This window comes from Stegostoma tigrinum, chromosome 21, assembly GCF_030684315.1.
Source record: "Stegostoma tigrinum isolate sSteTig4 chromosome 21, sSteTig4.hap1, whole genome shotgun sequence".
Taxonomy (NCBI): Eukaryota; Metazoa; Chordata; class Chondrichthyes; order Orectolobiformes; family Stegostomatidae; genus Stegostoma; species Stegostoma tigrinum.
The window spans coordinates 16,834,498-16,948,087 of NC_081374.1; the positions used below are offsets into that span (position 1 = coordinate 16,834,498).

The 113,590-nt window shown below is 41.3% G+C and overlaps 2 protein-coding genes across 6 annotated transcripts; one reads left to right on the plus strand and one right to left on the minus strand.

Annotated features, from left to right (window-relative positions):
- Positions 1-5,944: 5,944 nt before the first annotated feature.
- Positions 5,945-48,380, plus strand: LOC125462718 (acidic mammalian chitinase-like). Of its 2 annotated transcripts, XM_048552988.1 has the most exons (12): positions 5,945-6,088; positions 6,298-6,330; positions 9,045-9,252; positions 13,013-13,069; positions 14,340-14,505; positions 17,501-17,625; positions 20,005-20,128; positions 20,232-20,414; positions 23,696-23,812; positions 26,415-26,574; positions 28,364-28,462; positions 48,282-48,380. In XM_048552988.1, exons 1-12 carry the CDS (start codon positions 5,971-5,973, stop codon positions 48,284-48,286), a joined length of 1,395 nt encoding a protein of 464 aa, XP_048408945.1. In that variant the 5' UTR covers positions 5,945-5,970; the 3' UTR covers positions 48,287-48,380. The 2 variants fall into 2 exon arrangements, with proteins under 2 accessions (XP_048408945.1, XP_048408946.1); XM_048552989.1 differs by lacking the exon at positions 28,364-28,462 and having other exon boundaries at positions 48,282-48,379.
- On the minus strand, positions 39,000-77,094 carry LOC125462717 (cleavage and polyadenylation specificity factor subunit 6-like). Of its 4 annotated transcripts, XM_059653368.1 has the most exons (10): positions 73,243-73,255; positions 71,147-71,250; positions 68,163-68,348; positions 67,467-67,552; positions 62,425-62,570; positions 58,376-58,477; positions 56,055-56,619; positions 50,246-50,343; positions 48,976-49,114; positions 39,000-48,694 (listed from the first exon to the last, which is right to left on the minus strand). In XM_059653368.1, the coding sequence occupies exons 4-10, from the start codon at positions 67,496-67,498 to the stop codon at positions 48,202-48,204; spliced, it is 1,575 nt and encodes a 524-aa protein (XP_059509351.1). In that variant the 5' UTR covers positions 67,499-67,552; positions 68,163-68,348; positions 71,147-71,250; positions 73,243-73,255; the 3' UTR covers positions 39,000-48,201. The 4 variants fall into 4 exon arrangements, with proteins under 4 accessions (XP_059509351.1, XP_048408943.1, XP_048408942.1 ...); XM_048552986.2 differs by lacking the exons at positions 67,467-67,552; positions 68,163-68,348 and adding an exon at positions 76,774-77,094 and having other exon boundaries at positions 73,243-73,467; XM_048552985.2 differs by lacking the exons at positions 67,467-67,552; positions 68,163-68,348 and adding an exon at positions 76,774-77,093 and having other exon boundaries at positions 73,243-73,470.
- Between the last annotated feature and the right edge of the window lie 36,496 nt (positions 77,095-113,590).

Genomic DNA, 113,590 nt, shown 5'->3' on the forward strand with positions numbered 1-113,590 from the left:
AAAGCAGGAAGCTGTATCTTTCAGGTTTCCGTGTCAGGTTTTCTCAACACTTAACTTGTTCAGTGTGTTTGGTAAGAGAGAAAACTGAATATAAGCAAGGGAGGTTGGGCCACCAACAAGCAATAATCCCCCATAATTAGCAACTCACCACTGCCTAGCGAGACTCTCACCATGCTCCAGCTGTTGAGATGTGTCTCATAAAACTTCTTTTCCAATTCTGTCACATAGCACACTATTGCCTTCACAATGTGCTACATATAAGGTTCCATTATGAGTTTTTGCTTTCAGTTATTTGCAAGGTTTTCTCTTTTAAATGGTTTTGATAAAATGTTTTGATCAGTTTTTAAGGTTTTGGAGTAGATTTGTAGCTCAGGTTGTGGGTGTTGAGTTTGGTCAGCTAACCGAGCTGGTTTGTTATTCCGCAGATGATTCATTACCATGCTGGGTACCATCATCAGTGCAGCCTCCGATGAAGTGTCAGTGTGTTTTCCCGCCTTGTATTTAAACTCTGGAGTCCATTGAACTGGATTGCCTTACTTCTGATTTTCTTTCAAAGTGGAATGTACATGGGGTTGAGTTCTATGTGTTTATTAATGGCTTTCTTTGTGGAGTGCCAAGCTTCTAGGAATTCCCGTGCCTGTCTCTGCTTAGCTTGTCCCAGAATTGTGGTGTTGTCTCAGTTGAATTGGTGGTTCTCCTTATCCACGTGGATTGAAGTGAGTGAGTATTGGTCATGTCTTTTTGCAGCCAGTTGGTGTTTGCATCCCCTTGTTGTTAGTTTCCTTCCTGTTTGTCGGATGAAGTGTTTCTCACAGTCTCTGCAGGGGAGTTTATCGATGACATTGGTCCTGTCTGTGGCAGGGAGTGGGTCTTTAGTTTGAGTGGGCAGTTGCCTTAAGGTTGATGTGGACTTGTGTGCCACTCTGATGCCCATCCGTCATAGAAGCCTTGTGGTTAGTTTCGATATGCTCCTCATGTAAGGTAGTGTGGTGAGTGAGTCGGGGCGTGTAGTATCTTCCTGATGTTGATCCGTTTTTGTTTTAAAATGAAGAAGGCATACATCAAGTTTGATTTGGGAATAAAATAATGTAATTTATGTAGTAAAAGCCATCTAATTTTACCACATAGTTTAAAGTCTGTCAAAAGACACAGCTCTAAACCTAAGTGAAAGTAAAGCATTATTTGAAAATCAGGAAGTGACAAAGTCAGTCCATACTGAAAATTGAAACCGTGCATATTAAATTCCTGCAGACTTAGGAACTGAATTGTCAAAAAGAACATCATAATGCTAACCCAATCAGTGAATATTTTATGAAGCACCATCTTAGAATTTTTAACAATATTAGTACATAAATGCTGAATAGAACTGTATGCTAATATTGTACTTGTTTTAATAGATGCATCTCCATAGAGGATAGCATGAGAACTTTTATTTTGGACACAGATTTGTATTTCTAAATTCACCAGAAATTTCTACTAATTAAATGGATGAAACTTTCTGTGCTGTTGGAGACACAGGAACAAAATCATTCTGTAACAAGATTCTATGTGCTGTAATTTAACAAGGCAAATTAACTTTGACCTGGCATAAACCTTAACGCTTGTTCGTAACATAAATAAGAAACTGAGGATATTATTAGCTGTAGGAGCAGGAACTTCAAATATCGCAGGCATGGTTTGAAATATTTAGCGCATCACTTCTTGTCGAGTATGTAACTACACTTTGTAGCCCCAGCATAAGCAATTAAAAATCTTAATTTGGATATTATAATTCACCATGATTCCAAATTATAGGAGATCTGACACAACAGTACCCACAAAGTAATGTTTTTAGCTCATGTTTATAAAAAGTCACATCATTTGTCTGATTTATAGCCTTCAGGTCAGTGCACAGAAGACAATACCTATGCTATTTTGAATAGTAAAATATGTTAAGAACAAGCTAAACAATAAATATTTTGGTTTTTCAGTCATTCAACAGCTTTAAATTGCACTGTAACTGCGCTGAAAGAGAATAGGTGTAATTTTGTTTTTTTTTTGATAATGTGTATGTTGGCTGCATGCTTGTTAAAATGTCAGACTGTCCCTGCCTTCATAGTATTTACACCAAGGCGCAAAGTCTATTGGTTCATGGTTAAATATCTCAAATGAGGATATCATGGGATGTTAATGTGCTGACACTGAGGAAATAAAAATGATCAATGTTCATGGCAAAGTGACCTTGTTTGTTGTAGTGCAGAGTCTGTCTGAAATCAGTTTATTTATTTTTGTCCACACAGCCAAAGGAACTAAAACTTACTGACTGAATGTGTGTAGCAAGTTTAATAATCATCAAGATTGACTAACAATCACTTTACAATTTCCAGCAATAAAAGGACAAGTTAAAAATTCAATACAGAAAAATATGCTTGCCACAACTATATTCTTGCATTTCCCTGGGGATAAGGGCAATTCAAACAGATAATTATATAGGAAGGAGCTTCATACCCATGTAAGTAATATTGTGATGGAGGTACCACTGAAGAGTTTTCACAAAGGTTAACACTACACAATTATACTTAAGCAGATCATCAGAAAATATTGGTTTGCATCTGTCATTCACACCATGAGGATGTCACTGACTAGGCCAGTATTTATTATTCATCCCTAATTGCCCAGAGGGCACTTAAGATTCAACCACATTTCTGTGGATCTGGAGTGACATGCAGGCCAGACCAGGTAAGGATGGCACTCTCCTTCCCTAAAGGACATTAGTGAACCAGATGGGTGTTTTATCGACAATTGGCAATGGTGCATGGTCATCATTAGACTTTTAATTCCAGACATTTATTGAATTCAAATTCCACCATTGGCGGTGGTGGGATTCAAACCTGAGGCCCCAGAATATTACTTGGGTCTCTGGATTAATAGTCCAGCTATAATGCCATTAAGCCATTTTGTGTGGAATGATTGTTTTAAATGCAAACATTGTGGTACGATTCCCATTCAGTGAGTCAAGTTAAAATTCTCTCTGTGTCAGTGATAGAGATCTGTGAGCTTCTTGCAATTGTTGGAAAGAATTGAAAAGAATAGTTTAAGGAGTGGTTTATTCACAGCCTTAGATCATCTCCACCATAAATGTCATCTAATGTCATCTCAGCAGTATTACTTGCTTCCATCCTTGTCTCAGCCCATCCACTGCTGCAACCTTCATCTTGTTTTCTATTCATTTGTGGGATGTGGGTGTTGCTGGCTGGTCAGCATTTCTTGCCCATTCCTAATTGCCCTTAAGAAAGTGGTGGTGAGCTGCAGTCCTCCTGCTGTGGGTTGATCCACAATGCTGTTAGGGAGGGAATTCCAGGATTTTGAGCTAGCAACAGTGAAGGAACAGTGGTATATTTCCAAGTCAGGAAGTTGATTGACTTGGAAGGGAACTTGGAGGTGGTAGTGTTCCCATATGTCTGATGCCTTGCCCTTCTAGATGTAAGTGGTCATGGTCTATATATTTATAAACCCAAACTCACTCTCCATAACCAATCTTCCACTCTCCATGAACACAAGCGCATCCAAAAGTTTTTGCCACTATCTTAATTCACCTAAGCTGAGGGAAGATTTAATTGATAGCTACAAAGTTAAGAGTGGCCTAGATAATGTGGAATGAGAGACCTATTTCTATTGGCAAAAAATGTCAACAACCAGGAAACACTAATTATTAAAAGGATTAGTAGGACGATCGGGAGTAATTTCTTTTCGCCAGGAGTATGTTGGGAGTCTGGAACTTACTGCTCAAAAGAGACGATAGAGATAAAACCTTCACTACATTATAAAAAATACATTTGGATAGGCACCTAAGAAAACATAATCTATGAGGACAAAGTCAGGAGTTGGCCAGTGAGATTAAGCTGGATAATTATTTCTCAGCCAGCGCAAGTACAATGATTCACACACAGAAGGTGGCCAATCTTTCAGTTTTTCCACAGTTCCATGAGGATTCACCTGTCACTCCATCAAGTTCCTGGCAGGAAGTAAGGAAATTCAGGGCTGTGGCAAGGTTAATAGCTACTGTCAAAATGTGGCTACCTGCTTTGTTTGGGAAGGGGTCTAGCTCCAAAAGGTTGCTGCCCCCTGACAAGACCTACTGCAAAGACATGAACCTTCCAAGAAGCCAACACTCTGTCGTGTATGGGAGGATCATCTGTAGCCTGCATACTCTATGTGAGAGGATTATCTCCTTCAAGCCAGAGCTCGCTGGCCTGTTCAGCATGACATGGCTGCAGAGAAGGAAACTCTTGGTGGTGGAGAGGTTGGGATTTCCACTGTTCCTTTTCTGAGGGCCAGGTTAACACAATGCTGCACGGCAGAAATCCATGAAGGCTGACAGCAAGGAAGTTGAGATGCAATTGAGCATGCGGCAACCTATTTGTAACTTTAGAAAGTTGCAATTAATTGTTAAACTAGTAATCTCACTCTGATTGAAATAATCCTGAAAGTAGATGCCTAACACTGATTATGACCAATTGCTGATTGTTGAGGACTGTCTTCTACTTCACTAATGCCCCTTAGGGAAGGAAATTCACTGCCCTTTCCTGCTCTGGATTAAAGTGACATCAGGTCCCTAACTGTTCACTCAACATTGACATGGTTTAGTGTCTCAACTCCAGCATCAACCAAGGGTAGAAATAAATTGAGGCTCCTCCTGCAATACCCAAATCCCATGAAAGAATAAAAGAAAAGACATTATGGGGCAGCACAGTGGCTCAGTGGTTAGCACTGCTACCTCAAAGCTCCACGGACCTGGGTTCGATTCCACCTTCAGGTGACTCTCTGTGAGGAGTTTTCACATTCTCCCCATATCTGGGTGGGTTTCCTCCAGGTGCTCCAGCTTCCCCCCACAGCCCAAAGGTGTGCACATTAGATGGTTTGGCTGTGCTAGATTGCCCATAGTGTGCAGGGATGTGTAAGTTAGGTGGGTTAGCCATAGGAAATGTAGGGTTACATGGAAAGGATAGGGGGTTGGGTCTGTTTGGGATGCTCTGGTTGGGCTGAATGGCCTATTTCCACACTGAAGGAATCCAAGATTATACAAAGTAGCCTGAGGAGTTCCCCAGAGCAAATACCAGAGGAAAGGAGAGTGAAGTGTCGCGACTGGGTCAAAAGAGTGCGGGGATATACAGTAAGCAAGTAACTACAATGGTCTGAAAGAGTAAAAGCAAAATTGTAGTAATGGGTTCAGTTCTGAATGGGCTGCCAAAGTACACAGATGTGAAGAATTGGGATTATATAGGGAAGGGTATTAACTGCTGATCCAGCCGCTGATACCCATATCTAATAAATGGTAAATAACAAAAACACATGACAATGAATAAACTATTTATTCCATGACTGAAAACAAAGGACAAAGGATTATGATACACACACTTTACAGCTGAAGTAAGAAGCCATGTAGTGAAAGGAAGACGATTTGTAAACTGTGTGAAGTCAGCATTTAGCATCCATAAAACAATGTTCAGGTTTGGGCTCACATGTGGAAAGGCAGCAAAAACAAAGATTTATCAAGGGATAAAGTACAAGGAATGGCAGAGGCAGAGAATGCCCAGTGATCTCAGAGAGTGGGCGAGGGTCAGAGTTAATCAGAAGCCAGATATTGTTTCTGTTACCCAGGAGGTGTGCAGTGGTCTCAGATGCTAGAAATGTGCATTCCAAATCCAGTGACCTGCAGCGTTCTGAGCTGTGAAAATTAGTCAAGGCAAGGTAAATTTGAAATAAGGGTATGCCATTGAGAGAGCTGGCCTTGTGGTAGAAACTTGCTCTCTTATTGACTAAGTTCGATATGTTATCCTGTACCTTTGAACCATAAATACTTTCTACATTTCCTCTCATATTTGCTTTGCTGACAATCATTATTTGGTCGATACTTTATTGAAATTTCTGCTGCAATGCTTCCTTCCTTCAGATAAAATGTTGATAAGATGTTGATGTTTTCAGTGCTGTATGATATGTGCATACTGTTTCTACGTTGATCCGTTAGAGCAGAACACCTGTATAAAAACTTCTCAACTGCATTGTTCTGTGAACAAGATCAAGATGGCCAAAATTCTTCTGTGGGCTGGTAAGGGCAAGGCTTATCTACTATGCCAAACTATTCGTCAACTGTAATTTATAAATAGAACTATATTTCACGACAAAATAAATTAATATTAAATTATGACTTTTACACAATTTAATAATCAAAGGCAAACTAAAGTGTTTAAATTTATTCAGAATTTATATACTTCAATAAATGCTGCAACGAGAATTTTGTTTTCCTTTTTATTTTAGTGGGATTTGTGCTGCTGTTAGAAGTGTACAGCGGTAAGCAGCAACAGATTTGTTGCCATTAATTATTAAACTGACTGCTGTATTTTCTGTTCCCACAGTTAGCTTAATTTTTAAAAATCATAATCTGTAAATTTATGAGCATTGTCATTAACACGTTTTCAAGCTTAAATTCAAAGATCATGAACAGTGCAGGCAATTCGTTTTCCCTTACTATGTTTTTCTGCTCAGAAACTGTTAGCTCTGTTATCTCTGGGAAGTTTCTGCATGAAGGACCACTCAATTTCTAAATGTAATTACACTTGCTATATACTGACATTTGTAGTGATATTTGTGTCACAAAAGATCATTTAAAAAGTAACTTTAATACACTCTGACAAAGTTCAATCATTGAGGCTGTAAATTCTTTCAAAATTTTTCTTGAGTTTTGAAGAAACTCTATATGTATGGGAAGGCAAGTTTATCAACACACATTACAATGCTGGAAATAAATCTATCATAACATAGCCTCACTAACATCATGAAAAATACATAGCTTAAGTATTATTTCATTTTTCAAGTTTGGAAAAGAATGCAACAATAATACAAAATTTCAGATCATGGACTACGTGTACTTGCGTTCTCATAAATGGTTCTTACTATACAAGCATATAAGTTATGCTATTTCTAAGATCACAGCTGTTTTGCTTATGTCACTATTCCAACTATCCCATAGCGATTTGAAGATTACTGATATCATCAGTAGATAATACACTAAAATGTATCATCTAACACTAATTGTTTGTCATGGTATTTTCTGTTTAAAATCAGAGACTCCCAAAGATGAATGTTCAGGTCAAACAGAAACTCCTTATCTGTACAGTTTTAAAACAGGGCTGTTAATTGCATGCCACTGTGTAGTATTTCCCCCCACCACTGAAGCCAACATGGAATCTAAATTGTTGGTTGTGGCTCAGCTGGTAGTGCTCAAGTCCTCAAGGTTAAGGGTTCAAGTATCACTCCACACTGATACCACCATGTAGTGCCAAGGGAGTGCTAAATTATCAGTGGTGACAATTTTTGGATGAGATATTCTGAGGTCCACTCTTCCCTTTCAGTGGATGTTATTGGTTTGATGATCCTGGAGCAACGTTGCAATCATGTCAACAGAGATTCACCTCATTGGGTATAAAGAGCACAATGTGGATGGAATCATGTAACAAGATAGAAACTGATGCAGAGAACCATGTGGAGTGATCAATTAGCATTAGGCAACTGGAGCTAATGGGACTGTATTTCAACAGTAAGATTAGAGCTTGGCACATCTCTGATTACTGTTTATTGTAGATTTTAGTCTTAATGTACAATAAACAGTGCTATAAAAATGCCCAAAGCTAAAGCTGATTCTTGACCTTGCCATCTCTTCAGTAGGTCTGTCCTGAACCCAACCCATGTGGGAATAAAACCACACCAGATTAGAGACATAAAAGATCCTATGGTACTAGTTTGAAGCAGTCCAAGAGGATATTCACAGTCTCCAGGCCAATACTTATCCTTTACTTGCTATCACAAAAAAACGGATCATTGCACTTTCTGCCATGTCTTTACCCCAACGTATCTCATGAGCTGCCACTACAAACAATATTTTCAGCCACTAATGGTCCCCATTAGCAGCTATTGATTCTCTAAAGGCTGACCGTTATCCATTCCTTTGCCTGCCCAACTATTTTATTCTCTCTCTGGGCTCCATTTCGAACTATCACTTACTCCTCATCCCTCATCACTCCCACCCCATTTTCAGCAAAACATACCAACATTTCCTCACTAAAATCAGTTCTGAAGAAAGATCATTGGACCTTTCGTGTCCGCAGATGCTACAAGACCTGTTGATGTTTTCCAGAAATTTCTATTTTTGTTTCTGATCATCTTATATTGTGTTTGGCTATGAAAATTAATGCCAGGTTTCTGACATTACAACAGCGACTACACTTTAAAAGTACTTCATTGGCTGCAAGGTGCTTTGGAATGTTTTGTGCTCACTAAAGGTGCTATATAAATTCAAGTCATTCTATACAGTTACTCTGAGAACTTAGAGAATTCTGTGAGAGCCAGTGATTTTCTCTTTAGAGCTGATGGTTGTTAAGTCTATCAGATGGCAGTTGCTCTCACATTGCTTTTTAAATGCCCTCTTATTTTATACCCTTGATGACATATCAATTTCTTACAGTAAGATTGGTCCTATGTTGTCAAAACTATTAGATTTAATGTGCACCTGTAACCCACAAGCTGCCCACAGACATTTTTTAAATCTCTAAGCACAGAAAAAAAATGCCATCTTTCAAAGGGGACACACACTGCATTCTCACCTATCTTTTACAAACATCAAAATCTAACAAAAACCAAAAGAACTGTGTATCCTGTAAATCAAGAACAAAAACAAAGTTTCTGGAAAAGCTCAACAAGGCTGGTAGTATCTGTGAAGGAGAAAACAGAGTTAATGTTTTGGGTTCGGTGACGCTTCCTCATTTCTGACCTGCTTCCTGACCTGCTGAGCTTTTCTAGCAACTTTGTTTTCGATCAAATTCTAGCATCCTGCGTTCCAATCCACAAATACACCACCCAACTTTGCAACAATATAAACATGACATTAAGCTATTTTTTGATCTTTAAATGTATCATTTTCACTTCAAGTATTTGTACTTCCAAGTCATCTTTTCGAAATATAAATTCTGATTATAGAAATAAGTAACTAATAACATTTTCTACCACAGTTCTAGGCCAGGATTACAAGTTGGTTTGTTACTACACAAACTGGGCCCATAAAAGAGGAGACTGTAAGTTCTTACCAGAAGACATTAACCCCAGGTTATGTACGCATCTCATTTTTGCTTTTGCTGTTATTGGCAATAACCATCAAATCGTTGCCCAGGAAAAGGAAGATGAAGATCTTTACATCTCATTTAACAGCCTTAAAAAGCGGTGAGTTTACTTTGGTTCAAATATCTCTGAAGTGCTTTTTCAAACATAATTTTGCAGTCCATCATAAAGGTTCTTCACAAAATATTATCAGAGCAACGAAATTGTACTCTTCAAAATGGGAAGTCAGTTTTGGAAAATCATACATGTGAATATCACCAGTTTAAAATTAAATTTGCTTAAGATTTACTGCATGATACAGAAATGAATCTAAAATAACTAGAAGAAATTAGTCCACAGAAATCTTTTTATTGTATCCATCATGATAATCCAGCTATGCAGATTTCAACTCTCACAGAAATAAATTACAATGATGAGAAATACAATATATTTCCACAATTCGAACACTACTCAATTAAACCATGGTCTTTGTACAGGCTAAATTATACATTTTAATTTTAATCTCTCAGTTTTACTGTATTGGTTTGCTGCTAATTTAGGAATATATTGCACTTGTTGCTGACAATCAGATCTTTCTTTGAGCCTGATATTTTTTTGTTTGAATAAATTCAACATAAAATTCTAGATACACCCTGCAGATCTGGCAGCATTTGGGGACAGAGAAACAGAGGGCAGAATACTCACTTAGCATTTTGTCAAGTGAGATCCACAGTGTCTGATTCAGCATGGCTCATAGTCACATCTCTCACATAATCTTCCTGCTTCCCCTCATTATGTAGTCAACAGGGCTTTTGGCAATCACATGGTGGGAGATGCAGAAGAGTGCTTCACTGCAGGAATCTTCTTGCATTCTTGCCACCAGAACCACATTTAAAGCCCAGCCAAACCACTTCAGATGCTGCAGGCAAGGAATAATCCCTCACAGTCTGTTCTGCCATTCAAATGGGATTGTGGTTGATCTGATGAACACTTTCAAGCGACATTGCAGGAGTAACATTCTGCCAGTAAGCTCAAAATACAGCCCCCACCTCCCTATTCCCTCAAAGAGAAGGTTACATTCTGCGTAATTGCATCCTTACAGTTCCGAGTACAAATATGACAGTTGTGATTCCAGAACTGATTATGAAGTTTTTGTTTTTAAATTTTGTTCATGGGATGTGGGCAAAACTGACTCCGTCAACATTTATTGCCCAAATGGCAGTCAACCAAATTGCTGTGGTTCTGGAGCCAGACCGGTTAAAGTTGGCAGAGCTGGTAGGCTTTTATGACATTTGAAGCAAATACAAGTTGCTCTTAGACCATCTCTTTATTCCAGTTGTTTATTGAAGTCAAATTTCACCACCTGCCATGGTGGGATTCAAATCCATATCCCCAGAACATGAGCCTTGAGTTCAGACTGGCAACTTCAAAATCTACCATTGAGCATATACTTCCATGCATTTGAATCTTATTAAAGCACCAACTCTCTTCATTTATGCATCATTTCTGATTCTCTCCCCTTTCATGAATAAACTAGGTGCCACAAATTACAGACAACTAAATTAGAGCTAAAATTAAATTAAAATAAAATACCCAGCAGCTGCAGGTCTCTGGACAGTTGTCCGAGCCACAACAACATCCATGCTTCATAACTCCTTGACACTTCACATCCATAAGTCAGCAGCAGCAAACCACCAGCTTCATATCATCACACCTGCTCCTGGACCAACCCAGACACCACTTCAGCACTTTACTTCAAAGTAAACATGACTTTCTGACAAGTTACTTGGCTCACTGGGGCTCGTGCTTCTTTTGTATCGACAAAGGATGTTTCATACTTTTCTCAACTCTCACTGATCTTGCACTTACTTGGAGATTGCCAGCCTCTGCATTGTACACATTGCTTTCTTAGCATGCAGGCTCAGTTACAATGTGCCAGTCTCTGTGGTTGATGTTGCTTTGTTGTGTGGGGGGAGACAGCTTGTCATGATGAGGTACACTGAACAGTCAGGAGACAGGACATATCACAGTACAGCACCATGCCACATCAATGTTACAACTGCAGCATTTGTCAAACACACTTCATGCATCTTGGGCAGAGTCGGACATCAGCCAATAGGAAAAGACTGTGATCTCTGGATTTGGATGGCAGGGGAGGGGGCATGTATGTTATGGTTATTCAAGCCTCTATATGATAAGACCAATAACAGCATTTGAATTCCCAATCTCATGAGCCCTGAGGGTAAAGTGAGCAAAATAAATAGCCATATGAAGGCAAGCAGGGATGGTGGGTGTGAGCTGGAGCGTCTTGGCAAGTAATTCATTTTCCAAAAATTCTCATTAAAAAGGACCTCCTGTAGTGATCACCACTATATTGTGCACACTCATGGCCTCCAGGTCATATTCCCTTTATTTTTTCTTATTTAACGGGATGAGGACTTCACTGGCTAGGCAGCATTTATTGTCCATCCCTAATTGCCCAGAGGGCAGTTCAGACACAACCACATTGCTGTGGGTCTGGAGTCACATGTAGGCCAGACCAGGTAAGGATGGCAGTTTCCTTCCAAAAAGAACGTCAGTGAACCAGATGAGTTTTTCCCAATAATCGGCAATGATGGTCATCATTAGACTCTTAATTCCAGATAGTTATTGAATTCAAATTCCATCCTCTGCTCTGGCGGGATTTGAACCCAGGTCCCCAGAATGTATATCTGGGTCTCTGGATTAATAGGCCAGCGATAATATCACTAGGCCATTGTCTTACTGGTGAATCAAATACAATTGGAACAGGACACTTAAAAACATGGTGTGGTGGTGACAAAGTGGTGATGCCACTGGACAGGTAATCCAGAGGCTACTGTCCTGAAGATGTGTGTTCAAATCTCACCATTGTAGCCGGGTGAAATTTAAATTCAATTAACAGTAAACCTGGAATAATCTCAGTAATGGTGACCATTACAGCAATTAAGAATGGGAAATATATGATACTTTATTGACATGGTGTTTCCAACATGCTTTATTGTTTCAGACATCAAGCATTCAGTGAATTTTACTTTTATAAATTTAACAAGGTTATTTTTAATTTTTCTTTAATGGAATGTTTGTGCCAGTGGACACAAGTTTTGTGGATAATTGAGAATCAAACACATTACTGTGGGACACTGGAGTCACATATAGGCCAGACCAGGAAAGCATGGCTGATTTTCTTTCCTAAAGACTTTTGTGAAACTGATGGGTTTTTAACAATGATGATAGTTTAATAGCCATCATTATTGGAAGAACCTTTTAATTTCAGGTTTTGCTGAGTTAATTGAACTTAAATTCTACCATTTGCCACAGTGGTATTTGATCACAAGAATCTCAGTCCTCAGTGTATGAGTATTCAAGAGATTCAGACCAGTATAGCGACAATACCATTACACCACAATTGCATTCCATTTTTTCAATTAAAATAATCAATCAAACATGGCAGTCAAACACTTAGAATGAAATTAAATAAAATAAGGTAATGGCAAACTGAGAGTAGCATGGATATAGCAGCTGGACCGAGATTCCAGTTTATTTCTAGATTTACTTCCAAATTTCTTACCGTTATCGCATTTCAGTCGATAAGATTTTTATTTTGATTCATTTTTAGTTATTTTATACTAAAAATTGTCATTTAGATAAGTACATGAGTGAGAAATGTTTGGAGGGATATGGGCCAAGTGCAGGCAGGTGGGACAAGTTTAGTTTGGGATTATAGTCAGCACGGACCAAAGGGTTTGTTTCCTTGCTATATGACTCTATGACTTTATTGCTCTATTTTTGGAAAGAATTTGAAATTACTTAATGGGCTTTGTATTCTTTTATAAATAATTATCATCATTTCTGATTTTCACAGGAACCCAAACTTGAAAACACTCTTATCTATCGGTGGCTGGAATTTTGGAACTGAAAAGTAATGTTCTTTTCATTAGTGATTTTCTACCACTGTACAAACTCTGTTATTTTTAGAGTGTTAATGAAACACAAAATACAGAAATATATGAAACTTCATACCAGAAGAACTGGTTAAGAGTCTATCTCTACAATTGATTTCCAAAATACTTCAGTGCTTTTCTTTGATCTGTTGACTGCATTGCTGCCAATTTGCTGAAGAAAGAAATCATTCTCAAGCCAATGAATCAGAATGTTTTACCAATACAGTTCACAAGTGTTTATCTTAATACAATACTTAAGCGTTCTCTGGAGTTTAGAAGAATGAGAGACGATTGTTTTGAAGAGCATAAAACTTTTAAGAAAGCCTGACAAGTTGGATACTGAGAGGATATTTCCCATGGCTTTGGAGTCTAAGACACTGGTGAAGCCACAACTGGCGTATCATGTGTAGTCCTGGTCACCATATTGCAGGAAGGAGGTAATTGCTCTGGAGAGAGAGCAGAGAATATTTACTAGAACATTGTCAGGACTGGAGAATTGTGGCTACGAAGAGAGATTGAAGAGGTTGGAGTTATATTCCTTCAAACAGAGAAGGCCAAGGGACGACATGATTGAGGTATACAAAATTGTGAGGGGTAGAGGTAGAATGGACGGGGGAACCTGTTTCTTTTGGTAGAGAGTTCAAAATTCAGAGGTCACGGATTCAAGCAAAGTGGCAGAAGGATTAGAGGAGATTTGAGGAAAATCTTTTACACAGAGGGTAGTGGGTTTCTGGATTTCACTACCAGAGTTGGTGGTGGAGGCAGAGACTCCAAACTCGTTTACAAAGGATCTGAATCTGCACCTTATGTGCTGTAAGCTGTAGGGCTATGGTTCATGCACAGAAAGATGAGAGTAGAAATACCATCTGGGTATCTTTGGGTTGGCATGGACAAGATGGACTGAATGGCCCCTTTCTGCGCTGGATCATTTCAATAGTTCTAACCTAAGCCCATCATCTCAGAATAAAGAGCCAACTATTTAGAAAAAGAGATGAAGAGAAATTTCTTCACTGCATTTTGTGGATCTTTTGAATTGTCTACTCCAGAGAGCTGTGGACATTCCAATGAGTATGCTCACAAGTGAGATTGATCGGACTTTTGTTACAAAGGGAATTAAGGGATATTGACTGATACGGCAGGCAAATAAATAGATGGAGAGGTTCAGCATGATCTTATTAAAGTGCAATGCAGGCCCATTGGAATGTGGCCTACCCTTAATTTTATTTCTTATGCCCTTATATCTTTCAGGTTCACTGCTATGGCTTCCAGCAAAGAAACCCGTCTAATATTCATTAAATCCGTTATAGATTTCCTACGGCAAAAAGATTTTGATGGTTTAGATCTACATTGGGAGTATCCAGCATTTAACAGAAGCCCATACCAGGACAAACAGCGCTTCACTTTGTTGGTTCAGGTGAGTGACGTTATACCTTAAATCCACAGGTTACCAGGGACTCAATCTCCACAATGATGTTTTAAAAATTAAATACATATCATAAATCCAATTGTGTAACAAAAAGATCTGTCAACTTCTCAATGAGAAAAATTACCATTAAGAAGTGTCCACATTTCACAGTTACATTTGAATTGAACTTAATGATTTATTGTTGCCTGTATCTAACAAATAGTGAAAAGTCTAATATGTAACCAGGTTCTGGGACCATTGAGTTACAGAAGGTATAACTAGAATATAACTAGAAACAGAGCTCTTTCTCCCTCTGGTGCTCTACCCGATATGGGGCTTCTCCAAAATGGGTTCAGGGTCCCTCTTGCATCACAGTCCATTCCACGACTACCATCGCCATGGTGCATTTCAGGAGCACCACACCAGGTCCACAACCACTCCCATCAATCCGCCAGAAGTACTGATTTGGGCGTTCCGTATCTCTGCACTGGAAGCCCAATATCCCGATTCTGACATCTACCACTAACGCCACCTACACCATCAACCACAGAGGCTACTCTGCTGTCGCGGCCATCTTGAAAAGTGGCATCACCGCCTCAAGGCCTGCACTAGTAGGCCCACAAATGTTGAAGTCACCACACTCTGGCAGCTTCTCCCATCACTGGGCCTATACTGGCTCCCATCGTGAGCAACATAAGGGATCTCCCCGAGGAGACGACTCTTGCTGCCATTGCTGCACATGATCAGGAGACTGGGCCCGGCCTCGCTCTGTCAAAGGCTTTTAAAGAGGGAAAAGGAAGGAGAAAAGAAAGAGATCAAAGATAAAAAGATGAAAGTAATAAAGAAAGCAGACGGAAGCAGATGAGCTCCAGACTAGGTGCTCAAACACAACGTTGCTATTCAGCCTCCATCTTTATTTGGCAACAATAAGTCAAATTATTTCTCACAACAATGGTTGTTTTACAGCCACATCAGGAGGTAAGATGAAGGAATTCTATCAAGGCAATTGAAGCACCTCATGTCTGCTTTTATTAGAAATGATACGAGGATACCGCTTTGCTATTTAAATGGCTAGTTGCCTTTATTTCAATAGCTTTTTTTTCTAAGTAACTGAGTCTCGTAGACCATGGGGAATTCAGCAGCTTTAATAAAGCAAAAGGTGCAGAATGAACAAGATATGTTTCATAATATTATCTGCTTGGAGGCGGAAGAGGGAATCTTTCTCCAGACATGTCATTCTACTCAATTTAACAGCCACTGCCCAGGATTTCTGCTGCCAGAGGAAGTGATGGAGGTGAGTACAATTACAACATTTAAAGGGCATCTGGATGGGTACATGAATGGAAGGGTTTCCCACTGCTGGCATGCAGGTTGAGGACAAGTGCTGGCAAATGGGACCAGATCACTTTCGGACATTTGGTCAGCATGGACAATTGAACAGTAGGGTCTATTTCCATGCAGTATAACTCTAAGACTCTATGATAGGTAAGGGTGATGTAATTTTATTTAAAAATAGCATTATCCTGCCTATTGTGTTGACAGAAAACAAACTCTTTAAAGCGTATTATCCAAAATTTGTAAATGAGTTTTATGTTAAGGCATACTTTCATTTCAGATATTGTGCTAGCATCCAACTTCATTTGACACCTGGACATTCTGTTTCTACCCTAAACTATGCCATAGAATCACAGAATCCTTACAGTGTGGAAACAGGCCACTGCACCTAGCAAGTCCACACTGACCCTCCAAAAATCATCCCACCCAGACCCATCTCCTTACCCTTTCTCAGCAACCCTACATCTCCCATGGCTAATCCATCTAACTTACACACCCCTGGACATATGGGCAACTTAGCATGGCCAATCCACCTAACCCAAACTTCTTTGGACTGTGGGAGGAAACCAGCGCACACCTGGCACGATCCCACACAGACACAGGGAGAACATGTAAACTCCACACAGACAGTCATCCAAAGCTGGAATCAAACCGGTACCTGGTGCTGTGAGGCAGCTAACCGTTGAGCCGAGGTTTGATTTTCTATAAAAGCCCACATTGATTCAACAATTGCATATTATCCTGCAATTGCATTCCATATCTGTGTTCTCCCCAGTGATCTTATAGTGACTGGGAATTTTAAATCGTCGTTAATTCTCTGGCTTCCATTTAAATAGTTTAACCTACCTTCTCCTGCACAGCAATTGTCAGAACTTTCCCAATACCCAACCATGAAACAGCATGATTGCCAGTTCAGCTATGCCCCTCCCCCTCATAAAGGGATCCTTGGAACCCAACCCATCCATTTCAAACTCACACACTCCCTTCCTCCAGGACTTCTTCACTCCGTCCCTCGACCCATTGCCTTCTATATGTTTACCCTTCCCTCTCTTTCCTGCCCCCTTACCTCATTTCATCTTGGTCCACTTATTCTCTTGCCCTCTTGGCTTCCACTGTGTTATTTCACCAAAAGCCAGTGGGCAAGTGGGAACAAAATCAAAAAGCCTAATGAAATGTCAATGTTTATATCACGGGTTTCAAATACAAGTGATACTCCCCTGATACAATCTCTCGGTCACATAGATGGTTGGAACACAATGTAACTTGACCAGAATCATACCAGAACATAACAGATTAGATTATAAAATCAGATAACAGAAACTTTTCTTGTGTTCCCTGGAGCCGAGACGGTTGGAGGATGGTGTAATTTCAAGCCTCAGTCTTGAAAATACCAAAGAATGCTCTCCTGAGACGAGGCACTTCTCCTCATCAAGGGATCAACATTCAAAACACTTGTCCTCATCCTGCATCCAAGAATAAACATTCATTTGAAAGTTGCCTGCAAGATCAGCTGCCCTGTCTTCTCCTACCCCAGGATGCTGTATTCCAGTAAAAAAAGGAAAAACAAAATTCCAAAAACTGTTGAAAATGTAATACATTTGCAAAATGTAAAATCCAATGTTCCATTGTTATAATCTTCTTGTTGAATTTATTGTATGTTAACATACAGGAAACTGTCGAAGAGTTCAAGAAGGAATCCAGTGAAAGTAACAAACCAAGATTGCTGCTTTCAGCGGCAGTGGCATCCGGCATAAGAAACATTCAAGCAGGCTATGAAATAGAAAAGATTTCAGAGTATGTACAAGCTACTTATGTGATGTACATTTTGTAACTGATGCAGTTTACATTTCACTGTACGCTAAATATAGTAACTATATTCCTGACAATAACAACGCAGACATTGAATAAGTGCAATATTTCTGCTGTACCAAATGTAATCTTTCAAAAGCCAGGTACATGACAAAGCTTCTGAACCAAAGAGCTAGATGTTGCAGATTAAATAACCTGGCAGCAGAATAAATCATTTGAAGGAACAACTGGATTCAGTTTTAACGAAACACAACATTGAAATAAATAACCAGAAAGCAGGAGAAAGATTTGATTTCGAACAAACAGTTAAACTTGATAAGTATACTGTAACATAAACATATGGTGGAATCCCACAGGAAGCTGACGCTGTGGGCTGTAGAAAGCCACGTGGCAGAATCAGGCAAGTGTGTCAAGGGACCATTTTCTAGTTTGGAGCAATGCACATCATCTTCCATGCTTTTCACAAGCAGTGTTGAGAGATCCTTGCCAGGCAGTGGCAATTTGCCAACAGACAGCTTGTTTAACACCTTGTTAACAGCCTAGCTTGCCTCATTAATATGCAACCTCCCATCTTATCAAACAAGCCTGACATTCGGAAAACTCAACAGGAAACCATAGTGAGTACCTGGCAGATTCTGTTCTCTGCTTGCTCCAAGGGACCTTCAAGTCGGACCTTGGGCACCAACATGTCAGGGGATGCACCAACGGCACTGGCCAAATTTACCCCATATCCACAGACATTAGCATCCAACATGTGCCAGGCTTGAGGCACCCTCTTGGCACGTCCATGATCCACTTACAAGACACTTCTACACTTCAAAGCTGCACTGGCAACTATGTGATGCTGCAGCAAGGATATTGTGCACTCAGGGACACACACCCAGCTCATGGATTGGATCAGATTGGATCTTTGGACCCTTTGCTTGCTCAAATGGGCTCACTTACTCTACCTCTACTGGATACTCACAGCCAGAGATACCAGGCTCATATTACTGTCACCTGTTTGGTGCAGGTACAAATCCAGTAAATTGGCCTTATTTTGTCAGCAGGCCTCATTCAGGCCAGAGGGGATAGCCCTCACTCAGCAAAGCCTGGCACTGTAAGTCAAGATCACCCTCTGATACCAGTTCAAGGCTTTCTTGACATTCAGAGTCAGTATCCTCTTCTTACAACAAATGAGGAGATGAATGTCAGGCAGCCCACCACCTTGTCTTCACTCTTTCTGTTCCGCTTTGGGTTGTATTCCTCCTGGCGAGAGAGAGAGAGAGAGAGAGAGAGGTATTACAGAATATGAAGGTGGGCAGCATTGGTGCAGGTGGGGAAGCATCCTAAGTGAGTGAGCAGGAAGTGTAGAGGATATGTAGGGTTTGTGGTTTTGGGGTTTGGGGGAGATGACAGTGGGTAAGAGAGGATGTTGCAGGCAATACTGAGCGTGATACAGCACGAGCCTTAGTGGAAGGTCAGTTCAATATCAGAGATGGAGTGAGTTTGAGGTATCTGTGAGAAAATGGTGGCACTTATCTCGGCCTATTGGAGAAGGATATTGACCTCCTCCCTACATTTCTGCGCATTTCTTCAAGCAGCTGATATTGCACTGACCCAGGTGCCGACCTAGGACTGTGCTGGCATGGTCTCTGTTGTGGCATCGACTGCTGATCTTGAGGGTGGAGAACAAGGAAGACCTGCATTGATACCACCCCAACCAATGGAACCTCCAAGACCCTACCTACAAAGCGGGTCATTGATTTCCCTGTCAGCCATGTCTGGGAAAGATATTAGGGGTTGTGCAAAGCAGCTCAGACTGAAAATGCTTGTCTATGTGCACCATGCGCCCAGGCCCAAGTTTCCTGATCTTTTGGTGGATTTTGGCTACGCAGCAAGTTCTTACAGCAATGCTGTGTAGAAAGGTGGGCAGATATCATTTGACAGAGACTCCATGGGGCATTCTGGGAAATTAATGACACATTGAAAAGACAAGGCAAGAAAACTCACTAAGCCTCATAGTGACAGGTCTTCCCAAAAACCCAATCTAACCCATACTTAAGTCAAAAAACAAACAGAAGATTCAGCCCATAGTGCTGTGGAAACTCAGAAGGTGTGCCAGCATCCATGGAGAGAAAAACAAAGTTAACACTGAGTCGAATTTGACTCTTCTTCAGAAATTGATGATGGGTTACTGGCCTTTCCCTCTTCCTTAAAATCCTCATTTAATACTATGTCAGCTGTGAAGGGTGATAAATAAATTACAAAGGTTGAGACAGCAGGAAGATAATCAATGCTATTCTTCACCAGTGGTTGAGTCAGTATATGTAGCACATGTGTCCTTGAGTACCAGCCCCAACATCTCATTTTTGTTTTATACAGACCCTTGGATTTTATCGGTGTGATGACTTATGAATTCCACGGACCATGGGATCTTAAAACTGGACCGAATAGCCCCCTGTACAGAAGTTCTACTGATTATAATGACAATAAATACTTTAACATTGTATGCATAAAAATTAAGAAAATCTTTTCTCCAATTTTGTTTTCATGCTGAATTATTAATATAAATTTAAGCAATTAGTTCAAATAATATTTCTTCCTTCTAGGAGTTCGTTACCAACTACTGGAAAGAGAATGGTGCCCCTGCAGAAAAACTGCTGGTTGGTTTTCCAACTTATGGCCGTACTTTTACGCTCTGCTCAGCTGATAGCAAACCTGGTGCTGCAGCATGTGGTCCTGCACCGCCTGGAAATTGTACTAAAGCAGCTGGCATTTGGGCATACTACGAGGTACAGTTTAACATTTGTACAAAACAAATTATGTCAACATCTTGCATTATGATAGTTACAAAAAGAAACTTTTGTGCCCATCAAATTCATCACAAAAATTAAAGTTACTGCAACTTTAATTACAAAGAAGTCCGCTTATACCAAACCATGTGTTACAGTGTCCTGACTTTGCAACAAACTTTGATTTAAAAAAAGTGGCCTCTTTGGTTTCCACAATCATGTCAACTTCTGCAGGGATAACCCAACCATGACCATCACTAATTATTAACATTAATGTAAAAAGAGACATGCTGTTGCTTTGTTTCATTTTGCACTAATCAGGACAGAATTGCAAGAATATCAAACTTCAAAGGGAACAACAATAAATACTAGAATTTAAAAACCGAAAGAACTGTGAATGCTGTAAACCAGGAAGAAAAACATAAGTTGCTGGAAAAGCTTAGCAGCTCTGGCAACATCTGTGAGGAAAACTCAGAGTTAACATTTCAGGTCCAGTGACCCTTCCTCAGAACAGTAGTAGTTCTGAGGGAGGGTGGCCACACTTGAAACGTTAATTCTGATTTCTCTTCACAGACGTGATGAGCTTTTCCAGCAACTCGTGTTTGTGTGCTGGAATTTTAAGCTTCAATTGAAAATCTCTTGCTAGCTCCATACCACAAAACAATTATTTAACTACCAAATAATGAAGCCTTAACAGAACTGTTATTAATTTATCATAATTGCATTCAATATTTTCTTCAATTAGAGTAAGAATATATCCTATATGACAGAAGAGGTACCTGGATTAAAATAGTTAAACAAACTGTAGACAAAATCATATTTCTACCTCATTTTCATATCAATCTATTCACCAGTCGCACAATGATTTTCATTCATATAAGCAAGTTGTTTGAATGAAATCCTTTGTGTACATAGCAAGGGATTTGCCCTTTCATCCTCTTTCTTTTTCCTTCTGTTTGCCCTTTGCATTCTTTGAATTTGCCCATGCCAGAGCAGGAGCACGCATCAGTTTAGCATGCTCTGTTTACTTTCAAATGGAAACAATGGAACATTACCAGAAAATAAGTCTAACGCAAAATCTGCAATAAATGGAAGCATCCTCATGAAACTGCTTCATTGCACTAAATTTGTAATCAGTTACTAAATTTGACTATTTGTATTTTAAATGATAGGATGTGTCTGGTGGTGTTGCACAAGGATCTGTTTTGGGATGTTAGTTATCCATTATATTTATTATTGATTTAGATAAGGGGTTAGAAACCTCTTTTTCAAATTTGCTAATGATGTGAAGAACATACCCAGCAGAGACTGAAGAAAACTTTGACACAGAAAGAAGCAGGACCATAGAAAATGGATTTTGCCATATGCAAACGTGAGCTATGAACCTCAAAATGATAGAAAAGGATGATCTTAAAAGGGTGAAAATTTAGAAACAGTGAAAGACAACGAGATAACAAGGTGTAGAGCTGGGTGAACATAGCAGGCCAAGCTGGAAGCTCAGAGGAGCAGGAAGGCTGACATTTCGGGCCTAGACCCTTCATCAGAAATGGGGGAGGGGTAGGGGGTTCTGAAATAAATAGGGAGAGAGGGGGATGTGGATAGAAGATGGATAGAGGAGAAGATAGGTGGAGAGGAGACAGACCGGTCAAGGAGGTAGGGATGGAGCTAGTAAAGGTGAGTGTAGGTGGGGAGGTAGGGAAGAGATAGGTCAGTCCAGGGAGGAAGGACAGGTCAACGTGGTGGGATGAGGTTTGTAGATAGGAGATGGGGGTGCTGCTTGAGGTGGGAAGAGGGGATAGGTGGTAAGAAGGACAGAGGACGCACAACATTGGCAGTTGTACAGGTGAACATCTGATTGATGTGGAAAGTCTTCTTGGGGCCTGGGATGGGGGTGAGGCGGGGGAAGTAGCACTTCCTGCAGTTGCAGGAAAAAGTGCTGGATGTGGTGGGGCTGGAGGGGAGTGTGGAGCGGACAAGGGAGTCACGGAGAAAGTGGTCCCTCGGAAGGCAGATAAGGGTAGGGTTGGAAAAATGTCTTTGGTGGTGGGGTCAGATTGCAGATAGTGCAAGTGTTGGAGGATGATTCATTGGATTTGGAGGTTGGTGGGGTGGTACGTGAGGACGAGGGGGATTCTGTTTTGGTTTTTATTGCAACGAAGGGGTATGAGGGATGAGTTGCGGGAAACGCGGGAGACACAGTCGAGGCCGTTCTCGACCACTGAGTGGGTGGACATTGTGGTCCTTGATAAATGAGGACATCTGAGATGTATAGGAGTGGAGTGCCTCATCCTAGGAACAGATGCAGCGGAGGTGAAGGATTTGGGAGTTGGGGTGGGAGGAGGTATATTCTAGGTAGCTGTGGGAGTTGGTGGGCTTGAAATGCATATCGGTTTCTACGTGGTTGCTGGAGACAGGACAGGGAGGTCCAGGAATGAGAGAGAGGTATCAGAGATGGTCCAGGTGAGCTTACGGTTGGGGTGGAAGGTGTTGGTGAAGGGGATGAACTGTTCGAGCACCTCGTGGGACAACAAGGCAACTCCGATACAGCCATCAATGTAACGGAGGAAGAGATGGGGTTTAGGGCCAGTGTATGTGCGGAAGAGGGATTATTCCACGTAACCTACAAAGAGACAGGCATAGCTTGGGCCCATGCGGGTACCCATGGCCATCCCCTTTGTCTGTAGGAAGTGGTAGGTATTGAAAGAGAAGTTGTTGACGGTGAGGACAAGTTTGGCTAAGGGGATGAGGGTGTCAGTGAAGGGATATTGGACTGGCCTGCAGGACAAGAAGAATCGGAAGGCCTTTCTGCCATCTGTATGGGGAATGCAGGTATATAGGGACTGGATGTCCATGGTAAAGATGAGGTGTTGGGAACCGGGGAGTGGGAAGTTCTGGAGGAGGTGGAGGGCATGGGTGGTGTCACTGAGTTCCTCGACCAAGGGGGAGAAAATGGAGTCCAGATAGCCAGAGATAAGTTCAGTGGGGAAGGAGCAGGCAGAGACAATGGGTCAATCAAGGCAGTCAGATTTTGGGAAGGAGATAGAAGCAGGCGGTGCAGGGTTGGGGAAGACAAAGAGACTTGGGGATTCAAATCCAGAGATTATCTACTTCAACAAATCTTTGTAATATTTTGAACACTTTGACTAGATCAACTGTCAATTTTCCATTTTCAACAGAATACATGCAATCTGTGTTTTGCAACTTCAGGATAGCACACAAGAGCATTAGCCCCATAAAGTACTTGTGCCTCATTAGTAAACTGTACACATTTTTGTTAACAGATATGTGACTTTTTGAAAGGCGCTAATAAGGAGTGGATGGAGGAGCAGGAGGTTCCATATGCATACAAAGATGATGAGTGGGTTACTTATGATAACTTGAAGAGTTATGAGAAAAAGGTATGCATTTTGTAGTCATTTTCTGCTACATTTATTTGACCAGCTGTACATAAGAAATCCATCAGTGTTCAGTGCACAGTCAGTTTTACTATTTGGTTAGGCAATGTTAGCATCTTTAAAAGTAGACAAATCCAGAGGCTCAGTATCCCTGCCTGTTGAGGGAGTCACCCTGGCCACAGGTGAGGTTTCAGAGAACTGGAGGACTATGAAGATTGTCAATTTGTTTCAGGAAAGGAAAGAATAGATCAGGAAATTACAAGCCAGTGGGCCCAGCCTTGGTAGTGGGAATTTAACAGAATAAATTCTGACATACAGAATATATTTACACTTGGACAGACACGGATTAATCAGGGATAGTCAGCATGGATTGAAGGGACTACGATGTTGATAAAACTTGGAGAAAAACAGGAGTATTGAAGAGGACAATGCATTTTCTGTGATCTACATCGACTTTTGCAAAACTTTTGGTACAGTCCCTCAGGGCAGATTGATGAAGAAAGCAAAACCTCACAAGATCCAAGGCAAAATGGCAAGTTGGATTCAAAATTTGCTGAGAAGCAGGAAGCAGAGAGTAATAACAGAGAGCTGCTTCTGTGACTGCAGATTTGTTTCCAGTGTGGGGGGGGGTGGGTCCACAGGACTCTCCATGCTGGGACCCTTGCTGATTGCAGTGTACATTAATGATTTTGATTTAATCACATGGAGTCTGATCAAGGAATTTGTGAAATACACACAAAAAAAATCAACCAGAGCAATGATAAGTGGAATTCAACCTTGAAAAGTGAGAGGTTAAGCACTTGGGGAGGACTAACAAGGCAAGGAATTACACTATGAATGGTAGAATCCCAGAAAGTACTGAAATTCAGGTGGACTTTTATGTGCACGTCCACAGATCATTGAAGGTAGCAGGACAGGTAATTAAGAAGGAATATGAGACACTCGCCTTTATTAGCCAAAGCAGATAACAGAAGAGTTAGAAGGATATGCTGGGACTGTATAAATGTTGGTTAGGCCATAGCTAGAGTGCTTTGAGCAGTTTAGCGCACATTATTGGGAGGACTAAACAAGGTACAGAGGAGATTTACCACGAGGTGCCTGAGCTATATGGAAAGATTAGAAAGCCTGGGATGGTTTTCCTTGGAACAATGATGATTAAGAAGTGTAGACGATTGTGAACGGCTTAGATCAGATAGGTTGGAAAGCACATTTTTATTGGTAGAGGCATCAGTGACTAGGGGCCATAGATTTAAGGTAAGAGGTAGAAGGCTAATCGGAGAGTTGGCAATTTTTTTACACTTAGAGAATGGTGGAAATCTTGAACTCTCTACCTGAAAGTGTGCTTGAGTCAAAAAGAACTTTGGTAATATTGAAGCAGTTATTAGATGTTCATTTGTGTTGCCATAATCTCCAAGACTATGGACCAAAAGTTGGAAAATGGATTAATATAGTCAGATTTTTGTTGACTGATGTGTGCATGATGGGTTGACTGGCCTCCACTGTGCTGTAAACATCTATGTATCAACAAATCTATAACTCTAACTTCATACTATATTGATTCCAAAGGTATTGATCACTAGATTTCCTTTTTTAATTGTGTTTAATAACTTGCATTTTCTATAATTTTGTTCTGAATGCTTAGTAATATTAGCTAGTAATATAGATATTAGGTAGTATTATGGATAATAAAGATAACAAACAATTTGCTGTTCGTTAGGAAGAACCCAATCCTTCAGCTTAGCATCATTTCCTAAAGGCTTGTTCATAGCATTCAACATTTGAGCAAGTGGTATTTCAGCATGAGTGAGCCTAGACAGCAAGTAATGGCAGGACATTCAATTGTGATAACATCACAACAGAGACTGATATATTTTTATGACAGAATCATGGCATGTAGATAGAGTTAAGATTTAGAACAACCACGATCTAACAATGGCAGAACAGACTGGGATGATTTAATGGCGGACTCCTTTCTTATGCTTCAAACATCCACATACATGTTGATCCTTTCCGCAAAGGAGCTCAGTGGTTAGTACTGCAGCCTCACAGCACCAGGGACCCGGGTTTGATTCCAGCCTTGAGCGACTGTCTGTGCGGAGTTTGCACATTCTCCCCATGTCTGCATGGGTTTGCTCCGGTTTCCTCCCACAGTCCAAAGACGTGCAGGCTAGGTGGATCAGCCATGCTAAATTGCCCATGGTGTTCAGGGGTGTGTGGGTTATAGGGCGGGTAGGCCTGGGTGGGATACTGCAAGGGGTGGTGTGGACTTGTTGGGCCGAAGGGCCTGTTTCCACACTGTAGGGAACCTAATCTAATAAAAAAAACAATAAAAAATTATTTTCCCATTTGCTTGTTTAGTGTTCTCCACTGTGCATAACCTAACCGTTATGTGGTTGAATGCTGGAACCATTCTGGCCAACGAGATCCACAAGAGGTAGTGCACTTAATTGCCGTGATATCATGAAAACATCTAATTTTGACCCCATTGCAGGTGAAATGAAGACTAGCCCTTTAACTGTATACAATGATATCACACAGTAACAGTGGTCCACAAGAAAAGAGTCCATTCTGATTAAATAGAATGCTCTAAATTCTTTTTGTTTAGGTGGAATGGTTAAAAAATAATAGCTTTGGTGGTGCAATGGTTTGGACAATTGACATGGATGATTCCAAAGGTACTTTCTGTAAGCAAGGAAAATCACCCCTCATTAGTAAACTGAAGATTCTGCTTTCTTCAAATTCTAAACCTAAAGAAGATTTGTCAGGTAATTTATTAGTTAATGCTGCTTTTCAGATCCAGATAATATTTATGTTGGAATGCAACTCATTTGAGCCACTTGTTTGTTATTCTATAGTACATTACCATGTTTATTTCCATGATCTCAACTACAGGGACAGACAGAGGCATATTTCTGAAATGCTGCTCGTTCAATAAAATTAAATATTTTCATGGACTAAAATCATGTCATTTAAAATATGGCAAAATAAACCTTAAGTTTCCACATCATGAGAGCTATCATCACTATTATACATTATTAACTGCCTTGTGGAAATCCAAGCACAACCCATCTTCCTCATTTATCCACAATGACACACTACTTACTTAAAAATTTCCGAGGAATTGGTTAAGCATGATTTTCCTTTCACAATGATGACTCTGTTGATTGCCTTAATCTTTTCTAAGTGCCCCACCACATTATCTTTATAACAGCTTCAATGATGTTTCCCATGGCAGATGTTAAGCTAACTGGCCTTTAACTTGAGATAGTAGGATTTAGATAGTAGGATATCATTTTCTGAAGTATCAGCTTTCCTGCTCCTCTGATGCTGCTTGGCCTGCTGTGTTCATCCAGCTCCACACCTTGACCTTTATCTTCCCATTTTGTCTCCCTACCTTTTTGAATAAACATGTTACATTTGCTATTTTCCAATCCAATGGAATGTTCCACAAATCCAGGAAACTTGGAAACATTAAAATTAACACATCAACTCTTTTGCTACCAACTGATTTTCAGACCCTAGGATGAGAGTCATCAGGACTCGCATGTCAGTGCACAGTTCCAACAATCTGTGCAGTACCACTTCTTTCATGATTGTATTTTACTTGAACTCATTCTCCTTGGCTTTCATTTTATATAATAAAGACTGATGCAAACAATCTCTCCAATTCAGTTGCCCTCTCTTTATTTCCATAATTAATTCCCCAGATTTATTTTTTATAGGACCAACACTCACTTTAACTTTGCTTTAATAAAATAGAAACTTCATTATTTTCACACTTCTAGCTAGTTGGGTGACTTCTAGCCTGGGTGAGTGCTGTTCCAGCAACACTTAAGCAGTGTAAAACCACTCAGGACAAAGTAGTCCATCAATGACAACACTCCCATTCACCACCTTAAGCAATAGCTTCCACCAACGATGCAGGGGCAGCAATACGCACCATAAACAAGTTGCAATGCAGCATCTCACCAAGCATCTTCCACAACTTCCAAACACATGACTACACCACAATAAGGATTAGGACAGCAGGCACGAGGGAACGGCCCCCTGCACAAATTCTCTTCTGATATACATCAGATATCAGCAAGAAAATAGAAATCTCAATGGCACCGATACTGACCAAGTGAAAATCTGTCCTGCATGTTCCTTTCAAAGCTCCTGAATTATATAATCATGAGGAACTCTTATCCAGGTTCTAATGTGGGCTCGCAACACAAAATTGCCTTAAATTTGGTGACTCTAGTTACAGGCCATGCTACGAAAATATATAAACGTCACAAAAATGTACTAAAAATGCTCTTCTGGAAGGTTGTGCTGAGACACGCTAGCTTAAGCAAGTGCATGAAAACGTAAGAAAACATAAAATAATTTTGCCACTTCACTACCTTCATTCAGTCATTCTATAAAAGTTAACCCTTTGACCAAGCTTTTAATTGTCAGTCTAATATGTCTTAATATGGCTCAGTACCCCCTGCTCTTGGAATGTATTAAGAAAGCATTATTTATATATTTACCTCCATGTCAACTTCAATATATTGGCTTTCTTTGTTTCAGCCACAACTGCATTACCAACCTCTGCATCAGAAAATTCATCAAATTCTCTACCTTCTACGGTGTGCCCCGATCTGGAATTCTGCAGTGATAAAAATAATGGTAGCTATCCAATTCCATGTGCTTTGGACAGCTTTTATCGATGCACCAACAAAAACACCGACATTGAAAACTGTCCCAGGGGTACTTCCTATAACACGATTAAAGACAAATGTGTTTGGCCAGATAGATTATTTCCAGCAATCAATTTAGCAGCCCACAACTTTTGCAAAGGCAAGCATGATGGTAACTATGCAATTCCAACTACCAAATATTATAAATGCTCTGCTGATGAAACACGAATAAAACAATGTCCCTCTGATCTACTCTATAATGCAATTAGCAGAAACTGTGAAAATATAAATACACTTGCTGACTTTGATGTGACTTTTTGCAGTAACAACCTTGATGGTACCTATCCAATTCCAGGCAGGCCAAACAAATTCTATCACTGTTCCAATAAGGAGACTAACATTGGAAATTGCCCCAAGGGAAGTGTTTATAATAATTTATGTAAATGCTAGACACAGCTATGTGTATAATAAGACCACACTGAATGACAATAAAACTTGTTTAAAGAATTACAATGTTAAACTGATCATACTGAGGGCTTAGTACAAAAATGATTAACTACTTTGTTATTTTGAAATGAATGTTGCCAACAAGATTGCCATCTGTGCATGTAGAGTAGAAGGTGCTGATGTCTCACCTCTGCCAAGTTTCTGCCCGCTTGCCATCCTCTTCAGAAGAATGCATTCTGGATGTGACCCTCTCATCTGTTATAACCCTCCCACATACGCCCACCCCACCACCCACTCCTGGTGGCTGCATCATTCCTCCTCAGCACATGACTTCCCATCTTTCTCAGGGTATGAGGCAACAAATAAGTCAATAGATGACGCATGGAGGGCTGAGTACACCTCTGGGTCAATGGTCAAAGAGTAGTCGGCATCACAGTGTGGTAAGTTTAATAAAGCCACAAGGTGAAAATTCAGTTCTGTCATACTGTAACATCTGTTGCATTCACTGAGCTAGCCCCAGAGGTTTGATCAGAGTAGTTCTTTTTCATGTGTGTGACTGCAATTGGCAATAGACAATAGACACTACCTTTTTATTTGTGCTCCAGAATCATATGGTTTAAGAATTTAGAATGTCAGATGTCACCCGTTTCCATTTTAACCTGCAATATGGCTCATTATGATGCCCCTGGTGACCACAATTGGTCCCAACTAAATTTAACAATCCCATATCTTAAACAACTCATTCACATTTTCTCTCCATCCTCACTATGGTCTGCTTGAGTTAAAACATAGAACAGTACAGCACAGAACAGGCCCTTCAGCCCACGATGTTGTGCCGACCATTGATCCTCATGTATGCACCCTCAAATTTCTGTGACCAGATGCATGTCCAGCAGTCTCTTAAATGTCCCCAGTGACCTTGCTTCCACAACTGCTGCTGGCAACGCATTCCATGCTCTCACAACTCTCTGTGTAAAGGACCCGCCTCTGACATCCCCTCTATACTTTCCTCCAACCAGCTTAAAACTATGACCCCTCGTGTTAGCCATTTCTGCCCTGGGAAATAGTCTCTGGCTATCAACTCTATCTATGCCTCTCATTATCTTGTATACCTCAATTAGGTCCCCTCTCCTCCTCCTTTTCTCCAATGAAAAAAGTCAGAGCTCAGTCAACCTCTCTTCATAAGATAAGCCCTCCAGTCCAGGCAGCATCCTGGTAAACCTCCCCTGAACCCTCTCCAAAGCATCCACATCTTTCCTATAATAGGGCAACCAGAAGTGGACACAGTATTCCAAGTGCGGTCTAACCAAAGTTTTATAGAGCTGCAACAAGATCTCACGACTCTTAAACTCAATCCCCCTGTTAATGAAAGCCAAAACACCATCTGCTTTCTTAACAACCCTGTCCACTTGGGTGGCCATTTTAAGGGATCTATGTATCTGCACACCAAGATCCCTCTGTTCCTCCACACTGCCAAGAATCCTATCATTAATGATGCTCTACTCAGCTTTCAAATTCGACCTTCCAGAATGCATCACCTCGCATTTATCCAGGTTGAACTCCACCTGCCACCTCTCAGCCCATCTCTGCATCCTGTCAATGTCCCGCTGCAGCCTACAACAGCCCTCTATACTGTCAACGACACCTCCAACCTTCGTGTTGTCTGCAAACTTGCTGACCCATCCTTCAATCCCCTCATCCAAGTCATTAATAAAAATTACAAACAGTAGAGGCCCAAGGACAGAGCCCTGTGGAACACCACTCACCACTGACTTCCAGGCAGAATATTTTCCTTCTACTACCACTCGTTGTCTTCTGTTGGCCAGCCAATTCTGTATCCAGACAGCTAAGTCCCCTGTATCCCATTCCTCCTGACCTTCTGAATGAGCCTACCATGGGGAACCTTATCGAATGCCTTGCTGAAGTCCATATACACCACATCCACAGCTCGACCCTCATCAACTTTTCTAGTCACATCCTCAAAGAACTCGATAAGGTTTGTGAGGCATGACCTGCCCCTCACAAAGCCGTGTTGACTGCATTTAATCAAGCCATGCTCTTCCAGATGGTCATAAATCCTATCCCTCAGAATGCTTTCTAACACCTTGCAGACGACAGACGTGAGACTTACTGGTCTGTAATTGCCGGGGATTTCCCTATTTCCTTTCTTGAAGAGAGGCATTACATTTGCCTCTCTCCAGTCCTCAGGTACGACTCCAGTGGAGAGCGAGGATGCAAAGATCTTCGCAAGTGGCGAAGCAATTGCATTTCTCGTTTCCCAAAGCAGCCGGGGACAAATCTGGTCTGGGCCTGGCGACTTGTCAATCTTAATGTTTGACAACATTTTCAGAACATCAGCTTCCTCTATCTCTATCCATTCCAGCATGCACACCTGCTTTTCAAAGGTTTCATTCACTACAAAGTTTGTTTCTTTCATAAAAACAGAAGCAAAAAACTCATTTAGGGCTTCCCCTACCTCCTCAGACTCCACACACAAGTTCCTTATGCTATCCCTGATCGGCCCTACTCTTTCTTTGACCATTCTCTTATTCCGCACTTAAGTGTAAAATGCCTTTGTTCTCCCTAATCCGTTCTGCCAAGCCTTTCTCGTGCCCCCTCCTGGCTCTCCTCAGACCATTTTTGAGCTCCTTCCTCGCCTGCCTGTAATTCTCTAGAGCTGAGCTTGACGCTAGCTTCCTCCACCTTATGTAAGCTACCTTCTTCCTTTTGATGAGAAGCTCCACCGCTCTCGTCATCCAAGGTTCCTTTATCTTACCCCTTCTTGCCTGTCTCAGAGGGACATATTTATTCATCACTCGCAACAACTGTTCCTTAAACAGTCTCCACATGTCTATAGTGCCTTTGCCATGGAACAATTGCTCCCAGTCCATGCTTCCTAACTCATGTCTAATCGCTTCATAGTTTCCTCTTCCCCAATTAAATATCCTCCCATTTTGCCTAATCCTCTCCTTCTCCATAGCTATGTAGAATGTGAGGCAGTTATGGTCACTATCACCAAAATGCTCTCCCACCACAAGATCTGATACCTCCCTCGTTTCCGAGCACCATGTCTAGAATGGCCTCTCCCCTCGTCGGCCTGTCAATGTACTGAGTTAGGAAACCCTCCTGAACACACCTTACAAAAACAGCTCCATTCAAATCTTCTGCTCGAAGGAGGTTCCAATCAATATTGGGAAAGTTAAAGTCACCCATTACAACAACCCTACTACGTCCACACTTTTCCAAAATCTGCCGACCTATGCTTTCTTCAATCTCCCTGCTGCTATTGGGGGGCCTGTAGTAAATGCCTAACGAGGTGACTACTCCCTTGCTGTTCCTAATTTCCACCCATACTGACTCGGTAGGCAGATCTTCCTCGACAATGGAAGCTTCTGTAGCTGTGATACACTCTCTGATTAGTAGTGCTACACACCCTCCTCTTTTTCCCCCCTCCCTATTCTTTTTAAATGCTCTAAACCCTGGAACATCCAGCAACCATTCCTGCCCCTGAGAAACCCATGTCTCTGTTATGGCCACAACATCATAGCACCAGGTACTGATCCATGCTCTAAGTTCATCACTTTTATTCCTGATACTCCTTGCATTAAAGCAAACACACTTTAACCGATCCCTTGGTTCCTTCCCAGGAAAATCCTTCCTAGTAGCTGGTCTACCTCTTGCTACTGCCTCACCTGCATCAACTCTCACCTCCAGTATACAGCTCAGGTTCCCACCCCCCTGCCATACTAGTTTAAACCCTCTCGAACTACTCGAGCAAACCTTCCACCCAGGACATTGGTCCCCTTCCAGTTCAGATGCAACCCGTCCTTCTTGTACAGGTCCCACCTTCCCCAGAAGGCATCCCAATTATCTACAAATCTGAAGCCCTCCCTCCTACACCAGCTGCGCAGCCACGTGTTAAGCTGCGCCCGCTCCCTGTTCCTCACGTCGCTATCTCGTGGCACCGGTAGTAAACTAGAGAACACTGCTCTGTTCGTCCTGCTTTGCAGCTTCCATCCTAACTCCCTTAAATCACTTTTTATATCCTCAATCCTTTTTCTGGCTATATCATTAGTGCCAATATGTAACACGATTTCTGGCTGTTCGCCTTCCCCTTTTAGAACCTTATACACCCGATCGGAGACGTCCAAGACCCTGGCACCTGGGAGGCAACATACCTTCCGGGAATCCCGATGCTGGCCACAAAATCTCCTGTCGATTCCCCTAACTATCGAGTCCCCTACCATGAGTACTTTTCTATTCTGCTCCCTCCCCTTCTTTGCCACAGTGTCAGGCTCAGTGCCAGAGAACTGACTACTGTGGCTTTCCTCTGGTAGGTCATCCCCCCCAGCAGTATCCAAAATGGTATACTTATTGCTGAGGGGAATGCCCACAGGGGATCTCTGCACTGTCTGTCCGTCCCCCTTCCTCCCAATAACTGTAACCCATCTATCCTTGTCCTGAGCCTTAGGAGTGACCAACTCCCGGTAACTCCTCTCAATTACCCCCTCTGCCTCCCGAATGATCCGTAGTTCATCCAGCTCCAGCTCCATTTCCCTAACACGGTTCTGCCAGGATCACTTGGTTCCTGACCTCTGACAGGTTTACTTCAAAATGGATCAGAGCTGAACATGGCCGTTGCTATCAAGACAACATCCGATGACTTTGGCTTTAAAAGAGTCCTGACAAAATTGGAGCAGTTGAGAATCAGATGGCAAAACTCCTCCTACCAAGCACAAAAAGGAAGAATGATTGTGGTTGTTTACAGCCAATCATCTCAGCCATAGAGCAGCATGGCAGGAATCTTCAGGATCATAAAACCATCTTCGCTGATTTGTCATTTATCTTCCATCCATCATAAGCTCAGAGTGTGGATGTTCACTGATGATTGTGAAAAGTTCAGCACCATTTATGACACCACAAATACTGAAGCAGTCCATATCACGTGTGTATTAATTATAAGTCAAGCAAACTATTCTGTTTTCCAAAACTGTTCCACTGTTTAATAAGATCATGGTCAAATCGGACTACTCCACGTTGCCGACTATTGGGGATAACTTTTCATCCTCTTACTTATTGAGAATCTATTATTGATTTCGTTGCATCATTAGCAAAAAGACCTACACAACATTCAGGCTTGGGCTGATAAATGGTAAATAGCATTCAAACCAGGCAAGTGCGGTCTAATAAAAATCCCTAACAATAGAAAATGTAAGGATCTCCCCCTTGATATTCAGTGCCATTACCATCACATTATCACGCACCATCAACAATTTAGAGATTGCTGTGAACCCATAAAATTAACTATGTTAGCTATATAAATGTTATGGTTACAGGAGTAGATCAGAAACTGAGAATTTGGGTGTGACACACGACTTGACTGCCAAAGGCTGGCATCAATTACAAGACATTACATTCAGGCATGCAATGGAATGGTCTTCACCATAAGATTATAAGCTATAGGAGCATAATTATACCATTCTGCCTAACTGCTCCGCCATTTGATTGTGGCTGCTATGTTCTCAACCCCATTTTCTGCTTACTCCCTCTCACGCTTCATTGCCTTGCTAATCAAGAACCTATCTGTCCTTGTCTTAATGACTTGGCCTCCACAACCCTCTGCAGCAATTCACCATCCTCTGGCTGAAGTAACTCCTCCTCAGTTCAGTTCTAAACAGAAGTCCCTTCACTCTGAGGCTGTGCCCTCAGTTCCCAGTCTCTCCTATCAACAGCAACATTTTCCTGACTTCCACTCTATCCAAGCTTCTCAGTTATCTATAACTTTCAATGAGATTCCCCCCTCATCCTTCTAAACTCCATCAAGCACAGACCAAGAATGATCAACCGTTCTTCTTATGATAAACTCTTCATCCCTGAGATTATTTTTGTGAACCTCCTCTGAAACCCCTTCAATGTCAACACATCTGTCCTGACTTACAGGGTCCAGAACCGCTCATAATTTTCCAAAAACAGTCTAATCAGAGCCGAATACAGCCTCATTGATGCATCTCTGCTCTTGTATTTAAGCCTTCTTGAAATGAATGCTAAGATTGCATTTGCCTTCCTAACAGTCAAATGAACCTGCATGTTAATCTTAACAAAATCATGAACTAGGACTCCTAAGTCCTTTGGTTCATCAGATTCCCAAAGCCTTCTCCATTTAGAAAATATACCTCTATTCTTCTTACCAAAGTGCCTCTCACTTTCCCATATCGCATTCCATCTGCCACTGATTTGTCCACTCTCCTAGCCAGCTCAAGTCCTTCTGCAGCTTCCCCACTTCCTTAACACTACCTGTCCTTCCACCTTTGTGCCATCTGCAAACTTAGCAACATTGTCCTCACTTCTTTTGTTCAAATCATTAACGTAAAAGATGAATAGTTGTGGTCCCAGCACAGACCTCTGCAGAACTCCACAAGTCACAACTGCCATCTGGAAAGACCCTTATATCCATTCTCTCTACAGTCTGCCCATCAGCAAATCCTCTATCCATGCCAGCACCTTGACCCGCTTTATCTGATTTAGCAGTCTCCTGTGACATCTTGTCAAAGTCTTTTTGAAAATCCAAATAGCTCATGCCCACTGCCTCTCATTTGTCTAACTTGCTCGTTAGCTCCGCAAAGAAACAGGGCCCTTCAGCCCAACTCGTTCGCACCGACATTCAGAGCATCCCACCAGACCCATCACCCTAATCTACACATCCCTAAATACTACGGGCAATTTAGCATGGCCAATCCACCTAGCCTGCACATCTTTAGACTGTCGGAGAAAATCCACACAGGCACGGGAGAACATGCAAACTGCACACGGACAGTTGCACGAGGGTCGAATCAGACCCGGGTCCCTGGCACTGTGAGTCTACAGTGGTAATCACGGAGCCACTGTGCCGCCCAAAATCCTAACAGATTTGTCAACCATGGCCTCCCCTTGATAAAACCATTCTCAGTGCTTTTTTATGCTTTTCCAAGCATTCTGCAATCTAATCCTTAACAACAAATTCTAAAATCTTATCAATGACCAACATCAGGCTAACCGTCTACGGTTTCCAATCTTTTGTTTCCTCCCTTCTTAAACAAGGGTGTTACATTAGCCATTTTCCAGACCTCTGGGACCCTTCCTGACTCCAGTGATTCCTCTACAATCACTTCAGCTTTCTCCTTCAGAAGTCTAGCATGAAGTTTATCTCATTCAGGTGATTTATCCAACTTCAGACATCACAACTGCCCCAGCACCTTCTCCTGAGTGATTGCTACTATACTCATCTCTGTCTCCTGACTATCTTGAAGTTCTGGTAAGCTGCTGCAGGTATCTTCAACTGAAGACTGGTGCAATGTACCTATTCAATTCCTCCATCATTTCTTTTTACCCTGTTGCTAATTCTCTAGCCCCATTTTCCAGTGGCCCAAAGTCCACTTTTGCCTCTTTCTGTTTAGATATTTAAAAAACTTTCGCCATCTTTTATATTATCACATTTCATCTTCTCTCTGCTATTAATTTTTTTTTAAAGTTATCCTCTGCTGGTTTTTACCACATAGTATAAAAGCAAAAGAAAATCATAAGAGGATCTCCCTGGTCCTCACATACCACCCCACCAACCTCTGGATACAACACATCATCCTCCAACACTTCTGCCATCTACAATCCGACCCCACCACTAAAGACATTTTTCCAAGCCCACCCTTGTCTGCCTTCCAGAGAGGCCACTCTCTCCGCGACTCCTTTGGCGCTCCACACTCCCCTCCAACCCCACAACATCCGGCACTTTCCCCTGCAACCGCAGGAAGTGCTACACTTGCCCCCACACCTCCTCCCTCACCTCCATACCAGGCCCCAGATGACCTTCCACATCAAGCAAATGTTCACCTGCACATCCGCCAATGTGGTATACTGCATCCGCTGAAACCAGTGAGGCTTCCTCTACATTTGGGAAACTAAGCGGAGATTTGGGGACCGCTTTGCAGAACTCCTACGCTCGGTTCGCAATAAATAACTCCCCCTCCCATTCCTTAGACAACATGTCCATCCTGGGCCTCCTGCAGTGCCATAATGATGCCACCTGTAGGTTGCAGGAACAGCAACTCATATTCCGCTTGGGAACCCTGCAGCCAAATGGTATCAATGTGGATTTCACCAGCTTCAAAATCTCCCTCTCCCCGCACCCGCCCCCCCCCACTGCATCCCAAAATCAGCCTAGCTTGTCCCTGCCTGCCTAACCTGTTCTTCCTCTCACCTATCCCCTCCTCCATTTTCTACCTACTAACCTCATCCCACCCCCTTGACCTGTCTGTCCTCCCCAGGCTGAACTATCCCCTCCCTACCTCCCAACCCATACTCTCCTCTCCACCTATCTTCTCCTCTATCCATCTTCAGTCCGCCTCCCACTCTCTCCCTATTTATTTCAGAATCATCTCCCCATCCCCCTTTTCTGATGAAGGGTCTAGGCTCAAAACGCCACCTTTTATGGTCCTAAGATGCTGCTTGGCCTGCTGTGTTCATCCAGCCCCACACTTTGTTATCCAGAAAATCATACAATTTCTGGTTTCCTTTGTCAGCTATTGTTGCCTCGTCTTCACCCCAGTTCTTCCTTCTTGGGATGAATCGCTGCTGTTCCTCCCAAATTACTCCCAGAAGCTCCTGCCAGTGTTGCTCCAGTGTTCCTTGCTTAGCTCCCCTTTCAAATCAACCTTGGTCAGCTCCTCTCTCCAGTCTTTATAGTTACTCTTAATCAATTATAATACTATTACATCTGATTCCAGCTTCTCCCTCGCAAATAACAATGGGTACCACCAGCTTCCATATCATGCAGTTACATCACCTGGCTCAATATTTCTATTTCAATTACTTAGTACTTAATTTGGTTTTTAATAATTCCACACTTGTCTTTTAGTTTGTAACCTGTAAATATTTCCCCTATTAATCTTCAATCTTAAAGTAACCTATAGCAGTAAAATAGTCCAAAAATGTGCAGGTTATGTGGATTGGCTACGCTAAATTGCCCAGAGTCCAGGGATAGACAGACTGGTTGGAATAGCCATGATAAATGCAGGGATTACAGAGATTGGATGAATCTTGGTGGGATGCTCTTCGGAGGGCTATGCAGACTTGATGGGCCGCATGGCCTTTTTCTGCACTGAAGGGATTCTATGAAATTAGTAGATATTGCCAACCGATGAATTTACAGTTTTCCTGTGACATGACTTTTTTCCTGGGCCCCCAATTTATCCCAGGCTGTGTCTCACTTTGGATGTGATCTCTACTTCCTGACAATACAAAGATTATCAAATGTACGCTTTCAACAGACCTTCTCTATTGTCTGGATGACCTTCATCTTCTCTCTGCTTATTGATTTTGCTTTAGTTATCATCTGCTGGTTTTTAAACACTTTTGACCCCATTGCTGAAATCCAGCAGCTTGCTTCTCAACAACACAGCTTGCGTTCCAGACCTTGTCTACAACAGTTCAAAAAAGCGGCTCACCATCAGGACATACAAATAAGCAATAAATAGTTGCCTTGCCAACAACACCATATCGCAGTGAAAAGTACCACCTCCGGAACTCTGTAAAATAATTCCACTCTCAAATGCTTTCTCTTGTCTAAAACTTAACATTTTCAAAACTTTGGTTTCTCTTAATCTATCTTTTATTCCTCATGTCAATACTGTCCCCATCTATTTCCAACTCAACTACAAAAGTAGTGTGTAAATTACTTTAAATTTTTAAAAATCGGGTTAAATGTCAATGCCCTTCTCTTCTACCTCATTAAATACTTAAGTTTTACAAAGCAATGGTCATTATTTAAGGATATAATGTATACATTATACATTACTACATACATAGAAGTTTGATTTCAAATAACTGACATAACACACAGCAAGCAGCCAAGTTTAATTAAACATTAGAAACTGGTTTGAAATTCAAGCTAAATTTTACATTGAGTGTTTAACTTACATCAAGAAGTATGTTTACCACTCTTCATAAGTGAAACCATGAAACTAAATAACTTACTCAGAGAAGATGCAGAAGTAACAAATCAGTTCACAAATTCAATTCGGAAATGCTGAGATTGCAAGGCTTTATTAGATCAGTCTATTATGAAAACCTTATTCACTGCAAACATAAGCAACAGATTTTTTAAAAGTATTTGCATATAACAAAATTCAATGTAGATCAATACACAATACACCATTTCTAAAAGTGGACCTGACTGTATAATAAACTTGACATCTTCAGTGCTTCTGTATAAGTTGCATGTTTTGCAATGACATCTTTTACTGCTTTTGTAAACACATAAATAGACAGAGTTTAGTGCCACAAGAGAAAAACATATTTAGATGAAACTTTTCACATTCTTGGGATATTCAAAACCAATGAATGACTTTTGAATTACAATCACAGCTGTTTTGCATCATACCATATTTGAACACAGTAGTGTTTGCCACACATGAAATCAATGAATGACCCACTTCTTCTTAGAACAGCACATAGGAGCTTTTATATTACCTCAAGAGGTAGACAGGGTTTCTAACCCAAAAGACAATATTTATCAAAAGCATCAGCCTTATTGATTTATTCGGACCCTGGTACAAGACTTAAAAATGACGTTTTGATTCAGGAGTCACAGTACCAGAAATTCAATACTAAATTTGCATTTTCTAAATTGAAAGATGAGATTTTGTTTACCAACATCTTTTTAGGAGAAGCATTCATTTCCATGGAGGCAAGATATCAAATAAGACCTATTAATAAGGTTTGAACAGTGTTGTTGAAAGTAATTACATTCTTGTGATAATATCAAGGCTAAACAGTAATTTTGTTCTACAAATGATTTTCAGACTTAACAACTGACTTTGTTCAAATTCAGAAAACAACTTGAGCAAAGCCTAATCAATTTAAAATTTTTAATCTCAAATTGTAAAAGGTGAAAAGCAGAAATCAAGTATTTTGCTTTCTCATCTGAATAAATTAACTGATATTACAAGAGATGATGGATATTGTTTCATTAAAATTTATAAAAATTTCCTAAATAAATTTCTATATAGAGATTAAAAGCATCATGATTTACTTGATCACCATGCAAAGATCAAACCTAAATCACCTTCACTATATAGATTCTCGGTAGCCAAGCATTTTAATGTCACTGCAATGATGTACATGATTTAGGGATTTTCCTGGTACACTGCATTAAATGTTACAAAATATTCTAAAAGTATCAAAATGTAGTATAATGTTGTAAAAAAAACTGGTCAGAGTTGCGACAGTGAAGTTATCATCTACTTCTACTTCATAGATGCAGTATAGAAAAGTGTCCTTGGTCATTCCCAGTTACTCCTTAAAGCACGGGATATAAAACAAAGTGAAGAGCAACTAGCATAACATGGTACACATTGGAAGGGCATAAGGTTGTAGCAAGTTTTATTTGAATTCTAGACAATATATCTGTACATTAATTTTGTTGTTTGCTTCTGATAAAAATTTTAAAATATGAAACTAAGTTTCTTTTCGTGGAAAAGAGGAAAATAAATCAAGAGAGCCATCACAAGTCTCACTAATACCCATCTTGCTAGTATTGAAAAACACTTGGAGCTATTTCCAGTGATCAGAATTCAAATACTTTAAGTCTTCTGCACAGCAAATGAAAATAGCTTTTAATACTGTAACATATGCACATAAAATATGCATAAATTACTGCCAATACTTTCAAAAAGTATGTGACAATGGAATCATTATTATCCATAAAGAAAGTCACCCCCAATATGTAAGAGAAATTACCTACTGAAATAATGAAAAGTCCCCATCTTTTACACAATGAAATGCTAAATAAAATTAGAGACAATATAAATACATGCAGGAAAAATATAGGCAAGGCTAAGAGTATTCGAGGTCCCATTGTATATAAGCCGATGTAACTGCAACAAAGATGTTATTAAAAAATAGGCTTGGAAAACTGGCATGATTAATCAACATTTCCAATATTTCAAAAAGGGTATATCCATCAAGCAATGGATTATAGTATCTAAGTTTTATTGACTTGAGGAATCAATTCATGTTCAAGGGCTTAGTGCAGTTCAGACTGATCTATTCCAAAGTTTCATCATTTACAAAATTGTATGGATATGACTAGATTGGTAGCCCTCTACATGATCATTCTTAAAGCAACAAGAATGCTGGAGCTTTTAATAACCCTCCACATCTACCCTAAAAATACAAGACTCAATGTAGGCAAACCACAATAACAGCATCAGAGATTTACACATTGCTCCTTCTATGTACATACTTCCTATTGCCAACATGAAAAGAATAAATGAACAAAGTTCCATGGTATAAGCCAAAGGGAGGATAGCTGTTGTCTGAACACAAGGTTGTGGTCAATGATTTTATGTCATAAGCTATACCTCCACCCTCCCTATTTTGTGTTTATTTTTTTCTCACATTTTTCTCCTATTCCCTTTACAGACTTGAAAGCTATCCTGGCCATTCACACCCTTTTTTTTCTTGTTGACCTTTTCCTTTGTCTTTGTACTATGAAACCCTCTTTTCAGTTAATTTCTCCTTCCCTCCATCCTGCCACAGACCTTTCTTTTTGTTCTTCATCACCTTTCACCTGCCCAAATTCTCTATCTTGAACTTCTCCCAATTGTGATGCAAAGTCACAAACTAAAATGTTAATTCCTATTATTGCCACAGACTTTCTGATGTCCTCTAAGCATTTACGACCTTTCTCATAATTTCAGCTCTCCAGCACCTGTAGTGTTTAGCACTGTGTGCCATGCTATTTATAATAGATCAAAAATCAATATAGCCATTGAAAATATATGAATAGAACTCTAAACATCATGTGGCTGTGAAAGGTTAAATTGGCTTTTATTTGACACCTGAGAAGTTTCATAATTTTTGAATTATAAACACTTCTCTAAACTTTGGATACACATAACTGGTGTGGGACAAATACATTATATGCAACATGCTATAACTTAATATCAACCTCTTGATACTGATCCTGGTATTGAAACCAAAGTATTTCATCCATTTCTGAAGAAACTTTTAGCAGTAGTTTATTTTATTGAACCGATAACAATCTTAAGTTAATCTACAAGCAAAGGCATTGGAATACAAGATCCTGAAGTTGCATCTACTTCCAAGCAATTGTGTTCTGTGCAAAACGTGACAAAATTACATTAACTGTCTTAACATTACCAGTTTTCTTAATTAAATAAATGCATGGCAACAGTTAATAAGCAACAGGACAATAAGGTAGAAAACAAAAAAGGTCTAGGTGCACATACTGACCAATGACTTTTGTTCGTCTATGGGAAGATGATAAACTTACTTATTCAGATCACTTGTGAGAACCCATTAGGAAGAATGCAGTTTTAGTCACAATATTTTCAAAAGAATATTCAAGCAATGGAATATTCAAAGAATGGTTCAGGTGAAATAGCCTATCAGACCCAAAATTGAATCAAGAACTAAAGAAGATAGATTTGAAAATGACAAAGCATTAAAATGAAGCAACAGAAAATAATTCATCCTTTCCCTGGCGAGATTCTCACCAGAATCTGCTCCATTTCAGTCAAATGTCTGATTGAAAACAATGTTGGAGTAATGAGGATAACTGTAAGGCTTTGTACAGATCCACAGGAGACAATCAGTTACAGCACAAGGTACAACAGCTCCTGTCTGATTACTGTGGGAAGGAATATCATGCGTAAACCACAGCTAATCAGAGGAGAGTGGCGTGGAGTTTTGATTTTCTAAAATCCTCCTTGACGACATTTGAGGATCAGTTAATATTTATGCAGAATTTGCCATGGAAGTTTAATTTAGGAGGCTAAAATGCATTGTATGTCAACGGTGCCCAAGGTTGGTCTGCAAAGCAAATCAACTTGCTGGAACAAATTAACTTGTTTATTCTTCAGCGTAAATTGTAAGATGTTACAAAACAACAGCTCAATCTGATACGGCATTGCAACTAAAAACATCAAACCATACATGTGGGAGATTTTCAATCATGTCAAAGACCAGCTAACACACAAGGCTGCATTTATTATGCTAACTCTGGTTTCGAAACATTGACAGGTTTAATAAGCACTACTGGAGAAACATGCAGAGGCATTATGTTTTAAATAACATTGTATAGAGCTCTTGCATCAGGGTTTATATGTCGGTGACTCAGAGCGCACCTATAACAGATGAGGTGTTACAATCTAGATCTTAGGTCTTAAGACATACTGAATTTCCTCAGCAACATTTAGCAGTATCAGCAGAAAATGCAGACGACTCTTTAGAAGAAACATTCATCTGCAGTCATCAGTTGATAGAAATTTTCCTAAAATTGATTAATCCTGAGAAACTCAAGTAAATAAGGCTATATTGCAACATTTATCAAGATTTCCTTCATCAGTTAGACCAGGGAGGATTGTAACAATTTGACCACCAGAAACACACCAGACATTTGCCATTTACTTGTGTATGGAGGAACAGCAGTACCAGAGAAACCAACAAGGAGACCAATGCTCACAAGTACCCTTACGATACATAAAAGGCATACAGATGCCGAGTTTACGATTACTTTCAAAGTACAGAATTTAAAGGCAGGCCCATGTAGCCTACTACAACTAATCTGTACCTCGGTGACAATGGTAACGGTAATAAAGACCCACATTTCATTCTTAGCTGTTGTGAACTCTGTTAAGGCTTCAACTCGTGATACATCTCACGTTGGTTCATCAATCCATAACCCATTCATGCAACTAGTAATGGTCACATATTCCCACAACCCCAACCTCCAAGCAAATGATTGCATCAGGTTCTATATGGACTCCTCTGCTCAACTGGAAAAATCTCTGGTATCTACAGCCATTGCAGTGTTCCAAGTACAGGCTGTCACTGATTGGGCACCAGCACATGGCTTGTGTTGACTACAGAATTATGCGCAGCTATCTCCAGTTCCCTGGGGCAGCTGCTATGATGTATATGCATAGCAGCTCTCAATGTTTGACAAACAGGAGATTATAGTCTAATGACTAGAGATTACAACATTATATCTAAACAAATGACTAAGTGCAATTCAGTGAAGCCCTAGCTCCCTGAATGCACAGAAATAATGTAAGTTCTAGTGGCAAAGATACCACAACAGACCAATTAGTGCCCCGAAGCAATAACTTTACTGCCTTTTATTCAAGGCAATGTCACAAGACAAACTGCCACACAAACTGTTTACTAATGCTTTCACATTCTCAGATATGCTTTTTCAACTGAGGCAGACCACCCAATACCATCATAATTACTGATATGCAAGCAAGCAGTTTTCTTTCATCTTGCAGAAAAGATATACATCTTATTGTCTGTTTTGTCTTGCACAGATTAAGCCAAATGTGATATCACATGAGAACTGCTGTGGTCATTTGAAATTTGGTATTCTTGCTTTTGTCCTGATGAATGCAAGACAAAACAGACATGCCTTCTTTCAGCAATATTTATGAGCTGGAACATGTTTGTTATAGCTTCCGATATTTGTTTCATAAGCAGAACAGTGATGCAGGTTGTTGTTTGTGCCCATGTGTGATCGCAATGAGAAGAAATAGTGCAACGGCTAGTTGTGACTGGGTGAGAAACACGTGGAGAAAGAGAATAACCTGAAGTATGGTAGGAATGCAAGCACTGATGTGGTAATACCTAATACAGAATGGTCAAAGTCGGAAGGTCAGCATCACTCATCCTGTCCTGGACTAGTCATTTTGCACCTCCTCCAAGTCCTTGAAATGACAGTTCAGGGACTTATTACTCCAGACTTGATGCTTGCATTTAGAAACACTGGTTGTCCAAGAGAAGGAGGACCTGTCTGCTCCATCACCTCTGTGCAGCTGAACCTAGAGGCTCACACCGTTGAAATCTTATGAATTAATCTCTTTACAGACACAGCTGGCTCAGTGAAACTGCACCTCTCTAACAGATGCAGTCACCATTGTATCGTTCCCAGAATTAGTAGAAACCCTGCTCCTCGAAGAACTGGGCTAGTTGCCAGTTACGACTGCTAATTCTGTACATGGAAATCAAGCCACAGCTTCAAAGTTGGTTGGCTCTTCCACTCTCAATCAGACAACCTCATCACCTCACATATAAGTCAGCCACAATCAAAACTATCCAATTTACTTTAGCAGTGCTCCGATATGCTTTATTTACAAATCCATACGACAGTATGAAAAGTATCGATGTAAGATTTAAAAAGACAGGGGAGTGGGATTTAATAGCAATGTATTTGGCAATTATGCAATATTATGAAAATCCACAATTCTTCCTCCCACACTACTATCAACCTGATGCACGTGGGAACAAAACCAAAGAAAGAATTAATTCATCTAAACTTTAATCACTATTATTAAAAGTTTTAGTCACATACACGTACGGTATACAACCTTTCCCATTGCTAGTTGTGTGGATGTGATGGTTGGCTAAATAAACATAAGCCGCATGCATATTCTCACACTGCAAACTGAAATGCAACAAGCCAAAATGATTATAATGACTGTTGCCACAACAGCAGTGAGGAAAGACTTAAAGGACATGCTCCTGTTCGACTTCTTAAAGACAGCTAAAATGAAACTGGTCCAACAATGCAACAGGGCTCTAACTTGAAATCAGCTTCAAATATGGTACAGCATTTTTGCTCGTATCTTCATTCATTAAACGTGCTGCCAATTTCATTTATTGAAGAATATCTTTAGTACAGACAAATCAACCCTAATTTTCATTCATATATCTTAACTTAGTTAATAAGCTGGTCACCAACATGACTGATATTCGTTGTCAGTTTGGTTTCAGACCATTTCACCAAACACCTGATACACAGTAAGTAACTGACAACTGAACACGAAAGCTTAAAAAGATTGGTCATAGCCAATGTATTTCTTCTTAGTGCTTAATATTTTAAAACATTAAAATTAATCCTTGCTGAATCTTTCCTAAGTTATAGACATATCATTTTCCACACATTACAAAGTTGATTCAGTCATTTTACTAACTTGAAATAAAAAAGTACTGCAGATGTAAAAAGAAATACATAAATAAGAATTCAAACAATAAAACACAAAAAATTCTGCTAACAAAATATAGCAAGTTGAGAGAAATGAGACTATGTCTTTGTACATTTCTTAATTCCATAAGGCACTGGATAGTTTGTTTCATTTAAATGCGAAAAAAATTATCAACAAAGAACAATAGTGATTAGTACATTTGCAGGCAATGCAGTTAAAAGGTCAATAGTTTAACATACAGTTGCTCTGGAAGGGGCAAATTCTAGTGACAGAGTAATCTGTCCTATTACCGTACTTTAAAACAACGTAGCCCTTTGCTTGAAGCCACTTTGTGCTTCTAAAAGTATGGTTTATCCGGAATGAAGGGTCAATATTTTTTATCATTTTGCATTCTTTTCAGAAATGTGGTCAATTTTCCTGAACTTGTCATCTTAAAATCAAACATGCACACTCTACAAATACTGTCACAGAAACTTACATTAACTGTAATATCTGCACTTCAGCAAGTCTGAATCATCACTGTAAATAAAAACCATTACATTATGGAGTTAACGATTTCAACTACAAAATGTCTGGAGGTTAATCTTGTGTTCCACATATCCACAAGGTTACAATGTCCAACACGCAACTCATCAAAGGTCAACATCAAACAGGAAGACTATTAGCTAGCATACACAAAGGTATGGCAAATGTGAACTTTAAGAAAGTCTCCAGCAAGGTATCTCAGATTATTGAGAAGATTAAATAGTAGCATAGTAAACTGATTCTAAATTAATTAGAAGAAACTAAACAGAAGGTAGGAGTTAAGGGCAGGATTCCAGAGAGGTTGAAAATCTGTCCTGATTTCCTGCATTATTGAGTTCTAGCGACACTTCTATTCACAGTGTATAGCAGTAATTTGTATATGAACTTAGAGGGAACAATATGATTATTTGAAAGTATCAATATAGATGATTGAGTCAATTTCCTAAAAGACGCAAAAAAAGCTATAAGGAATGCTGGGAAGATAGGAAGCTCACAAGCGTAGGCTAAAATTTAATGTCAGTAAGTTTATGGTGGTATATTTTGGTAGAAAAAGAAGTAATTATGTTCTATAGAGAATTAGTTGGGTGTTGTTGAAGAGCAAAGTAAAAGTGCACACAATTAAAGGTCATTTAAGGCATCCACAACAGTTTATAAGGTATTAAGAATTACTATTGGAATTTTACGATATTAGAAAAGTATGGAACATACAAGCCAAATAGTATGGATGGTCTATACAAAGCCTCAGCAAACTTCAAATATAACATGCAATTTTGGGTTCGATATAATTACAAGGATACAAAACAGATTCAACAGGACCCTGCCTGGCATGAAGAAATGTAGCACAACACTTGAAAACTGGGGCTTTTTCATCGGAATGTTATGGATTTTAGAATTATTTAAAATTGTGGTAGGATGGGACAGTAGACTTACTCTGCATCTTAATAGTAAACTGACCTAGGCCTAGGGACAGAAAATTAAATACAAGATATTAGTGCTCAGAGCAGAATAAACAATGAAGGCAGAAACTATGCCAACATCTAAAATCAGAACTGATAGATGAGTAAAGGAAAACGAATATGGAAACAGGTAGATAGATATGATTAGGACTAGTAGGCATAGAATATAACCACTTGGAAAGAGTTGAGCTGTTTCTTGGTTGTAACTTCCACATATTGCTATGTCTTAACCAATTTTCTACTACTACTTACTCTGGAAGAGTAAAAACAAGCCATTGCTATTAATTCCAGGTCTCTGAGTATTCATTTTGCCACTCTCAAAAGGAAATAACTGGCTATTTTATAATTATTTTAGAATAAAGGGAATAGCATTATGGGACAAAATTCTAAAGCAGAATTCAGTACTTTAGTGATGTAATTTAATGGGAATCCCGTACCTTGTTGGTAGAGATTCTGTACTTAAGTCACCAGTCTCTTAAAAAGATGGCAAGGATGACAATAAAAACCTGAATAAAAGGACAGACAAATCGAAAATGCAATGGCTAACAATTTATCAACAGTATACAATCCATTTTAAAGCATTAACATTATTTGCTTTGGCTACACACCTATACACAGTATGCAAAAGTAGATTTTGTTGGAATTCTGTGTGGAAGGTTAGGAGTGCACTTCCATCACTGTAGATTACTTACAAGATATTCAATGTTTTACTATACATAGGTTTTAAGTCCAAATAAAGACAATAAAATCAACACATACCATCAAAATTAGTATTCTCTGTCCCTCTTTTGATTTATTTTACAGTATGTGCCTTCACTGTAACAGTGTCCTTTTTCAATCTTTTCAGAGTAACCATGCCGAAGATCACTATCCCAAAAGTGACGCTTCTTGGAGAAATAATGCCTTTCACGATCAGAGCTGTCTCTGTCACGGTCAAACCTGTCCCTCTCACGACCACGGCTGTCCCTCTCAAGACCACGGCTGTCCCTCTCAAGACCACGGCTGTCCCTCTCAAGACCACGGCTGTCCCTCTCAAGACCACGGCTGTCCCTCCCATGACCACGGCTGTCCCAATGTTGATCAACTGAAGGTGAATTATCATAGTAACTTCTTTCATAACATTGCTGTCTTTTGTGATCATAATCCATTCTTTTCTCTTGATAACTATCACAGGAACCTGGACTTCTGGAACGATCTCGCAGATGTCCACTTCTCTCTCTAGATATTCGATTTTTTCTTTGTCCAGTGTATTTACGCTCCCTTTTTGGGAGAAATAAAATGCAAACATTTTACTATGAGCCATTTACTACAAAAATGTACTCAAATAGCATATTTTATTGCATGTGTTTTTGTAGCTTTCTGGGTCTTAGAATTTATCAACTGTCATATATGTCTTATTAGTTACCATGTAAACAATCATAATGCACGCTCATGCATGCCAAGCTTGCATACTTCAAATACTGAAAAAAATTATTGCAATAAATGTTTTGATTGGATTTGTAAACGAGTTGTTATGTATTCTCTAAAGAAGTAGAAGTTACCGTAATTCTAAGCTGCTTTGGCTGGCCTCTCCCTCATGAAGTTGATTTGGAGGATAGTTTACTGAATCCCTGAAGCCATCTGGTGCAATTGCTTTGGACTTTTTAACAAAAGAAACAAGCTGCAGTAGATTCCCATAATCTATTAAAAAGTCAACCAAGACACAGTTAAACAAGAAAGCCTTTCAGAAATTTATTTTTCTTTATTAATTAGACAAATAAATTTACTTTTGCTTCTACATTAAAAAGACAAACCTGAATGCGCTGTGGTTTTACCTCCATTTTTCTTGTATATATGACCACAGATGCTGGATAGACCTAGCAATTTTAAGGAGCAGCAAGGAACGTCACAAAATTGTAGATCACTTAGTCACTATCATGTTGCTGTTTATGAGAGTTTGGTAGGCTGCAATTCCTATGTTATAACAATAGCTACATTTTGGAAGTAATTCATTGGTTCTTAAGCACTTTGAAAAATCAAGTCTGACGTTTTTCCTATCATTCCATCTCGTACCCACTCAGCTCTTGTTGTTGACAAGACCTATCTTCGTTCTCCTTCAGTCCTATTCCAGCTAAACTGATGACCCAATAATATTCCTTCTTGGTCTCCACGTTATTTGATCATTAACCATCCTCAGACTTCATGTTATTATTGCCTTCGCCTTAAGCTTCCTACTTAAGTCTTCGTCATTACTCATCCTTGAATGCCTGGCTATCCCTTTTGAATATCTGCACTGATTTCCCATTCCACTTGGCTCCCTCTCCTTCCCAATAACAGAAGCAATTAAATTATCTTTGCCTCTATCACAAAACCACTTTGGGGAATTAGAGGAAAAGTTAAGTGCAAATTACAAGAACCATAGAACTGCGGATGCTGTACATCAGGAACAAAATCAAAGTTGCTGGAAAAGCTGAGCAGGTCTGGCTGCATCTGTGGAGGAGAAAAACAGAGTTAACGTTTCGGGTCCAGTGACCCTTCCTCAGAACCGTTCTGAGGAAGGGTCACCGGACCGAAGCCATAACTCTTTTTTCCCCTTCACAGATGCTGCCAGACCTGCTCAGCTTTTCCGGCAACTTTGTTTTTGTTCCATAAGTGCAAATTATTTTTGAAATAGTAAAAATGAAATCAAACATTCCCCAAGAGTGCAGGACACTCTTGTGAATTCTATCTTGTTACGTAATTCGCCTGTAAGAAGCACAATTATTCATAGTATTATTTCCAAATGTTATAAAACAGCTAGGTTAATATTTATTTATGTTACCCAATACTTACCACTGTCCCCATCATCAATGGTTGAAAATGTTCCTTTGCTATCAAGTTCTTTAATAGGCTCCTCTGTGCTTTGCAGTGTCTCTTGAACACCTGTTTCCCTTAAGAAGAACTGATATATTAGTTGTGAGAAGTAAAAACATTAGTTAAATTTGCAACAAATTATGCAAAAGGTACACCATCTAAATGCCAGGAACACTTTGCATGAAAAGATATAAATTTCAAAGGTTTTCTCACATATACTCATCAGAACAATTCACAATACGCACGCAAAGGAAAACCAACATTTCTACTGTAAGAGTGCTGTCTGGATAGTAATAGGATTGATTAGTAGGGATATCGCCAAGGAGAAAGCACCAAATAATGATAACTAACATTTAAATTCTTAAGTTTATTTAATTTTCTTAAATGAGGTTGTTTGAATATATGCAAGCTGGAAGATCAATACCTCATTTTCCGCTCAGGCACTTTATCACCACTAGATCTCAATAGTAAGTTCCACAACTTCAGAGTGCAACCTCTGTCCATCTTTTCGTAACTTAGTTTACAGCCAATTTAAGTCCCTATCGCTCCTATACCACCGTTACTATTCCCCTTTGTCTCTTTGTTTGGCAAATCTCCCCAGAACCTGACTATTAAGTGCACGAGTCCATCTTGGTACCTAAATGCAACATCACATTTATCTAAATTAAGTTCCATCTGCCATTCCTCGGCTCATCTGACCACGGTCCCATTGTACTCTGAGATAACCTTCTTCACTGTCCACTACACTACCAATTTTGGTGTCATCTGCAAACTTACTAACAATTCCTTCTAAATTCACATCCAAATCACTATTGACGTTAGTGAAAAATCTTTAGGTACCTTGACTCGTTAGCATGACCTTTCTTGCCTACAGTACACTTATTTAGAAAAGCACTTGTCCTAGTTATACTAACCACCTTATGAACTTTCCCAGCAAGGTTTATAACAGTTTGTGAATGAGCTGAGTTTCTGTGTTCTTACACCCCCTTAAAATATTACAATTTATATTATACAGTGCATTTTTGCTGTTAAATGCATCACATCATACTTAGATTAAACACCATCAAACTTGTGTTATTTCAATTTTATGAGTCTCGCTTAAATTTGTTATTATACTGCTCACTACTCAGTACGTTACCAAACTTTTGAAATTTTGCTCCCAATATCCAAGTGTCAGTGATTGCTATTTGTATGGTTTAATACTGACCACTGGGGGTACACCACTGCCTATGAACCTCCAGTTAGAAAAATCGATTCCTCAAGTCCAATGAGGAGTTGGTCATTTAGCAGTGATGTTACTGAGCCAGTAATACAGAAGCAAAGGCTAATGCTGATACTAGTTCAAATTGCACCACAGGTGAAGGAACTTTTACTGATAATTAATTTTAAATTTCTGTAATGTAAAGCTAGTCACAGTAATGTTCTGGTTGCAAAAACCTGTCTGCGTCGCTAATGCCCTTTAAATCTGTCATCTTACCCGGTCTGGCATAAATGTTACTCCAGATTCACAGTAATGCAGTTGAGCCCTAAATGTCCTCTGAAATGACTTCCAAGCCACTCGTATTAAGAGCAATGAGAGATGAGAAACAGTACCAGTGATGTATTCATTTCAGGAAAGAATAAATAAACCAAATCTGCCTGCATTCTGCAAGTTAATGGTGTAGCTATTCTACGTGAGAACATCAGGACAATTTGCGAGAAGTGCAAAAGGGAAATATAACATTTTGTATTGTATCACAGAAGAGTACTCGTTAGTAAGTGGGGAAGATACTCGGATGATCATTAAGGATGTTATACTAAGCATCTGGAAAATTTCTTGTGAAGAGTCTGCATGGTTTTGTGCAAGGGAAAAATTTTTGACAGCTTTATTGGAATTCTAAGAAGGAGTAGCATGTATGTGGATAAAGGCAAGCCCATGAAGTACTGCACTTGGATTTCCAGAAGGTATCTGACAAGGTTCCACAGAAAAGATTATTGCACAAAATAGAAGCTTATGGTATAACTTTAACTTTTAACTTGCTAAAAAAAATAGAAAATTGAGTATGCATAAATGAGTCTTTTACAGATTGGCAGGATGTGACAATGACAGCCCTACAAGGCCCTAAGATTTTAACAATGATATCAATGACTTAGACGAGGGCAGTTAAGGCATGGTGGCTAAATTTACACATGATGCCAATATTAGAAGGAAAGTATGCTGTGAAGCTGAGATAACAAGGATACAGACTGATATGGATGTACTAAATGAGTCGGCAAAAATGTGGCAGGTGCAGTATGAAGTGGGAAAATGTGAAATTGTTCATTTTGGTGGGAAGAATGCAAAAGCAGAGTATTACATAAATGTTACCTAAGTATTTTGTGGATTGTGACAAACCTCAACAATTTTTCAAAATTCATGTCTAGATCTGGTCAGACTGCAGGGCTTAGATCAGATCTACTGGTTGTGGAGTCACTTAGCCCTATCTATCTCTTTCTACTTCTGCTGTTTGGAACACAAGTTCTGTATCGCATCTTCACCGGTTTGCCACCTCATTATGTGGAATGCCTGGTACTGCTCCTGACATGTGCTCTTGGGACAGTCTTTTAAACCACACTGGGTTTCCTGGCTTGACGGTAATGGGAGAGTACGGGTTATGCCAGGCCTTGTGGTTATAGAACATGGCAAGAGTAGAAACATTTTTTCAACATTCATTCACAGTGGCAATTGCACATCTTTAATTACCCTTCAGAACGTGATCATGAGCTGCCACTTTTAACCACTGTCCTTCATGTGGTGTAGGCATACTCACGGTGCTGTTAAGAAGTAGTTCCAGTAGTATTATGCACAAAGTAAAGGAACAAACATACAAATTAGGAAAAATAGGCCATTTGGTCCTTTAAAATTGTTTTACCATTAATATGATCATGTCTAACCTGAATCCAACTTTCTCATCCATGCTTAATTACCTGGGATTCCCTTGCCTAACAAGAATCTATCCACATTAAAAACCAAAAGAACTGTGGATGCTGTAAATCAGGAACAAAAACGAAGTTGTTGGAAAAGCTCAGCAAGTCTGGCAGCATCTGTGAAGGAAAAAGCACAGTTAACATTTCGGGTCCGGTGACCCTTCCTCAGAACAGAAGAATATATCCAGCTCCATTTTATAAATATTCCACACCCGTCCTCCAAAGCCTTCAGAGACACAGAGTTCCAAAGTCACAGAAGCCTCAGAGAAAATGTTTCCCCTCTTGTGTCTTGAAAAGGTGATCCGTAACTTTAAAATAATGTCCACTAGTTCTGACCTCATTCACAAGAATCAACATCCTTCCCAAAAAATTCAATCTTGTAAACTTCAAACTAATGCCATCCCTCACTCTTCTAAACCTCAGTGAAAATAAGCCCAGGAGTCCAATCTTTCTTCATCAGACACCCATTCATTCCAGGTAACAGTCTAGTAAACATCGTCTGAGCCCTCTGAGAATCATTTACATCCATCCTTAAATAAGGAGACCAAAATTGCACAGAGTATTTGAGATGTGGTCACATGATAGCCTGCGTAAATGAAACATTTATGTTCAATTCCTCTTGCAATAAAGGATAGCATTCCGTTAGACTTGTCAATTACTTGCTTTTCCTGCATAATCTTTTATGACTGCTGCACTAGAACACAGAGTCCTTTGCACCCTGAAATTCTGCAGTCATTCTCTGTTTAGATAATAATCTGCCTTTTGTACTCTTTCTACTGACATGAGCATATTCTACTTTCAAACAGCAAAGTGATGCAAAGGGTCAGATAGTGCTATCAAGCTGACTTACTCAGTATTAATCTACTCACTAGTCCTCAGTTTGAGTTCCACCAGAACCACTCACCACAACTTTATTTCAAAATTGGTCCAAACATGGACAAAAGAGCTAAATTCAAGTGGCAAGATGAAAGTTAGAGTAATCAAGTATGGTAACAAGCAGCTCAAGCAAAACTGGAGTAAATGGGATAATAGGCAACAAACATTCAAGTCACAGAACTGCAAGACAATGACTGTCTCCAATGGTTGAGAAAATCCAACCATATCTCCCCGACATTCAGTGGAGTGACCATCACCAAATCGTCCCATTATCAAGATCTTGGACTCAATGGAGTTACCATTGACTGGTCAGGACCAGCCATGTAAAGTATTACGATTAGGAATTCTGGCATAACTCAGCTCTCATCTCCACATTACCTGCCCATTGTTTGCAAGATACAAGTCAGGTGCATGATGCAATACTCCCATTGCCTGGATAAGCACAGCTCCTATAATACTCCAGAAGCTCAACTGTATCCTGGATAAAGCAGCCCACTTTATTGGAGCCCCATCTACTACCTATATCTTCACTCGTTCCACCAATGATAGACCATAGTAGCTATCTGTACTATCTACAAGATACAATGTTCATCTCTGTTTCCAAGTTCCTAAATGGCCTTGATCAATAATCTCGTTCAGCCCCACAATCCTCCTGAGATACAACAAAAATGAATTATTATGCTCTTGCGTATCCTTGATTTTAATTGTTCCACCAGATATCCATGCTTTGAGCTGCCTCAGCCCCAAATTCCTACGTATACTTCCTTCACTATTCTCTGTTTCCTCGTTCAAGAAACTTCTCAAAACCAACCTCTGACCCAGCTTTTGCATCAGACCCGATATTTCTTTACATGCTTGGTGTCACCCTTTGTTTAAAACATCCTTGTGAAGTGTTTTGGGAAGAACATTAAATGCACAATATTGTTAATGTTGACAAATCACTGTCAATTTTAGCTGAAGACTGCTGTATAAACTCTGGACACTGCACATCAGGGATGATGTCAGGACCGAATAGGATACAGAAGTGATTTATCAGATGATACCATGGATATAGAGAGATTGGAAAAGTTAGGCATGTTTTCTTTAGAGCAAGGACAATCAAGTGAAAATTCAACAGTGATAATAAAGTTTTTGAGGCATGTAATACAACAAGACAGCAGTCTTTGTTACGTGGAAATGCATCTAGTAGGTACCCAGAGAAAGGATGAAAAGAGATACTGTAGCATTTTTCAAAAGGCACATACATAGCTCGTTGAAGAAGACTTGTTTCTAGTGTTATGCAGTCAAAGATAGGGTGTGAGAGGATGACTAAATTGTATGGTTATTTCATAAAGCTGCAGAAGCATGACAGGCTGATAGAACCTTGCAACACAGGAACAAGCTAAGATTCTCCATCATTCCTAGATGTTAAAAAGTGTTTTTAGAAGCAACTGCAGGAACACATTGCAAACGGTAGGAGGAAACAGTTGAATTGAATCTATTCTCAAGCTTTGCTTCAAATATAGTCATTTTCCTAATGTTTATCTGATGCATTCGTGATTACATTCAGCAAATATAAGCACAAAAAACAGTCTCAATAAAACAAGCCAAACTTTGCAATACTTTGAAGAAAAAAACTTGGTGTTCTTTCCTAATCAAAATTTGGTTTTGCGCCATCTTATACAGCTCTGGCCTTTCTATTACAAAGCTGTTTTGACTCTTTGTAGGTTATTATGCATGCAGCTGATTTTGACAAAAATGAAATGTATGACTCGCCATTTCATGTTAAAATAAGTAATTTGAGCATTGAACAATTTATAAAAACCTATATTTGCACAAATAACTTTCAATGATTGACTGGGCTGTAAATTGCTCTTCAAATGCATAAGAATGATGACTGAAAGCAACAACTTTTTTGTTTTCACAAATCTGTAAAAAAACTTGGACAATGAACAAATTTAACACAAATCAGCACTCAAATTCTCACCTTCCTGATAACTTGTAATCCTTATGACATGTATTATACACAGGTGGAGTCTTATTATTGTCCAAGGTAGAAAGACCAGTTATTGTTGGTGTTATGAATGTCGCAGGATTAACACAACAAGCTTGCGATATCTGACTTAGCCCATATCCACTCAGAACTGGGATTGGAACATTCACAGTTGATATTGGCGTTGTAGGTAAGCTTTGTAATAAAAATCTTGGAAATGTACTGAGAAGTGGAGCCGGGATGTTCGTAAGTGGTATTCCCAACGAAGTTAAGTATTTGAAAAAAAAATGGGGAAATGCATTAAGAACTGGAGATGGAATACTTGCTGCTGATATGTTCACAGGTGGTACAGCCAAAGAAGTTAAGTTTTGTAACAAATTATTCGTTGAAAATGGTGTAGAACCATGGTGGAGTTTAGTTTCAACAAGTGAAGCAATTTGTCTCATTGATGAATGCGGGAAAAGTGGAAAGGTTTTGTCTGGGACTGTTGGATCCTTTGTCAATGAACGAAGGTTTATAAACGTTGAAAACTTCTGCTGGATCCGCCACGGAACTGGGTCTTTGCAAAAGAAATTTTAAAAAATTGGTATCAAATTGGAACCATCACCAAATGTAACCTTTGTTATATCAGAACTTAGAACTCACAGGATATACACTCAACTAAATAATTGACATATCTCAACAACATAACTTAACAAGGCTTGCATTCATTCAAGACCACCTGACAATTCAAACATACCAAATGTGAAGTAACTCACTGATTTGATAAAGAAATTAATTCAGTTACGTTTCTGTAAAAAGATCACAGGCTAGATCTACGAGCAGTACTTGGGTTAGCAATGCACTGAAAGTCAATTAGTTGATATCTATATTAAAGGTATAATACTTAACGTTTACAAGATGATTTTCTTTAACTCAACTGTGATTTGACATTACCAGCATTAATCCAACATGCACCAGTACAAAGATATCCCTTCTCAGCAATTGAGGAACAGAAAATAAATTATCAGTATTGTGCAGCAATTTCATCTTTTAGTGGTAAATTTTTCACAAAAGCTATTTCTATGATCTTAGCATTCACACGATTCATGGAAAAAGATGCCTGCATTTAACCAGCTCTTAAATTTAATGTGTTTTTTTTAAGAAACAGCTCCAAGGTATTCATAAATTTAATGAAAACAGAACATTTTTGCATAGATTCAATTCTTTACTGATACTTCTGGAGGAAAATAAATTTTGGTGAAAGTTGGCTATTTATCATGTCATATATATCACAAACATCGTCAATGTTCTGCTTGTATAATGTTTGTGCAATGCCCTTAGAATAAGCATTCCAGTGTAGAAATTGTAAAGTCTATAACTACCATTGCTAAATGTATTAGATCAGAATACATCAACACTGGGCATTTATTAACAATTTGGCAGATTTTTTGGAAGAAATATATAATAAGATAAACTGTAATATAGAAGTTTGATTATTGGGACATTATTCAATAACTTACTACTGATTCCATGCCATTTTATTTTCCAAATAATCACAAAGCCAAAACATTCAAAATTATTTGGTCCTGTATGATTTCATCACTTATTGGATATTCAGCCAATGAAACATGAGAATTGCAATTTTTCACTTTTTGGGGACAGTGAACTGTGGATGGTCAGATTTGGGAATACAAGAATTCAAGAACACAACAGATGACTATGGAATTGAGTTTCATGGGAGTTGCTAATTAGTCATCCTCACTAGCTCAGTAACTTTATTTAGAAAGTAACAATCCAAAAACAGGAAAGGGCTCTTGTGATGCAGTGGTAAATCCTTGCCTCTGGATCAGAAGTTCCAAGTCCAACTCGCTGTAGAGGTGTAATTGCATGCCTGATCAAGGTTATTAAAAATATCCACAAAACTGAAAGAGACCAAGAATAATCTCTCGTCTGTACATATTTCATTCATTTTAGCCAAAGCAAAAGTACTTCAGTATAATTAGTGTAAGTATCTGATCAAGGAAGGACAGAATGAATCAACACAACTGCAGTGAATCAATTTCGTGCATCGTGCGTACATGCTGCAGAGAGCAGGATTCTGTTTGGCTGTGATACCCCATGACTAAGTAGTCTTCGAACATTTTTACAACCAAATGTCAACAATCAACCAATGCTTCTAGAAGATTATTCTAGGAGAGCATTATCTCTTCTAGGAGAGTGATTGGTGAGTTGAAACAAATGAAAATGTAGGGTCGGAGCATACAGACAAGCAGACCAGGCACATAAAATAACGATATTAGAACATGGATAATATGCAAATATATAGAGCATACCTGGATATCCTTCTTCTGCAAGATCAAATACAAATTGGTTGTCATTTCCATTGCGACCAAAAATATCACAGTGTGCTGAATGCAACTTTGATTTTTCCATTGCTGCAAGATGCAGAACATTGTACAGATGGAACAGACACCTTGAACAGTAAGAAATACAACCAGCAATCTATAAATAACCCACTCCCTGCTCTTTCCCTACATTGTTGTATCTTCCGCCGCTTCAGACGTACCTACTTGTCACTTGCAATGCCATTATTTCTACATCCCTGTCAAAAAGAATTAAGTGCTTTATCAATAGTTCCCAATTCTGAGCATATCAATCCAAGTTCCTCACTTCTTTCTAGCAAAGGCAGTTTCAGTTCCTGTTTTCCTTTTTATCTAAAACCTCATATTCCTAGAATCACCTCAGAGAATTGCTGCACCTTTTCCAAGGTTGGTCCTCTTTCTTGACACAATACAACTTAAACTGAACAAAAAATTCTAAACAAATCAGCTGGCTTTGGATCATTTGTAACATTCTTGCCTCTAGTTCAGACGGTTATGGGATAAGGTCCTGCTCCAGAAATACAGCGCATAATACAGGCTGACAATTCAATGTCGCACTCAACTACAGTTTGTATTGTTGTAGCAGGATTCTTTAGGTGCAATATAAGATTTTAAACTGAAATCCCATCTGAAATTTCAGCTGGATAGATAAAAAAAACCAAAGCATGGCCATTCTTTATCACTCAATTAAAATGGGCAAAAAATAAAAAACCTAGTGATGATCTTACTCTAGTTTATCACAATTTAAACAAATTGTTGGAGTAGAAGCAGGAGGATAAGTTGAAACAATTACAGATTTTTTAAAAAAGTTTGAGATTGAAGGAATTTTGAAGAAGCGGGCATGGATGTCAGATTTTGAGAAATTCGCTCCCTTTGCCAAATTTCTACGGTAAATGACCAATACTATGTAGATAATGGATCATTTCCAGTCTGCCACAAACAACCCTTCATGTATACTGCTATGGCACAATTAAAGATTCAATACTAATGTTGTTATTCCATCATTCTATTCCAGTAAGTTTAAATTTGTCAATCCTGTCTAAACCAAACAGGTCTCTGGCTACAACACCATATTCCTCCATGTTTATTTATTCATTAGCTGGGGGAGGGGTCTAACTCTAGGCAACATTTATTACGTATCCCTAATTGCCCAGAGGACTGTTTAGAGTCAACCACTTTGCTTTCGGTCCAGAGTCACATGTACGCCAGTCCAGGTAAGGATGGCAGTTTCCTTCCCTAACTCTCCAATTTTCTTTCTGATGTTCTGTGAAACATTCTACCCAACGATGATATTTTTGCAATATGAACAATCATTCTTTTGGAAGTTTGTATCTCTATCCTTTATCCAATTTAATATCCCTTTAGCTCAAAACCTTTTATTTTCCACTTCTTGTCTGTAGTGTTCTCCCTATTATAATGAAGCTTTCTGATTCAACAGATCAAATAATTCTGCTGTTTTTCACACATCCTCACATTTGAGTCCATTCTTGCTGAAACACTTCAACATTCAACCTTAAAGTTCTAATCTTGCACTCCTCAGTCATACCAGCAGGTGGCATAGGAAATGAGCCACCGATTACCTGGTGGTCTCCCAGAGCCAAATATCTTTACAATTGAAAATGCAGTATAACATAAACCAATCTGAGACTGGGTTCTGGAATTCTCCTGTCCACATTACCTTAAATATTCACTCTCTCCACCACTGGGATACATTATCTGCAGCGTACACACCTACATTATGTACTGTTGCACTTCACCTCTCAAACTTCAAAATTTATGACCTAGGTAGAGCAACAATGACACGTGCAAGCTCCCTTCCAACACATATCATCTTGACTTGCCTTGAGTGATTCAGTAAAGTGGCTTACCACCACTATCTCAAGGACAACAGGGATAAACAGTAAATGCTGATCTTGTGACAGCTACGTTCCATCAAGTCCCTCAATCACAAAATCTTAACACTTTTTTTTCTGTGCAGAATGAAGCCATTTTGGGACTATGTTGTCGCTAAGTCAAAATGCTCAAAGTCAGCCTCCTGCCTTTTCCTTTTAATCTTAAATAATGTTACCATTTAAACATTCATCCAACACCCTTTTGAGTGCCTCAATTAAATTGCTTCAGCCACACTTCCAGGGAGTGTATTTCATACCCTAAATAACCATTCTGTGAAAAAAGATTTGTTTCTCGCATTTCTGCTTGTTAAAAGACTCTGGTTCTTGGTCTGTTTATACGGTGGGAGAAGTTTCTCCCACTACACCTTGTCCAAATTCCTCATGATTTTGAAAATTTCTATCAAATCTCCTCATAGCTGCTCCTCTCCAAAGAAAACAGTTCCAACTTTCCAATCTTTCTTCATTACTAAAGGGCCTCATCCCTGAAACCGTTCTCACAGACATTCCCTGCATGCTCTCCAATGCATTCTTATGCTTCCTCGAGCTGTTACAGCATTGTAGATAATATTCCTGCTGGGATCTAATCAATGTCTTACGCAGGTTAGTCATTACCGAAATACTCTTGTACTCTATGTCCTCAGTTATGAAGCCCAAAATACTGTATGGTTTATTAAACGTTCACTCTACCTGTCCTCCCACCTTTAATATCTTACATAAATATATACAGAGATCTCTACGCTCCCGCACAATTTTTAGAATAGTATCCTTTATTTTGTTAACGTTTCGGGTCCGGAGACCCTTCCTCAGAACACTGAGTTGTGAGGAAGGGTCACCGGACCTGAAACGTCAACTCTGTTTTCTCCTTCACGGATGGTGCCAGACCTGCTGAGCTTTTCCAGCAACTTTGTTTTTGTTCCTGATTTACAGCATCCACAGTTCTTTTGGTTTTTGTTCCCTTTATTTTGCACTATATCAAAATCCGTTTAATTCCAAAGTACATTACATCACATTTCTCCAAATTAAACTTCACAGTTTTGCATTAAATTATAACTAACAACGTACAAAACATCCTGAATTTAACTGGCACATACTCAACAAACCTGCAAACTGAACAATCGGTAAGGATTTAGAATTCATCTTCTATTAATTTCACATTGGTTGGGTTCTAACAGCAAGTGTTAGATAATTCCAAACAGTGTTAAGTCACAGTTAAGACCACGTACGGCAGGAGAATTTTGTTTTATATGTACATGTATTTTATGTAAAAAAAAAATCAGTGTAAATATCTCAGCACTCCATAATTTCTTTAGTGGAATGCAGTAGCTTATGTGAACAAGGAGTTAAAACTGCAACATTTTGTAAAAGATGATCAGTTGTTTCTTAAATAAGTGCTAGTTGAGGGAAGATATCAGTCATCCCATCAAATAGACTTTCCCCTTTTACAAACTGTAATATGCTAATTTCGATGAGCAAGAAACAGGGTCTTAGTTTAACAACAGCACAACAGCATCAACCTACAATCTAATCAAATTCTCTCCCAGATTTCAAAATAACGAACTCTATCCCAACAATAAGCAGATTACCAACTTAACTAAGCTGTTCACTGAGAGCTTCCTACGTTCATTTCTAATTTATACTGGACTCAATTTAGAATGAGATGAGTGGCAAATCTATTAAAATGATATGTCTACGAACCAAAAAAACCTTATAACCAGAAACACTAGGTCACATTAGACTGCAGTCTTATCACTGTGCCAAGAGAAATGATCTGTGAAGTAGCTTCAGGAAAACTACCATAAATGAAAAAGTACAAGAGTAAGTCTAATATCATTCTACATTTAGAAGTTCTACAGCTTACTCCATCAACTAGACTCCTGAAACTATCATATTTAAAAGGTAAGTACTGTACATGCTGGAGATTTGAAATAAAAAAATGCTGCAGAAACTCAGCAGGTCTGGCAGCATTTTTGGAAAGAGGAACAGAGTTAACTTTTTAAATCCAATATGACTCATCTTTGGAACTTACGAACTTCTCCAGTACTTTCAATGTTTATTCCTTAAGATACCAACTGGCCAGGATTTCAAATGCTTAACCTTCAGAAAACTCACCATTTATGAACTGGGTTTCAAAATACTGGTAATTTGCTTTCGTAAAATGCCGGACATCTGGGTACCTTCCATGAACTTCTTTTTTTGGAAGAATCTTTAGCAATCTTTGTATATCACTTTTCAAAGACAACGTCACACTAGCAAACCTATAAAACATAGTTAGTTTTTAAAGTCCACAATAAGAAATTCAATGAATACCTTTACCTTTTAAGAGCACGAGACAGAAATACTTGTGTGGGCATAGCTAATTTGCAACACTCATTTGTCTCTGACTTTCTATGTTACAGGTTTGACATAAATGCAAATTGGTGTTCATGCAGTCATTAGCTGAATTGGATAATGCAGTGTTGTTATAATGTCAGTATTAATAGCAATCGTCTTTTCACATGCACAACTTCGGGTGAGACGCAGATGCATGGTTAAGAGTTGTTGGCCAAGTTGCACACAATGCTGCTACCTTCAAGAAAAAAAAGCAATCTCATCATGTGCATCAACTCTTAATTGCATCGAATGATGTGAAATTTCTTGCTTGTGTAGTAGATATAAACAAAATGTGCCATCGAAAGTTAAGTCTATTCATTTGAAGTCAGTGTCGCTTTCCAAATGCCACTATTCTATTTGGCACTGAAAAATAACTAATTCAAATGTAGAATCTAATTCTTCAGGTTTTCATAGTAACACTTCATACTTCTAGGCCATTTCAGATAGACAGAATTATTGGACTCCAGTGATTTAGATTTCCCTTTGGTAACCTGCTTTTGCCTTAAAGCTCTATATCAGCAGCAGGTCCACAGAACATAGCATAAAAATTGCTGACCAGTTGCCTATGATTTTCACCTCTACTGAAAGTAATACTTGGTAAAATGTCCCAGGTAATCCTAAATATTGGATATTAGCAATTATTACTTCACAATCTAAATTTCTTCACCCAGAGATACAGCCTGTGGAATTCTCAGAAACAGAAAAGTACTTGAAGCCAAAACACAATGTTTTCAAGGAGACAGATATAGTTCTTAAGGCCAAAGGGATCAAAGGGTATGGGGCAAAAGCAGGAATACAGTATTCAGTTGATTATTCACATGATTATGCTGAATAATGGAACAGGCTCGAGAGGCTAAAAGACTTCCTCTTTTTCCTATTTTATGCTTTTACATTTCACAGAGACTGGCAAATGAGCAATATATCATTTATTTGTACACTATTTCCACAGGGAAATGCCACTGAATTTAGAGGGGAACAAGCAGTTTTTTGGTGGCAAAATGGAGGAAAGTAAAAAGGAGTTCATACTACATTTTTTGAACTCTTGAACACCCAAAGAATCACTAATGGTCTTTGCCACTTCTAAAATTTCTAATTTTTCAACAGACTGCTACTCTGGCTAATACTGTCTCTTTTCCAATTTGGACTGTTCTACAAAACAAACTCAAACTGGCTAGGAGAGCTCTCTGATGAAGGGTCTAGGCCCGAAACGTCAGCTTTTGTGCTCCTGAGATGCTGCTTGGCCTGCTGTGTTCATCCAGCTTCACACTTTATTATCTTGGATTCTCCAGCATCTGCAGTTCCCATTATCACAAACTCAAACTGGCTGCTCTGTTAAAAAAGGTCTCAAAATAATGCATCTGCAATTGGGCAAGGAAAAACAGGGACTGCATTTTGCAAGAAGTATCAATATTATAGTTACATTTTGGAGAAAAGGAATTGATTGGGATGGAAGCATTTGATCGTATAAGAATTAAGCTTTATAGCGAATTTGAGAACAAACTATTGTGTGGAACTGTGGCCTGTTAAAACTGATTTCTGTAATTTTACAAATCACAGATCTCCAAAATTCATCAAGTCTCTATTCTTAAGAGATGATATTCCTTCTCCACCTAGCCTGTTGACTTTATAAAATATTTTATAGCAGGTCAGATCAGACTTGGAATTCACCTTTCATTAACTGCATTCCTAAGTACAGACAATCCATGATGCTAAGAACATTAGACCTACAAAAGTGCACGGTTAATGTTCCATTATTGGGAGTTTATTTCTTTAAATCAAACAGAACTGACCTAATCAAAATGAACTATAGGATATACGGTAAAGAATATAGCTAAAGTTGGACAATTCATTTCTTAATTTTATCTCACGGAATTTGAATTCAGATGAAAGCAAATGTTCAAAAAGGGTCAGACAGTCCTTCTGGAACAGTAATTAAATTCAGCATTTTTGTCAGAGCAGGTGGCTGTGAACCCCAGGGTATCAATGGAATAATGTTTATACTGTTGGGTTTACAACAAGTAGGGTAAACAGGTAAAATCATTAGCTTTGTTTTCAGTTCAGAAGAATCTGGAAGTCTATCCTGGGCCTCCTGCAGTGCCACAACGATGCCACCCAAAGGCTGCAGGAACAGCAACTCATATTCCACTTGGGAACCCTGCAGCCCAATGGTTTCAATGTAGATTTCACCAGCTTCAAAATCTGCCCTCTCCCACTGCATCCCAAAACCAGCCCAGCTCGTCCCCGCCTCCCCAACCTGTTCTGCCTGGCACCTATCCCCTCCTCACACCACAAGCCGCACCTCCATTTCCTACCTTCTAACCTCATCCTGCCCCCTTGACCTGTCCGTCCTCCCCAAACTGACCTATCCCCTCCCTACCTCCACTCACCTCTAAAGGCTCCATCCCCGCTCCTTTAACTTGTCCGTCTCCTCTCCACCTATCTTCCCCTCTATCCATCTTTGATCCGCCTCCCCCCCTCTCCCTATTTATTTCAGAACCCTCTCACCATCCCCCTTTTCTAATGACGTGCCTAGGTCCAAAACGTCAGCTTTTGTGCTCCTAAGATGCTGCTTGGCCTGCTGTGTTCATCTGCTGTGTCCACACTTTCTCCAGCATCCGCAGTTCCCACTTTCTCTCATAAACAAGTTTTAGTTCAGTTCAGAAAACGTCAATATTGAGTTGAGAAGCGAGTTTATTTTTTATCCAAGAAGGAGAATTCAGGTCAGGTTCTGGGAACAAGTCACTTCAGCATAACAGTTCAGTTTATGAAATTTTCAAGCCAGGACAGCTTGGTTAGAGATCTAGAGATTATTAGAACTAGGTAAGTTTAGGCCCTCAGATTTGTGAAGAGCTCACAATGGCAGATTTGGAAAGGAAAGGATTCAATGAATTGTCTTCACTGCCCTGGTTTAAAAAAAACTGTCAATCATTTAAGTGCAACATCGAAGCTGAAATGGGAGTACTGTCTCCCTGGACTGGAATCTTGATGATAGAAAGGGCTGGGAAACAGATTAAAACTTTAAATGTGTTTTGATATAATTTTAACTGCTGTATACATTTAGATTTTTTTTGGAAAACTCTTTAGTGCAACAAACATCTGTCTTGTTATTAAAGAAAATTTGCAGCTTTGTGTTAATATGTTCCAATGAGTGACTATCACGATAAATAAACAATGAAGAAAATAAACCACCAAGTCAGATTTAATTCTGGGACATGTACAGTTGTGACATCATTTAGAATCTCGATCAATTAATTGGCCCAGCCAATCTATATCCATTTACACTTCACTACAGTCTTTTCCCATCTTTCCTTATTGAAATCTACAATCAAAACCCTAGATTTTCTTCTTTCCCCATGTAACTTTCCTGCTCTCTGTTAAAAGCTGTAGTATTCCCTTCAAGTATACCCTGGAATAGAAAGATGCACTATAAACAATCTTCTTAAAACATTCTCCCATGCATCTTTCATCCAAAAAGTGCAAAAGGTAGGATGATACAGCGAAGTACAAGCTGAAAAATATTTGAAAGACTCCCCACTGCTTCAGTTAGGCCTATCTAACAATCCCTTGTTTATGCACACGCAAAACAAATTCCCAAGATTCTGTATTTCACACACAACACAATATATCCAAATATATGTTCCTCACCCACCTTCTTAACAGATCTGTTAAGGCCACATAAAGAAAAGGCAAAGTGAACTATTCCCATAATAGAGGTAACAAAAAAAACACGAAAAATCCCAATGGTCAATACATCCCGTGAAGAAGTGATATCAAAAATGCTGTCACTGCTCACGCACCTGTATATACATTTGAGAGCGAAATTTCATAACTACAATGTTGTGTGCTCAAATGTGATTGCAGCTCCCGCCAAATCCAGAATTTGTTTAATTCATTTGTGGTTGTGGGTGCTGCTGATTGGTCAGCATTTATTGCCCATCCATAGTTGTCCTTGAAGAGAGTTTGTAATGATTGGTACAACTGAATGGCTTGCTAGTCCACTTCAGAAGGCAATTTAGAATCAACCAAATTGCCGTGGGTATAGAGTCACATAAGCCTGACCAGGTAAGGACGGCAGATTTCTTTCCCTGAAGGATATTAGTGAGCCAGATGGGTCTTTCCAACAATCAACAATAATTTAATGATCATTGGTAGATTCTTAATTCCAAATTTTTTTTTCCAGTGAATTCAAATTTCACTATATGCTGCAGTGGAATTCAAACCCAGGTCCCCAGAACGTTAGCTGAGTTTCTGGATTAATAATCTAGCAATAATACAACTAGGCCATCACTTTCCTCTACTGCCTCTAGGCCTACTGTCTTTTGGTAGAAATTTATTTATAGGTCTGCAGGTGTCGATTCATCAAATGGAGGTTATTCAGGTTGGAAGAACAACATTTAAGTTAGTAAAGAGGAATTCAGTAACATTGTCTGCTAGCAAGGGCAGAAACAGATGCAGTTGCTCAGAGAATGGCAATGCCAAATTTAAAATATAGTATTCCAAATTTTAAAAAACTCTGCTCCCCTAGATTAAAGTTGCAGTATTACTTTTAAATGAGCAGCATGCACAGAAATAACTTATCATGTTAATCCTACAAATAACCTGCTTTCTCTATGTGAAACAGGCTTGCGTAGCTCTGCTTAGCAGATACCACACCTTAGCATGATTGAGTTAAACCACAATTATTAAAGCATACACAATTAATTCAACTTGTCCAGCAGACCAAAGCAGAATCAACTGCAGAATCAACAGCAGAATCATAGAAAATAGATATTTGACACTACATTACTGTTGTGTCGCCCATCGGCGATCCCATCCTGTTATATAGCCAATGACACAAGTCCAAATCAATGCAAAAATACTGCAGCTGCTGGAAATCAGAAACAAAAACAGGATAAATTGGAAACACACTACAGGTCAGCCAGCATCTGTGAAAAATTAAACTGATATAACATTTTAGGGTGATGACCTTATGTCAGCACCGAGGAAATTTTCATCAAACTGAAGCATTAGTTTTGTTAATTGTTTTTATTACAGAACTGGAAGTGTATGGTCACTTCACGCAGATTAAGGCAAAATAAAAGAATGAAATGCGAAGACGAATGAAAACTGCTACAGACAATTAATGTGCCTTTCAAATCCTTTCCAGTTCCTCTGGATGTTATTAGTTGCTTCATAAATAGATCAATTATTCTGAACTCAAACCCAATGAATCATATTATTCCATAAAGACAATTAATTTAGATTAAATACGGATTATTTACACGAATTCCATGATAATGACTCCAGCCATAATTATTTAAGGGGTTAAAAGGTCTTAACAAGACAAGAGAAATATGTTTCCAGACTGGCATTTATTTTGAAAAAATTACAACTCACAAAATTGGTTCATAATCCCCAGTGTAGAAAACTAAACAATTTTGCTTTCTTTCCTGAACATATTTTCAAAGTAGGAATTAGTATGACTAATGGAACTTTACCTTTATAGCAACAGGATATAAGCACAGGGAGTAGAGAGGTCTTGCTTCAATTGTATTGGAGCTTGATTAGACATCACCCGGAATACTGCGTGCAGTTTGGTCTCCTTATCTCAGGAAAGATATTACTGCCATAAAAGGGAGCGCAACAAAGATTCACAAGACTTGACATCGGATGGCGGGACTGTCCTATGAAGAAAGATTGAGCAAAATGGGCCTGTATTCTCTAGAGTTTTGAAGAATGAGAGGTGATCTTTTTGAAACTTGCAAAATTCTTAAAGGGACTGACAAGGTATATGCATGCAAGACATTTCTCCTGGTTGAGGAGTCTCAATACAGGTGATACAATTTAAAAATAAGGAAGTTCCCATTTGGGGCCTAGATGAGGAGAATTTTGTTGTTGCGAACCTTTGGAATTCTCTCCCACTGAGGGCCATGGAAGCTCAGTCTTGAGTATGTTTAAAGTACAGACTGATAAATTTTTGATTACTAGAGATGTACATGATTACAGGGATGAAGTTGGTAAAACACATTGAAGGGATCGTATTGAATGGTGGTGGACAGGCTAAATGGCTTACTCCTGTTACAACATTGCTAAATGATTTGTTAAGGATGCAATATAGGGATGTACAACTGTAAGGATGGCATCCATCATATTTCACATACAACTTTTGTAGCCTTGCCCAATTTATATGTGAAAAGCAGAACACCTTTTCAAAAACGTAGATATATGTGGAAAGTGAAAAAACAGCAAATGCGGATATTTTGCAACAGAAAAAGTGAATGCTAGAAACAGTTTGTAGAAAGAAGAGATAAATTATTCTTTCAGGCATAGGATACTTCCAGCATAACTGCAAAACAAAAACATGAATAAACATTTTATTAAAAACAGAAATAAGTACAGTGTAAAGAATTGGTGGAAAGCCTTGCTCAAGGAAGTAAGATTATTTGATAACGCATGGTTATTACGTTAAAAAACCGAAAGAAATATGAAAGAAGTTAATAAAAATGGAGAAACAGAACATGTATGTAAAATAGCAAATTACTGGAAACATTTAACGAGTCAAGTATCATTGTCAAGATAAGTTTACATTTCAACTATAAATCTCCCACTGAAATGTACAATTGCAACTGAACTTAAGCATGTAAAAGTAGCAGAAGTGGAAAAATCCACATTTATTATAATTTGAGACTGTGGGTTTAAAGTTTGGTAAATGTAACCTGTTCTGCAGTCTTTCGAATAGAAAGCCTAGGTAGTTTAACTGTTAAAGATCAAAGTACAGCTCAGACTGGTTTACTGAGATGTAGGATACTTACATGAGACAAATCCAGCAATCTGAGTTTATAATATAGAATCAGTCTCCTAAAGTCCCAAATGGCTATCAGGTATCGGGTTGTAAACTATTCTGCTACCAGCTGTCCATTTACTTCAAAGATGAAGAGTGCAACTAGTAGCGTTTACACTCTGCTGCAAAGTTAACAAGCTTCGCATTGCCAAATACAGGACAGAGTGAGCTGCTTTTGAGATCAGGTTGTGGGCTTCCCTACAAAATCCACTAACACGTTAAAAAGGCAGCAGTCCTGCATGGTCAGCAAAGAAAAAGACAGCTTGGCTTTCTGAGTTACCACAGTTTGAATGTCTCTCATCAAACATATTGATCTGAAGAAGATGTCAGTATTTTGAGTTTTGTTTGGTCACCGGTCAGGGGATGAAGCATCAGAATAGCTTTACTGCTGGAGGTGGGTTAAGAGGCTCCAAAGAATAAGCAAAATGCCTAGTGGCAGCCACTTGCAGTTACTACTTGGTAAACAAGGATCTGTTTGCTTATGAGGACTGTAATTTCAAGCACAGTAGAATAAGAGATAAAGATAAAAGGGGAATGTTTCCCTTTGTACCTTAAAGTTCGAGTAGGAGAAAGAAAATAGGGCTGTTATTTGTAGAGTAAAAGTGTAAAATGTGAAATCTTGTCTTATCATTCTTTCAAGTGTACAGGTGAGTTACTTTTCAAAAGCCACCAGGCTTGACAGACATCTTAGGAATGACAAAATCTCAGACATATGCAATAAACTCCAAAAATGTTTTTCTACGAGAAATGGGAGATGGTTCAAGGGTTGAAAAATCAAACAACTTAAAAATAATAAGACAGACAACATGAATCGCTAAGAAAATGAAATAAAGCAGACAGAAGTGAAAATGGCAGAGCTGGAGCTGCCTCAAAAGCCTAGGAGAAGGAAAATGACGAACATCAAGAATGCAGACAGTTCTGTGACAACAGCTTTGCACGACAATACCAACTACTAAATACAAAGAACCAATTACTTTCATCCCAATCCTCCAGAAAAATGCATAACTACTAGTATTGTTAAGTTCTGACAAAGTCAATATAGCAGCAATGTATCTGATAGCAAAGTACGAAACTGTTCCTCAAGCTTAAATTGAGCTTCCAAAGGAATAGTGTCAATTTTCAAAAACGAAGATCATAGAACTGGATGGAGAACTGAAGGATGTTATTGATTATTTTACTTATGTGCAAGGACTGCTTCTATATTCCAAATTCTAATCAGTTTAACATCTTTCAGTTCTGGTAAAGGATCTGAAACACTAACCTTTCTTTACCTCCACAGATGCTGACACCTGTACTGTTTCTAATAGTTTTTTCTTTAATAACCAGCAGGTACAGGCTTTTTTTTGTGCTTTTAAGTGTTTAGTTACTGCTGATTCATCCATTCTATGTTTTTCCATTGCCTTTAGCCCTATCTTCAATTGTCTGGTGTAAAAGATCAACTTAGAATCAAATCTCTGATTCCAACTATATGCTATTCTATTAGTTCTTAATCTCCTCTCAACCTTTTCTCTGAATATCAAAATCTTTCATTTCTACAGATCTGATGAAACCCTATATACCCAAAACACTAAACTACTTGATCACACCACAACAACTGCTATCGATTCAATGTTATCTGTTTTGGCACAATTTTCTACTTACCCCTTAGACTGACCACCTTTTGCAACTTCATAAAATTTCATATCGTCAACACTTGATATTCCAGCAGAATGAACAGCAGCTAGTAAGTCATCACCAGTAGTCCACTGAAAGAAATAGACAGTAATTAGAATAAATAGAATATAGCAGCTTTTTCACTGTTACGCAGACTTGCTCTCTATTCTGTAATATACATGCCCAAATGTGAACTTGTTTAAATATACCTACTTTAAAAGTCAAAGATTAGACCTATCAATGATCCTCTTTTCATTACTATTGAAAGTTATATACATTATACTTCTTAACACAATCGAACAGACTAAAGCAAGCACAAAAAAATCAAATATGCATAAAAAGAATATGCACAGTTTCCTAATGTGCCATGCTTGCCATTCTGCCAGGGGCACATCAAGCTCTCATTTGCTATTGCCCTATAATAAGCAGTTTCATTCTCCTCTCACTGCTCTCTCGGCACAGAATATGTGCTTGGGGTTCATCAATTACCATTCCCAGTCTTGATTATTCCATCTATTATTGCCATCTTAAACAATGCCAAAGAATTAATCATCCTTTGCATTTCCTCAACGTTTGCAAACAAGATTTGTCATTAATGACCTTATCGCAGCATAGCTTTTGATGAAACTTGGCTGAGAGATAAAAATACCTTACTCCTTTATGAAGCCACCTCACCTGGCTATGCTTTCTACAAACTCTCCTGCAAAAATCATCACATTGAAATTGCAGCCCTAACCATTCAGCTTTTCCTCCTTACACTTCTAGTATTTAATTCACTTGAGGTATCTCGATGTTCATCAGTCATTTCTCTTAAAGTTTCCTCAATGATTCTACCACAACTTCTGTTTCCTTCTCTTCCGAAATAGCTCTCATTATGCTTCTCCAACCATGCCCTTGCTTCTGCTTCTCCAGAAAAAAAATGCCTTTCCAAAAGTACTTAGAAAGTATGATTTTAACTCCCAACTGCAGATTCTTCACCCATCCTTTCCCATAATGCTTCTCTGCACAGATCCAAACAAGCAATCCTTGCATCAGATACTTGACATCCTCCCCGGTCCATGCCATTCTAGATAGTCAACTTCACTCCCTGAAGATAACTGAAAGTGACAGGACAGACGGAGTGAGCAGTTAATAAGGCATAGTGTCCTTGTCTTTATTAATAGGGACCGAGTACAGAAGCAAGGAGCTGGTATTGATCTTGTATAAACCACGTGTTAGACATCAGCTGGAGTACTGCATAAAATTGTGGAAGCCACATTATAGCAAAGATGTGAATGCACTGGAGAATGCAGAAGCACTTTACAAGAATAGTTCCAGGAATGAGAAACTTCAACTGTCAGGAAAAATTGAAGAAGTTGGGACTGTTCTCCTTACAGAGGAGGCAGCTCAGTAGATATTTGAAACAGGTTACAAAATCATGAGCCACTGGATACAGTAGACAGGGAGAAGCCATTCCAGCTTATAAAATAGAACAAGAATGAAAGGGCATATATTTAACATTATGTGCAAACATAGCAAAGGTGAAATGAGAAAGAAAATTCACACAGCTTGTAAGCAAATGGAGGCACCAACAGATTTGCGACGGAGGCACGATCAATTCAGGAATTCAAGAGGGCATTTGATGAATGTTTGGATAGAAATAATGTGCAAGGGCATGGGGAGAAGGCAGGGGATAGGCACTAAGTAATGCTAAGCATTTTAAGAAACAATGGTAAGTAGCCTCCTGCAGAGGCATAACAGTTGTGTGATATTGAAATGACCCTAATGAAGCAATTTTTATTCTTTAACTTTTCCATTTGATCTTTCATTTTTTACTTCTCTTGAAACCTGTCTTTGCAATATACTATATCCAACAAAAATAATACAACCGTGACTTTCTAACTAGAAGTCTCAATACTTAGTAATACACTGTGGCAGACAACATATACAGGACATTTTAGTTATTCACAATTTACATTCTCACAACAGAAATAGTTGACCAGTTAAGTGCCTGCAATACATACAAGTTTCCTGTCATCAGCTAATCTGACGTTATGAAACCACTGCTGTGTAGTCATATCATAGGGACAAAAAGTAATGCTCACCCACGTCAGATTTCCAATCAACATAAGTTTTTTATGAAGTGGTGCATCAATATATTCTGAATCACAGCTTTTAGAAGGGTCAGCTTTAATTGGGACGAGTATATTATTTGATGTGCACTCCAAATTGTCCTTTTTAGGTTCTACCTCATTGTTTAAAGGCACTCCTATTATATCACCAATCAAATCATCATATAAATCCATCTGGACCCGACTTTCATTTTCCAGCTGCTGAGAAAGAAAGAGAACAATGGTAAGCACTTGTCACTAAATACCTCAATGAATAGGATAGTAGAATATGCCCATATTTAGAATGTTCTGTAATAAAAGGACCTCTATTGCTTTACTAATGCTGCTGCTCTTTTTATAAGAGTACTAGTCTTTACTAACGTTTCAAATCAGTTTGTAACATTGACAGTGTGGAAAAATGACAAGTATTTACTTAAACATTATGTTGTAATATCATTCCAACACACATCTGTATATCTCAGGATCATTACTGGGTGTCCTAGAATATGCTTTAAATGGATCAATAAGTTAAGACAAAATTATTTCTTCAAAGTTACTTATGTTCTTTAAGTACAAACAAATCAAAACATATCATACCTAGTAGCCTAATATTGAAAAATGCAGGCCTCTTTGCAACAGCATCACAACATAAGGAATGTTAAACATCTGAGGCTGCATTTGACAATTCTACTTTTACTTGATTTATTGTACACAATGATACTTTAAAATGAACAATTTTTTCAATGTCTCATCTAAAAATAAGCAATGAGCATGAAGAAGAATTGGGTTCCTCTGCGCACGTTTCCGTTCCAAATTCACCTTGCAGATAAATAAAACAAACAACTGCAGAGACATGAGATCTGAAACAAAAACAGAAATTGCTGGTGAAACTCAGCAGGACTTAAAACATTAATACTGCTTTCTTCGCCCAGATGCTGCCAGGCCTACCAAGTTTTGCCAGCAAATTCTTTTTCCTTTCACTTTGTCCAATGTGAATTTTTAATGTTGATTACTAAAGTTCATCTGCATGATCTGAGAAATATAAAGACAAAAGATTAACTACTTCCACCACCACTAGATTCAGGTTTTTGTTTAAGAATGCCTGTCTTTTTTTAAAAATACTCAATGATTGGATTCCTCAATTACAACTACATCTGGGGCATTTATTGTTTCAATATATTTTGATCAAGCAAGTTAAATATACATACCACAAATCATCTAAATACACAAAAGGTAAAACTACCACCATCCCACCAAACCATAGGGCTGCTCTCTCGTTACAGAGACAACTGATCGCGGTTTAAAGTGGGTCAGCATGTCTTAGGTGAGGGAAGAGGTTGAGGAGAGTCTTTCATTGTAATCTCAGCCAATGCAGGAATTGAACCATGCTGCTACATCACAAACCAGCAGTCGGGGAAGAAGTGGCAGATGGAGTTTAATTTAGATAAATGTGCAATGTTGCATTTTGATAAGGCAAATCAGGGCAGGACTTATACACTTAATGTTAGGGCCCTGGGGAATGTGGCCAAACAAATAGATCGTGGAGTGCAGGTTCATAGTTCCTTGAAGGTGGAGTCACAGGTAGACAGGGTAGTGAAGGCAGCTTTTGGTAAGCTTGCCTTTATTAGACACTCTACTGAGTATGAGAGTTGGCAGGTCATGTTGCAGCTGTTCAAGACATTGGTTAGGCCACTTTTGGAATACTGCATTCAATTTTGGTCTCCCTGCTAGCGGAAAGATGTTGTTAAACTTGCAAGGGTCCAGAAACAATTTACAATAATGTTGCTGGAGGTGGAGGGTTTGAGGGAGAATCTGAATAGGCTGAAGTTATTTTCTACGGAGCATTAGAGTTGACGAATGGCCTTATGGAGGTTTACAAAATCATGGGGGGGCATGGATAAGGTGAATAGCCAAGATCTTTTTCGCAGGCTGGGAGAGTCCAAAGCTAGACGGCATAAATTTAAGGTGAGAAGGATTTAAAAGGGACTTAAGGGGCAACATTTTCATGCAGAGCATGATGCATGTATGGAATGAGCTGCCAGAGGAAGTGATGGAGGCAGGTACAATTACAACATTTAAAAGGCATTTGGGTGGGTATGTAAATAGGAAGGGTTTAGAGGGATATGGGCCAAGTGATGGCAAATGGGATGAGATTAATTTAGGATATCAGGTCAGCACAGACAAGTTTACCGAAGGCTCTGTTTCCGTGCTGTACAACTCTATGACTCTAAAGCTGAGCTGCTTTAGAATACATGACTTAAATTCACTGAATCAGAAATATTAGGTTGCAGGAGGAAGCAACTCAGCTAATTACGTCTGTACCAGCTCAGTGAGTGCTTTAAATTAGTGCCAATTTCTGACTTTTCTTGCACTTTGCCAGTGACACATGATTTAAGTGTTAAATTCCAGTATTTATATATTGAAAATGAAATGAATTAACACATTTACAACTAAATTAAATCATTTCTAAATTACATCAGCTAATTGGAAAGGGTTTGAAACCATGCTTCAGAGATCAGTCCATACTTTCAAAGTTTAATATATGCAACTGTGTGGATCATCCTCCCAAGTACTTTTTCATTGTTTGGGATTTCCTAACACTATCAAAGTAATATTTAAATTGTGAAATCATTTCACTTTTGGCAAATGACCACTACCTGATTAGATTAGTACAAATTATGTTCAGCATTAAGCCTGCAACACAGTTGTAAATCTAGTTTCATTGTGAACTCGTTTGCTTTTGATGGTAATGTTGATAACTACTCTTGTAGTTGCAGTGTGTCTACCTCTGGGCCCAGATCCAAGGTCCCACCTGCTTGAGACGTGTGCCATAACATCTCTACATAGAACGTCTCTGTAGTTGTCATAACCCTATCTCTGGGCTAGGTTCAAGTCCCACCTCAGAATGTGATGGCCACAGCGGTGTGTAATAACGGGCCCAAAAAGATTGACCAGACGAAAAATGCCAGAGGCAATGCATTACACCCACATTCTGGAACGAGAGGCTAAACCATCCAAACGCCAACAAGCGTACGCTGGGGTTACTTGTGCGCGTTTTAGCTTGCAATTATGGCCAACTGTTACAAAGACAAATTTTACGTGAATAAATGGAGGTAAAGTGCGATGAATTCAACAGGGTGTAATAATCCTTGTTTTTATTTGTAAGAAGGAGGCTGAAAGTGAACACTACTGTGAAGATGGGGCGAGGATTTCTCTCTTTGCAAATAGTTCTTGTTCCACCCCCTCTCGACCCCACGGCTGCCATTTCATTTCGGTAATGTGCAACACCCGGAGGATCCCAGTAAACATTTCCGCCGCCTGAAGAACCTTTAGCCGCGATTTGAGGAGTGGGAGAGCTGTGGGGGAAGCCGCTGGCCTGACCCGGCTCGGCCTCGGCGGCTTTACACCGGACCCCGGTCACTCCTGGCACCGACTGGCCGCTGCGCACTGAGGAACGATCCGATCTTTCTTTCTCCCTTCCCTCTCCCCAAAAAAACGTCAAACACCCAGCCACCAGGACGATACCTGCTCCTGCGCTGGGATCTCACCCTCCGCTTTATTTGCAGCCGACAGTTGAAGGAGCGACGGGCCGCTCGTGTTCGAGTGCGCCGCCATTTTGAGATGGGCCGTGGGGCTGTTCGGGCCCTGCACCGCCCTGACGTAACAGCACGCGCTGAGAGGCTCGCGCTCTCTCTCTCTCTCTGGTCCCCCGGGGGGAGATATAGTGAGACCTGGCCTGGTGCTTTGATATTGTTTACGTTGTGGGGTGACCTGGAACAGGAATGCTGCTCTCTTTGCAGGTGTGGGTCCGCCTCGTGGGTGCTGTCCTTGTGAGGTTTCCGACTTGTGGGGTTGTGGGTGATTTCCTTGTGGAGATGTTGGTGCTACCTTTGCAGGTGTTGGACCTCGTTTTGGGGTTGTGTATCCTCCTTGTGGGTGTGGTGGTTTGTGGATGCTCATATTATGGGAGGACGGTGTGGTTTTTGTAGTGTAGATTCTCTAATTGGGTTTGGGGATGGTGGGATGCTGGGACAGTCGCTTTTGCAGGTGTGGGCCCTTCATGTGGGGATATGGGTTTGTGGATTCACCTAGACAGTGGTTGGGGAGTTGGGTGTAGATCCTCTCCATATGGGATTGTGGGTGCCCTTGTGGAGGTCCTCTTTGCTGGTGTGGGTCTTCCTTGTGGAGCTGTGAGTGCTCTCTTTGTAGGTGCAAGTTTTCCCATAGCGTTTGTGGGCTCTCTTTGCAGGTGTGGGTCCTCCTTGTGGAGTTGTGGATCCTCATGTGGGTGTGGGCCCTCTCTTTGTAGGCATGGATACTTATAGGGGTGTTGCCATTCTCCTTGTGGTGTGATAATGGGAACTGCAGATGCTGGAGAATCCAAGATAATAAAATGTGAGGCTGGATGAACACAGCAGGCCAAGCAGCAAGTCAGGAGCACAAAAGCTGACGTTTCGGGCCTAGACCCTTCATCAGAGAGGGGGATGGGGTGAGGGTTCTGGAATAAATAGGGAGAGAGGGGGAGGTGGACCGTAGATGGAGAGAAAAGAAGATAGGTGGAGAGGAGAGTATAGGTGGGGAGGTAGGGAGGGGATAAGTCAATCCAGGGAAGACAGACAGGTCAAGGAGGTGGGATGAGGTTAGTAGGTAGGAGATGGCGGTGCGGCTTGGGGTGGGAGGAAGGGATGGGTGAGAGGAAGAACAGTTTAGGGAGGCAGAGACAGGCTGGACTGGTTTTGGGATGCAGTGGGTGGAGGGGAAGAGCTGGGCTGGTTGTGTGGTGCAGTGGGGGGAGGGGATGAACTGGGCTGGTTTTGGGATGCGGTGAGGGAAGGGGAGATTTTGAAGCTGGTGAAGTCGACATTGATACCATTGCGCTGCAGGGTTCCCAAGCGGAATATGAGTTGCTGTTCCTGCAACCTTTGGGTGGCATCGTTGTGGCACTGCAGGAGGCCTATGATGGACATGTCATCTAAAGAATGGGAGGGGGAGTGGAAATGGTTTGCGACTGGGAGGTGCAGTTGTTTATTGCGAACCGAGCGGAGGTGTTCTGCAAAGCGGTCCCCAAGCCTCTGCTTGGTTTCCCCAATGTAGATGAAGCCACACCGGGTACAATGGATACAGTATACCACATTGGCAGATGTGCAGGTGAACCTCGGCTTGATATGGAAAGTCATCTTGGGGCCTGGGATAGGGGTGAGGGAGGAGGTGTGGGGGCAAGTATAGCATTTCCTGCAGTTGCAGGGGAAGGTGCCGGGTGTGGTGGGGTTGGAGGGCAGTGTGGAGCGAACAAGGGAGTCACGGAGAGAGTGGACTCTCCGGAAAGCAGACGAGGGTGGGGATGGAAAAATGTCTTGTGTGGTGGGGTCGGATTGTAGATGGCGGAAGTGTCGGAGGATGATGCGTTGTATCCGGAGGTTGGTGGGGTGGTGTGTGAGAACAAAGGGGATCCTCTTTGGGCGGTTGTGGCGGGGGCGGGGTGTGAGGGATGTGTTGCGGGAAATGCGGGAGACGCGGTCAAGGGCGTTCTCGACCACTGTGGGGGGAAAGTTGCGGTCCTTGAAGAACTTGGACATCTGGGATGTGCGGGAGTGGAATGCCTCATCGTGGGGGCAGAGGCGGAGGAATTGGGAATAGGGGATGGAATTTTTGCAGGAGTGTGGGTGGGAGGAGGTGTATTCTAGGTAGCTGTGGGAGTCGGTGAGCTTGAAATGGCCATCAGTTACAAGCTGGTTGCCCGAGATGGAGACTGAGAGGTCCAGGAAGGTGAGGGATGTGCTGGAGATGGCCAAGGTGAACTGAAGGTTGGGTTGGAAGGTGTTGATGAAGTGGATGAACTGTTCGAGCTCCTCTGGGGAGCAAGAGGCGGCGCCAATACAGTCATCAATGTCACGGAGGAAGAGGTGGTGTTTGGGGCCTGTGTAGGTGCGGAAGAGGGACTGTTCCACGTAACCTACAAAGAGGCAGGCACAGCTGGGGCCCATGCGGGTGCCCATGGCCACCCCCTTAGTCTGTAGGAAGTGGGAGGAATCGAAAGCGAAGTTGTTGAGGGTGAGGACGAGTTTGGCTAGGCGGATGAGGTTGTCGGTGGAGGGGGACTGGTGTTTGGGCTATTTCCTTGCAGGTGTCGGTTTTCCTCCGAGGATTGTGAGTGCTATCCCTGTAAGGTGTTGGGTGGTGTCTTTGTATGTTAGTGCCCCCCTTCTTTGGGAGGGCAGGAGTTCGCAAGTTGTGCTCATGTTCCATTTGTGTGGTTGTAGATTCTCCCCACGAGAATAGGGGCACTCTGGGAGATGGACTATCTTTGTAGGTGTGAGTTCCCCTGCATGGGAAGTGGGTGTTCTCCTCGTGCACTTCACAGCTCCAAGCTACTGCATTCCTGAGTCCTCCTCACCAGGTAGCTTCAGGAGTCTGAAACAACTCCTGATTTCACCCACTTCAAGAAGCAACAATCATCTTCGGCACTTTGAAAAGCTCAATCAAATTGGTGAGACAAGACCTCCCCCACATTAAGTTACGCTGTTCTATCCTTAATAATTCCATTCTTTTCTAACTGCAGGTAAATCCAGTCCCTAAGATTCTTCTCCAATAATTTCCTTACCACAGATATGAGCCTAGAACTCTGGATTACTAATGTTGTGAAATTGCCATTGTATCGTTGAATATAATGACTAATCACAATGTTTACATAATCGGTTGAGATATAAAGGAGACTCTATGAAAGAGACATTTTTGTTCTGATGTGATGAAAACTATACGCTATGCTGATTTGGAGTTAAGCTGTTACAGTTAGGCTGAATTTTACTATTTTTAGGTGGTGTTATTTTTGGGGCATTTCATAGGGTGAAGGGGCTATCATTCTGAGGAAGGGTCACCAGACCCAAAACGTTAACTCTGATTTTTTTCTTCACAGATGCTGCCAGACCTGCTGAGCTTCTCCAGCAACTTTGTTTTTGTTCCTGGTTTACAGCATCTACAGTTCTTTTGGTTTTTATTAACAGAAAGGATGTCTTAGAAAGGAAAGCTGGCTTTGCTTACGGAGTGAAGCAAGAGTTCCAAAGAAGGCTCCTATTTGTCTTGAAATATTAACTCTGTTTCTCTCTTTAGAGATGCTGCCATAACTGCTGAGTTTCTTCAGGATTTATGTTTGTAAAGACACAGACCAGTAGGTTATCTTGTAATTTGTTGAAAGCATGCAGTATTTATAATACTTAATACCCGATTCAAATAAAAACATTATGTCGCACACACATATGCATTGAACAATTTACACACAGACAAGTAAATCACGAAATGGAAGGACGAGTAAAGTAGCGATTAAAAGTCAGTACTAATATGATGTTTGTAGATTGATAATTTGGATGATTTCAAACAGGGCATGATGGTCTGGATTGTGTATCAAAATGATTTGAAAAGATTGAATGACAATTTATGTTTTCTGGAGATGGCTGTCTCTGGATTGATTCTTAAAAACACTGCTTACTACATGGGGATGACAAACTACAGACAGGGCTCAAGCTTGTAAGATAGAAAGGAAGTGCCCACTCAGGGATATGATTCATATGCATTTCTTCTACTTCTGTCCTGCGGCCTGAAGAAAAGCAATTTCTCAAAACACAATAGAGTGTTGTTTAGTTCATGAGATGATCCTCTCTCCATCTTACCATATGCATCATTGTAAGTCAACTCCACTTCCGTAGTTTAGATGTGATGAATTTATTTCTGGAAGACTTCTGAGTCAGTGTCCATTTCCAAAACAATTGTGTAGTAGTTTGTTCTATAACCACTTAAATACAAAGATAATTGGAGGTTCTGTGAATGGTGCAGGAAATTAGGCTGTTCACATTTCTCAGGTGATTGCCACTGATTGATCCTTCTCTATAAGATTGCTGAAATCAATGTTGAATTTCGAAGACTAGAATCCAAAAGTCAATATATCAGGTCCAGTTCCTCAAACTTGTGTTGAACATTATTGGAACACCATAGAATGGCAAGGACAGAGAGGTGGAGTAGGTGCAAGGTGGAAAATTGAAACAATAAGCAATAGGAAGCTGAAGGTCACAGGCGCAAACTAACTGTTGTGTTCCACAAAGTAGTCTCACCAATGCGGAGGAAACCACATCATGAGTAGCATTATGTTTTTGAGAAAACGTCAGTCTGAAACATTACCTGTTTCTTCACAGATGCTGCTTGGCCTACGGACCATTTCCAGCATCTTGGGTATTATGGTATTGTTTCCGGGTTCTTTCCTCTCTTCTGGGCTTCTTAGGCTGAGTAGCATGTCAAGGCAACTAATCACATCATTGCCTGCGTCCTTTTAATACAAATTTCCAGGCTTAAAAGGCTGGAGTGAGATTAATTGATATAACAGCATAAATTCAGAAATGTCATAATGCCAACTTAGGTTGATAGGAAAATCTCATAATAAGATAGTAATTTTCTTCAATTTTATCAAAGCTAATTGTGCAGCAGTGTGTGGAAAATCAATTTGCATGAAGCTTTTCTTTCCTCATTTCAAAACAGTGGGTTTTTTATGCACTATTAATGGCAAGAACATTGAAATTATTTTTGGTTGCCCGTCAAAGGCACTTCTAAAGTTAATTTGACCACGACATCTTTAAAACATAGAGTTTGCAGTTGCAGTTTTCAGAACAACATTTGGAGCACACATTTTAAGTCTAAATAAGGGAATGATGAAGCATATTTCCTTTGTTCAACTCTTTTAGGCATTTAGTTCCTGAGCTGTAAATCCGCGATATTACAATACATCAGCTGATAAATTATTATAAGGAAACTGAGCAAAAGATGCCATTCTTTTCATTAATAATCTTCCCATTGGCCAGTCCAGAAACAACTTGTAATGTAATGAAATGTGCCTTTAAAGAGATTTTTTTCTGTCCTGTTCCTCTTGAAGGGGTGTGTTCTAAACTTAGCGACTTTTGAGAAGATTTGTAGCTCAGGTTGAGGTTCTGGATGTGAGTTTGCTCGCTGAGCTGGAAGGTTCGTTTTCAGACGTTTCGTCACCTTTTTATTTATTTGAAAAAATATACTTTATTCATAAGATGGACAAAAAATCAAACATTTATACACCTACCCAGTCATGCAAGCCACTCCGGGTTACCCAGGGGGTACGTACAACAACTAAAAGGAAAAAAAACTAAGAAGAAAAAAAAACAAAGCAAAGAAAATACCCCGGCAGTCGTCACCCCGCACAGTCCCAGTTGGCCCCCTGACCAGTTGGGGAAGGCGCCAGCTGGGCCCAGTTACCAGATAGGGCCCTTTTTTCTATTCTGGACAAGGGGTGTCATACCGTGGTCTTTCCCCACCGCGCCTTGGCAGCGGCTGCACCAAGCTTTAGCGCGTCCCTCAGCACGTAGTCCTGGACCTTGGAGTGCGCCAGTCTGTAACATTCGGTCAGGGTCAGTTCTTTCAGCTGGCAGACCAGCAAGTTGCAGGCAGACCAAAGAGCGTCTTTCACTGCATCGATGGTCCTCCAGGCGCAGTTGATGTTGGTCTCGGTATGCGTCCCGGGAAACAGCCCGTAGAGCATGGAGTCCCGAGTCACGGAGCTGCTCGGGACGAACCTCGACAAATACCACTGCGTCCCCCTCCAGACCTCCTGCACATAGGCACACTCCACAAGGAGGTGATCGACAGTCTCGTCCCCCCCGCAGCCACCTCGAGGGCAGCGTGCGGTGGCGCAGAGATTCCGGGCATGCATAAAGTATCTCACTGGTAGATCCCCTCTCACCGCCAGCCAAGCAATGTCCTTGTGCTTGTTTGAAAGTTCTGGCGATGAGGCATTCTGCCAAACGACTTTGGCAGTCTGCATGGGGTACCACACGATGGGATCCACCCTCTCCTTTTCCCGAAGGGTCTCGAGGATACTACGTGCTGACCACTGCCTGACGGCCTTGTGGTCAAAGGTGTTTCCTTTCAAAAATTTCTCCACGAAGGACAGGTGGTACGGAACGGTCCAACTACTCGGAGCGTTCCGCAGCAACGAGGCCAGGCCCATCCTTTGCAACACCGGGGACAGGTAGAACCTCAGTAAGTAGTGACACTTGGTGTTTGCGTACTGAGGATCTACGCACAGCTTGATGCAGCCACACACAAAGGTAGCCGTCAGGGCGAGGGTGGCGTTCGGTACGCCCTTTCCCCCATTTTCCAGGTCTTTGTACATGGTGTCCCTGCGGACCCAGTCCATCCTCAACCCCCAAATGAAGTGGAAGATGGCCCGGGTGACCACAGCAGCGCAGGTCCAGGGAATAGGCCAGGCCTGCGCCACATACAACAGTACCAAAAGCCCCTCGCACCTGACAACCAGGTTCTTACCCGCGATGGAGAGGGACCGGAGCGTCCACCTGCCCAGCTTCTGCTTCAATTTGATGATATGCTCCTCCCAGGTCTTAGTGCATGCCCTAGCTCCACCTAACCAAACACCCAGCACCTTCAGGTAATCTGTCCTGACGGTGAAGGGGATGAAGGAGCGGTCGTCCCAGTTCCCGAAGAACATGACCTCGCTCTTACCCCTATTGACTTTGGCACCTGAGGCCAGTTCAAACTGGCCGCAGATGTCCAACAGTCTACTCACCAATCGGTGCAGAAGACGGCAACATCATCCATGTACAGGGAGTCTTGACCTGAAGGCCTCCGCTGCCTGGGATAGTCACGCCCTTCAGGCTCACGTCCTTCCTGATGGATGCGGCGAAGGGCTCCACACAGCACACGAACAAGGCAGGAGAGCGCGGGCAGCCCTGCCTGACTCCAGATCTGACGGGAAAACTGTCCGATTCCCACCCATTGATCGAGACTGCACTAACGATGTTGGTGTAGAGCAGCCGGATCCGATTGCGGATGCCCTCCCCGAACCCCAATTTGGAGAGGGGGTCTCTCATCTAAGCATGAGAGACCCTGTCGAAAGCCTTCTCCTGGTCCAGGCTGACGAGGCAGGTGTCCACCCGCTTGTCCTGTACGTAGGCGATCGTATCCCTGATGAGCGCGAGGCTCTCAGCGATCTTCCTGCCCGGCACAGCACAGGTTTGGTCAAGGTGAATCACCGACTCCAGGACAGACCTGACCCGGTTGGCTATGACCTTGGCCAGGATTTTGTAGTCCACGTTCAATAGTGAAATGGGGCGCCAATTCTTAATTTCTTCCCTCTCCCCCTTCCTCTTGTAAATGAGGGTGATGATGCCCTTCCTCATGGACTTGCACATTTCCCCTGCCCGAAGCGCACTATCGTACACTTCTCTGTGGGTCCTGGTCGGCCAGGACCCACAGAGCGGAATACAGCTCGACCGGTAAGCCGTCGCTCCCGGGAGTCCTATTCCTTTCCAAGGACTTGAGGGCTCTGGCCAGCTCGTCCAGGGATATCGGCCGGTCCAGCCACTCCCTCGTGCCGTCGTCTAAGACCTCTGTGATAGACGACAGGAACGACTCGGAGGCCGTGCTGTCCGTGGGCTTCGTGTCGTACAGTCCAGCATAGAAGGATCTGCTGATCCTCAAAATGTTGGGCCGAGAGCTGTCGTCCTCCTTCACCCGGCTAAGCACAGAGCTCTCTTTGTGCACCTTCTGAAAGAAGAAACGTGAGCACGTCTCGTCCTGCTCCACGGAACGGACCCTGGACTGGAAGATTATCCTGGAGGACTCCGCGGCGAAGAGCGAGGCTTGCTCGCCCCTCACCTCACGGATGTCCTCCGTGACATCGACCCCCATCAACTGCAGAAGGAGCAGGTTCTGCACCCTTTTCTGGAGTTGCGACAGCTTTCCCCACCTCTCTCTCGCCTTCCGAACACCCTTGAGGACAAAGAACCTCTTGATGTTCTCCTTCACCGTCTCCCACCAGTCGCCCGGAGACTCAAAGAGGGGTTTCACGGTTCTCCAACCGGCGTACTCCCCCTTAAGCTCCTCGACGTTCTCTGGGGTCAACAGAGTTGTGTTGAGCTTCCACGTCCCCTTGCCGGTCGGCTGGTCGTCCTGTAAGTGACAGTCGGCCAACAGGAGGCAGTGGTCAGAGAAGAACACCAGCTCGACCGAGAATGCCCGTGACACAAACAGGAAGTCTATCCTTGAGTGAATAGACCTGTCTTGAGTGAACAGACCTGACCTGTCTGGCCGCGACCAGGTATACCCCCGCTGCACTCCGTCTGCAGGGGCGCTGAAGACATCGAGCAGCTTGGCATCCTTCACCGTGCCCATCAGGAATCTGGACATGACGTCCAGTTGACTCCCCCCACCCGCTGTCCCCACGCCGGATCTTCCATCTGCATCGATGATGCAGTTGAAGTCTCCACCTAGGATGACCGGCCTGGACGTAGCCAGCAGGGGTGGAAGCCGCTGCAGGACGGAGAGCGGAGAGCGTCCAGCAGTTAGCCCGAGCAATGGGCATGAAGGGACAGATAGAGGGGCTGGACCTTGGACTTGGGGAGGGTACTGCGGTCACTGCCCACAATGGGGGTACGTGTTGCGAGCATTAATGTGCGCAGCGTCAAGTCCATTGCAAGACTTGACCGCTCACTCTGTACCGCTGGGGTGTACATGTTGATCAGCCTCAGGGGAGCGTTCCTGTGGGTGATGTCAGCCACTGGGAGGCGCCCCCCCACCACCTCCTGGACTTGAGAGATGGTGAAGTTGCGCCTCCGCAGCAGAATAGCCAGGCCCGAGGAGCGACAGTCGTTACCCCCCGACCAGATTGAAGGCCCACAGGTCCAGGCGCCGGACCATTTCCCGTACCTGCTGGGGTGCGGTATCCTGCACTCCTGCAGAAACAGGAGGTCCGCCCTGACGGTGGTCAGGTAGGCCAACGTGGACACACATCTTGCGATGGACTTGACGCTGCGCACATTAATGCTCGCAACACGTACCCCCATTGTGGGCATTACCCTCAGTACCCTCCCCAAGTCCAAGGTCCAGCCCCTCTATCTGTCCCTTCATGCCCATTGCTCAGGCTAACTGCTGGACGCTCTCCGGGCTCAGGAAACCGTCCGTGCTGCCTTCCGGGTGGCATCCCCCTGTCGGGGGTATGGAGGCAGGAGAGTCCGGCTCTGGGTCAGGCTGGGGACGCGCTGTTTCCTCCTTCCCGCCTGGAAGTTTCGGGAGCCCTCCAGTGCCCCAGCGGCACGTGACTGGTTGTCAGAGGGAGCCTCAGGACGCCTCCCGTCACCTGGAATCGTGGTGCTGCTTTCCTTCTCCCTTGAGATCTTTAACTTCTGCTTCGGGTGGGCCCTCTCCGAATCCCTCTCGTCAGAGGAGCTCTTATAGTCCCCCTGTAGCTGCCTCTTCCCGCCTGATGGTTGCGGTTCCTGGGCCCGCCGACGCACCTTCCTGCTCGCTTTCCGGACCGTCGACCACTCCCCTGCGTCGCCTGTCGCCGCCGCCATCGACTCCGGGTTGTCAGGGGGGTGGGGGGGGGGGGGGGGTGGGAGGGGAGCCTGCAGGGATGCGTTGCTGGCCTTGGGCCCATCCTGCAGGGCTGGGCCCTCCTGCACGACCTGGCCCTCCTGCACGACCTGGCCCTCCTGCACATTAGTGGGGTCCTTGCAGGGCCCCGCTGGGGCACTGGAGGGCTCCCGGAACTTCCAGGCGGGAAGGAGGAAACAGCGCGTCCCCAGCCTGACCCAGAGCCTTCCTCTCCTCCGGGGGGGGCTGGCCCCGCATTGCCCCTGCCGGTGACCAGGGCGTAGGTGGTCGCCCGCTGCGGGCATGCCCTATAATGGTGGCCCGCTTCCCCACAAAGGTTGCAGCTTTTCTCTTGTGGGCAATCCTTTGCAAGGTGTCCCTCCTCCCTGCAGATGGTGGCTTTGCAGTCGGCCGCCACATGACCTGACCTACCACAGGCATGGCAGACTTTAGGTTGCCCTGCATAGGTCAGGTAGCCCTTGCTCCCGCCAATCGCGAAGCTGGACGGTGGGTGTACGACATTCCCGTCCGCGCCCATCCTCAGCGTCACCTTGACCTGCCTCTTACTGGTCCAGATGCCAAAGGGGTCCATGATGTCAGTTAGGTCCCCTTCCACCTTCACGTACCTTCCAAGGAAGGTCAGGACATCAACTGCTGGCACATGCGGGTTGTACATGTGTACAGTCACCATACGGCTCCTCTGTGCTGGCATCACGAACAGCGGGACAGCAGTCAATACAGAGAGGGGGCCCTCACCTCCTTTCTCCTTGAAAACCTCCAGGAAGCGCTCGCAAAGCTTGGCACTCCTGAAGGTCACGTCGTAAAAACCTCCTCCGGGGAAATCCTGCAGGCAGTAAATGTCCACAGCAGCGAACCCACAACAGTCCAACAGGACCCTCTTCACGAAGAAGGTGCGGTCCACAGGTTCACCTTCATCCACCTTCTTCACAGAAACACGGATGGTGTTCCGGACCCCCTGACCTGGGGCACGAGCACTTGCCACAGCCATTGTTGCAGGTTGGCTGCTCCCCTGAACAAGCATTAGGCCGAAGCCAGCATTAAGATCCACTGGTTTCAAGGGTGCACAGCCAACCCAACGTCTTCCTTTCACCTCCAACACAGCGCTCTCCTCCTCTCGGTCCACAAGAGACTGGGTCTTTATTTTGTTCCAGATGTAAGCTGGTTCACTGAGCTTGAAGGTGTGTTCCCAGATGTTTCATCACCATTCTAGGTAACATCAACAGTGAGTATCCGACAAAGCACTGGTGTTATGTCCCACTTTCTATTTATCTGGTTAGGTTTCCTTGGGTTGGTGACATCATTTCCTGCATTGGTGATGTCATTTCCTGTTCTTTTTCTCAGGGGATGGTAGATTGGCTTCAAATCAATGTGTTTGTTGATGGAGTTCCGGTTGGAATGCCATGCTTCTAGGAATTCTCGTGTGTGTCTCTGTTTGGCTTGTCCTAGGATGGATGTGTTGTCCCAGTCAAAGTGGTGTCCTTCCTTATCTGTATGTAAGGATACGAGGGATGTCGTTTTGTGGCTAGTTGATGTTCATGTATCCTGGTGGCTAGCTTTCTGCCAGTTTGTCCAATGTAGTGTTTGTCACAGTTCTTGCAGGGTATTTTGTAGATGACATTCGTTTTATTTGTTGTCTGTATAGGGTCTTTTAAGTTCATTAGCTGCTGTTTTAGTGTGTTGGTGGGTTTGTGGGCTACCCTGATGCCAAGAGGTGCTAGTCGTCTGGCAGTCATTCTGGAAATGCCTTCGATGTAGGGGAGAGTGGTTATGGTTTCTGAGCCCGTTTTGTCTGTTTTTTCGGGTTTATTGCTGAGGAATCGGCGGACTGTGTTCATAGGGTACCCATTCTTTTTTGAATACGCTGTATAGGTGATTTTCCTCTGCTCTGCGTAGTTCCTCTGTGCTGCAATGTGTGGTGGCTCGTTGGAATAATGTTCTAATGCAGCTTCGTTTGTGGGTGTTAGTGTTGAGGTGTCTCCTCCATGGAAAACAGATTAAGTAGCTTTGGTTTATTTTTAATTGGACAAAAGAGGCAGAGTGGGTGGAGTCAAATTCACAGGCCCACAGTTTTGCTTTGCTTTCAGTTTTAGCTGGGGTTTTAGAATTGAAACTGTAGGTACAGGTCTCTTTCTGTTGCTAAATTCATTCTTTTGGTTTTTCCTATCTTGTGGACTGGAGATAGCACGAGTGAATCTGTTTTGCTGAATTTGCTTTTGCCAAGTGTGGTTTATGGGATGCTGCTGAATTGGAAAAGTTGATGAGAAGTACTTAAGTAATATATTATTTAGTTAAGTATTTTGATAGAATTAAAGTTATGCCAGTTCTTCTTTTGTTTGTATTTTAACAGTGGTTAAGACTAATGTTTTGCTTAAAGCTTAGTAGTTTGACCAATTCAATCACATCTCGAATGCAGCACTTTACATTTGCCTTAAATAAGATAAAAGTTAGGGTCTAGACTATCTTCTTGATATATTTTGAGGGGGTTTCATCTGGTCCATAACAATAACTAAAGATTTTGTTTGATTCTGGTAGTATATTTTATTATGTCTCCCTTCCCAATACCTCGCCTGTTTAAACTTCCGTTTCTTTGACTTCATCATTCCCCATTGCCTGCCTGAAGATCTTTATCACTAATGAGCTATCTCCAACCATTTCTTTACATTCTTCACCAACCTGCTGTAATTCTTCTAGTGCTTTATTTTTCACAGATTAGGACCACATTTGGTGTTCATCCCTAACCCATAAGGAGGCAATGTTGAGCTGCCTTCTTAAATTTGTAATGGCTAAATCGCCACATTACCTTTAATTCAGCTCCTTATTGAGAAATCGCACAGACAATTAAGTATTGAAACAATGATTTAAACTTTATGGCATGTAGCAACCAAAATAAGACCCCTCAAGTAAGCCTCACAATCAGCTTGACTGTTCTGTGATAAATGGTGGAATTTAGCCATGATTCCAACCAACTGTGTCTCTAATGTCCAGAGTTTGATCTTTGTGCAGTGTTGTTCTTCAAAGTTCTGCTGCTGAAGCGTTCTTGTGCTGGATTCTTACATAATCTTTTTTTGTTATTCAGGTTGATAGGATGACATTATTAATGATCTTTTAGATTTTTTCATTCAAAATATTGATTACTCTTCTTGAACTATTGAGTCTACAGCTTGCTTCCTTATCAGAAAAAGCTTGCATGTCCTTGTTACATTTGGCATCACTGTCTGTTTGACAACACAGCTTCCCAGTGGTTGACTCCTTAATATCTTCTGCAGGGCAATCATTTTTCCTTGTGGCATAAAGCAGCCAGTTATCAAGCAGAGGCCAGAACAGTTTTATGTAGCCTCCACTCCTTCTTTCCCCAAACATGACTAATTGCTTTCAATTCCCATATACTTTTGTTCTCGTCCCTTAATAGTTTATTTCAAACAGTTATTGTTGCTGCTTTCAATCTATGAACAGTTATTGAAGTTCTGAAGTGTACAGCAGCACAAACTGCTGCTGTCCTTGTGGCATAGGTACACCAACAGTACTACAGGGGAGTTTTTTTCTTTTTTTATTCTTTCATGGAAGACCCAGCATTTGTTGCCCATTCCTACTTGCCATTGAACTGAGTAACTTGTCACGGCAGTTAGGAGTCAAACACATTGCTGTGGGTCTAGCAATACATATAGGCTGAAAAAGAGAAAGTTAGTAGATTTCTTTCTCTAAAGGACACTAGTTTTTTGACCAATGACAATGAAGAAACACCAATATTTTCCAAGTCAGGATGATCTGTGGTGAGAAACTTGCAAATATCGGTATCTCCATCCGTCTGCAGCCCTTGTCCATCCAGATGATAGAGGTGGCAGGCAGAAATGTGCTGTTGAAGGAGTCTTGAGGGGATGCTATATAGCATCCTGTAGGGGGTAAGCACTCCCACTACTGTGCATCACAGACAGTGACACATAATTCATATCCGTTGAACTCATTCTGTAGCCACAGAATTTATATGGTTGGTCCAGTTCAATTTCTGGTCAACAGAACAAACTGTATCTGTAATCAGACATGTATGCACAGCATTCTCTCCTTTTCCCTTTCATTGTATAAGAAAGTGAAAACATTGCCATTAGTTTCCTTTTCTGCACCCATCTTTGTTCTCTTTTACCTAATGCCCGTCAGGAAAATACCTCCAACCATTTCATCATATTTTTCTCCAATATATCAGTGTCCTTCCATCTTCTTTTACTCTTTCCCAGGACAACGGCTTCACTGATGAGGACAACATTTGCTGCCCATCCTTAATTTCTTTTGAGAACCAGGAGATGAGCTCCCTTCAACTTCTGCAGTCCATAGTGAAATATCTCCAGAGGCCAGTATATTGTCACCAAGTCACCCTTTATTGACACATGGAGAGTTCTGACACCAATCCAGCTCTCTCAGCGCCAGCTTTTGGAGTGAACAGATCCTCTCACACTCCCTGTTTATCTCTGTCAGCCAGGGCTCCTTGTTTGCACCAAGTAAGAACCCAAACAGGGAACTCATGTTCTATGTGGTCCACCTGGATGACTTTGTTACAATCACTACACGTAGTGTAGATATTCCCACATGCTATTAGAGAGAGTTCCAGCACACTGGCCTGGAGACAATGGTGACATTATTCCAAGCTAGGATGATGCCTGACACTGGAAAAAAATTGCAGATGGTGATGTTCCTATTTGTAAGATGAGATTTAAGCACATGGTCAGCCCCAAGATCATAAAGTATGGATGCTTTGTTCCATTGGCATGAGGTCTTTACAAGCATTAAGGAAAATTCAGGTTAAACCAAGAAACCTAGGTATTTAAATGGAATTATGTCTGTACATCTTATCTGATTGAGGAAATTATTTCTCCATCTCTCTGTCTTTGTGACAAAGACCAACTGTCCTCTAAGAAAGGATCCAATTAACTATTCAATTTCCCATCTGCTGTAGGACACTCCTGTTACACAGTTCCCTGCTTGAGACTTGCCATCCCAGTCACTACATGTAGCACAGAGTAACAATTTACTAATGAGTTGAGTTGCAGGTTTGACCATCATGGCTAAAACGGTCAGTTCCACTTTGATGTCAGCAGTCCTTTTTTTGCATCACCAATGTAGAGAAAGGTAAGGCTTGCAGTGGTTTCCAGCATTTGCTTGGGAGCATCTTCTTAGCATCTTACCTGAGCTTTTACTTCCTATGAATCCCGATTTTGCAGTGGATAGTGTATATTGGAGTCCAGATTGGTCAGGTTCCAGGAGTCGTATGATCAGCAGCAATTGTTGCTTCTATTGCCTTCACCTAGCAGGTAATCACTGCAGTTTTCCAGTCCTGGAATAGGCTGTCCCACGTTGGATGCACGCCTTAGATTTACAACACATTAGGTCACTGCAAGATACTTTATTACTTTCTGACTTAACTTTATTTGAGCCATCATGCACCAAAACGTCAGGTTTGCAACACCTCTGAATGAATTGCTTGTCTTTACAACATCTACCAGATTTGCAGCCTCAAGCAGTTGCTCTCTATGAACCATTTTCTGAGGCTACACTCCAGTATCCAGTTCAATAACATGAGTGTGGCCATCTGTGTCTGTTCCCTTGAATTGCATGCTCCTCGATCCAAGTGACAATAAGATTTAGGTGCAGGATTGGCCACTCAGTCCATCGAGTTAGGTACACCATTCGATCATGGCTAATATGCTTCGCAAACCCATTCTCCAGCCTTCTTTCCATAACCCTTGCTAATCAAGAACCTATCTATCTCTGTCTTAAAGGCAGTCAATTACTTGGCCTCCTGTGGCAATTAGTTCCACAGATTGAACATCTTCTGGTGGAAGAAATCCCTTCTCATCCCAGCTCTAAATGGTCATCCTTTCACTCCGAGCCTGTGCCCTCAGATCCTAGTGCCTCCTATTTGTAGAAACATCTTCTCCATATCAACTCTATCTCAGCTTCTCAGGTACTTTTAAAGTTTTAATTAGATACCCCCTCATCATTCCAAATGCTGAGTGCAGACCCAGAGTCCTCAATTATTCCTCAAATAACATGCCCTTCATTTCCAGGATCATTCTTGCAAAACATTTCTGGATCCCACCCAAGGCTATCATGTCCTTCCTAAGTTACAGGGCACAAAACTGCTCACAATATTCCAAATGTGGTCTGACCAAAGCATTATACAGCCTCAGCAGTACATCCCTGCTCTTATAACTTAAAAGGGTTCAAAAAGATTTACAAGGATGTTGCTAGTTTTGGAGGGTTTGAGCTGTAAGGAGAAGCTGAATATGCCATTTTCCCTGAAGCATCAGAGGTCAAGGAGCGACCCTAAAGAAGTTTATAAAATAATGGGGGATGTAGAAAGGGTGAATAGTCAAGGTCTTTTCCTCAGGATAGGGGAGTCCAAAACTAAATGGCATAGAGGTGAGAGAGGATAGATTTAAAAGGGACCTAAGGGAAAAATTTTCACACAGAGGGTGGTGCATATATGGAATGAACTGCCAGAGGAAGTGGTGCAGCTTGGTACAATTACAACATTTAAAAGCATCTGGATGGGTATATGAAACAGAAACGGTTAGAGAGATATTGGCTAAATGTTGGCAAATGGGACAAGATTAATTTGGGGTATCTGGTTGGCCTAGATGAGTTAGACCGACAGGTCTGTTTCTGTGCAGTACATCTCTATGACTCTATATTCTAGCCTCTTAGAATGAAAACAAACATTGATTTGCCTTTTTGACTGATCATTGCATGTTAATCTTAAGAGAACTCTTTGTGCTTCAAATTCTGAAGCTTTTCCCCATTTAGAAAACAATCTATGCCTCTCCTACTAAAGTGCATAACTTCATACTCTACAACATTGTATTCCATCTGCCACTTCTTTGCCCACTCTCCCAGCCTGTCCAAGGTGTTCCACAGCCTCCCCATCTTTTCAACACTACCTGTCCTTCACCTATCTTTGTGTCATCTGCAGACTTAGCAATAATGCCCTCAGTTCCTTCATCCAGATCTTTAATATATAAAGTTGTGGACCCAACATTGAATCCTGTGGAACTTCACTAGTCACTGGCTGCCATCAACAGGAAAATACCTATTTATCCCACTTAGAGATAGTAAGAACTGTCAATGCTGGAGTCAGAGAACATTGTGTGGAGCTGGAAGAATACAGGGGGACAGGCAGCATCAGATAAGTAGGAAAGTTGATGTTTCAGGTCAGGACACTTCCTCGGAAATAGAGGAGGGGGAAGGGAGCTCCAGAATAAATAGGGTGAGGAGGAGTGGGGCTGGGGAAGCTAGGTGGGATGGGATAGGCTAGGAGATTGGGCAAAGAAGTGGCAGATGGAATACAAATGTTGTAGAGTATGAAGTTATGCACTTTAGTAGGATAAATAGAGGCATAGATTATTTTCTAAATGGGGAAAGGCTTCAGAATTTGAAGCACAAAGTTTCCTCTTAAGGTTAACATGCAGTGAACTGTCAGAAAGGCAAATCAATGTGCAGGTAGGCAGTGGTGGCAAATGGTCAGTGAGGTGGGACAATCAGATAGGTGGGAGAGAAGATGGACAGGTTGCGTTAGGTCAAGGAGACAGAGATGAGAGGGAGCGTTGGTCATGGGATGAGGCCGGGGGTGGGGAGATTTTGAAACTGGTAGAGTCCACATCGAAACCATTGGGTTATACGTTCCCAAGGTGGAATATGAGATGTTGCTCTTCCAGGTGGCATCATTGTGACACTGGAGGAAGGCCAGGATGGACATGTTGCCCGGAGAATGGGAGGGGGAGTTGAAATGGTTCATGACCAGAAGGTGTTGTTGTTGTCGCGAACAGAGCACAGATGCTCTGCAAAGCGATCTCCTAGCCTCTGATTGGTCACACCAATTTATTCCGACTATCTGCTTTTTGCCAGTCAGCCAATCCTGTATTTATGCTGGAACCTGTATCCTGTTCCAACCTAGCATTTTGATTTTGGAGGGATATCCTTGCACCAATTGGGATCACCAACTGCATCAATGGTCAATGCTTTTCTTCTCAGCACTTATCCATCAAACCTCTTCAATGCAATCTTAGCCTCATATGATGTTCAGCAGTCCAGTCATTGACCTGGCCATCATCAGAAGGTATGGTGAGTCCTAGAAGTTGATCAATGTGAAGGACTGGTACATATCCAAAGAGATAGTGCAGTGAATTGCCTGTAGATGATTACAGGCTACTATTAAAATCATAAGCCAGCTTCAGAAGTTACTCAAGCCTCTCTGTTTACTCTCAGGAGGCAAGATATGCAGACAGTCATGCAGAGTACATTTGAGTCACATTGCTCATAATCCTACTGATAAGCAGTCCTTGGCAATACCACAGATCTTGCAAAGCTCCTGTAGGATCTTACTGTCAAATTTGCACCCTGATTCCTATGAATCACATTGACAAACCAATCACATACTAACTTTCTGGCTACAGTTAATTGGATATGGGTGGGAATGGCATGTGTGAACTTGGTAAAAACATCCATGTTTACAAGAATGTAATTGCTCCCATTACTGCTGGACTGAAGCACCATAAAATCTATCCAAAGGACCTTCAGAGGTCTTTCTAAACAACTAAGGATCACTGGAGCGATCAAAGCAAGTTCCCTGCTTTGTCCAAAATGCAGTTTCAACAGTAGCCATCAATATCAGCAGTTTCTTAGCCAGGAACACCACTTTCTGGTCAGGGCAGTCATTTTTTCCATAACTTGTCCTTCTTGATCAGAACTGCTACCAAAATGTGACACTTGAAGCCACAGGAAGGAGGAGTTTTTCATTCTCTGGCTTTTTGTCATGTACTAAAAGATTCCGACCCTTGATCCTTTTCAAGCAGTTTTGAAGGGTCTAGGCCCGAAATGTCAGCTTTTGTGCTCCTGAGATGCTGCTGGGCCTGCTGTGTTCATCCAGCCTCACATTTTATTAGCACAGTTTTGATGACTGTTTGGATTCCCTCGTCAGCTGGCACCAAGTTGGCAGATGTTGGGCCTTTCACTAATTGTGTAATTTACTGGAGTTGATGTCAGTCAGATGAAGCTTTCTGAGGTCCTGTTTCCAGATAGATGCCAAAAGTGAAACCAAACTTGATTCTATGCCTCTGGAGCTGGTTTTGATCTCATATGTATATTGGTGACACTCTGCTGCACTTAGACGAAAATCAAAGGGAAATGGGGCCAATGTATTGCCTTTGACTCAGGGCATTGGCACAACATCAGCCACAGCCTCCTCCAACTGTGTAGGGGTGAATTCCCTCCCATGGTCAGTCTTCTGACTAAGAGCATCAACGTGTGCATTACTTTGTCCTGACATTTACCGGATCACTGCTTCTGTTGCTCCTAATTTGGCAGACATTTGAAAGTAGCTGAGTGGATTGTTATCTGTAAACAGTTCAAACTCTGCACCAATTAGAAGGTCTCAGAACTTCTGGCAAATAGCTCAGCTCACAGTTCAAATTACATACAGGAGCATTTCCCATTACTCTTTTCATTTGGCTTGAGACTCTATTTGCATAAGTGATTCCTAGACTTATCTGCCCCCTGAACCTGTGGCACCACTACTCTCAGTCAAGGAAACTTGAGTGATTTTCCAGCACGAAAAGCAGATGGAAAGCCAAGTAGCCAAAGACAGGTGATCAGAAGAAGGGTCTAGGCCCGAAACGTCAGCTTTTGTGCTCCTGAGATGCTGCTTGGCCTGCTGTGTTCATCCAGCCTCACATTTTATTATCTTGGAATTCTCCAGCATCTGCAGTTCCCATTATCTCTGATCAGATAAGACTCTGCTTCAGAAAGCAAAGTGAATCTTCACATACTTGTGTGAAATTCCCTGCAATGCTCCCTAAAGTATCAATCCTTGTACATCATTTTTGACCAATTTTTTCAGCTGCTTGATCAATGATATTCCCTCCATCATAAGGACAACATGGAGATGTTTCCCAATAATTGCACAATATTCAGCATCGTTCATGAGTCCTCAGATACTGAAGTAGTCCATGTCCAAATGCAACAACTGGACAAGATCCAGGCTTGGGCTAAAAAAAAGGCAAGTAACATTTGCACCACACAAATGCCAAGAAATGACAATCTCCAATAAGTGACAATCTAACTATTGTCCTTTGACATTCAATGGTGTTACCATCACTGAAGATGCCACTATCAACATCCTATGGATTACCATTGACCAGAAACTGAACTGAACTTGCCAGACAGATACAGTGACTGCAAGAGCAGGTCAGAGGTTAGGAATACTGCCTACCTCCTGATTCCCCAAAACTGGTCAACCATCTACAATAAATAACAAAGTGTAGAGCTGGGTGAACACAGCAGGCCAAGTAGCATCAGAGGAGCAGAAAGGCTGACGTTTTGGGCCTAGACACTTCTTCAGAAAGGGTCTTTTCCGAAGAAAATGCCCTTCTTCTGAATATAACACCTTGTTATCTCAGATTCTCCATCATCTGCAGTTCCTACTATCTCTGAGACCATCTACAAGACACAAGTCAGAGTGTAATGGAATGCTCTCCACTTGGCTTCGATGGGGGTAGGTCCAATAACACTCAAGCATTTTGACACAATACAAGCAGAACAAAGCAGTCTACTTTACAGTGACAACAACCTCAAATATCATGTCTTCCCACGCGACTTCTTGTTCCACCCCAAACCCGCCCAAAGCCTTTAACCCCACCTGCACAGTCCCACCCATACAGCCCGTAGCCCCACCCACAAAGACTTTGACCGCACTCATTCAGCCATTAGCCCCGCCTCCACCGCTCCACTCCGAGCTGCCGCCAGCGCCGGTCTCGAGCCCCTCTGGCCCCCCCCAGGGCTGTACTGCGCAGGCCCGCTGTGCTTCGGTGGGTGGTTGTCCGCTGTTGAGGCGAAAGGCGGGAGAGTACGGCAGTTAGTTGCCGGTTACTGTGAGTACGACAAACCGACCAAGAAACTCACACGGCCCTGAGTTTAGAAAACGAAATTTTTTAAAAGTGCCGCACAGGCGGAGGACAACCAGACGGACGATCGAGTCAGTGAATTCGACTGTCAAGTAGGAGATCATTCGGGCCATCGAACCCATGCCAACTCTTTCCAAGACCTACGGAATGAATGCCCCCTGTACTCTGCTATTTCAATCTGCTCTCCTCCACAAAGTCAAGAATCATTTTCCTTTTCCCAAGTTCTCGCTATCCCGTTGTAGTTATTTTGAAAGTCACAATTGAGTCTGTTTTCGCCCTTTCAAGCAATCCGTCCAGAGCACCACAACTGACAAGACCACAGAGCGGTTAAATCATAGATTTGCCACGGTGCAGAACGACGCCATTCAGCCCAACGTTTCTGTACTGGTTCTCTGAGTAAGGATCGTGGCGTACTGTCAATCTTTCGCCCGTTCCCCATAAGCTTCCTCATTATGTTTCTTTAAGTGCTTTTTTGAATGCCTCGTTTGAACCTGCATCCACCACACTTGGAAGCAGTGCATTCCAGACTCAAAAACACTCACATTGCCTTAACATCTTTTGCAAATTACTTCAAATCTGTGCCCTCTCATCCTTCATCCTTTTACAAATGAGAAGACATTCTCTGTCCGTGCCTCCCATCGTTTTATATAAGAACTAGGAGCAAGAGTAGGCCATCCAGCCCCTTGAGCCTGCCCTGCCATTCAGTAAGATCATGGCTGATCTTTTTGAGACTCAGCTCCACTAATCTGCCCACTCACCATAACCCTTAATTCCTTTACTGTTCAAAAATTTATCTAGCCTTGCCTTAAAAATATTCGGTGAGGTAGCTTCAGCCACTTCACTGGGCAGGGAAGTCCACAGATTCACAACCCTTTGGGTGAAGAAGTTGCTCCTGACTTCAGTCCTACATCTGCTTCCCTTTATTTTGAGGCGATGCCCTCTGGTCCTAGTCTCAGATCTGGAATCAACAAAGTGAATCTCCTCTGCACCCCCTCCAGTGCTACTAAACTCTTCTCAAGTAAGGAGACCTAAACTGCACACAGTACTCCAGATGTGGCCTCACCAAGACCCTATACAGATGCAGCATAGCCTCCTTGTTTTTAAACTTCATCCCTCTAGCAATGACAGACAAAATTCCAATTGCCTTTTTAATTACCTGCTGCACCTGCAATCCTACTTTTAGCAATTCATGCACAAAGACACCCAAGTCCCTCTGCACAGCAGTGTGCTGCAATTTTTTACCATTTAAAACATCGTCCATTTTGCTGTTATTCCTACCAAAAGGGATGACCTCACACTTATCAACACTGTACTCCAACTACCAGACCTTTGCCCACTCACTTCGACTATCTATATCCCTCTGCAGACTTTCAATGTCTTCTGCACACTTTGCTCTACCTCTCACCTTTAATGTCAGCTGCAAATTTTGACACAAGACACTTAGTCCCCAACTCCAAATCATCTATGTAAATTGTAAACAATTGTAGTCACAACACTGATCCCTGAGGCACATCACTAGCCACTGACCCCCAACCAGAAAAACGACCAATTACCCCGACTCTTTGCTTTCTACTGGTCAACCAATCCGCTATCCATGCCAATATATTACCTGTAATACCGTTGAACTTTATCTTATGTAGCAGCATTTGGTGTGGCACCTTGTCAAATGCCTTCTGGAAATCCAGATACACCACATCCACAGTTCCCCATTGTCCACCATGCAAGTAATGTCCTCAAAGGATTCCACCAAATTAGTAAACATGACCTACCCTTCATGAACCCATGCTGGGTATTTCCAATGGGACAATTTATATCCAGATGTCTTGTTATTTCTTCCTTAATGATGGATTCAAGCATTTTCCCCACTACAGAAGTTCAGCTAACTGGCCTGTAGTTACCTGCTTTTTGTCTACTTCCTTTTTTAAACAGTGGCGTCAAATTGGCTGTTTTCCAATCTGTGCGAAACACCCAGAGTCCAGTCAATTTTGGAAAATAATTACTAGTGCATTTGCTATTTTCCCCATCACCTCTTTTACCACCCTGGGATGCATTTCATCAGGGCCAGCAGACTTGTCTACCTTTAGCCCCATTAGCTTGCCCAGCACTGCCACCTTAGTGATAATGATAGTTTCGAGGCCCACGCCTGCTATAACCTTGCCATTAGTTTTCGGCATGTTAATTGAGTCTTCCTCTGTGCAGATCAACACAAAATAACTGTTTAATGTCCCAGCTATTTCCTCATTCCCAGTTATTAAATTGGCCTTCTCGTCTTCTAAAGGACTAATGTTTACCTTTGCCACTCTTACAATTTACATATTTATAGAAATTTCTGCTGCCTGTTTTAATATTCTGAGCTAGTTTACTCATATAATCTATCTTACTTTTCTTTATAACTTTTTTTGTGGCTTTCTGTTGGTTTTTAAAGATTTCCCAGTCTATGAGTTTCCCACTACTCTTTGTTTTTTTATATGTGATTTTTTTTCAATCTGAAATTTTCCTTTATTTCCTTAGACATTCATGGCTGGCTGTCTCTTTTCCTACAGTTCTTTCTTATCAATAGAATATACTTCTGCTGAGCACTGTGAAAAATCGTTTTGAAAGTCCTCCACTGTTCCTCAATTGACCCCCATAAAGTATTTGCTCCCATTCTACCTAAGCTAACTACTCCCTCATTCCTTCATAGTCTCCTTTGCTTAAGCACAGGACATAAGTACTGGATTTAACCTTTTCATGCTCCATCTGTATTTTAAATTCAACCATATGCTGATCGTTCCTTCCGTGAGGATCCCTAACTGTGAGATCATTAATTATTCCTGTCTCATTATACAGGACTAGATCTAGGATAGCTTTTAGCTTGCTTTGAAGCACAGAAGCCTTTGTGCCCATGTTAGTTCTCAATAATTCTGCTAGTCCCATGTCTCCATCCTTACCATCTAATCATATACCATTTTTAATCCCCAGGTGCCTACCCAATTCCCTTTTGAAAAATGCAACTGAATTTGCCTCTCCCTGATGCTCATGAAGTGCATTCCAGATACTGACTCGCTAAAAGAAAATATTCTTATGTCTGAGTTTTCAAGAAGATAGTCGCCTGCCTTCCATCTGGCTTTTTCTTTGCCAGTAATTTTAAGGAGCTTCACTACTTGGTCAGAGTTACCGTAAATCTGCTTTTATTGTTTACACAGCTGGTGAAGCACTTTCTATCTAAGGATTTCTTGTTGAAGTATTTGAACAGTAGCCCTGGTTGTTCTGTGGACACCCATTTAATAAAGTTACAGAGAACAGCATAATAGTGTCTTGTCAACTTTTCCACGTGATGGGATTGTACATTAGACCCGTTCTATGTCTGGAATGGTAGAAACTGAGAGCAGATGCGCTTTTTGGGTGGGATGAGGATATGGAGGGGTTTGAAATTGAATGCTAGCATTTTGATGCAAATACAATAGAAAACAAGTCAATGGAAAGCAGTAACTAATCAACATGCAAGGTTTTGGGTAAAACATGGGTAGCAGAGAACTGGGTGAATTAGAACATTTGTGGACTGACACAAGTTAGACCAGCTACAAAAAGTCCATAAAGGATATCCTGAGGTACAAAAATATTCAGATTTTGTTTGTGAGGTTGTATTGCAATCATTAAACTTAAAAATAGGAATGTTAATTGTCTATGTTTTAAATATAGGTAACAGATCCAAGTGTTTACTATCGACAAATCTTTGATCCTCAAAGTGCTTATTAATATGAGCGATTTTGAACCATCCTCCTTAAAAAGACATACTTTTCCATAATCGTTCAGCTATTCTTCCATATTGGAGTCATTTACTATTAAATGCTTATATATAATTTCTAGAGGTTTGAGTACAATGTTTAAAAGGTGCATACTGTATCAGTCTCGCTTCTAAGCATGCTCCATAAATTAAGTACAAGTCTGTGCTTACATACAACTAACAGTTATGTATGTTGTAGGCTTTGATACCTCATGATTCCAACTACATTGCAGTATTTTCAACAGCATCAAAGTGAAAGACACTAGCTCACTGAATCAAAACATGAGAAGAATATTTAAACTGATTGGTAAGTATGCTTTTCAAGAATTGAAACAGAAGCTCTGAACAATATGCACTTAAGCCTGTGATTATGTGACAACGGAGTTACTTTAGTGATTTGGGAATCAATGTTGCATGGTGAATGTCTCACCAACCATTAGGTGGCAGTAGTATACAAAACAGAAGCACAAGAGGAGGAGGAAATTATAACACCATTGAAGAGTGATGAGGGCCAACTACCAACAGAATTCAATCTCTAAAATAGCTTATCATTGCTAATGTCTGTGCTTGGAATTCTTACTTGTGTGTTTTTCTATTGTTTATTTAGCATAGATGGTTTATTGCAAATGTTTTCAGAAATTTCATTTTGATTTTCCATATTAGTCACATTTAGTACTTTTAGAAAAATGATTCATTGTTCAAGTCAGCTCTGTTTGGGATAAATGAGCACAGTCACAATTGATGATTTAAAACAAAGACTGTTAAATACTTCATTGTATCTTTACTTTGGACAGTGTGCTGGGTACAGGAATTCTGCTTTCACTTGAAAACAAATCTTCAGTTGTATTGTTTATGTAAGTTTGAATCTTACTTCCAATAACATCAGCAGATCCAAAAACCTCATGTTCAAGGGAACCCTGGGCTTTAAGACCTTCTTTACCAAATAGGTGAGTTTGCATTTGTGGAGATAGTGGCATATTGGTAATGTCATAGGACAAATAGCCTGGAGGCCCAGGCTTATGCCCTGGAGTATGATTTCAAAGCTCACAATTCAACTAATAAATCTGGAATTGAAGCTACAGTCGTCATCAATGACAGTCAACCATGAAGCTACAATTGATTTCATAAAAACTTCTCTGATTCATTAATTTCCTTTAGAATGAACTATGACATTGTTAGCTGGTCTGAACTGCAGAGGGTTGTCCAGTCCCAAAGCCATGGTTGATTCTTAAGTTGATTACTGAAATAGCAAATCACTCAGCTTGAGGATAATTAGGAATTGGCAACAAACGCTGGCCTTGCCAGTGACACTCTGAGTACAGAAGAAATAAAAAGGTGCTTCTTTTTTAGTAAACCATGACTTCCTAACTATTTTAGTTGGATGGCATTAAGGAAAATGAATGGTTTCTATTTCAGCTTTGCGGGGATGAATTTTCATTGGTTGGAAATCTGAATCACATTAGGAACTGATTTGTTCTAAGAGATATTGTCGATGGGGATGCCAACCTCCTTCTTTTAATGTATAATTTCATACAGATTACAATTTTACAACAAACATAAACTGGACCAGTACAATACCTCTGTTAATCATGAAGTGATGCGTGAACAGGGCTTGAGTTAGGACATAATATCAGATGACCTCATCTTTGGAATGGATAGAATGTGGGAGGCCAGCCATTAGTGTGTTAAAATATTTGAGAAATTACTGATATGAAGGAGGATTTCAGCAGTTGATAACTAGTAACATTTTGGAGATGGAAAAGAGCAGTCTTGGTAATAATATAAATTTATGGGAGGAATGTCAGCTTGAGATCAAACAAAATATTGAGATTATAAACAGCCTAGTTTACTGACAGTTACCATGATGGTCCTGAATTTTCTAAAAGAATGAGAGGTTCCCCAGATTAGTCAAAATGGCAGCAAAGCATCAATTCATGAAGTGTCAAAACTCTCATCCACCTTTTTCATGGGACAGGCAGAACTGGGGGCTGGTAGTGACATTATGTAGTGTATATACTTATTTCACAAAGCCAACAACACATATTAAAGTGGATCTTCCTAAAATCAGATCCAATTCTTGTGAGTGGGACATCCAAAATACAAGTTGTGAGCTTTAGAGCTTTTAGCAATAGGTCTAAAAATGCTGTTGTTCTTTGAAGAGGCAGGGTACCCTTTTGGAGAGGTGGGGTATAGGATTGCATAGATTCAGAACACCTTAAGGAGTAGCCAGGAGCCCTTTTAGATGATTGAAAGTCGACATAAATGCGCGTAAGAGTTACGTAAACTCATTGGAAGAGTCGTGCTGATTGGAATGTCATGTTAAAGACATAGTGTTGCACTGAAAAATGCTGTGAAGCTGTCAAGACATTTAAATCTCCAGGCCTTTAAGTTTTAAAATAAAACTGAATTAAAATAAAATTATTTCACACTGTCTGTTGACATTATCCTGAGGGTTACCATTATAGAATTTGTTCTGTATGACTGATTCTCAACCTTTCATCATGGATTTATGCCTGTCAGTTCACAGTTTTACAGCTCCAACTGCTTGTAAACAATTTGACTCAATGTTTGTTTTTGTAAGGAATTAAATGGGAAGGAAATTAAATGCAGAAGGACAAACACAGTAAAATTTGGAAATGATGCATGTTGATCTGATTTGATTTGTATACCTCAGAACACAGTTCCAGTACAACCAGTAAATTAATTTCCAAGAGCTACTTTTTTTTACTGGCCTTTCCTTCTTGATTAAGGTTTTTGATCCATTAGGGCTTTGTTAAATAATAAATTTATCAATACATATTCAAAGAACTTTATTTCATCTCAGTGTGGGTCCTGTGGTTTGCCCATGCACGATAGTGGGTGACCTGAATTACACCCAGGTAATAAAGGGTGGCATCAGATGGAATTAAGGTAGCAAATGAACTATGAAGGGTTTTGGGGGTTGTGGAGAGGAGATTTGGTTGACATTGGAAATCATGAGAGGCCAAGGGAAGGGAGGTGTTCAGTGGAGGTGCATGGATTGCCTTGGATGAAACATCAAAAATACATCGGGTGAAAGCTGGACAGCTGTATGTTGAGTTTTTCATAGCTGAGGTAAAATGGGAGAGTACCAAGGCTGACTTTTCAGACAGCCTGCCTCTATACTGTTTGAACCCCTGGTGATTTTTTGTTTCTGTTATTTTCATTCCTTTATCAATGTTGATTTGAGCTGTGAAGTCAAAATTGTGAGCTGAAGATAACCTTTGGGCTTTGGAAAACAGCTTGTGGTAAAAGGAAAAGAATAAATTAATAAAAACCAAAAGAACTGTGGATACTGGAAATTAGAAACAAAAACAGAAATTGCTGGAAAAAGCTCAGTAGGTCTGGCAACGTCTGTGTAGAGAAATCAGAGTTAATGTTTTGGGTCCAGTGACCTTCCTCAGAACTTTGCATGTTGCATATCTGTGAGGTCAAGCTAAGAGGTTAATTGCAGACTGTGTCTTGATTGAAACGGTTTTTACATGTACAGCAACCCTGGTAAAGTACTGTAAAGGACAGTAGAAGTTGACTATTAATGAGGTTAAAACCTGTGAACTAGTTCCAGTGAACATGGGAAAAGCAGGTGGTAGATGCTGAATGGTAATTAAGGCCTCAGAAAAGAATGGCCAATCAGTCAGGGAGAGACCAGAGTTAGAACATAGAACAGTACAGTGCAGAACAGGCCCTTCAGCCCACGATGTTGTGCCGACCATTGATCCTCATGTATGCACCCTCAAATTTCTGTGACCATATGCATGTCCAGCAGTCTCTTAAATGTCCCCAATGACCTTGCTTCCACAACTGCTGGCAATGCATTCCATGCTCTCACAACTCTCTGTGTAAAGAACCCGCCTCTGACATCCCCTCTATACTTTCCTCCAACCAGCTTAAAACTATGACCCCTCGTGGAGCCCCGTGGAACACCACTCACCACTGACTTCCAGGCAGAATATTTTCCTTCTACTACCACTCGCTGTCTTCTTTTGGCCAGCCAATTCTGTATCCAGACAGCTAAGTTCCCCTGTATCCCATTCCTCCTGACCTTCTGAATGAGCCTACCATGGGGAACCTTATCAAAGTTAGAGTTGTATTTTTAACTGTGTGTTTCTGGGATAAGAGTTTTAGCTGGTGATGACACCACAGGAAGATTTTGAAAGTTTCCTGCCAAGCCTCCCTTACCAGCTTTTGGAAACCCAGGCTGAGTTAGAAATACTGCTGCCTTTGAGTGAACTGAAAAGATGACCCTGACCAATGTTTCCAGAAAAGCAGCCAAGAAGTCCACATCTATGCCTGTGAAATAACACTTCTTAAAAAAAACAATCAAGTTGTCTGGCTAGTTTTGTTATTTTCTTTTTTTTATCCTTTAACAGTTTGTATGTCTGTCTTTTGTGAGAATGGGGGCTGAAAACAAATATTTCAGGTTTAGAGCATAGACAATAATTAGATGATAAAATGTGAGGCTGGATGAACACAGCAGGCCAAGCAGCATCTCAGGAGCACAAAAGCTGACGTTTCGGGCCTAGACCCTTCATCAGAGAGGGGGATGGGGGGAGGGAACTGGAATAAATAGGGGGAGGCGGACCGAAGATGGAGAGTAAAGAAGATAGGTGGAGAGGGTGTAGGTGGGGAGGTAGGGAGGGGATAGGTCAGTCCAGGGAAGACAGACAGGTCAAGGAGGTGGGATGAGGTTAGTAGGTAGCTGGGGGTGCGGCTTGGGGTGGGAGGAAGGGATGGGTGAGAGGAAGAACCGGTTAGGGAGGCAGAGACAGGTTGGACTGGTTTTGGGATGCAGTGGGTGGGGGGGAAGAGCTGGGCTGGTTGTGTGGTGCAGTGGGGGGAGGGGATGAACTGGGCTGGTCCACCTATCTGGACTCCATTTTCTCCCCTTTGGTCCAGGAACTCCCCACCTATGTCCGTGACACCACCCACGCCCTCCACCTCCTCCAGGACTTCCAATTCCCTGGCCCCCAACACCTCATATTCACCATGGACGTCCAGTCCCTGTACACCTGCATTCCGCATGGAGATGGCCTCAAGGCCCTCCGCTTCTTCCTGTCCCGCAGGCCCGACCAGGCCCCCTCCACCGACACTCTCATCCGCCTAGCGGAACTCGTCCTCACACTCAACAACTTCTCTTTTGACTCCTCCCACTTCCTACAGACTAAGGGGGTGGCCATGGGCACCCGCATGGGCCCCAGCTATGCCTGCCTCTTTGTAGGTTACGTGGAACAGTCCATCTTCCGCACCTACACAGGCCCCAAACCCCACCTCTTCCTCCGGTACATTGATGACTGTATCGGCGCCGCCTCTTGCTCCCCAGAGGAGCTCGAACAGTTCATCCACTTCACCAACACCTTCCACCCCAACCTTCAGTTCACCTGGGCCATCTCCAGCACATCCCTCACCTTCCTGGACCTCTCAGTCTCCATCTCAGGCAACCAGCTTGTAACTGATGTCCATTACAAGCCCACCGACTCCCACAGCTACCTAGAATACACCTCCTCCCACCCACCCTCCTGCAAAAATTCCATCCCCTATTCCCAATTCCTCCGCCTCCGCCGCATCTGCTCCCACGATAAGACATTCCACTCCCGCACATCCCAGATGTCCAAGTTCTTTAAGGACCGCAACTTCCCCCCCACGGTGATTGAGAACGCCCTTGACCGCGTCTCCCGCATTTCCCGCGACACATCCCTCACACCCCGCCCCCGCCACAACCGCCCCAAGAGGATCCCCCTCGTTCTCACACACCACCCTACCAACCTCCGGATACAACGCATTATCCTCCGACACTTCCGCCATTTACAATCCGACCCCACCACCCAAGACATTTTTCCATCCCCACCCCTGTCTGCTTTCCGGAGAGACCACTCTCTCCGTGACTCCCTTGTTCGCTCCACACTGCCCTCCAACCCCACCACACCCGGCACCTTCCCCTGCAACCGCAGGAAATGCTACACTTGTCCCCACACCTCCTCCCTCACCCCCATCCCAGGCCCCAAGATGACATTCCACATTAAGCAGAGGTTCACCTGCACATCTGCCAATGTGGTATACTGCATCCACTGTACCCGGTGCGGCTTTCTCTACATTGGGGAAACCAAGCGGAGGCTTGGGGACCGCTTTGCAGAACACCTCCGCTCAGTTCGCAACAAACAACTGCACCTCCCAGTCGCAAACCATTTCCACTCCCCCTCCCATTCTCTTGATGACATGTCCATCATGGGCCTCCTGCACTGCCACAATGATGCCACCCGAAGGTTGCAGGAACAGCAACTCATATTCCGCCTGGGAACACTGCAGCCATATGGTATCAATGTGGACTTCACCAGTTTCAAAATCTCCCCTTCCCCCACTGCATCCCTCAACCAGCCCAGTTCATCCCCTCCCCCCACTGCACCACACAACCAGCCCAGCTCTTCCCCCCCACCCACTGCATCCCAAAACCAGTCCAACCTGTCTCTGCCTCCCTAACCGGTTCTTCCTCTCACCCATCCCTTCCTCCCACCCCAAGCCGCACCCCCAGCTACCTACTAATCTCATCCCACCTCCTTGACCTGTCCGTCTTCCCTGGACTGACCTATCCCCTCCCTACCTCCCCACCTACACCCTCTCCACCTATCTTCTTTACTCTCCATCTTCGGTCCGCCTCCCCCTCTCTCCCTATTTATTCCAGTTCCCTCCCCCCATCCCCCTCTCTGATGAAGGGTCTAGGCCCGAAACGTCAGCTTTTGTGCTCCTGAGATGCTGCTTGGCCTGCTGTGTTCATCCAGCCTCACATTTTATTATCTTGGAATCTCCAGCATCTGCAGTTCCCATTATCTCCAATAATTAGATGACCTTGTTTTTTTTTCTCTGCTGATGTTATTGTATACTTAATAAATCGTTAAATCTTTTGTTTAAGATTTTTTAAAAACTGGAATTAATTATTCATAAACTCTGTGATTAGTTCTTCAAAAATCTGCTTAGGAGCTATTAGAGTAATTTTTGAGGGGTTTTGAAGATTTTAACCTTACTGTGTTGCAAATGAAAAATTGAAAGGCAGTGTTTGGTTTGGCTGGCTCTGTGTCATAATGTAATTGGGAGCTTAAGTCCTAGAGCTTGAAATGCTCACAATGTAGGTCTGGAATTGGAATTTGGTACCTTGAGTGGGTAGTCAGACACCAGGTTTGGTGTTTATCCCAGTCATAACCTAATGAATCCCATAGGCTTTCATTTATTTTTCTTGCACCCACCTAAAATGAGTATATTTCTGTGCCAAAGATGCATCTCACACTGTTCTTTTGTAGACCGAGTTGTCAGACAAGAAACACCTGAAGGTTTTCAGGTTTCCATGCTGCTGATAAGCATCCTTGAGAGAGGACTTTAATAATTAGAGGTGGGCAGGTGTGATTGGGAGAGGGGAAACAGGCTTACAAAGCAAGAGGATACAGTCACATTGTAGGGCAGATATTTGGAGAATGTTACCCAGAGTGGGACAGGAAACAGTGACCATTACATGATTAAATTTAGCATTCAGTTTGAGGGGGATGAACTTCGGTGGTAAACAACTATATTAAGCCTAAATAAGGGCAATTACAAAGGAATAAGGGCAGATCTGGCTGGGGTGCACTAAAAAAGGAGTTTAGCAGCAAAGCTAGTTGAGGTACAGTGGCAGATGTTTAAGAAAACAGTTAATAGAAAAATACGTGCTAATGAGAGAGAAGAATTCTAGCAAGGGTATAAGCCAGCCACGGTTAACCAGTGAAGTTCAGGATAGCAATGAGCTGGAAAAAAAAACCATAGAATTTGGCTAAGATTAGTGTTAAGACAGAGTACAGCCAAAGTTTTAAAAACCAACAAAAATGATTTTAAAAAGTTATGAAAATGGAAAAGATAAAACTTTGAGGTGAAACGTGCAAGCAGTATCTGTAGTTATTGTAATGAGGTCAGCCAGGTGAAGTCTCATAGAATATGAGTTCCCTGATTGGGTCTGTTAGTCTGGTCCAATCAGGCACCCCTGGCTGACAGACATAAACAGAAGTATGAGAGGTTGTGTTCATGCTGAGGAAGCTGGACCAGTGTCAAGGACTCCTCACATGTAAATAAGGGGTGACTTGGTCATGCAACACCGGCATCTATAGAATTATTTCAGTGGCAACAAGAGAAAAAAAAAGCTCCTGAAGAAATTTGCTCACAACAATCATCCTTGAGTTGGGATAAGCATTTCTGACATCATGCCATGACTCATTTGATCCTGCCATCATGTACTGAGCCCAGTATGTGGAAAGAATACGTTATCTTTTCTGGGCAAATGACATAGGGGCAGATGAAAAGCAACGAGAAATTCTCCTGACAACTTGTGGACCTGCAGATTTTTCGGTTATTAGGAGTTTAACGTTTCCTGAGTGTCCAGATGCTAAAACCTTTCAAGAATTGACAGATTTAATTAAGGATTATTACAACCTAAGGCTCCTGTAATTCTGTGGTACTATTGGTTTTACTCAGCAGTTCGAGAACCAGCGGATTCTGTGTCAGGATTTACAATGGAGTTAAGATGACTGGCAGAGGAATGTGACTTTGGTTTAACCCTTGAGATGCTGGGAGACCTTTTGGTATGTGGGGTTAAGGACCTATTAGCTGAAGCCCAAATGGACTACAAACAGGCACTACAAATGGTTTTGTCATTTAAAAATGTGGCAAGAGCAGCATATGAGTTACAGGTTATGCTGATGGAAGTGGATACCCTTGCCAGAGGGATAGGTTGGAGAACATCACATGAGTGAAGGCAATTGCATCGCCTCACTGAGGACATATCCCCAACAGAGAGACTTGAGGTCAGCCCATAGCAAAACCCCAAAACAAAGCCATATCTTGGCAAGAAAAACAAAGTAACTGGAAAAACTCAGCAGTTCTGGCAGCATCTTTGAAGGAAAAAGCAGTTAACATTTAGGGTCCGGTGACCCTTCCTCATATCTTGGCAAAACGGTTAAAATTTTCTTCAGGATTCAGGCCAGCAAGCCGTTGTACTTGTTGCCGACAAGCGGATCTGAAACAGCAAAAGAATCCCACCAGCTCTAAATTGAGTAGGAGATTCCAGGCCAGTGTCCAGGAGAGCATACATCCTGGAAAGACCCCCTATATTTGGCTTAGACCAATTAAATTGCTTAGCAACAACCAAATCAGAACCAATGAAAATAAACATCTGGTTAAATAGTCACCCATTTTCATGGAGGTTGATACCAATGTAGCTGTATCAGTGCAGAACCAGTCTGTACCAGAATTTGCTCTGGATCATAAACCTTCAGTTTGCATAAGACATCAGCTAGATGGAGAACCTACATCGGGGAACCCATTACAGATTAAAGATATAACTTTGGTTCACTTCTCGTATGAGAAGCAGCTGGTTCAGTTATTGCTGATCATCGTCAAAGGCTCAGGCCCAAGCCTGATGAGGCAAAATTGTTTGAGAATTATTCACTTTGATTGTCTTAAAATTTTTGAATTTAAAAATGGCTGCCTAAGTGAAATCCAAATTAAATATCCGGAAGTTTTTCTCAAGAAGGTCTAGAGACCTTCAAAGGAGCCAAGGTCACCTTACAAGTTAACCAGGAAGCAATTCCACGATTCAGCAAGGCCCACTCAGTGCCACTTGCTTTACACGCAAAAGTAGAGGCATAAATTAGGTTGTAAGGTGAAGGAATCTTCAAACTAGTACATTTGTGAAATGGGCTGCGCTGGCCGTATCGATTATGAACCTAATTCGGATGGTTTGCCCTTGTAGGGATTTTAAACCAAGGATAAACTGTTTCTTGCAGCTGGATAAATACTCAATCTTGCACATATGCAAAGCTGGCAAGGGAGGGTGCTGTCCTTTACCAACCTGGAGATAAGCCATACATACCTGCAATTGCCCTTGGATAAGGATTCTCAGAAGCATGCTACAATTAACACCAATAAGGATTTGTAGCATTACAAATTACTGACATTTGGAGTACCATTAGTCAGTGTCAATTTTCGGCGGATGATGGAGAACATTTTATAACGTCTACCCTAGGTCACCGTTTATTTAGATGATGTGCTAATAACAGGATAAACAATAGCCATACATCTGCCTTAGAAGGGAAAAACGAATGTTCCAAGCACTATGTGTGACCTACCTTGGCTACAGAGTTGATAAAATTAGGTGAGATCTGTTGGAAGATAAAGGGTGATCAAAGGTACCCTGGCTCCCATGTCTGTACCAGAGTTTAGGTCTTTCCCAGGAAATTATTAGGGTAAGTTTGTACGAAACCTGGCATCCTTACATCTGCCAATGAAAAAGGGTCAGCCTTGGAAATGGCCGTGTAGCCAAGATGTTGTCTTCAGGGAGTAAAGAAGCAACTGCCATCTTCTAAAGTGTTGGCATACTATGATTCCAAGTGAGATCTGGTGTTGATATGCAATGCCTTCCTGTACAGTATTGGGGTAGTATTGGCTGATAGTGGCCCACTGGAGAGGAATGCCCGGTCATGTATGTTTCCTGGACTTCAGTTGATGCAGAGCGCAAATACATCCAGATAGAGAAAGAAGGTTTGGTAGTCATCTTTAGTTGAGAAAGTTCTACCAATACTTTTATGGATGTAAATTTGATGTGGAGGTGCTAGTGTTGGACTGGGGTGGACAATGTCAGAAGTCACACAGCACCAGGTTTGCGTCCAACAAGGTTTAATTGAAATCACAAGTTTTCGGAGCCTGCTCCTTTGTCAGGTGAAGTGGACGGAAGCACACAGACACAGAATAACAGGCAGAGAGATAATAGTAAAGTAATTCCAGGTAATTAAGAGTGTCAAAAGATAAGTACAGATAGTGTGAGTGGAGTGTGGACAGGCTGAATATCAAGTCTTTGCAGGTGGTCAAAATGTCAAATGATGTGAGTAAAGTGTCAACAGCTGAATAGCAAGTGAAGGGATGACCTATGATCCGATTAATTAAGGCAGAAAGAAATTACAAAAAATAAAAGAATAAGATGGTGCAAGAGAGAAGCCAATCGGCTAAAATAGCATGATAGATATAACAGTCACATGATGAGGGTAGAACCAAAGTAACAAATAATCCAAAACTGTACAAACTAATCAAGGTAGAGAAATGATTACAGGTTATCAAGGAGATGGTGTCAAAACAGAACAGCGTGGTGGAGTCACATGTAGCACAACATGTACCAAAATCACGGTTGAGACCGTCCTCATGGGAATGGAACTTGGCTATCAGTTTCTGCTCAGCGATTTCATGTGCATCTCAAAGGCCGCCTTGGAGGACACTTAGCCAAACGTCAGAGGCTGAATGTCCTTGACCGCTGAAATGTTCCCCAATTGGGAGGGAACACTCCTGCCTGGTGATTGTTGTGCAGTGTCAGTTCTTCCATTGTAACGTCTGCATGGTCTCACTGATACGCCATGCCTTAGGGCATCTTTTCCTATAGTATATGAGGTAGACAACATTTGCTGAGTCACATGAGTACACATGCACATGGTGGGTGTTGTTCCCATGGTAGTATCCATGTCGGTGACCTGACATGTCTTGCAGAGGTTGCCGTGGCAGGGTTGTGTGGCACTGTTCTCCTGAAGGCTGTGTAGTTTGATGCAAACAGTGGCCAGTTTGAGGTTAGGCGGCTGTGTGAGGGCAAAAAGTGGAGGCCTAAGGATGGCCTTGGCAAGATGTATGTCATCATCAATGACATGTTGAAGGCTGCAAAGAATGTGGCGTAGTTTCTCCACTCCAGTGAAGTATTAGACAATGAAGGGTACTCTATTAGTCGTTTCCTACATCTGTCTTCTGAGGAGGTAATTGCAGTTTTTCACTGCGGCACGTCGAAAGTGACAATCAATGAGTTGAGCATCGTATCTTGTTCTTATGAGGGCATCTTTTAGCATTTGTAGGTGTCCGTTGCATACCTCCTCATCTGAGCAGATCCTGCGTATATACGTGGCTTGTCCAAAGGGGATGGCTTCTTTAACATCTTAGGGTGGAAGCGAGAGAAGTAAAGCATCATGAGGTTATTCATGGGCTTGCATTAGAGTGATGTAAACTTGTAATAGTAACAGACCAGAGATCCTTGCTAGAACTACTCAGAGGACAAGGCCGTGTCACCCATAGCTTCAGATCGAATTCAGCAGTGGGCTGTCATTCTAACTTATCACTGGAAGTTCAAACACAATAGCAAATGCAGATG

What these genes read in the sequence shown, in the direction of transcription:
- LOC125462718 (XM_048552988.1), top strand. Translation starts at nt 5,971, where the DNA reads ATGATATGTGCATACTGTTTCTACGTTGATCCGTTAGAGCAGAACACC. An exon ending in CAAAATTCTTCTGTGGGCTG is followed by an intron (nt 6,089 to 6,297) that starts GTAAGGGCAAGG and finishes TTTTTATTTTAG; the next exon opens with TGGGATTTGTGCTGCTGTTA. An exon ending in GCATTTGGGCATACTACGAG is followed by an intron (nt 20,415 to 23,695) that starts GTACAGTTTAAC and finishes TTTTGTTAACAG; the next exon opens with ATATGTGACTTTTTGAAAGG.
- LOC125462717 (XM_048552985.2), bottom strand. Translation starts at nt 76,863, where the DNA reads ATGGCGGCGCACTCGAACACGAGCGGCCCGTCGCTCCTTCAACTGTCG. An exon ending in TGAAACCCAGTTCATAAATG is followed by an intron (nt 58,478 to 62,424) that starts GTGAGTTTTCTG and finishes TGCATCTTGCAG; the next exon opens with CAATGGAAAAATCAAAGTTG. An exon ending in CATTGATGATGGGGACAGTG is followed by an intron (nt 49,115 to 50,245) that starts GTAAGTATTGGG and finishes ACTTTTTAATAG; the next exon opens with ATTATGGGAATCTACTGCAG.